This window comes from Tasmannia lanceolata, unplaced genomic scaffold, assembly GCF_043159265.1.
Source record: "Tasmannia lanceolata isolate RefF3 unplaced genomic scaffold, GAP_Taslan_0.1 ptg000008l, whole genome shotgun sequence".
Classification (NCBI taxonomy): Eukaryota; Viridiplantae; Streptophyta; class Magnoliopsida; order Canellales; family Winteraceae; genus Tasmannia; species Tasmannia lanceolata.
Window position 1 is genome coordinate 57,905,766 of NW_027518685.1, and position 144,179 is coordinate 58,049,944.

The 144,179-nt window shown below is 38.9% G+C and overlaps 8 protein-coding genes and 3 long non-coding RNA genes across 13 annotated transcripts; 5 read left to right on the plus strand and 6 right to left on the minus strand.

The window, feature by feature from the left end:
- The first annotated feature begins 6,536 nt into the window (after nt 1-6,536).
- Nucleotides 6,537-9,643, plus strand: LOC143883090 (uncharacterized). The gene is made up of 5 exons (XM_077386453.1): nt 6,537-6,959; nt 7,105-7,674; nt 7,849-7,967; nt 8,103-8,650; nt 9,039-9,643. The coding sequence occupies exons 1-5, from the start codon at nt 6,537-6,539 to the stop codon at nt 9,641-9,643; spliced, it is 2,265 nt and encodes a 754-aa protein (XP_077242568.1).
- Nucleotides 9,644-16,108: 6,465 nt separating this feature from the next.
- Nucleotides 16,109-16,774, plus strand: LOC143883669 (uncharacterized). Its single transcript, XR_013252472.1, has 2 exons — nt 16,109-16,250; nt 16,342-16,774. It is a non-coding gene; the product is annotated as an uncharacterized LOC143883669 (long non-coding RNA).
- A 421-nt stretch (nt 16,775-17,195) lies between these two features.
- LOC143883670 (uncharacterized) lies at nt 17,196-19,179 on the minus strand. The gene is made up of 4 exons (XR_013252473.1): nt 18,465-19,179; nt 18,293-18,369; nt 17,938-18,009; nt 17,196-17,562 (listed from the first exon to the last, which is right to left on the minus strand). It is a non-coding gene; the product is annotated as an uncharacterized LOC143883670 (long non-coding RNA).
- A 1,306-nt stretch (nt 19,180-20,485) lies between these two features.
- LOC143883671 (uncharacterized) lies at nt 20,486-23,110 on the minus strand. Of its 2 annotated transcripts, XM_077387000.1 has the most exons (4): nt 22,667-23,110; nt 22,320-22,411; nt 21,951-22,037; nt 20,486-20,773 (listed from the first exon to the last, which is right to left on the minus strand). In XM_077387000.1, the coding sequence occupies exons 1-3, from the start codon at nt 22,905-22,907 to the stop codon at nt 21,993-21,995; spliced, it is 378 nt and encodes a 125-aa protein (XP_077243115.1). In that variant the 5' UTR covers nt 22,908-23,110; the 3' UTR covers nt 20,486-20,773; nt 21,951-21,992. The 2 variants fall into 2 exon arrangements, with proteins under 2 accessions (XP_077243115.1, XP_077243114.1); XM_077386999.1 differs by lacking the exon at nt 21,951-22,037 and having other exon boundaries at nt 22,667-23,108.
- Nucleotides 23,111-25,830: 2,720 nt separating this feature from the next.
- LOC143883672 (uncharacterized) lies at nt 25,831-38,443 on the minus strand. Its single transcript, XR_013252475.1, has 2 exons — nt 38,332-38,443; nt 25,831-26,250 (listed from the first exon to the last, which is right to left on the minus strand). It is a non-coding gene; the product is annotated as an uncharacterized LOC143883672 (long non-coding RNA).
- On the plus strand, nt 31,865-36,675 carry LOC143885584 (dual specificity protein kinase YAK1 homolog). Its single transcript, XM_077389796.1, has 6 exons — nt 31,865-31,979; nt 32,077-32,185; nt 32,313-32,591; nt 32,685-32,924; nt 33,094-33,763; nt 36,620-36,675. Exons 4-6 carry the CDS (start codon nt 32,865-32,867, stop codon nt 36,673-36,675), a joined length of 786 nt encoding a protein of 261 aa, XP_077245911.1. The 5' UTR covers nt 31,865-31,979; nt 32,077-32,185; nt 32,313-32,591; nt 32,685-32,864.
- A 17,237-nt stretch (nt 38,444-55,680) lies between the features above and the next one.
- Nucleotides 55,681-58,344, minus strand: LOC143883092 (uncharacterized). The gene is made up of 5 exons (XM_077386455.1): nt 58,258-58,344; nt 57,663-58,200; nt 57,305-57,581; nt 56,548-57,163; nt 55,681-56,478 (listed from the first exon to the last, which is right to left on the minus strand). Exons 1-5 carry the CDS (start codon nt 58,342-58,344, stop codon nt 55,681-55,683), a joined length of 2,316 nt encoding a protein of 771 aa, XP_077242570.1.
- A 17,334-nt stretch (nt 58,345-75,678) lies between these two features.
- Nucleotides 75,679-77,471, plus strand: LOC143883673 (transmembrane protein 161AB protein). Its single transcript, XM_077387001.1, has one exon. The coding sequence runs from the start codon at nt 75,925-75,927 to the stop codon at nt 77,335-77,337; it is 1,413 nt and encodes a 470-aa protein (XP_077243116.1). The 5' UTR covers nt 75,679-75,924; the 3' UTR covers nt 77,338-77,471.
- A 20,210-nt stretch (nt 77,472-97,681) lies between these two features.
- On the minus strand, nt 97,682-101,901 carry LOC143883674 (uncharacterized). 2 transcript variants are annotated; one of them, XM_077387002.1, is made up of 4 exons: nt 100,063-101,901; nt 99,545-99,686; nt 98,517-98,582; nt 97,682-98,387 (listed from the first exon to the last, which is right to left on the minus strand). In XM_077387002.1, the coding sequence occupies exons 1-4, from the start codon at nt 100,069-100,071 to the stop codon at nt 98,281-98,283; spliced, it is 324 nt and encodes a 107-aa protein (XP_077243117.1). In that variant the 5' UTR covers nt 100,072-101,901; the 3' UTR covers nt 97,682-98,280. The 2 variants fall into 2 exon arrangements, with proteins under 2 accessions (XP_077243117.1, XP_077243118.1); XM_077387003.1 differs by having other exon boundaries at nt 97,682-98,178; nt 100,063-101,897.
- A 3,106-nt stretch (nt 101,902-105,007) lies between these two features.
- LOC143885390 (heat stress transcription factor B-2b-like) lies at nt 105,008-106,638 on the plus strand. Its single transcript, XM_077389545.1, has 3 exons — nt 105,008-105,144; nt 105,236-105,512; nt 105,828-106,638. The coding sequence occupies exons 2-3, from the start codon at nt 105,267-105,269 to the stop codon at nt 106,476-106,478; spliced, it is 897 nt and encodes a 298-aa protein (XP_077245660.1). The 5' UTR covers nt 105,008-105,144; nt 105,236-105,266; the 3' UTR covers nt 106,479-106,638.
- Nucleotides 106,639-115,633: 8,995 nt separating this feature from the next.
- On the minus strand, nt 115,634-117,102 carry LOC143883093 (uncharacterized). Its single transcript, XM_077386456.1, has 3 exons — nt 116,753-117,102; nt 115,888-116,608; nt 115,634-115,831 (listed from the first exon to the last, which is right to left on the minus strand). Exons 1-3 carry the CDS (start codon nt 117,100-117,102, stop codon nt 115,634-115,636), a joined length of 1,269 nt encoding a protein of 422 aa, XP_077242571.1.
- Nucleotides 117,103-144,179: the final 27,077 nt, after the last annotated feature.

A 144,179-nucleotide genomic window follows, 5' to 3' on the forward strand; every position in this document is an offset into this window, starting at 1 on the left:
AGATTTAGCACAATTCGAAGATCAGACGATTTTTCAGCAAGATATCTGATATTTTTCTTTCTCAAGGTATGATTAGCAATCTCTCAGTTTTTTTTTAGTTAGTTTAGATGAGAATTAATAAACTTAGTCTATGATTCTTTTGATTACAAGATTTTCTTCATGTCTTTGATTTTCAATTTTCTATGAATGTTGATTTTCTTTGTGACTGATGAGGATCTGATCTAATTCTGTTTAGATAAGTTTCTTTGATTCTTTAATTTTCAGATTATATGGAGTCAACTACAGTTTTGTGTTTTTGTTATGCTTTATTGTTTTGAAATTCCTTTGTACGTTCTCACTGAAATTTTGTTTTATTACTGCTGTTCTAATGTCATATGATTTTTTTTTAGAATAGTCATCCACTCGGATTTTGATTCTTCTTTCTGTTGCTCATTCTTTGTTGTTTATATGTTTGCATACATGGTTGAATATGTAGTGTAATGAGTAATCTTTAGCAAACAGGTACAAGTTTAGGCTATTTCAAATATTTATAAAGAATTAGAGATTTTCTTTATTTGTATGCATAATTTTGGAACTATTACCTTATGGTTTATAAGTTTAGGTTATTCTAACGTGTGTGTAAAGCAAAGAGGAATTTGTCTTTTATATGGAATTGTAGAATTAACTAATGCAAGGGCACCAATATTTTTAGTTTATTTGATAAAGAATAATAATAACAAAGCTGAAAATTGTCTGAGCTTTATTATTTTACATCATTTTGTTTTGGTTTTGATGTGTTTGGTTTTTGTAATCTATTCATGTAATTGCACAACACTGGGTTGAGAATTTAGTTGGTTTAAATGCTTTTTGAGTCAAAATCTGAGAAGTATAGGTAAAAAAAAGAAAGAAGAAACATCTACTGGATGAATGATGTACGATTTGAAAAGGGTTTGTTTCTGTTTGCATCCAATATTTTTGACTCAGGGGCAATCATTGTAGCAAATGTTAGTGCATTGTCGTATTTTATTTTTATATGTTTGGTTCATATGTTACTTTTCAGAGTAAGAATGGTATTAGAACATTGCTTAGAGGGCCCTCTGTTCCAAATAGCTTTGTTTTTATTTGGCCTTTTTGTGTATGATCAATTAGTTTTTGGTTGTTAGGTATGTTTTCTTATAACTTTGGAAAATGGAATGGTTCTAGAGATTACCACTTTCAGGGCATATATTATGGTTATTAAGTTTGTGTTCTTTCAATGTTGATGAATCAAATGGAATGATTCCTTGGATATTTATATTGTTATGAAGATAGGTGTGTGTTAATTTGGTACGATTATTTGAAAGCATGCATAAATTATTATCTAAAGTATGGATGATGTCTGTGTAAAATTTTGGTTATATGCTTATGATAGCTTGATTACTGTGGGTAAAATGATGATAAAAATGAATTAAAAAGTATAAACTGAAATTGTATGAAGCAATTCTTCTGTGATAAGGGTTATTGTGTGACATCTGTGATCTACTAAATGGTGAAAATGTTTATGGTTTGGTAATTTTCAAAATGCAAATACCATTTCGGATGATTCCTTTAGTTTGGCCAGTCAGTTTTGTTTTGTAATGTTATTTTTGATCCTTGACCAAGACTATCAATGTAAAATTTCATCTATTCAAATGAAATTAGAACTGCTTGAATAAGAAATTTCTCGTTGGCCAAACTTACAGTTAAAAGTTTAAACATGTACAACAAATTAAATTCATTTCATATTTTGTTTTAATTTTTTTTTTATCATAACAGTACAATCATATTGTAAGCTTACAAATAAATTTATACATGACTCTTTTTTAGAACTTTATGAGAATTTATATCATTATATCAAAACAAAGAAGTAGATTTGTCTCTCTTTGGTTACTTTAATAGTCGTTAATGAATATGCTCAGTTCATGTCTGCCTCGATTGGTTGATTTAGTTCTAGTTTGTAATTCCTTTCTTAGGAATTATATACTATTTGACAAAAATGAAAATGTATAAATAGTGGGGTATGTGTGTACAGGTATATGTTTCGACCCCATTTTTTTTTAGCATAAATCTGTTGACATTTCAGCCCTCAGTCCCCTGAAGTACAAACAACCCCGCACCATTTTTAACATGTACAACCTTCTTATCATTTTGGGGGTTTACATCCCTTTCACAATCTTGATGTTGACAGCCCATATACATTGATAACTTCAACCCCCTGTTTGAGTCTAGCTTTCAGCCCAAAAATCTGTCTTTGTTCAGCGCAATTCATGCATAAATCTGCCCTGTTTTTGGCACAGGTTTCGTCAATTTTCTGTACGGATTTCACCTATAAATTTGTCATCGGTTTGAGCACAGTTTTCTGCACTATAGCCTCTTGTTGAGCACAATTTTCACTTACTATAGTCTCTTTTTGAACACAGATTTTATTCACAATCTGGCCCCTGTGTTTAGCATAGATTCAACCCCATTTGCTGCCCAGTTTTCTGCACCATGATTCAGCCCATGGTTAGCTCCCTGTTGTGGCACAATGTGAGCCCATAGTTCAGTCATTGGCAGCACAATTCTGTCTATGATTTAACCCCAGTTTGGTGTACATTTATGTGCCCATGGTTCATGTCATTGCTAACGCAAATCTGCCCTCTGTTTCGAACAGTTTCAATCCGCAAATCAGCCCCTGTTAGGTACACTTCAGCCCTTATTATACACATGTTCATGCACTGAGTCAACTCATGATTCAACCTTTGATTGCACAAATTCAACCCTTGTTGTAACCCCCTCTAAGTCAGTCATGTTATCCCCTAATTCATCACTTTAATATATGGCTATTCTCTCATGTAACAGGGCAGCAGCATGATGCACAAGTGTCTATGTTTGTTTAAATGTGCTTGATGTTGTTTAAATTTGATTGTTAGATTGAGCATGCTGAAATTGCACATAGGGATGTTTTCATATCTCTCGTCAATCTCATGTGAATGTATGTAAATCTATTAGCATAAGCTATATAATCCATGAGAAGTTGCTTCAATTGAAAAATTATCTTGAGAATTTAATTTTAAATCAAGGTGTAATTCATTGCTCTATGATCTAGAAGTTTCCATAAATGTAAAAATTTATAATGGCTATGATGTTCATATGTCTTCTTTCATTTTATGGGCTAGCCGAGCAAGCAAGAATTCTTTATTTCAGGCAAATACAATGTGAAAAGTCACTTTAAGCTTTGACTTTCTTGATTCTTGCTTTTATAGAAGTAAGGATGGTGCTGCCATTCTCAACTAGTTAAGCATTGTATTTCATTTTGAGATTTTTAGATTGATTCAAGCATATGGCTGTTTGGTATTGCTTAAAAACTATCCCAACAGTTTAAATGTTCTATGGTTATGATTTTGGGCTGAGATAGAAGTATATGTTTGTTTTTTCTGGCATCGTATAGTTGCTGTCCTACAGCTGGTAGGACTTGAAGCTGTGATTTTGGATGAGTTAAGGATCATATAACTAATGCTCATCGCTGCATAGTTTTGTCCCGCAGGTGCATGCACTCGCGATTATGAATTTAGCTTGGTTTAAAAGCATTAACTGTTGTGCAGGAAGCTAATTCTCTTTTGTAACTAGTCTAGACATGGCATGATAAAATATATATATATAACTGATTGAACCGTGTCTTGATAATGAGACAGAATTGTGATAAACTACTGTTTAAAATAAACAAATAAATATATAAGTTTTGAGTTAGGTTCTAAAGATGAATGGACTGTTCAGGTGAGACTATCTTGAAAGCTTATCATAATTAATTTTATTTAAATAAGTTGTTTAATGGAAGAAGGAAATCAGATGACTACTCTATTCGATGTTATTGATATGAGTACTGTTTGATTTCAAGGCGGGATATTCAAATATTATCATGTGTATATGATATCAGATGATTACTTTGGCATCATCTGATTTCATTGGAGTCCCCTTATTGGGGTTTGTGGTTGGCATTGAAGTGTTTGATATTGTTTTTTTTACTTTATTAGGCTATCCAGCGGCTGGTCTGGACTAATTAATGTTGTTAATCATTTTATGATTGCTATTCTTACAGATTGTGCACTCTTTAGTTGTAAATCATACTTTGCTAATACTTGATTTGTTTTTATAATAATTGAATGGAAATTTGAGATTACTGATAGCCTTTTTCTTCTCTATTTTGATTAGACTAGCACAGTCTTTTGAATTTCTGATTAGATTTCTTTAGACACTACAACCTGTACTAGGAGACATACTCTGCCTCATTTAGAGAGCCTTTGAATCATTCGTTTGTGTGATGATGTTATCAGGGGAGTCTTTGACTCATTTGATCTTTTTTTTTATGTTATTAGGGAGTCATCTATCTTGGCTTTTTAAATAATTAGCCTTTAGAAGGCCTGCTTGGCCTTATTTGTAGAATCCTCTCAATTAGTTGTCTTAGCCTTGCTTCCCCCTTTGCAAGAGCAATGATAAGATTGCTTGGAGCCCATCTTTGTGTGTGTTTGGAAGACCCGCCCGGTCTCATTCTCTTGTTAGTCCTCCTCTCTGTGCATCGTCTGGTTTTGGGAGAACACTTTACTCGGCTTGGCAACATACCCCTATCCTTATGGGTATTGGGTTGCACATTTGTTGCAACCTATGGCTAGGTAGCTGTCCGGCCTGGTTGGGTGTTTTACCTCTGCCAAATGTGCAAATTCGTGTTTCCTTTTCTTTTAGAGAGTCTTTGACTCATATATCCTTTAGTTGGTTAGTGGAGTCTTTGACTCGTGTTTCCTTTCCTCTTTTAGAGAGTCCTTGACTCGTGTATCCTTTAGTTGTTGTCAGTGGAGTCTTTGACTCGTGTGTTCTTCTCTCTTAGAGAGTCTTCGAATCATGTTTCCATTTCTTTTAGAGAGTCTTTGACTCATTTATCCTCTAGTTGCTTTTATTAGAGAGTCTTTGACTCGGTTGCTCCCTTTGTGCTCTTATTAGAGAGTCTTTGACTCATTTGCTCTTATAACGGTGTTATTAGAGCATAGTTTCCCTTATTCACCCTAGGGTTTGTCCCTAAGGTGTTATTTTGTATATTCCCTCCGGTCTTTGGCCAAAAGGGTGAAAGCATCAGAAATTTTAAAATCCATAAACATTGAAATCATTAAAAATCTCAAAAGCATTAGAAACTTAAAACATAAAAATGTTTGATTTGCTGCAAGTGTTTGATAGGTAAAGAGTTCGTTTCGAACTACATTGGCTTGATCCTCTTCCACGAGGTACGTAGTGCAGCTTGGGATCCATATCCCAAGTCCAGCCAAACTTTGTAAATAAATGTTTTACCCCATTTTTCTTCAAAACCTTGTTTTCAACAAGATCTTCCTCTAGAGTTAGGACTTTGTCTTAGATGAAGGGTTTTAGAGTTAGGGTTTGTCTTTGATTTGTTGTTGCTTGTTGTGTGTTTGTATTAGAGTTAGGAGTTTGTCCTAGCTAGGAGCGCCTCCGTCCGGTCAGTTGGCGATTCACATCGCCGACTGATGACTAGGTCTAGGATGCGTTAATGATCCCATTGTTTTCCTTAGGATGCACAACTTAGTTACGCATAGGTTGTAGGAACCACCTGCATTAGCTTAGGGCTAATCTGCATTTAGTTAGGGCATATAGGGTGTCCTAAAATTCACAATTCACTGGAATTTAAATAATCGTACAATAAACTTTAATAATTGGTCCGGTCTTTTAGATCGAGTTTGGGATAGAGGGCTAGGTGTCTTAGGCATCATAGTTTAGAATAGACGTGAAGAACTACGTTGCCTTGATTCTCGTGGAGGCGGGGATACGTAGGCTTCTTTGGATGAATACCAGACCATCCGAGGACTCGGGCTAATAATTTAGAGTCTTAGGATTTATTATGTTGTTATTATATGTTTTGATGTGTTTTCTTACTTTCTCGTACTGATCCTATACCTTTTGCTGTAGCTTGCATGTGTTTGCACATCAGAACTTAGATACCCATTAGGTTTGTCACTCATAACCTAGCTATGCTTAGGTGGCACATCTTTCATTTATTTTTTTTGTGTGCTTATTATTTTTATCCTCAGGAAATGCATGCTTAGGTAGACGATTCTTGAGGGTTGTTCCCATTTCAGATGATTTTTACCCAAACTTCTTTGGAGTTAATAATAAATGGCATAAGAGACCAAGTGCTTGCACTCGGACGAATCGGGGGTGCTCTCAGACCTTCCCCATTCGTAACTAGGCACGGACCTTTCGTATCTCTGGTTATCCATTGCAAACAGAGCATTTGTTTTGGTTCCATGGCGTGTCCATGGATGGCGACTCTGAGTTATTTTTCAGATATATCTTGGTTTCGAGCCCTGGCTCCGGATCAGGATGTATCTCATTCGTTTTGTATCGCCACTCATGCTATGCTGTGAGGGTGGCACTTGTTTCGAGAGTTCCTTGGCAGAGCTCTCTCTTCCATTGTGGAGATCTTAGAGGATTGCAGGAGGGATCTCGCATCCCTCGGCACCCGTCCTCGGATCGGGGTCCACACATATCACCAGAAAATGAAGTTTATAACACCAAATGGCGTGGGAGAAGGCAGAGGAGGTCAACCACAGTCTAGGGAGTGCTATGCCATGGCACTCAGAGGCAAAAATGCATTAGAATCATTATTGATTGAGCTACTTGATCTGAGGGATGAAGCCCAGGTGAATGAACCAGCCGAAGACCTCATCTCCATTCCTCTGTGCGAAAGCGATAGTGAGAAGGTCATTCAAATCGGCTTTTCCTTAGACAGTAGCACCCGACAGAACCTCACCCAATTCCTTCAGGACAACACAGACGTCTTCGCATGGGCTCCCGCAGACATGCCTGGCATAGATCCGGAGATCAGCACACACAGACTCGGTGTTGACCCCACCTGCAGACCTGTGAAGCAAAAGAGGAGACACTTCGCCCTGGAGAGGCGCCAAGCGATCAAGGAAGAAGTGGAGAGGCTATTGATGGCTGACTTCATTCGAGAAATTCAATATCTGGACTGGCTGGCGAACATGGTCTTGGTAAAAAAGCCAACGGGAAGTGGAGGACCTGCGTTGACTTCACCGACTTAAACAAAGCCTGTCCCAAGGACAGCTATCCACTCCCAAAGATCGATCAGTTGATAGACGCCACCGCTGGTCACAAAGTTCTGAGCTTCATGGACGCCTTTTTGGGTACAATCAGATCAGAATGTATGAATCAGATATACCAAAAACATCCTTTGTAACGGACCAGGGAACCTACTGTTACCGTGTTATGCCCTTCGGTCTGAAAAATGCCGGAGCAACATATCAGAGACTTGTAAACAAGCTCTTCAAAGAACAGATTGGGCGCAACATGGAAGTATACGTGGATGATATGCTGGTCAAGAGCCGGAGCGCGAAAGATCATGTTTCCGACCTGAAAGAGACGTTCCAGGTCCTAAAAGAGCATAACATGAAACTTAACCCGACAAAATGTACTTTCGGTGATGGCGCTGGAAAATTCTTGGGGTTCATGGTGAGCCAAAGAGGAATAGAAGCAAACCCAGAGAAGATCAAGGCCTTAGTGGAGCTCACTCCACCGAAGACTATTAGAGAGGTGCAGCGACTAACAGAAATGATTGCCGCACTGGGACGCTTCGTCTCAAAATCTGCAGAAAGATGCTTGCCTTTTTTCAATGCAGTAAAGGGAATCAAAACAGCACCCTAGACACCAGAGTGTCAAGTTGCGTTCGAGGAGCTGAAGCAGTACTTATCTTTCCCACCGTTGCTGACTAAACCGGAACTGGGAGAAGAGCTACTACTGTACTTATCGGTAAGTCCTTTGACACTGGCGGCCATACTAATTCGAGAATAGCAAAACCAGCAGAAACCAATCTACTATGTTAGCAAGGTCCTACATGATGCTGAGATTAGATACCAGCGAGTAGAAAAGTTGGCCTATGCTCTCATCATGGCAGCCGGAAAACTGAGGCCGTATTTCCAAGCCCACACAATAAAGGTCTTAATCGATCAACCACTCAGACAGGTTCTCCACAGGCCGGACACCTCGGGGCGACTTGTGAAGTGAATTGTGGAGCTGAGCGAATTCGATATCCAATATTTGCCCAGGTTGGAGATAAAAGCCCAAGTGCTGGCAGACTTTGTAGCCGAATGTACCATCCCCCGGCAAACCACCGCGTCCGAAATTGTCCAAGCTCCGGTAGCAGAAAAGATTACACCTGGGGGACAAGTAGGAGTTGGGGAGAATGAACCTGTAAGAGCAGAAGTTGGGGAGGCAGACCAGAATACGTCGTCCGATGGGCCGCACTGGGAAGTATATGTGGATGGATCTTCGAGTAAGACTGGTTGCGGGGCCGACTTGATCCTCACCGGGCCCGAAGACTTTGTTCTGGACTATGCCCTAAGGTTCAGATTCCGCGCGTCCAACAATGAGGCAGAATATGAGGCTCTCATCGCCGGAATGAACTTGGCCGCCCAAACCCGTGCTGAAAGGCTAAAGGTATATTGCGACTCCCTATTGGTCGCAAATCAAATCCAAGGAGCCTACCCTTCCGTACTTGAAATGCCTCCGGCCAAGCGATGCCATATACACTCTACAGGAAACCCACGAAGGAATTTGCGGAGAACACTTGGGGGGCAAGGCCCTCGCCATCAAGGTACTGTTGAGAGGCCTGTACTGGCCAACTTTGAGGCTAGACGCCCTGGACCTTGTCAGGAAGTGCGAGAGATGCCAAAAATTCTCTCCCACCATTCACCAACCGGCTGTACCAGTGGCCCCAATCGCTAGTCCACTCCCTTTCACAGTATGGGGGATGGACATCCTGGGCCCTTTTCCGCCAGCATCGGGGAGACGCGAGTTCATCGTAGTCGCTATAGACTACTTTACCAAGTGGGTGGAGGCTGAACCTCTAACCCAGATCACGGAACAAAATGTGCAGACCTTCTTCTGGAAGTCCATTGTTTGCAGATTTGGGATACCCCGCGTCTTGATAACGGACAACGGCAACCAGTTTGATTGCTGGAACTTTTAAAAATTCTGCTCAGACTTGAAGATTGAACAAAGGTTCACCTCCGTGGCACACCCTCAGACTAATGGGCAGACCGAATTTACAAATAGAATCCTGCTCCAAGGGATTAAGAAAAGGCTGGACGAGAAAGCAGGCCGATGGGCTGAAGAGCTCTATCACGTCCTATGGGTGTATCGTACCACCCCACTCACCATAACGGGGGAGTCGCCATTCAACTTGTCCTTTGGAACTGAGGCAGTAATCCCCGTTGATATTGGCGTCCCGTCTCCCAGAGTCACCAACTTCAATGAACCGTTCAACGAGGACGGACTCCGCGCAAACCTCGACTTGCTGGAAGAAGTCCGGGAAGAATCCCGGATCAGAGTTGCGGCCTACAAGCAGAAAGTTTTCCACTATCACGACATGAGGGTACGCTCAAGAGAATTCCGAGCGGGCGATTTAGTTTTAAGGAAGGCCGCCATCTCCCAATCAAAGAAGGTAGGCAAACTCTCCCCAACCTGGGAGGGGCCGTGCCGAGTGAAAGGAGTCATTCGCCAAGGGAGTTACAAACTGGAGACACTTGGCGAGCACCTACTACCCCATGCCTGGAACTCGAAGAACCTCAAAAAATACTACCAATAGCCTACCACTTGGTGCAAAAGCAGATGGCGTTGTAATTACGCCTGAATGTGGATAATAAAAAGGATATTGTTTCTTTGTAAGCTCCGAGTTCTTCATCTCAGATCATACCCGAGTTCAATAAAACTTGGGTATCCGATGCTTGGTTCACCCCGGTTCGTCTCCTAAAAAATCGGAAGCGCACTTCTGGTCGGGAACGTACCCGGGCAGAAAACCAAACCTTCGCCAAAAACCCAAGTTCAATAAAACTTGGGTATCCGATGCTTGGTTCACCCCGGTTCGTCTCCTAAAAGACCGGAAGCGCACTTCTGGTCGGGAACGTACCCGAGCAGAAAACCAAACCCTCGCGAAAAACCCAAGTTTAATAAAACTTGGGTATCCGATGCTTGGTTCACCCCGGTTCATCTCCTAAAAGACCGGAAGCGCACTTCTGGTCGGGAACGTACCTGGGCAAAAAAACAAACCCTTGCCAAAAACCCAAGTTCAATAAAGCTTGGGTATCCGATGCTTGGTACAACCCGGTTCGTCTCCTAAAAGACCGAAAGCGCACTTCTGGTCGGGAACGTACCCGGGCAGAAAACCAAACCCTCGCCAAAAACCCAAGTTCAATAAAACTTGGGTATCCGATGCTTGGTTCACCCTGGCTCGTCTCCTAAAAGACCGGAAGCGCACTTCTGGTCAGGAACGAACCCAGGCAAAAAACCAAACCTTCGCAAGAATCCAAGTTCAATAAGACTTGGGTATCTGCTGCTCGGTTCACATCGGTTCACCTTCACAAAGACCGGAAGCGCACTTCTGGTCGAAAATGATCCATGTTCCCAAGTGTTTTTAGCCCACAATGTTAGATTAACCAGTGTTAGTCAAAAGGCGAACATGAGCAGAAGCAATAGGTGACAATGAAACTTGTATTCATAGAAAGTTGGGCCTCCAAGGGCCATTATAAAAGTTGGGCCTTTAGGGGCCATTACAAAAAGAATTCATTAATCCTGCCAAAACTGGGAAAGGGTGGAGAGGTCAAGACTCCTCGTGACCGCCGTCCCGTAAAGGATCTGCCTCAGGAGCATCAGCTGGCGGGGGAGGGTCCTGCTCGTCCGCATCTCCGGCAGTCGGCTCGGGTATGACAAGACCCTTCAGAGAGACGTTTGGGTTGGACCCCCTGACATGCTCCAAGCAATCCATGAATCCCAACTTGTAGGACTCGGCGGATAAACTAACGAGTTCATCATCCTTTTTCTGCACGGCCTCTTTCTGCCTCTCTCGGGCTCTCTCTCTTTGCTGACTGAGGGCGTCACCGGCCTTCTCCTTGAAGGCGGCCATTTCACCCTTGAGCCTGTTAATCTCGTGGTCCCTCTCCTGAATGGACCTATGAAGCTCGACGGCATCCTTCTTCAACTTGCCGTTTTCTTCCTCCGACTTGGTAATCACAAGGGAAAATTTCTGACTCTTCTCGCGAAGGTCATTGTAGTAACATCTGATTTGCGGACCAATTCGAAGGCCTGAGTAAGACAAAAAAAAAAGAAAAAAAGAAAATACCTGATAGATTGAGGAGAACATAGCCTCATTGGCCGTGTCTGGAGGCTCGTTAAGAACCTTGAGCTTGTCCTGCTTCAACAAGCCCTTGGTGACTATCTCCCTGGCTACCCGGCTGTCACTTAGGCCGGCTTCGTTCTTTTGAACGGCCCAGTTGGGCCGAAAGACGTTGTTCGTAAGCCCTGTAGAAGGAGATTGAACGCCGAGGACCACATCCGAGGGCCGGGAGGATCCGGCTCCCCGGCCAAAGGCACCGACGATCTTTACTGATGGCCTGCTACCCCTGGGTGGCGCGTCCTGTACTGGTGCAGGACTAGAAGTCTCGGGGGCCTTCCTTTTCTGGCCTTGGCCCCTCCCATAGGCACTCTGCCTTACCTTCTCCAGTGCGGACTGCTTCTGCATCTCTGAAAGTCAACAGGGCAAACCGGTCAGTAATAGCAAAAGAAAGACTAAAGATCAAAACTAGCCTAAAATCACATACGTGCCCGGGTCGCAGTACTAATGCCAAGTCCGACCAGAATCTCTTCCTTAGAGAACTCTCCGCAGTGAATCAGGCCCTCACGCTGCAGCTCCTCGCAGACCTGAGCAAACATAAGCTTATCCTGGCCTTCAAGGATCGGCTTGCGGCTCAGCGCCAGCGTGTCCGGGGTGTCCCATTTTAAAGGAATCGGCCAAGGCTCAGTTGCTTCGCTGTCCTCGACATAGAAGAACCTGTTCTTCCATACGTGTATGGAGGATGGGATGGCGGTAATCATCTTCACCTCCGGACGCTGGCTTATATAAATCCAACCTCCGTCCTTGTGTCTCTTCAAATGCGCGCACATACGGAACAGCGGGATGGCAAGTTCCTCTGGAGCCGGCCCCGAACCAGGTACATAAATCCAATCAGCGTTCTCCACGAGTTCGGCGCTTCCTGAGCTGGAGCCAGGCGGTAGTACCAGAGAACCTCTTCGAAGAAGGGGTACAGGGGAAACCGAAGTCCGGCCCTTAAGGATTCCTTGTAGATGCATACGTCGAGGCTATCGTTACAAGCCCTATCTCCCTCTATGGCCGCCCTTAACTTGATCTGCTCGGGAATACAATACCTATCCCGAACTTCTCCTAATTTGGACTCCTCAAGATAATTCTCCTCGTACAGAGCCTGAACGTTGTACTGAGGGTTGGCGTCCATCCGGGCCTCAGCTATGACCTCTGCGGCCTGGCTCGGAACGAATGTGGTGGACGCCTCGGCAGCATTGCTACCTCCACTCGCCTCTGTCCGATAGAAGCTACCTGTTCGAACCGGGGTGGTGTTTAAGTCTAAAATCACCTCGTCCCTGCTACCTACGGGCTCATCGAGATCAACTACGTTTATCCTAGGGCTTACCATATACAGACCGGGAACCCTGGTCAGATTAGTTTGGGTTCTCTCCGATGAACTAGACCATGAGCAACTAGAAGATGCGTACTCCCCTGACGACGACCTAGAACCGGACTCAGAACTAGAGGAACTACCGGACATCAAGAACACAAAAGAGAAATCAAATAGAGACGCGCTGAAAAGAAGATTACTGGTCTAAAGAAAAAGGCTCCTATTTCGCGGACGACCACAACCACAAGTTACCAGAGCTGAGCAGGAAGAGCAAAAAGGCAGAAGTAAAAAGTTAAAAAGTGAAGATTGAAGGGTGAAAACCTCCTCTTATAGCCTAGCCCCTTGAGGTGGTTCGTGTTCGCGAACCAGGTGGTGCCACGTGTCCCACATTAATGAAGGGCACACACTGCGAGGCAATCGTGCCCATACATATAAGAATACGTACGTGTACAGACTACATACGCTTCCCTTCTATGTATACGCGTACAGGGCTGAATGCGAAAAATCTCCTAAGTGTGTGGGTGCGGAGGATCCTCAAAGTGTTTGGGCGCAAAAAATCTTCCAAGTATTTGTGACCGTCTCAAGCCGGCCAGGATATGGCGCATTCAGGAAACGGCAAAAATCTGGTGGTCCCAAGCCGCCCAGGATATGGCGCGTTCAGAAAATGACAAAAATATGGTCGTCCCAAGTCGGCAATGATATGGCACGTTCAGAAAATGACAAAAATCTGGTCGTCCAAAGCCGGCCAGAATATAACGCGTTTTGCAAAACGACAAAAATCTGGTCTTCCCAAGCCGGCCAGAATATAACGCGTTTCGCAAAATGACAAAAATCTGGTCGTCCCAAACCGACCAGGATATAGCGCGTTCAGAAAACGACAAAAATTTGGTCGTCCCAAGCCGGTCAGGATATAACGCGTTTCAGAAAATGACAAAACTCTGGTCGTCCCAAGCTAGCCAGAATATAACGCGTTTCGCAAAACGACAAAAATTTGGTCGTCCTAAGTCGGCCAGGATATAGCGCGTTTCAGAAAACGACAAAACTCAGGTCGTCCCAAGCGTTGCAAAACGACAAAAATCTGGTCGTCCTAGGCCGGACAGACAGCTTGGCTGGATATATTTTCCACCTCTCATTTCTGCTCGTCCCAGACCGGACAGACGGCTTGGCCGGATAGGTTTTCCACCTCTCATTCCTGCTCATCCCAGGCCGGACAGACGACTTGGCCGGACAGATTTTCCACCTTTCATCTCTGGCCGTCCCAGGCCGTGCACAAGGCTTCTCTGAACAGACTTCACTTCGAGTTTCTGGCCGTCCCAAGCCGTGCACAAGGCTTCTCCGGACAGACTTCACTTCGAGTTTCTGGCCTTCCCAGGCCGTGCAGAATGCTTGGCTGGACAGATCTTTTTACTTTGTATTTCTGGCCACCCGGGCTGGGCAAAAACTGGCCAGTGCACTCCGTTCCGAACACCAGCTCATTCAACCTCTCATACTTCCCCAAGTCACTACAATGACTTGGAGAACTGGGGGGCAACTGATGGGGTATGAAAAGCAGCAACCAATTAGCTGTCGACACGTGGTCCTCAAAGGGCCCAACACAAATTCAGCACCTACCCAAGGGTAGTTTGGTAATCTGCCAAGAGCAGGTAAACCTAAACCCACAAATGGGCAGACACCGGTCTTGGGGTAGGTAATTCAATCACCCCAGGGCTCTCTCTATAAAAGGTCCCCTGAGGCTCAAAGAGAGGGGATATAATAACTTTTGAACTACCACTCTTAAAAGTTTTGGCTCTGCACTTCTGCTCACACTAACTTGAGTGTCGAAGGGCCCGTCCGGAGAAACAACTCCGAGTTGGTCTTCTGACCTCGTACGCTCTTGTGCAGGGCTTGGTTCATTCAGCTCAGCCCCTTGGGCCCGCCAGATCAGCTCTTTCATCACTGCTGTATCTGTTACCAATTTTAGGGATAACACCATGGACGGCTTGCACTGAATTAGGTTTTTATTTTGTTTGCCTACTTTGTTACTTTGTTCTCTATCGTATATTACTTCTGCCTGTTGCTTTCTATCATGGAATTATTATATCTTTGGTTTCCATTTCCTTTTTTTCTCATTCAGAGGCTATATATATATATATATATATATATATATATATATATATATATATATATATATATATGAGAAAACTGTTCATGCGCTTAAGCGTATAAAAAATTGGTGCGCTGAAGGTTTTGAAGGAGCTCCCTATTGGCTGGTTTCAAGTGGGACCCAGCATCTAACGCAAGAAAGAAAAACCCAAGTTTCATTTTCACAAAAACCCAAAACGCAGACTCTCTCTCTCTCTCTCTCTCTAACAGTATCTCCTCTCTCTTTTCCACCTCTCTGGTTTCTAGGGTTTCAAAACGAAACTTGAGTTTGAAGAGAAACCGAGGTAGCCTCTCTTTCCCCCTACGGATACGCCTCTCTTCTCCCCCACGGCTACGGACCATCTCCGACGCAGATTTTCCACAGAAATCTCTCCTTCGAGGTGAGTTTTTTTATTCTTTTTTATTCTCTAGGGTTCTGACGTAGTAAATATGGTTAGGGTTTCTACTATTTTCGGTTTTTTAAATTCAATCATCTGATTTCTGAGGAAAAATAGGTTAGTTTAATTTTTGTTTTTTTTCCTCTGAAACATCTCCAACCGAGGGTTTCTCTTTACGGTTTCTCTACCCTTCTTGGTTAATTTTTATTTTTACATTTTCATTTTTTCTGAAGGTTAAAAAAGTAGGGCTTTGCTTATTTCTTTGTAGGGGAAAAAATAGGGGTTTTCTGTGTTTGAAAAATAGGAGGTTTCTGTTTTGTGTGGGAAAATCAGAGGTTTACTGATTTGGGGTTCGTTACCCACAGAAAACCCCTAGATAAGGGCTTCTAAATATAGTTTCTGGTTTATTATGTGGGAAAAAATGGACGGTTTCAGTTTAATTGATTATGGTGTTTTCCTGTGTGAAAAAATTGGGGTTTTCTGATTTGTGAAAGAAATGGGATTTTCTATGTGTGAAAAAAATAGGGGCTTACTGATTTGTGAAATGCCCACAATCTGTTTGATGAAATGCCTAGAAGAAGAGGGAAAATAGGGGTTTTCTGTGTTTGATCATTTTCTTCCTTGACTGTGATTGTTGATGGTGTTTTTCTGTGTGAAAAAAATAATATTTTTCTGTGTGGAATGCCCACAATCTGTTTGATGAAATGCCTAGAAAAAGAGGGAAAAAATCACTCCCCTTGTGTCTTGTTTCAGGTTAGTTTATTTTGTGTTTTTTTCTTGTTTCAGGAAATTTATTTGTGGAATGCCCACAATCTGTTTGATGAAATGCCTAGAAGAAGAGGGAAAATATAGGGGTTTACTGATTTCTATGTAGGGAAAAGTATGGGTTTTCTGTGTAAAAAATAATAGGAGGTTACTGTTTTTTTGTGGAAAAATCAGAGGTTTACTGATTCTGTGTATGAGAGAAAATAGTTTTACTTAGTTTTATGTTGTTTTATGTTGTTTGGGACTATGTGAATTTTTTTAATGCCAATTATCTTGCAGTATGTATTGAAACATAATGGCATCTTCAACCAATAATAGTGGTACGTTATGCGATGGATTGGACTCGAACTTATGTTATTGTAAAAAGCCACTAGTTCGAAGAATCACTCGGACTAACAAAAACAATAACCAAGGCCGTCCGTTTTTGGCATGTGCTGATTATCCTGTGAGTAAACTTGCAATACTTGTTATCTATTTTGTTTTTTGAAAAAGTTGTTGGAAAACTTCTGCAAATGTAATGTTTAAATAACATGCAGGGCCACAATTGCAAATATTTTCGATGGGATGATGAGGCTGGGTCAGGTAGGGAGGAAAGGTTCAACACCGGATGCGCAGATGATGGCGAGAAGGGGATAAACGAGGAACATATCAAAGCAGTTGAGAAGGAGATTGCCTTCCTCAAGAATGAGATCGCCTTCGTAACGCATGAGACCGCCTTCCTCAGGAATGAGATTGTCTTCCTGAAGAATGAAAATAGCTTGCTTAAAGTCTTAGCAGCTATAGGTATTTTGTTCTTCTTGTACCTTGTTCATGTTAAAGCATGAAATTTCGATGCTTTAAGTATTAGTCTTGGTAGGTTTTTTTTTCATCTTTTTCTGGAAATGACAGTTGTAAATTGGGTTGAAACATGATGGGGTTGTTTACAATGTAGTTATTTTCATGCTTGGAGTTGAAACATTGTTCAAGACATTCTTGTTATTTCGGTACAAAATGCTAGTTATTTTCAGATTGGGGCTTCAGCCCAACTCAGTGAGCCCAAACTCCATCAGATTAGACTTCAAACAACGTAGGTCTAAATCATTTTTTTTTAAAGGGCTGTTTGAAATCTGATACAAATCAAGGCAGGGCCAATAGTCCAATCAAATAAAGGTTAAAGAATATGCCCAAATACATTGGTTTGCAAGCTGCCACCAGAGTGCTTAACGAGCCGAGCCAAGCTGGGCCAAGCTAGGCTCAGCTCGGCTCATTTACACCCCTAATTAAGCATTTCTGAAAAGTGATTTAAGGCCTTCTTAATCAGTGCTTCTTTATAGAGACTGTCGATGATTGAGCTATATACAAATTTGTTAGGCTTACATCCAAGTCTACTCTATTCAAACAGCAATAAGAATTAACTAAAATGGTCAGTGTATAGATATTGTGACCCATTCCTATCGAATTCATCTTTCTACACAGAGAAACCTTGTCGAATAATGTTTCATTCTAACAAGAGCCCCCAACAGGTGACTAAAAGTTGAAATTGATGGGTAGGGTTTCATGGCAACAAAAATGTAAGATGGAAAAAGCCCAACAAAAATGTCGGCAAGTAACTTCTACATACAATAAGCTTTTTATCTACCCACACAACCACTCTCATAGCAATTGAAGAAACGAGCCCAATGGACCCTTTGGGCTGTTGAAAATTTGTAATGGGTCCCCTATCAATCATCTCCTCCTCCACTAAAATCTGATAAAGATTTTTAAGATCATAAATTAACCTGCAAAGAAACAATGGTTGATCACCATATCTACATATAGCCAAAACTCCAATTAAATTTATATTTTCGGCGGTCAAAATTTACATATACGCAACAATCCACACAGAATGACCCAAAATGTATATTAATTAAAAGCTACAAATTTCATGCAAGCTACAAATCTGATGTAAGCACAACATGTTACATGAAACATTTCCTCAATCAGGTTCCTCTAACATATACGCAACAATCATATCCTCCTCTTCATTAGGTATTTGAAGTACTTGGATCATCACAAGCATAGAGTTTCATAATTATAACTACAAAAATGCTACACAAAATAATTTAAGTTGACAATATGATAGAAATATATATTCATAAATAGAAAATGCTTACACTAGCATGATATCCTCAACTGTGGCTGCAATGGGTGCAATGACCTCAACAGTTCGACAGTCACATAATGACCTGCAACAGAAGAGTTTGAACAGTTACAAACTTGCCATCTACGTACAAATCCCTTAAAGTAAAAATGCATATATTACTGCCTCAATAAAAACTTCTGGAACATGCAAATCCTCCTAAAGAAAAAAAGACATGGAATAGTAACAGACCACAAAACTAGTGCAGAAGTTCATGATACTAATTACACTAACATATTCTCCTTCCTCTGTATGAAAGTTTATGAACAGAGTAATTACTTATGCTCAGAAAGTAACAAACTAAAAGTGGTTCAAATATATAAACGTACTCCTCCTATGCCTCTTCCTCTTCCTCTTCCTCTACCTCTACGTCACCTTCCTCTTGCCGCTTTCTTTTAGGCAACTTCTATTAGCATTAACCATAACAGAATCAATATATAAACATTAACAAATATCATTCCATATACACATACAAATGAATAAATAGGGAAGAAAACAAACCTCGCCTTTCTTTTTACATGTGGACTTATAATGTCCTTTTTCGCCACATAATTTGCACGTCCGTTTCTTTGGTTGGGATACAGATGTCTCTATGCCAGATTTCAAGCGTGTTGGATTCTTTGGATGGCCCTTGGTCTTCACAACGGGTGGGTCTCGAATTGTGATTTCAGGTATTTGACTCACGGCAATGTTTGAATATACTTCGCTACCAACGATTGGTAACTCACTACCCTCCAATGTAACTTGCTTTTCTTTCTGCTTTTGTTCTTCTTCAGGGAAAAGAAGATCACAAAATTCAGTCATCATATTGAAAACTTTCTCATCTCTTCCGGGTCCATCAACCAATCGTTGCGATCTTGAGATTAGGCACCACCTCTGAAACGGATTCACGCTGCTACGTACTTGTGGCCTTGTAGATATTGTACCCCCTACTTGATACATTGCCTGAATAGACCATCTCCTCAACATGTAATGGTCGGGGACCTCTGTGGGTAACGAACCCCAAATCAGATCCAAAAAATCAGATCCATAGGATCATCCTAACCATTCGAACTGTGGAGGCAAAAAATGGACTAATTTGTAAAGGTTTAAAGACATCCATTTTACCTCCACAAATTGTAGGGTTGGGATGATCCTATGGATCTGATTTTTTGTAGACACCCTATCTATGTGAGGGCCTTTAAAATGGATGGCTTGGATCACCCAAACAATGTGGGCCCCCACTGTATTTTAAGCTAGTGTGTAGAGAACTCTCTACACATATGTGTAGGAACCGTTTTCTCATATATATATATATATATATATATATATATATATATATATATATATATATATATATATATATGAGGAAAGTGTTTCTACTCGGTCCCCTAGATAAGCTTATCTACTCCTCCCTTTAAAAAAATACAGTGGGCCCATGCTGTTTGGATAATCCAAAGCATTCATTTGATAGGTCTTAACATAGATAGGGTGTGCCCAAAAAATCAGCACCAAAGGGTCATCCTAGCCCTTCGTTTTGTAGTGCCTTGTGGTGCCCAGAATGGACACATATAAACGTCCACGTTTATATGCGTCCATTTTGGACACGGTGTGCCCAACAAAACGAAGGGCTAGGATGACCCTTTGGTGCTGATTTTTTGGGCACACCCTATCTATGTTAAGACCTATCAAATGAATGCTTTGGATCATCCAAACAGCGTGGGCCCACTGTATTTTTTTAAAGGGAGGAGTAGATAAGCTTATCTAGGGGACCGAGTAGAAACACTTTCCTCTATATATATATATATATATATATATATATATATATATATATATATAAACTTATAAAATCTAATGACAAAATTGTAAATAAGTGAAATATTTAAAAAAATAATATTTTATGTTAAAATGCTAACAAATCATGAAGAGAGTTTTTATATGGTGCCCGACCGTCAAGTACCGTCAAAGCAGTACAACCCTTGATATTTAATCCAACAACATAGCACTTTTTAAGAGTGTTGTTGGATCAAATATCAAGGATGGTACTTCCATCGTACCACCTTCACGGGACTCGACGGTCAGCCATCATATAATTTCTCTCATGGAGGACCACCTTTGGATTACCCTTGATCAAGGGCTTCAAATCCTGAAATTAGGATGAAATCAAGGGCAATGAGTTAGAATTGTGATGGAAAATAAGATCCATAAGCGAATCACCATACCTGTGGTGGTGGGTCCAATCGAAAAGGTCCTATAAAAGACTTCTCTCTCTCTCTCTCTCTCTCTCTCTCTCTCTCTCTCTCTCATCTACGATGAAAAATGCTAAAAAGTTGAGGCTCCTTCCCATCAACACCAACAACCTTAATTTGGTTATTCCGCTGAGAAAAGCCATTCATTTTTTTAGTCCTTTATCTTAGGGGTGGGATGTCCCATTGTCCATTCGTCATATGTCTCCCAACCAAACTTGATCGTCGGGATTTTAATGTTGTCGGTGACAGTCAACATTGTCAGATTCATATCTACAAAATTATCACAATGCAATATCAAAGAAATCCAAATCAATATGACTACCCAAACGTCAATATTTCCACTCCTTATAGTCCTCTAATAATACTTTTGTTACAAGGTGTAATTAGCATTATTTTTTCTCACATTACATAAATCGATTGAGGAAGAGTAAAACCCAACATCAAAGAGAATAGAGCCTCAATGGAAAAGTAGGTGCCCACAAACTCCTCTCCTCTCTCTATTCAGCCGCGGTAGGTGCCTCTGAGAGTGACTTCATCTTCCTCTCTCTTATCACCTTTTCCAATTCCAAACTCTGGGACCACCTATACCAAAACGAAGCACCTTTCAGAACTAGATATTTGTTGTTTGATGTATACATCATAATAGGATACGAAAACACATAGGGGGTGGAAATATCATTTCTAAAAGTCTATACAGTTTCGCTTTTGTCAAGAGACATTAATTGTATTTCATATAGAAGCCTATACCACCACGTTAGCGTGATACATACCCATCATTTAGTTGAGTTTTTACATGGTGCAAGTCAGAATAGTCAAGTATTTTTCAAAAAGTACTGTGTAGCTTACCCCGTAGGATTATCCAAACCGTCCATTTGTTGCCATGATGTAAATAGGTTGTGCCCGAAAAATTATTTCCATACAATGATCCTAGCCCTTTGATCTACAGAGGAAGTAGACATTATGGAAACCTCTGTAGATCAGAGGGTCGGGATCATAGTTAGCAAAATGCGATTCGGGAAAAAACCGGGAAGGGAAAAATTCATGTTTAATGCAGTATTGGTTAAAAAAAACGCAGTAAAAAAATCAGAAACACAAACAAAATATGTTTAAAATTTTGTAATTTGTAAAATATAATAGGGGTAAAGTTGGGAAGTTGACAAAAAATTGTGTTCAATACTTCTAAAATTAACATTTTCCTCAGAAAGATAGCTTTCTTTTTTAAAGGAAGGTCTGAAGGAGTGTCTTTTTACCGACAGAGTATTAAACGGGAATAAAACTTGCCTGTCTCAAGGAACTTTCCTCGAGACCCTTGATTATAGCGTAATAATGGGGGGTGTGGAAATATCAATTCCTTCGAGAAAAAAAAAGTAGGTGTGGATTTGATATTTCCACCACCTGCTATTAGAGGGGTTGGAGGAACTTCCTCTAGACCGGTCTGGAGTCAAGTTTTGTTCATTAAATGGCACATGTTTTTTTTTAAAATAAAATACATGTTGCTGTTTAAAATAGCGTTCTGCTAACTATGGTTGGGAACTCGGATCTTCATGAGAAAATGATTTTTGGGGCACAACCTATTTACTTTGTCGCCCATCAAATGGATGGTTTTGATCATCCTATGATGCACGCTGTAAACTACTTTTTGAAAAATACTCGACTATACAAGTATGTGCTTACACCATATAAAATCTCCATTTATATGCTATTGTGGAGATGAAATGACTGAAAGATCCACTTTCAGATGATCCCCTACATATCTTACCTACTATCTACAAGTAGGAGACCCTCGGATGGAGGGCCAGGATCAAGTTGGGCCCGGTTCAACCTTTTCATGCTTTCCTTGTAGGAGCTGTTGAAATATAAATTGATTAAATAACACCAATTCCTTTGAGTAATGGGTTATTTCAGATGGTATCAGAGCGCGGTTGACTCGGGCAATTCAAGCCATGGATTTAAAATCCAACAACTCTTTAATATTAAGAATTCACGTGTAAATTCAAGTATAAATGACTAAATAATACCAACTCTAACAGCTACAAGGTAGGAAACTATTTTTTTTTATAACGGCACTCTACCGTGATATAGACACACCCCCTTAAAATATTTTTTTGATCCTATAGTGGTTACCAACCTGATCTTGGGTAGCATTGTCCGGTCGATGTGAGTTTCTCCTCGTCTTCTTATCAGATTGCACATAGCTCGTGACGTTCTTTTCCCCAATTTCTAAAAAAAAAACATAGCAAAAGACGATCAGAACCCTATAAAAATATCTGAATTTACAGATGCGGTTTGAATATTGTAAGGGCATTTTCGTCATTTCACATAAATATTTAACTAATACTTTTCTATCGTGCGCCAAGACAACTCCACCCATAAGCACCGGCGCATGTTAGCAGATATGAGAATAAGAAGGAAAATTAACAAGGCAGATAGAATACAAGCATGACAAATCAATGGAATATGTTATAATTTATTTACCTGATTTTACGTGGATTTCCGCTCTATTACGTCTCATATTTTTGAAATCAAGGGTAGACTCAGCACTATCAGGGAGATAACGATCTAGAGGAGGAGGATTACGCCCAGAGGCGCACGTTAGCGAGGATCCATCATTTTGAAACATTCTCCTTACGAACGAAGCCTCCATCTGGTTAAGAAAAGACATGTGCTTCTCGTTCGTCCATAACCCATTAGAATCTCCAGTCGCGCGAAAATCCATTAAAAACACGAAATCCAGCCTTAGAAGAGAGAAATCAAAGCGATCTTTGATGATTTTGGATTTCTTTTTTCTTTCCTTTGGGTTTTATAGAGTTGCTGAGATTTATTGCATGATTATTTGGGTGTAAAATATCTCAAGGGTTTTCAGATATTTTTGGGCTCCGAAGAATCTGATTTTTCCGATAAGATATCATCCATGAGTTTTAGAGGTGGAGATGATGCCGTTGTAGAGATCTTTCGGAGGTATTGGGGAATACCCTTGGGTTTGTACGGAATTACGGAAATGGCATGCATAGGTGGCATCGCTTTTTGACGTTTGCCTAAAGCCTAAAGCCTAAAGCGTCGTGGCTTTACACGTGCACCACGAAAAAGAGCAACAAGAATCTTGAGAAAAAGTGAAGTGATTACTCCACCCCCTTCTTTTAGTTAGGAAAACCGCCTTTTAGTGTAAAAGAGTAGTCATAAATATACTAGAGGGGGCTGTCTCATGTACAAAATTGGAGCGAATATATCATTTAACAAAAAAAAATGTGAATAGCACCCTACGAGAAATTATACACGGTAAGCCCTTATATTGCCAGTACTGTACGGCTGACACCATTTGATGATCCAAACCGTCCATTTGATGGGCAATGATCAAAATAGTTTGTGCCCCAAAAATCATTTCCATAGGATGATCACAACCCTCCGATCTATAGAGGAACGTCATATCATGGAAACCTCTCTAGATCGGAGGGTTATGATCATCCTATGGGAATGATTTTTGGGCCACAGATGGCCCATCAAATGGACAGTTTGGATCATCCAAAGGTAAATACGGGACCATAAGGGCTTACAGGGTATAAAATCTCTGCACCATAGATAGTTCCTGCTTTTTGTGTGTGTTCTTTATTTTTAGGGAAATGATATTTACGCCCCTTTTATCACCAAGACACCCATTTGCCAGTGTACTTTGCAATCGAAGCCTCAGGATTTTTCTGACATAAAGTACATGAGCCCCTTTTTGCCATTGATACACTGACGCTGGGTGTCCCTAGTGATGAAAAGGGGCGTAAATATCACTTTCCTTTTTTTTTTGGTTAAAAAAGATGTTCTTAAGGAGGAATGCTAAAATGAAGAGAGCCCGTGCAAAAAGCAGCTACAAAAAGGGGCGCCCCGGCTTTTAGCAATTCTCTATATCAATATGTAAGGAAAATGCTTACAAGAAACTGTTTTACTGCCCTCCTTAAAAGAGATTTATTGGGCCCCACTTCTATCTTGTTTATGTGATCAAATCCGTTGATTCGAACCGAAACTGCAAGGACAGTAAAACTCACTTTAGATCATCTTGATCAGATGATCTAGACCCTTGATCCAAGAAGCATCAATAGCCTCATTTAGGATTCCATTGATCATTTGTAGTTATTTATCTTACTTTTGTTATGTTCGTCCAGGATGGGACCAAGACCAAGCGGGTAGCCTCGTAATGTTCAACAAGATCAACGGTCTTGATCTCACACACATGCCCAACATGACACGTCGTTGAGGGTAAACCTGACTTTTCGGTATAGTCATTCCAAGTTCGAAATAAAAAGGGAAGTGATATATCCGCCCCTTTTATCATCAGGAACACCCCCTGTCAGTGTTTTTGGCAATCAAGGGCATTGAATCCTTCTGACATAAGTACAGCAGCCCCTCTTTTGCAATTGATACACTGGCAGGGGTGTTCCTGGTGGTCAAAAGGGGTGGTCAGAAGAGCTACCAAAAGTCTTTTAACACCCACCATTAGACCTGGCAAACGCGTGGGTCGGGCCGGGTCAACCCGCTGGTGATGCGGGTGCGGGTCACACGGGTCGGGTCAGGAAATGACCAGCATTTTTTAGGGTCAGAATTTAGGTGACCCGCGCGGCCCACGGGTGGGCCGGGTTAACCCGCGGTAACTTGCAAATTCAAATAGTTGTTTATTTTGGGAAATGTTATCATTGGATTTTGATGAGGGCGGTATGGCCGACACCATGGGATGATCCAAACCGTCCATTAGATGGCCCACAGGCTAAATAGGTGTTGCCCCAAAAATCATTTCAATAGGTTGATCCTAACCCTCCGATCTATAGAGGGTTAGGATCAAGTGATCAACCCTCTAACATTCAAATCGGAGGGTTGGGATCAACCTATGGTGCTAGCCATAACCTCTTCAGGGATCAAACCCTTAAAAAATAGATTAGCATGACAAAATCACCATCCTTTGCTTTAGAAAAAAAAAGCCATCTAACTAGATTAGCATAACAAAATCACCACCCTTAAAAAAGCCAAGTGACCCGCTGGTGCCCGCGGGTTGACCCGACCCGGTCCGTTTTTTGCGGGTTGGGTCACCCGCGGGTTAGTTTTGACGGGTCACTAAAACTAAGACCCGTGCCTGCAAATTTGTGGGTGGGTCGGGTCGACCCGTGGGCACGGGTCGCGTTTGCCAGGTCTACCCACCATTGTATTCCTGTTAGAAAATATTCATCCTACGGCTTGCTTATTGCCATGTGTACGGTAATTCGTTCATAAGTAATAACTAGTCCTTGGACATCATAAATCATTGAGTATTATATCATCACCAGCTCCCATGCTATAGCGTTAAAATTTTCATGTCTTAATCTTGCAAGGCCTATAAAATGGAGGTTTATATCAATTAAAGGTAGGGCTAGTAGCCATCTATATTCAAATACATGTCTAAGAGGACATTAATAACATTTTTTTCTTATAATAAGAGCACAGCTATCTTATATCTATCTATACTTATATATAAAGTTGAATGTTGCATGCTGAGGTTGTGCCACGTGGCACCTCCACTGCATTCCGAAATTCAAAAACGATTTAAGGGGATGTTGCACACCGTTTTAAAAGGTTGTGGGTCCAGTAGTGGCTACACGAGATACAAATAGATACGTACTAAAACGTCAAAAACGCTATTGAAAGCTCGTCTTTCCTTTTTATTTAGGTAAAGAGATAAGAAGGAATTTAACTCTATAATTACACACATTTTCTGTGTATAGCCTCTGTATTGGCAGCTTCGAAAGAAAAAAATTACACGCATCATCTGTGTATGTACGCCGTTTCTTTTGCTAACATGATTTAAAAACGCTTGATATTATAAAGGGAATGTTGCACACCGTGGGTTCGCCACGTGGCAGCCCCTCCTATACACCGAATTTCTTTTTTCCAAACAAACCCAATACGCAATGTGGAAGAAACCCAATACGCAATGTGGAAGAATTCCAATACGTTTTTTTGGCAAGCTTTCTCTTAGACTTTTCGTATTCCACCGTCATTGCAAGTTCTCTCTGTAAGCCGGGCGAATTTTCACACCTTTCCAGTTCCTATTAAAGAAGCAAACTGAAACGGCATAAATCATAAAGATTTGCTAGGTTAGAGGAAGATTAATGGCTTAAATCCCTCACTATTAAATGCCGAGAAAATGACCAAAAAAAAGGGCTTTGATATGAAAATGACCTGTCAAGGGAGAGAGTTGTAAATGACTAATGTAGAGTTATTTTGACGAGAATACCCTTACCGTACGTTTTTCTCTCTCTCTCTCTCTCTCTCCCTCTCTCTCTCTCCCCCTATCAAATCAAATTACAGGCTATGATTACCTTCAGCTGTTCTATTTTGAAATTTGAGAACCTCAAACCACTTTACAGTATACACCCACCTCTCTCTCTCTCTCTCTCTCTCTCTCTCTCTCTCTCTCTCCGGCGGTCTTCTCCAGCACTCTCTCTACCTCTCTCGCCGGTCCTCTTTCTCCCCGTCACCGACACAAAAGAGGTTGGTACCCCTCTCACTGTGACTTTCTCCTTCAGTTTTTTCAATTATTGTTCCCATAAAGTCTAGAAAACCCCTGAAGTTTGAGAAATAAATGGTTTGAAGCAATAATATTTGAGAATTCATTGGGTTCAAAACGTAATATATAACAAATCAGTTAACAAAACTCCTAATCTTTTTAAAGATCAATGGTTTATATAAATAATTTTTCTAAGATCAATGGTTTAAATCAATAATTTCTGAAACATTAATGGTTTAAACTAGTAAGTTTTGAAAAAAAATGGTTTAAATCAATATTTGTGAGAAATCGTTTTTTAAAACCCTTAATATATCGAAAATCAGTTGTAATTTTTCAAAGATCAATTGTTTAAACCAATAGTTTCTCAGAAATTTTTTTAAACCCATAATCTGCATGGTTTAAACCACAAATTTTTAGAAAATCAATTGGAAAATTCCTAATTTCTGCAAAATCAATTGTTTAAACCTACAGTTTGTGAGAAGTTATTGATTTAAACCACTAAGTTTTGAACTATTAATGGTTTAAACCAATAGTTTGGGTGAAATATCTGCTTTAAAACCTAAAATCTGTTGAGAAAACCCCTAATTATTAAACAATTAATGGTTTAAACCAACAATTGATAACAAATTATTGGTTTGAACCCCGCGTATTTTGTAAATCTGTTGATAAAGACCTACATTTTCACAAATCAATGGTTTAAACTTATAAGTTCACAGACATTATTGGTTGAAAACCCTAAATTGGGAGAAATCATTGGTTTAAACCCCTAATATTTCTGAAACCAATTAACAAAACCTCTGATTTTTAAAAAATCAATTGTTTAAAACCTATAGTTTCTAACCCATTATTAGTTTAAACCCCTACAGTTTGAGAAATAAATGGTTTGAAGCAATAATTTGTCAAAGATCAATGATTTAAACCACTAAAGTTTGAAAAATCAATGGTTTAAACCAATAATGTGTTAGATGTCATTGGTTTAAACCCATAATATTTTAGAACTCAGTTGAGAAAACTCCTAATTTTTCAAATATTAATGGTTTAAATCAATAATTTCTCACAGATTATTGGTTTACACTCCTAAAGTTTCAACAATCAATTGTTTAAACCAATAATGCGTGAGATATCATTGGTTTAAACCCCTAATATTTTAGAACTCAGTTGAGAAAACCCCTAATTTTTCAAATATTAATGGTTTAAACCAATAATTTCTCACAGATTATTTGTTTAGACCCCTAAAGTTCAAAAAATCAATTGTTTAAACCAATAATATGTGAGATGTCATTGGTTTAAACCCCTAATATTTTAGAACTCAGTTGAGAAAACCCATAAATTTTCAAATATCAAAGGTTTAAATCATTAATTTCTCACAGATTATTGGTTTACACACCTAAAGTTTGAACAATCAATTGTTTAAACCAATAATGTGTGAGATATCATTGGTTTAAACCCTTAATATTTTAGAACTCAGTTGAGAAAACCCATAATTTTTCAAATATCAATGGTTTAAATCAATAATTTCTCACAGATTATTTGTTTAGACCCCTAAAGTTTGAAAAATCAATTGTTTAAACCAATAATGTGTGAGATGTCATTGGTTTAAACCCCTAATATTTTAAAACTCAGTTGAGAAAATCCCTAATTTTTCAAATATCAATGGTTTAAATCAATAATTTCTCACAGATTATTGGTTTACACCCCTAAAGTTTGAACAATCAATTGTTTAAACCAATATGTGTGAGATGTCATTGGTTTAAACTCCTAATATTTTAGAACTCCGTTGAGAAAACCCATAATGTTTCAAATATCAATGGTTTAAATCAATAATTTCTCACAGATTATTTATTTAGACCCCTAAAGTTTGAAAAATCAATTGTTTAAACCAATATGTGTGAGATGTCATTGGTTTAAACCCCTAATATTTTAGAACTCCGTTGAGAAAACCCATAATGTTTCAAATATCAATGGTTTAAATCAATAATTTCTCACAGATTATTGGTTTACACCCCTAAAGTTTGAACAATCAATTGTTTAAACCAATAATGTGTGAGATATCATTGGTTTAAACCCCTAATATTTTAGTACTCAGTTGAGAAAACCCATAATTTTTCAAATATCAATGGTTTAAATCAATAATTTCTCACAGATTATTTGTTTAGACCCCTAAAGTTTGAAAAATCAATTGTTTAAACCAATAATGTGTGAGATGTCATTGGTTTAAACCCCTAATATTTTAGAACTCAGTTGAGAAAACCCATAATTTTTCAAATATCAATGGTTTAAATCAATAATTTCTCACAGATTATTGGTTTACACCCCTAAAGTTTGAACAATCAATTATTTAAACCAATAATGTGTGAGATATCATTGGTTTAAACCCCTAATATTTTAGAACTCAGTTGAGAAAACCCATAATTTTTCAAATATCAATGGTTTAAATAAATAATTACTCACAAATTATTTGTTTAGACCCCTAAAGTTTGAACAATCAATTGTTTAAACCAATAATGTGTGAGATGTCATTGGTTTAAACCTCTAATATTTTAGAACTCAGTTGAGAAAACTCCTAATGTTTCAAATATCAATGGTTTAAATCAATAATTGCTCACACATTAATGGTTTAAACCAATATTTGTGAGAAACCATTGTTTAAAACTCTTAATATATATAAAATCAGTTGTAATGTTTCAAAGATCAGTGGTTTAAACCAATAGTTTCTCAGAAATTAATGGTTTAAACCCATAAACTATTGAAAATCAATGGTTTAAACCAATAATTGTTAAGAAATCATTCGTTCAAACCCTTAGAATTTGGGAAATCAATTGAGAGAACCCTTAAACTTTGAAAGGTCAATGGTTTAAACCAATAATTTATCAGAAATTATATGTTTAAAAATATAATATTTCTGAAATCAGTTGAGATAACCTCTAATTTTTGAGAAATCAATGGTTTAAACATATAATTTGTGAGACATTATTGGTTTAAATCCCAAAAGTTTGGAAAAAACAAAAAAATAATGGTTTAAACCAATTTTTTTTGAGAAATTAGTTGTTTTAAACACAGAACTTTGAGAAATCAGTTGAGAAAGCCCATAATTGTTAAAAAATCACTGGTTTAAACCACCATTCGATTGCTTCCTTTGTAGGGGCATAAACCACCATTCGATTGGTTTACTCCAAAGTACTATTCCATTGCATTGCACCAATACTAACCTCCCTTCCATGGAAAGGTATGTAGTTCTCTTTCCATTCTCCTGTCTTTCCATTTTTAGCACATTTAAATTGCTTTAAACAACTTCTAATCAGTGTTTAATTTTGTCTTTATAGGAGAGAGGAACGAAGGGCTTCTTTTGTCTTACACATCGACGGCATTCTAAAGGATGTGGTATCATTTGAATACGTCGGCGGGAAGATGTTGCCTCTTATTGTGGGTCGGAGAACAAAATATAGAGACTTTGAGAATCTAATTTATAGCAAAATTGGGACCAATCGAAGTGAGGTTTCTCTATCTATAAAGTGTCGATATGTTTTCGACTCATCTCAGATCATCTTATATGATATTCGAAATGACGACGACCTTGATCTAGTAATGATGCTCTTTGATAGTACGGTCATTAACACTTTGAGCCTATATGTAACTAAAGAGTTCAGATTCGGAGGAAACAATTCTACGGAGCCTACGATTCCTTCCTCATTTGCAGAGGCTTCGAGGCCGAATATTAGTAGTCCCCATGGTTCCTGCATCACCGATTCTAACGGCCGTTGCTCGAAAAGAGAAAAGAACGCTTGGCTGTATTCATACCATACATCGGTAAATTATAGTATTGAACAATTGTTGGGTGCGATTAATCTTCATTCCTTTCATTTGTAAATCAATTGCTTTAACTTTAATTGGCTACCGATCTGCAGGTATGAAGTGGACTTGAATCAGGATTTTGAAGATCCCACTTTAAATGAGACCGACGCGACTGAGACTTAGTTTGAGAAAACCCAACCAGGCAGAAACGATTGGGACTTGTGTTGGAATTTTGGAGGTGATATTCATGCTATTGATTTGGTTCGACCAAACGATGGCAGTAATAACGACGATGAAGAGAACTTCGGTTATGATGAAGAGGACTTCATGTATGATGAAGAGGACTTCGGTGACGATGATGAGATGGGTGATGAGGAGGAGGATGAACCTACTAATTATCTAGGCGATGCTTTGGGAAATACCAATATAAGGTAGCCGATGGAAGCGGATGAAATGGTTGTAGGGGGTGATGAAGTAAATGTGATCGTGGGACCTCAGGATTTCACAGTCGGGGCAATGTTCCCAAATCTTAAAGTCTTTCAGAAGAGAGTCACAGAGTACGCAATCCGGCATCGGTTTGTGTTTGTCCCACAAGAGACAAATCCCACAAAGTACGGCGTTAGATGCAAGGATCGTACATGCCCATGGCGTATCACAGGGACCACTTATACATATTATGTTAAGGTAAAAACATTTATCCCTCAGCACACATGCTCAAGCACAATGAAAAGGAACGATCATCCCATGGCCACTGCAAAGTGGGCTGCTGAGTGCTCTCTAGCCTTATTCGAAAGCCCAGAAGATGTTGGCGCTCCTATGATAAGACGGTACATCAAGGCCCACTGGAGTATAACAATGTCGTATCGAAAAGCCCATATGGCAAAGATGATCATACAGGTGTGGACCCCGATCCGAGATGGGCGGCGTGAGGGAACTGGTCCCTGACACCCTCTGGATCATCCACGTGTGAAGGAGAGCTCTGCCAAGGAACTCTCGAAACGGATGCCACCCTCATAGCATAGCACGAGTGGCGATGTAAAAAGAAAGAGATATGTCTTGATCCGGAATCGAGGTTCGAAACCGAGACATACCTAAAATAAACTCAGAGTCGCCATCCATGGATATGCCATGGAACCCTAAAATCAAATCCTCTGTGCAATGGATAACCAGAAATATATATGGGTTCGTGCCTGGTTACGAATGGGGAAGGTCTGAGAGCACCCCCGATTCGTCCGAGTGCAAGCACTTGGTCTCTTATGCCATTTATTATTAACTCCAAAGAAGTTTGGGTAAAAATCATGTGAAATGGGATCATTTCGATTCTTCTCTTCAATTTCTTCTGGCTCGTGGCTTCTGTTCAGAGGGAATCAAAAAAACCAGTGGTGGGAAAAAGGTATTTCGATTATGTGGGGCTCAAGGAGATTGTTGCAAATTATCCTCATCGGAGAAACTTGCCCGATGAAGAAATCTCCAAAGGTTAGCTGCTTTTTTCTTATTCAAGAATCTTGTAACAGTACCAGTCGGACGATCTTGGTATGAATGAATATTTAATTCTCATCTTGCCAAAATGTAGTTGATAGCTGTCCCATCATGTTACAGGAAATCTAACTCGCTTAGCGTTGATTGATTTCTTGAGGGGCCTCGTTGAATTTGATCCAGTTAAGCGGTGGTCACCTCTGCAGGTTGTTGAACTTTACTTGCCCTCTTGCCCCAGTGATTGTCATTGTCATCACCTTTCAGATTTTGCTTCTATTTTCATTTGTCAGTTTAGTTGTTCTTGATTGATAGTTTAAATTTCTATCCTTGCAGGCGATGCAACATCCTTTTGTGACTGGGGAACCGTTCACATGCCCGTATAAACCTCCCCCAGAAACACCTTGCAAGGTGAGTGCACTTATTTATCTATTTGGAATCTCGGTTCTTTTATGAGTTCTCGTTCTTGTTCTACTATTTTTTACTGTCTGCCTTGAGCCACTTAGCAAGTCAAGGATTTATTCACCTGTGTGTCTAGATTGACATTGTTTTATCTTCGACCAAGCAATGCTTCCTTTATTTAGTCCAAAAAACCCCTTTGGGAACTGGGAAAAGGTACACACTTTGTCTTTCTGGTACACTGTACCCTTCATGTTTTAAAAGTGACAATCACAACTAGATTTCTTGGTACTGTGTGCATTGGTGTAGCGGATTTGTGTATCTTCCAGAAGAATCGTAGGTGCTGAGTGCTGTACCCATGATGTTGAGGCAATTAAACAATTCAAAACCTGGCCGTCTGCTGGCTTGTACTGTTTCAAGGGCACCATTTTGGATGGATCAATAATGTGTGACTGTTCCTATGTTTTTTAGGCTGTTAGCCAGAATATTATGGTGGAAGACCATAACCTAGGTGGAGGTCATTGGTTCGTGGCTGGTCTCTCTCCTCAGGTCAGCATACTGCTCCTTAATAAACCCCTACTGCTAACTTTTTAGATCCCATGTATATTCTTGTTGGCAGGGGTTAATCTTCTTACACTCCAGTAGTTTGAGCTGGCAATATTTTAACTGTTTAGATCTTCGTAATATAAGAATGTTAAAATCTGTTCTACCAATATAGGTTGCAAAAGTGAGCAAGGGTTCTTTGCAGAACAGCCCTCGTTTTCAGATGGCTCCTTTTTCTCATACCAGTAGCTATGGAAGTTTGGGAAGTCATGGCAGTTATAATGATAGTGTTGGTCTTGGAGGCAGCTATGGAAGTTATGGGGACAGTAATATGTATATGTATTATCCGTCTGTTTGTTCATCTGGACTCAACAGCCACTCACCGGGTCGAGCATCAATACTTGGACCTAGTCCAGATGCAATGAGGAATTCTCAGCTCCCTCATGGAAATGGATTTGGTGTGAGTCCATCCACTGGAACTTTTGGGCCAATGTCCCTAAGGGCTAGTCCCTCACAATTTACTCCTCCAAGTTCCCAAATTCAGGTTTCAGCCAGTTCTCCTGGAAAGTATGGTCCATCATCCCCAGCAAGAGGTAGTGTTCATGGATCCCCTTTTGGCAAGGGGGCTGCAGTAGGCCAATATAACAGAAGAAGAATTTTAGGATATCCTGGAACTTATGAGAGAGCATTATCTCAACACTGGCAGGGGGGCATCACACTGACAGTATCAACAGTAGTCACACTGATGGGAATTCTCGAGGGCACGTCGTCGGCTCACCTCGAAATATGCAGTCGGCTTCTAATCTTCCAAGCTGGCGGCAGCAAAGGAATGGATATTCCTCAGGGTTGTCATCAAACATTCATCAGAACACTCCGTTATTCTTTCCACTCAGTTCACAGGTGGCTGTCTGTCTACCTAAGCATGCATTTCCTGAGGATAAAAATAATAAACACATAAAATAAAATGAAAAAGGTGTCACCTAAGCACAGCTAGGTTATGGGTGACATGCCTAATGGGTGTCTAAGTTCTGATGTGCAAACACATGCAAGATATAGCTAAAGGTATAGGATCAGTACAAGAAAGTAAGAAAACATATCAAATCATACAATAACTACACAACAAATCCTAAGACTCTAAATTATTAGCCCGAGTCTTCAGATGGTCTGGTATTCATCCAAAGAAGCCTACGTATCCCCGCCTCCACGAGAATCAAGGCAACGTAGTTCTTCGCGCCTATTCTAAGCTATGATGCCTAAGACACATAGACCTCTATCCTAGACTCGATCTAAAAGACCGGACCAGTTATTAAAATTTCTTGTACGATTATTTAAATTCCAGTGAATTGTGGATTTAAGGACACCCTATATGCCCTAACTAAATGCAGGTTAGCCCTAAGCTAATGCAGGTGGTTCCTAGAACCTATGTATAACTAGGCTGTCTTTCCTAAGGAAAACAAAGGGGACTAACGCATCATATTCTAGTCATCAGTCGGCGATGTGAATCACCAACTGACCGGACGGAGGCGCTCCTATAACTCTAGGACAAACCCCTAACTCTAAAACGAATACAAACAAGCATACAACAAATCAAAGACAAACTCCTAACTCTAAAACTCTCTATCTAGGACAAACTCCTAACTCTAGGGGAAGATCTTGTTGAAAATAAGGTTTTGAAGAAAAATGGTTAAAACATTTATTTACAAAGTTTGGCTGGACCTGAGATAAGAATCTCAAGCTGCACTATGTACCTCGTGGAAGAGGATCAAGCCAACGTAGTTCGAGAATCGAACTCTCCTAATTAAAACCTAACACTCCAAATGATTTAAGAGTTTTTAATGTTTTTCAAATGTTTTTGATATTTTTGAAGTTTTCAAATGCTTTTGAAGTTTAAAGAGTTTCCACCCTTTTGGTCAAAGACCTAAGGGAAAATACAAAGCAAAACCCTAGGGCCAAACCCCTGGGGCTAACAGGGGAAACCCCTAAACCAGGTAAACTAACGCCAAAGACGAGGGGATGATCTAAGATCACAAATAAGAAAAAACTCTAATGAGATTGTGCTAGCCTCTAACAAAGAAGAGCGACGACAACACTAAGGAGAAACTCCTAACTAAAAATACTACCAAAAGCAAAGGTAAATGAGTCAAAGACTCTCGAATAACACTCCTAAAAGGACAAATGAGTCAAGGACTCTCTAATAACACCACTAAAAAGTATAAATGAGCCAAAGACTCTCTAATAACACCACTAAAAAGGATAAATGAGCCAAAGACTCTCTAATAAAAACAAATGAGTCAAAGACTCTCCACTAACACTGCTAAGCAGGACAACTGAGTCAAAGACTCCCTAACAAGGACAAATGAGTCAAAGACTCTCTAATAATATCAACTAAGAGACGAGTGAGTCAAAGACTCTCTAATAATACCAACTAAGAAAACGAGTGAGTCAAAGACTCTCTAATAAAGCCACCAAAAGGACAAACGAGTCAAAGACTCTCTAATGAAACTACTAAAGGATGAATGAGTCAAAGACTCGCTCCAAAAGAAGGGGGACCTTTAACATGAGGCTGAATAAGCCTTCTAAAAGAGAAACTCACTATCAAGACAAAGCCTGTCCCCCTAAGAAAGTATGACTTTCCAGCGAGACAGAGCTTGTCTCCCCAAAGATGCAACTAAATTCTAATGAGACAGTGTGTGTCTCCTATGGGTTAAATTTCTATAAAACTATAAAAGAGCCCCCTAAGGGATAGATTCTAAAATGACAAGGCATGTCTCCGAAGGAGAATCGCCTTAATGAGACCGAGGGTGTCTCCTAATGGGGGGCAGATAACTCTCTCATTGTCCTTGCAATGAGGAAGAGATGAACTACTATCTAATGGTGTCTAAAAAGACTAAGTAAGTTTACTAAACTAAGAGGGGAAACCTATTTGGACTAAGCAAGTCCCCTGAGGATGGGCTTGCTCTATAGAGACACAAATTGTCTCTCTAAAGGGGAGGCTCTAGACAATGAGGCTTGCTACCAGAGGGGAGCTGCCTAGCAAGACAACCATGTCTCTAAAAAGGAAACCACTAATGAGACCACTAGGGTCTTCTAAATGAAAGGAAAAAAAAAATCTATCTAAAGATGTCTAAAAGACTTGGAAAGTCTACTAAATGGAGAGGGGAACACTACTCGGACTAAGCAAGTCCCCTAAAATAAAGGGCTTGGGCTAGCGCCTTCATCACCATTGCCTTGCAATGATAAGGAAATCTAATACCCAAAAGGGATGTCTAAAAGACTTAGATAGTCTCCTAAAAAAGAAGGGGAAATGCTATTAGGACTTTGGCAAGTCACCTAAATGATAGGCTAGACATTTAAAATATTTGATCAAAAAGATCACAAGATAAGCAAAACAAAGTGATGTTTTGGCAGAGGATTCAAAGCTCGCCTGCTATACCTACAAATTCAAAACTTAAACTTGAATTTCCGACCATATAATGCATTCAGTGCAAAATTTTCTCCAATGAATTACTCAGTAAAATAATGAGAACCGAAAAGGTAGTATCATCACCAAAATATGCAACATAAAAATTTTAGTACCATTATCTTGGAATCGAATCAACTATTATTAACCACAATGCCTGATCAAGGAAAGAATGTGAAACCTGCTATTATTAAGAATATGAAACCTGCTATTATGCTTTGACCATGACATATATGGACAGGACCACCATCTCACTTTGCCGAAGAAATGTTCAAAAAGGATCAACACAAATCATGACCAACTTGTTACAAGTTTCCAATCAAAGGAAAAATTTGCCACAGATCAATGAGAGAAATATCACTAATCTCAAACTATGCATAACCTTAGTTTATCAGATGAATTATTTTTTAGAGATGAATTTCCAGCTTCAAAACAAAGTATTGTCTACGCTATCTATAGGAAAAATCACCATAGGGGCAGCAAAAATCTCAGTCACGCATATCTACTGCATTCAACACTTTGATTTTCTAATCATTCAAACTCTATAGATCAAGCTACAAGTGAATAAGCAGACTGGGTAAAATAGAAAAACAGGGCTGGACCATAGATGAAAAGGTTGAATTATAGGCTAATTCACGGTATGAACCTGTACAAAATAGGGACAGCATTATGGGCTTATTCTGTGCCCCAAAACAGGGACTGCATTATAATTTGAAATTTATTTTTCAAAGTCCAACTCTTATCCGAACCCAGCTAAGACTAAGATCTCTAAATTCCTGATTTAGGAAGCATAGTATGCCATTATGACAAACTATTCTAATCCATCATTTCATGCAACATTAGCCTAATAAATTTTATGAACCAATAATATTTCATACGCATGCAGCTGCACATTTGAGCTAGCACCCTGGTATTTAAAGCATGCTAGAACATTAGTGATTAAAAAGAAGCAATTTTCACACAGGAATCACATCAAACTTTATCAAGTAAACACTCAAAGCGAATTTTTACAAATCACAAAGAATTATTGCTGAATCTCAACAATATATTGATCAAATACAAATAAACAGACTTCCAAGAAAGACTGCATTTCATCATATCAATGTTATCGAGTAATGAACAAACCCTATATAAATTGATATCATGGATTTGAATAAACTTATACTATTCAATACACCGTCATTATCTCTCTTTTGAAGACCAGAGCAAGGGAAAATCATATTTGAAAGGGTAAGAAACTTTGGAGCATATCCCTCTATATTGCTTACCTCTTTGCCTTATCCAAAGACACATCCATAAAAAAAAAAAAATCGTGCATTTCAGGGCAGCCACATGAATCAGTGAAAACCAAACTTGTGTATGAACTTGATTTTTCAGTTACAAACAAAATGGCAACCGAGCAACATGACAACATAGGGTAACAAATCCACTTGAAATTGATATTGTCTAAATTGTGCTAATTCCACTAACCTTTTATAACTTGCAAACATTTGGGATTCTCTGGTAATCACGAGAAAATCCTCATAAAATGATTTACCCAGAAAAGGAAAAGAATAAACTAGGTGCATGCAACTAGGAAAACCTAGTGATGCCAGCATAAATGACCGAGATCTTTCTATTAACATTTTTGTGTCCATCTCCAAATTTTCTTCAAATATGTACAGACCTATTAATTCATAAACAGAATACTCATTTTGGAAATGGGCATGAGAAGAACTTTTTATCATCCAAAAATGCTCCAGAAATTTATCACAATTTCTAAACCAAAGCAAAAACGAATTCAACAAAGCAGATATGCATTTTTTTTTCTTTAAAAAAAAAAAAAACGTCAATGCACACTAGAAATCCTACACTATGACAAGCTCAAAATCATAATAACGTGTTCATTATATACAACAACAACTATTCAAAAATAAAAATAAAAAATAAAAAATAAAATAAAAGAAAACTCACCTGATGAAACGAGAATCCCGATCCCTTTGATTTTTCCACTTGCCTTTTCCTTCGACAGATCTTAGATTTAGGATTTACAAGAAATAATCCAGATATACAAAAATTGGATCAATGGTTTCTACCAAAGAAAATAAATGGATCTGAAATCCTAGCCTAGATCTTAGAGTTCTAATTTGTGAAAAAGAAGGATCTAAGGCAATAAAGGAGAGTAACGATGAAGAAAATCAAAAAAATAAGATTGCAGAGATGTTGATCGGAAAAATTGACCAGAGATCTACTCAGAGAAGAGATCGAAAATGAGGAAATAATGGAGATGACCAAAAATTTCACCAGAGAACAATATTAAATCTTAGATCTGTGAGGATTTGAATCGAATATTAACAGATCTAACACTTAAAAAGCTAATTTCAAGTTATTGAGGAATCATCGGATTCTAATGAGATTACCGGAGAAAATAGAGAAGAGGACAAGATAAAATTGCCAGATTCCAGCAAACCTTGCCGGAATTAATGGAATTAGGTGCGAATCTAAAGAACAAGAGAAAAATCTAAACTAACTATTGCAAAACAAAAAAAAAATGAAAGAAAAGAAGATCTAAGGAAATAAGAAGGGAACACAAACATACTCATAGTCAAGCGACCATAGCTCCGGCAATTTGACCGAAGGGGATGATCGGAGGAATAGATCTGTAAATTTCCTTCAGATCTCTCCTCTCTCTCTCTCTCTCTCTCTGCTTTCTTAAGAGAAAGAAGATCTCTCTCCCCTTTTTCGCTTCTCACAACCTCGGATCGGAGGTAAGGTTTCCGACGAACGATTGGAGGAAGCGATCGACGGAGGAAGAAGATGAAGAGAAAAACCCCAAATCTCTCACTCTCTCGCTCTCTCTGTTTTCTCGAGAGAAAAGAAAAGAAAAATGAACAGTACCTCCTTTTTTCTTTGATTTTTCTTTTATATATTAAAAATAACAGTACTGATAATGGCACTTCCACTTGATGAGGCGCGCGATTGCTGATGAGGCGCGCCCGCCAATCTTGTCCAATTCGACTTGGGCACGCCCATCACAGGATAACTCACCCCCCTTCTCAACTGGATATCCCACTCTGCAGATAATTCACCCCCTCATACATTCATACTACACCCCTTTCCCGGCTCGTCTTATTTGACCACTCAGCTTGGATTTTGATGAAATTTGGCGGGAGCCTCGGTGAGACCCTAACCTAACTTAGGGTAGAAATTGGGGTCCTAACTCATTGATTGAGTAAGGCTTCGCACAAATACCGCGGACACGGGTCCGGTCAAAATGGGGTGTCTACAGATGCCCCTCTTTGGCAGAGCGTGTGTAACACGCGAATGGCAAAGCTGAACAGACGACACATTTTGACTGACCCGAAAGCAAAACAAAGCAAATTTTTAGGGTTTTCAGTTTTAAAATGATATTCACAAAGGTAAAACACTACCAATAATAGGGAGATAGTCTCTCATCGACTCTTAACTCGGCAACTAAGACATCTCAAAGAGATAGTCTCTCCCTAATACTCATGACTCAACTATCTAAACTAGTTAACAAAAAAACGAACGAACGATTACAAAAAAAAAAAAAAACAAATACTCTCTTTTTCTTTTTTTTTTCTTTTTTTCTTTTTTTTTAGGCTAAGCCAAAGTAAATATAACAATTGCTCCAAGAGCACCAACCAAACAAACAAATTAATCACTTCAATGACTCAAAGAGCCTTCATTTTTTTATCATGCCGATCAGTCTAAGACTTGACCAATTATTAGGATACTCGAATATTTGAGCTAAACTCAAACTTCTAATACCGAGGCGAGACTAAGTCTCAAGGCTAGCGATAGTTATACAGATCATTGCTGAAAATAAATCTGTTTAACTATCCGAGTAATTCTGACTCCTCTCTTTGAAGGTAGCGAATCACTCCGGATCACGCGGTTCTGCTAAACAGTTCCACATAAACCCAAATTCGTATGTCCTGGTAAACAGTCCCATACAACCCTCTTCGCAGATACGCATGACTCCTAACTCGTTAGGAAGCTGCACATTGCGGAACGACGATTAGGTAAGTCACTACTTGACCTTACACTACTAATCATCGGGGTACTCGAACATTTGAGCTAAACTCAAACTTCTAATACCGAGGCGAGACTAAGTCTCAAGCCAGGCGATAGATATACAGATCATTACTAAAAATGAATCTGTTTAACTATCAGAGTAATTCTGACTCCTCTCTTTCAAGGTAGCGAATCACTCCAGGTCACGCGGTTCTGCTAAACAGTTCCACATAAACCCAAATTCGTATGTCCTGCTAAACAGTCTCATACAAACCTCTTCGCAGATACGCATGACTCCTAACACGTTAGGAAGCTGCACATTGCGGAACGATGATTAGGTAAGTCACTACTTGACATTACATTACTAATCATCTGGGTACTAAATACCCGGGAGAAGGAAGAAAAGACCAATCCGTGTAACACAGGATCGGAAATATTTTCCTTATTAAAACCTTCAAAATGATCGAAGAAAATTCCAAACCGTGTAACACAGGTTTGGCGACTTCCTCCATTTTCAAGAATACCGAACTGTGTAACACAGGTCGGTAATTTTCAAATCTGTTAAAATCTTTCAAAAAGACCAAACCGCGTAACGGAGGTTTGATAATTTCAAACTTTGTTAAAATTTTTCAAAAAGACCAAACCGTGTAACGTAGGTTTGATAATTTCAAACTTTGTTAAAAACTTTCAAAAAGACCAAACCGCGTAACGCAGGTTTGATAATTTCAAACTTTGTTAAAATCTTTCAAAAAGACCAAACCGCGTAACGCAGGTTTGATAATTTCAAACTTTGTTAAAATCTTTCAAAAAGATCAAACCGCGTAACGCAGGTTTGATAATTTCAAACATTGTTAAAATCTTTCAAAAAGACCAAACCGCGTAACGCAGGTTTGATAATTTTTCTCTCCTCTTTTTTTTTTAAAACCCCTCAAAAGGACTGAACCGTGTAACACAGGTTTAGTAATTTCTCCTTATAAAACATTTTCAAAAACATGTCAAAGGAACCACCAGATAGTGCAACACTAAATCCGATAATTTCTTATTCTATTAAAACACTCTTCAAAACACTTTGAAGAAAAGACCAGACCGTGTAACGCATATTCTGATAATCTCTATCTTTATTAAGAAGCTCCTCAGAACAAAAGAAGAAAGACCAGATCGTGGAACACGGAATCTGTTAATTTCTATCTTTATTAAAAATCCTTTAAAACTCGGGTAACTTGAAAGAATTTTTGAAGGTCAAACCCCTTTTTTTTTTTTTTTTAAATGCAAAGTATTCTACTGAAATTTGAAAATCTCTGGAGTGAATTCTAGACTCCACTGGGATAAATTTTTTTCAAAGAAATTCAACTCCAAAGGAAAATAACCTGACTAATAAGCTCAATATAAAGAACATTCGAACTTCTCTAGTCTCTATTTTATGAAAATATCTATCTCAAGTATCAATGATTACTTGACATCTTTTATGACGTAAGTTATAAAAGATGCCCCTAGTATGATTACTTCCATGACAAAATTCATTAGAGCAACAAAAAGGGAATGGGCTAAAGGCTTTTATTACTGAACATCTGAAATTACAACAAACTTTTCTGATAAACACCTGGGTTTACAAGGTTTTTCAATAGGTACAAGAAACTTGTTCTATTCAAAATTTTCTTATCTTTGTCATCTGCTGATACCGGAACTAAGCTAAAAGCTTGCCGACATCTGAACACTGCTCCGCTTTACATTGTCCACAGGAACCACAAATTCTCTACTTCTCTGAATCTCTGAGCTTTTATCACCCCGGCTTTGGGAGGAATACTGACTAAACAGGACTCTGGAAATTAACTTTGACTTGACAACAGACTGACTTTGATAGACAATGACCAAAGACTTAGACGAGTTTTAAACGAGACTCCAAAAGAGACTAAATCTACTTCTTAAACTGATAAACATTTTAAAATGGTTAAAGGTCTACCACTCTTAGAGTCTTTTAAATACCATGTTTTAAGATGTTTCAACCTCTTTTCAAGATCTCCGTCATGGTTATTATCCCTTCAGATTGTTTAGTTTCAATTTTCTGACTCAAAGAGTAGCAAAAGAAGCTCTGATGGCACTTACTCAGACATTAAAGAAGAGCCAAAGAGAAAAATAGAAGTTCAACCGGCTTTCAGAAAGCTCTGTCCTTCACGAAGTCCTGCCACGACTATATCACCTTTTGGGGTTTTTGATTTAGCGGACCGCATGCCTTAATTTTTGCCTGGACTGTCTGCCCTTGCAGATTTTCCATCCAGCAGGCTCAATGCCCTGATTTTTGCCTAAGCTGCCCTTTCGGGTTTTCAGCTCAGCGGGTCTAAGACTTCATCATCATTTTTTTTTTTACAAACCTGGGCCTAGATACACCAGAAGGACTTTCAGGTAGGCTTAGGTTCAAAAAGGGTAAACCTTAGTGTTTTTGAGTGTATTTAAACCGAATCTGGACCCTCCAGACTGCCTACGTATCCCTGAAGAAAATGGGAATCAGGTCTGCGTAGTTCGCCCCATTTGGACTTGCAAAAGATGCAAGAGATGTGACCGAACCTGAATTGAACAGGCTACCTACGTACCCTTAAAAAGGGATCAGGTCATAACGTAGTTCAAAACATTTCTCTCTTTTTTTTATATATATCTATAAAAAAAAATGCCCCTAGTTTGGGTTTATCAAAGAAACAAATTGTTTATAGGCCTAAAGGGTTTGCAAAATGGTTTAAAACATTTAGGTTGTTGGCTCAAAGCTCAAGTTGATCAAAGACGGCCTTTTGGTGTATTTAAGCATAATACTTTTTTAACTGATCCAGGTTTGTAGGTTCATTTAATTTTTCTCCATTTTCATTGAGGATTCTTACGGCTTTTCCAGGCAGGACTTCATCAACGATGTAAGGACCAGACCAGTTTGGCCTGAATTTACCTCTCGGATCAAATACCGGTGCCCTGTAGGACTTCAAAACAAGATCTCCAGGCTTCAGATCTCGGACGCGAACTTTCTTGTTGAAAGCTCTCTCGATTCACCTCTGATATCCCTGGATATGGTACAAGGCTCTCAACCTCTTCTCGTCTATCATATGCAGCTCATCATGTCTGGCTCTAGCCCAATCAGACTCTGGCAAGTCAGCTTCCATCATCACTCTCAAAGAGGGAATCCTTACCTCAACGGGGAGAACTGCCTCCATTCCGTACACCAAAGAATATGGAGTTACACCTGTTGAAGATCTGATCGATGTCCGATAAGCCCATAAGGCATATGGAAGCTTATTCGACCAGTCCTTATAAGTCTCAGTCATCTTGCTAATAATGACTTTAAAATTCTTATTTGCCGCCTCTACAGCCCCGTTTGTTTGAGGTCTGTAAGGAGATGACTTGTGATGTCTTATTTTAAATTCTTCACACAGGTGTAACACCTCTTTCTTGAAATGAGACCCATTATCTGAAATCAGCTCATGAGGCACTCCATATCTGCAAATAATATTGGCACGAATGAACTTCGCAACTGTATTCGAAGTAATGGAAGCATACGAAGCGGCTTCAATCCATTTCGTAAAGTAATCAATTGCGACCAGAATGTATTTGTAAGCCCAAGGGTCTACTCTCCAATCTTGTTTTGATGATTCTAAACATAATTGATTGTGTTTTTTAATACTAATCAATTTGCTTTGAAGTGTTGTGTTTAAGATAGGATTGATCGTTGAAGAAACCAACACTCAACTTGGTCATGCTTAAAGGTGTACCAAACAAGAGCCAAATGAGCTAAGTGTAGCTCACATCATCACTCAAGCAAGCATCCAAAGATGGAAGATCATTTGAAGACCAAAGCTAAAGAGGGATCGAAGATTGCATAGGTATCATTGTACATCCTTTCTCTTTAGAGTTTCAAGTCAAGGCAAAGTATTTTCAAAGTGTTTTCAAAATTATTTTTCAAATAACACTTAAAGATCTTCAACGGTTTAGTAAATGCTTATGTGGTGGACCAACATGTTGGGACCCTCATAAACACTCCAAAATTATCATAGTAGTCAAGTTCCAAAAGCCAAAAATCACACATCAAAATATCAGATTTTTTAGGCTTCTCGGAACTCCGAGATTTTTCTCGGAGCTCCGAGACTGGAGCTCGGAACTCCGAGAGTTTCCTCGGAACTCTGAGAAAAGGTCCAGTAGCGTCTGGACATTTTCTCGGAACTCCGAGAAATGGTCCAGTAGAAATTTTATTTCTTCTGGCCGTTGTCTCGGAACTCCGAGAATATTTCTCGGAACTCCGAGAATGATTCTCGGAACTCCGAGAACCTTGCGACAGCTCAAAAAAGAGCCGTTGGGTTTTGATTTAAAAGTTGATTTTTGTTATCTACACCCCCAAACGGTCATATTTTGAGGAGAGACTATTTATACAACATCTAGAGGATTATTTCTTCTCTCTTGATCATTTGAAAAACCCTCTTAAGTACTCAAGCTAACTTGCAACCCTTTCAAGCTTAAGATTTTTGGTTTTCCCAAACTTGCCTTTCACTTGTGAACCTATTGAGTTTGGATATTTTAGAGCTATCACTTGCAAATCTTTGTTGAAGAGCAATCAAGGAACTACAAAGGGCATCAAGCTTTCAAGAAGAAGCCAAGCTATCAATCTTTCATATCTTGTATAGGTGGCTAGGGCATTCCGTTTTTAATTCCCTAGAGAGCAACCGCTTAGAACTCGGCGGAGAAGGAGAGTCCTTGTAAAGGTGTAAGGGCATCCTTGTTTAATATCCCTTGGAATTGTAACCGCCTCGGAGCCGGGCATCGTGGAGGTCTCCAATAGTGGAATCCCTCAAGTGCTACCTTGAGTAGAGTGGAGTAGGCCGTTGGCCGAACCACTATATATCGGTGTGTCATTTCTCACTCTTGCATTTCCATTATTGCTTGGTTTGGCATTTCATTTTGTTCTTCAATTATATTTGCACTAACCAAATATTTAATTAAGTGAAGAAAAATTCCAATTAGGGTTCATAGGTAATTTTCAAAAGGCCTAATATTGAGTTAAATTCAATTCACCCCCCCTCTTGTTTATTTCAATTGGTATCAGAGCCTCGTCTCTAATTTTTAGAAAACCCTAACCGGTCTAGAGTAAAGTAAAGATTCTAAAATGGCAAACTACCCTCAACACCATGAAGGTTATTCAAACACTAGGCCACCCTATTTTGATGGAACAAACTATGGTTTTTGGAAAACCAAAATGAAAATCTTTTTAACCCAAGACTATCAAATGTGGAGAGCAATTAATAATGAATACATCTTACCCATAAGAAATTTAAATGATTGGACCGAAGCCGAACAACAAGCTTCGAATTATAATGCCAAAGCCATGAATTCTCTTATTTGTGCTCTATCTCCCGGAGAATTCAATAGAGTATCAAATTTGAATTCGGCTAAGGAAATTTGGGAACTTTAGAAGTCACCCATGAGGGAACCAATCAAGTAAAAGAATCTAAAATGAACCATCTTTTTCGGCAATACGAACTCTTTCAAATGACACCTGATGAAACAATTGCCGACATGTACACTAGATTCACCAATCTTGTAAATGGATTAAGGGGTCTTGGAAAACAATTTTCCAATAGAGATTTAGTGACTAAAATCCTTAGGTCCTTACCTTTGTCTTGGGAATCCAAAACCTCCGCAATCACCGAAGCCAAGGACATGAACACATTGAACCTAGATGAACTAATAGGGTCCTTGATCACCCATGAAATGATTTTCAAAACAAAAGCACCCGAAATCGAAACTAAAATCGAAAAAGGAAAAGGAATTGCTTTTGCTTGTAATGTAGGTGAAAATGAAGATGCAAAGGAAGACATGGAAGATGAAGTTGCCCTCCTAACAAGAAGGATCAAATTCTTGCAAAGGAACATGGGAGGCATGAGAAATAGAAGGACAAATCCCCCATTCAAGAAGAAAGAAGAATTTGGTGATGGGTCTTCTCAACCCCGATGCTACGGTTGCAAAAAGCTTGGACACATTCGCCCGGATTGTCCACTCAATAATGAATCCACTTCAAACAACCGCTTCAAGAGAAGAGAAGGCAAGAAAGGAATGACCGCCACGTGGGATGAAAAAATTGAAAGTGAAAGCGAACAAAATGATGGCGAAGATTGCTTGATAGCAAGGAACGTATGCTTCATGGCCTCAACAAACGACAACAATGAGGTAAACACTTTAAATGATGTTATTGTCTTAAAAGAAGTTCTAGATTCCTTACAAAATGCAAATGATGAACTTGAAATTCAATTTGATAAAATTGCATCACTTGAAAATTCTCTTGCTAACATGACAAAAGAATTTGGTTGGTTAAAAAAGGATCATGAATTTTTAGATGATGAAAATGAAAAATGCAAAGTAAAAATTCATGAGCTAAATGCTACCATTAAGACTTTGAATGAAAATCGACAAAATCTTTCTGTAGAAAATAACAAACTAAAGCATGAAAACGGTAAACTATCTTTTGAATATGATGAACTCAAGAAACTCTTTGAAAAATTTGAAAATAGTTCATTAAAATTGGATAGGCTTGTTAATATTCAAAGAATGTCAAGTGGTAAAAGTGGACTTGGACACAAATGGAATACTACCATATCTAACTATAAAAACAAACTTGAAAAGGCTTCTTCTAGTGGTACCAAAATTTGTTTTTATTGTGGTCTAGAAGGTCATTACAAGGTTGCTTGCTTACATGCTAAACAAGATAAAATCAAATTGAACTCTAAAGTAAAAACAAATGAACATAGCAAGATTAGGAAGATTTGGGTACCCAAAGGATCTCACTTGCCTATTCATATGTAGGTATGCCTTAAAAGCCATAACAAGAAGAACACATGGTACCTTGATAGTGGATGCTCTAGACATATGACCGGAGACCTTACTCAATTCGCATCCCTATCACTCAAGGATGGTGGAGACGTTACCTTTGGAGATGACAAGAAAGGAAAAGTCAAAGGTGAAGGCACCATAGGTAACTCTACCTCTCCCATACATGATGTACTCTTTGTTGATGGTTTGTCCCATAATCTTATTAGCATTAGTCAATTATGTGATAATGGTTTTGAAGTTGTCTTCAATCCCGATAAATGCATTGTTAAAAATAAGATAGATGGAGTAGTCAAATTCATAGGTTCTAGAGACAATAACATTTACACAATTGGACTAGATGATCTTAGACTCCAAAATGTAACTTGTCTTAATGCCATTAGTGAGGATTCTTGGCTATGGCATAGGAGGTTGGGTCACGCCGGAATGGATCTCATTTCGACCCTCTCCTCAAAAGAAAGTGTTAGAAGATTGCCTAAGTTCAAATACATCAAAGATCACATTTGTAGAACTTGTCAATTAGGAAAACAATTGAAAAGCTCATTTGCACCTAAAAATATGATTTCAACTTCCTACCCCTTGGAGCTACTTCATATGGATCTTTTTGGACCAATGAAGACAAGTAGCCTAGGTGGAAAGAGGTACGTGTTCGTAGTTGTGGATAACTACTCACGGTTTACTTGTGTCATATTTCTAGCACACAAAGATGAAACTTATGAAAACTTCCTTATATTGTGCAATCAAATACAAAATGAAAAAGGTGTGGCCATCTCTTACATTAGAAGTGATCATGGAACGGAATTTGAAAATGTACATTTTGACACTTACTGTAATGAACATGGCATAAAACATAATTTTTCGGCACCTAGAACACCACAACAAAATGGAGTAGTAGAAAGAAAGAATCGAACTCTCCAAGAAATGGCTAGAACTATGTTGCATGAAAATGATCTCCCTAGATATTTTTGGGCGGAAGCGGTTAGCACCGCTTGCTATATCATAAACAGGGTATATCTAAGGCCAATTTCTAAGAAAACACCTTATGAGCTTTGGAAAAACTTGAAACCAAATATAAGCTATTTTAAAGTGTTTGGATGTAAATGCTTCATTTTAAACATTAAAGAAAATTTACACAAATTTGATAAGAAGTCGGATGATGGAGTATTCTTAGGGTATTCGTCACATAGCAAGGCATATAGAGTATTTAATCGAAGAACCCTAGTTGTAGAAGAATCCATGCATCTGACATTTGATGAAAGAGAACCAACATCTCAAGAAATGCCACATGATGAGGATGAACCCATTGAACATCTTTTTCCTAAAGTGAGTGCTCCTCCTCATGCATCTACAAGTCATACACTACCTAGTGAGGAAGTAGAAAATGAAAATGATGACTCATTGCCTAGGGATAGGAGAACATTGGTAGATCATCCTGAATCCCAAATTTTAGGTGATGCCACATTGCCAGTAAGAACTAGATCATACTATCGTAGTGTGAGTAACAATTTGGCGTTCCTATCCGAATTAGAACCAAAATCCATCAAGGAAGCTGAAAAGGATGAATATTGGTTGATGGCCATGCAAGAAGAGCTAAGTCAATTCGAAAGGAACAAAGTGTGGAGGCTAGTGCCTAGACCTAGTGATCATCCAGTCATTGGCACGAGATGGGTGTATAGAAATAAATTGGATGAAAATGGAATTATCACTAGGAATAAAGCGAGGCTTGTAGCCCAAGGGTACAATCAGGAGGAAGTGATAGATTATGATGAGACATTTGCTCCTGTTGCCCGTATGGAGGCTATTAGGATACTTTTGGCATATGCATCTCATAAAGGATTTAAACTATATCAAATGGATGTCAAAAGTGCCTTCCTAAATGGCTATATCCAAGAGGAAGTGTATGTTGAGCAACCTCCAGGTTTTGAAGACTTCAAACATCCAAATCATGTCTTCAGGCTTGATAAAGCTTTATATGGATTAAAGCAAGCTCCTAGAGCTTGGTATGAGAGGCTTTGCACTTTCTTAGTTGAAAAGGGATTCGAGATGGGAAAGGTGGATAAAACCTTATTTATCAAAAGAGAAAATCATGATATCCTCCTTGTCCAAATCTATGTGGATGATACCATCTGTGGCTCAACTAATCAAAAATTGTGTGATGAATTTGCAACCTTAATGAAAAATGAATTTGAAATGAGCATGATGGGAGAGTTAACCTACTTCTTAGGACTCCAAATTAAACAATACAAAAATTGAATATTTTTAAATCAAGAAAAATATACAAAGGAGTTATTAAAGAAGTATGGCATGGATAGCAGTAAGACATCAAGAATTCCCATGAGTACTACCGCTAAGCTAGAAAAAGATGAATTTGGCAAATCTGTGGATCAGAAATTGTATAGGGGTATGATAGGTAGTTTGCTCTATTTGACAGCCAGCAGACCAGACATTATGTTTACTGTCTGTCTCTGTGCTCGATTTCAATCGGATCCTAAAGAATCTCACCTATCAGCAGTTAAGAAGATCTTCAAGTACTTAAGAGGAACCCAAAGTCTAGGACTGTGGTATGAAAGATCATCTTCCTTCACTCTCATCGGATATTCAGATGCAGACTTTGCTGGATGTAGAGTAGATAGGAAAAGCACTAGTGGGACTTGCCAATTCTTGGGTAAATCACTTGTTTCATGGTTTAGCAAGAAGCAAAATTCAGTAGCTCTGTCCACAACAGAAGCAGAATATGTGGCAGCTGGAGCTTGCTGTGCTCAAGTCCTATGGATGAAAAGCACATTGATGGACTATGCAATCAAAATGGAAAATATTCTCATCCAATGTGACAATACTAGTGCTATAAGCTTAACAAAGAACCCCATACAACACTCAAGAACAAAACACATTGAGATTAGGCACCACTTCATCAGAGATCACTCACAAAAAGGGGATATTTGCTTAAAATATATCAACACTGAAGATCAATTAGCGGATATCTTTACAAAACCCCTTAGTGATGATAGAATTTGTTATATCCGAAGTGCCTTAAACATTTGGAGTGCGGATCAAATTAAAGAAATTGCCAAATAAATACTTTGTGCCTTTAACTAGCTTATCTATATAGTATTTATATATATAATCTTTGTTTGGTAGTATCTGCATGAATGAGATGTCAAATTTTTAATCTTAAAAATCACTCAATTGATATTCTTAGCCTTCTTAGTTTTCTAAGTTGGAGAGGTATCTTCACTTTAATTAAAATACCTAACATTTTGACATATGTCAACATCTCGATCATGAACAGGTATATGTGCATTACTTGGTTATATATTTTTATACCATAAGCATTGATTTAGGGGGAGTTATCTACTCCTAAATTTGTTTTTTACACCCTTTCTGTCGATGACAAAAGGGGGAGAAGGTTTGAAATTGATTATCTATTCAAATTTACTATATGCACCACATGCTTATAACTTGTATCATTTATATGTGTGCATATATTGAGGGGGAGTTCTAGTATTCACTTGCCTACTATGTCACTCCACATACACCTCATAATCAATTTTGTTTGTCATCATCAAAAAGGGGGAGATTGTAAGCCCAAGGGTCTACTCTCCAATCTTGTTTTGATGATTCTAAACATAATTGATTGTGTTTTTGGATACTAATCAATTTGCTTTGAAGTGTTGTGTTTAAGATATGATTGATCGTTGAAGAAACCAACACTCAACTTGGTCATGCTTAAAGGTGTACCAAACAAGAGCCAAATGAGCTAAGTGTAGCTCACATCATCACTCAAGCAAGCATCCAAAGATGGAAGATCATTTGAAGACCAAAGCTAAAGAGGGATCGAAGATTGCATACGTATCATTGTACATCCTTTCTCTTTAGAGTTTCAAGTCAAGGCAAAGTATTTTCAAAGTGTTTTCAAAATTATTTTTCAAATAACACTTAAAGATCTTCAACGGTTTAGTGAATGCTTATGTGGTGGACCAACATGTTGGGACCCTCATAAACACTCCAAAATTATCATAGGAGTCAAGTTCCAAAAGCCAAAAATCACACATCAAAATATCAGATTTTTTAGGCTTCTCGGAACTCCGAGATTTTTCTCGGAGCTCCGAGACTGGAGCTCGGAACTCCGAGAAAAGGTCCAGTAGCGTCTGGACATTTTCTCGGAACTCCGAGAAATGGTCTAGTAGAAATTTTATTTCTTCTGGCCGTTGTCTCGGAACTCCGAGAATATTTCTCGGAACTCCGAGAACCTTGCGACAGCTCAAAAAAGAGCCGTTGGGTTTTTATTTAAAAGTTGATTTTTGTTATCTACACCCCCAAACGGTCATATTTTGAGGAGAGACTATTTATACAACATCTAGAGGATTATTTCTTCTCTCTTGATCATTTGAAAAACCCTCTTAAGTACTCAAGCTAACTTGCAACCCTTTCAAGCTTAAGATTTTTGGTTTTCCCAAACTTGCCTTTCACTTGTGAACCTATTGAGTTTGGATATTTTAGAGCTATCACTTGCAAATCTTTGTTGAAGAGCAATCAAGGAACTACAAAGGGCATCAAGCTTTCAAGAAGAAGCCAAGCTATCAATCTTTCATATCTTGTATAGGTGGCTAGGGCATTCCGTTTTTAATTCCCTAGAGAGCAACCGCTTAGAACTCGGCGGAGAAGGAGAGTCCTTGTAAAGGTGTAAGGGCATCCTTGTTTAATATCCCTTGGAATTGTAACCGCCTCGGAGCCGGGCATCGTGGAGGTCTCCAATAGTGGAATCCCTCAAGTGCTACCTTGAGTAGAGTGGAGTAGGCCGTTGGCCGAACCACTATATATCGGTGTGTCATTTCTCACTCTTGCATTTCCATTATTGCTTGGTTTGGCATTTCATTTTGTTCTTCAATTATCTTTGCACTAACCAAATATTTAATTAAGTGAAGAAAAATTCCAATTAGGGTTCATAGGTAATTTTCAAAAGGCCTAATATTGAGTTAAATTCAATTCACCCCCCCTCTTGTTTATTTCAGTATTCATGTCTGCTCGAAGACTTCGATGAACCTTCCCAATTATGTCAATTCCCCATACTGAAAACGGCCATGGAGAAGTCATAGAGTGTAACTCCGAAGGAGGTACATGAATAAGATTTGCATAGACTTGACACTTATGGTATTTCTTCACAAATGCGAAGCAGTCTGCTTTCATTGTGGGCCAATAGAATCCAAGTCTCAAAATATTTCTTGACAACATTTTCCCATTCATATGAGGTCCACAAACTCCCTCATGTGTCTGTTCAATAAGCTCTGCGGCTTTGTCTTCATCAACACAGAGAAGCTGTATGCCATCAAATGACCTTCTGTACAGCTCTTCACCACAAATAATGAAGTTGGCAGCCAACTTCTGAAGCGTCTTCCTCTCTTTGCTTGAAGCTTCTGGAGGATGCCCTTTACCAGCAATAAAATTCTTGATATCTATATACCATGGCTTCCCATCTGGACACCTGGCTGAAATTTCCACAGCTTTCACATGTGAAGGAGCCCACTGAAGTCTGACAACTAGCGGCTGAACCTCCATTGATATAGAAATGTCTAACATCGAAGCCAAAGTAGCCAAAGCGTCAGCAAAATGATTTCTGGTCCTTGACAAGTGAGTGAACGTAATGTTCTTGAACTTTCTGACCAAAGATTCCAAATAAGTGTTATAAGGGATCAATTTATCTTCTCGAGTTTTCCATTGCCCATTAATCTGGCAAATGATCAAGATAGAATCCCCAAACACATCAATATTCTGAATCTCCAAAGCTAGGGCTGCCTCTAACCCGGCGATGCAAGCTTCATACTCGGCCATATTATTCGTACATTCAAACAGTAGCTTGATAGAAACAGGAATATACTCTTTCCGAGGGGATATAAGCACAGCTCCTACTCCTTGTCCTCGATTGTTGACAGCTCCATCAAAGTACATAAGCCACTTAGTACTTGACGCTTCTTCTTCAATATCCATGATCTCTTCGTCAGGAAATTCTGCCTTCAGAAAAACATTCTCTTCAACAGGTGCATCAGCCAACTGTTCAGCGACGACACGCCCTTTAATTGATTTCTGAGTGACATAAGTGATGTCAAACTCAGACAATAACAACAACCACCTAGCGGTTCTTCCTGTAAGGACAGGTTTCTCAAACAAGTACTTTAACGGATCCATCCGCGAAAGTAAAAAGATCTTGCTTGAAAGCAAATAATGTCTAAGTCGCTGGGTAGCCCAAACTAATGCTAGACATGTCTTTTCCAAAACTGTGTACTTTAACTCGTATTCTAGCATCTTCTTACTGATGTAGTAAATGGGCTTCTCCCTTTTAGATCACGGATCTTGCTGAGCAAGCATGCAACCCATCGCTGTATCTGTGATAGACAAGTACAACAATAACGGCTGACCTGGAATGACAGGTGATAGAACAGGAGGTAAAGATAAACACTGCTTAACCTTTTCAAAGGCCTCCTGACATTCTTCATTCCACTTATTCGAGGAATTCTTCTTCAGAAGCTTGAAAATGGGTTCACACGTCATCGTCAGATGTGCTATGAACCGTCTCAGATACTGAACTTTGCCAAGGAAACCTCGGATCTGCCTTTCTGTCTTCGGCGGCTGCATTTCTTGAATCGCCTTAATCTTTTGCGGGTCTACTTCGATCCCTCTTTCACTGACCATAAACCCTAAAAGCTTTCCTGAAGTAACACCAAAGACGCACTTATTCGGATTTAGGCGAAGCTGATACTTCCTGATCCGCTCAAAGAACTTTCTCAGGGCAACAGTGTGCTCATGTCGAGTCTTGCCTTTTACAATCATGTCATCAACATATACCTCGACCTCTTTATGGATCATATCATGTAAAAGAGTTGTAGCAGCCCTCTGATATGTAGCACCAGCATTTTTCAGACCAAACGGCATCACCCTGTAGCAATAGGTACCCCACTGAGTAATGAACGCTGTCTTCATCATGTCCTCTGGCGCCATCTTAATCTGATTGTAACCTGAAAACCCATCCATAAAGGATAGAAGAGCATGACCAGCTGTATTATCAACCAGGAGATCAATATTGGGAAGAGGAAAGTCATCCTTAGGACTTGCCTTGTTCAGGTCTCGAAAATCGACACACATTCAAACTTTTCCGTCTTTTTTGGGCACCGGTACAATGTTTGCAAGCCACTCTGGGTATTCAACCACTTGAATAAATTTTACTTCTAACAGCTTCTTTACTTCTTCATAAACTTTCAACTCCCATTCAGTTTTGAGTTTTCAGAGCTTTTGCTTCTTTGGCTTAATACCAGGGATTAAGGGTAAATGATGCTGAACAATTTCCTCACTTAATCCCGGCATGTCATCATATGACCAAGCAAAAACTTCCTTGAACTCTTTGAGTAAGGTGATTAATTCTTCGCGTTCCTCAGGAGATAAAATTTTGCCAATTTGAATCTCCCGAATAAAGGTTTCATCACATATATTCACAGTTTCAATTTCCTCTTCGAGTGGTTTTGCTCGGCTACTCTCCTCCTGTTGAATAATGTATTTGATTTCAGGGGGAGTGTCGTCGACATCTTTATCAGAGGGGGGGGAGTCTTGATTATTATTATTAAGATTATCAGATTCTGAAGCAGAAACATTAGAAATAAAAGTAGAGACATGAATGTACACAGAAGAATCTTTAATTTCATTGAATGTTGAATCAAGTACATCAAATGATGAATTACCTACATCGGGCTTTACAATAGACTCTTGAAACAAATTTACAGACTCAACAGATATATTGATATCTGTGTCAATTGACTCTGAACTATGTACGGAAATAATATCTGAATCAACGATAGAAACAACATCTGACTCGATCTCGCTGGAAGAAGAGGAATCACCATCGACCTCAGGAGACTTGACCTTTATAGTAGCTGCATCAAAAGAATCGTTAGAATAAACAGACTCTGAATCAGACTCAAAGACTGACATGGACTTACGGACAACAGACTCTTTTGAAGGGACACGACTGTTTAGGTAAGTAACCTGAGGTATGACCTGAAAGGTCCAGTTGGTCAATGGTTCCTCTGCCGGGGTGATTAAGTGAGTAGGGTTCAGAATTGAGGTCCTCTGATCAATCACAGCAATAGTCTGTGAATCCTCAAGAAACAATGAACTCAGAAGGCTCGGCTCTACATGTTCTGCCCAATCAGCTTCTGACTCAACTTCTGAAATCTGCATACCAGTCTGATTGTCTTCTAGCTGCAAATCGAAGAAAATTTCAAAGCCTGGCAACCTTTGCCCTGAACTCTTATCCAACCAAGTTTCGGCAAAACCACAGAAAGGGACATCTGCACCTTCTTTTCGGAAACGGCCATTCATAGTCAAATTAATTGGCGCCATTGGTAATTCTAACCCTCTTCGGCGACATTCAGCCCATTTCCGCATCAACTATTTCATCTCTTTAACCTCTTTCTTTGAGGGCTTGTTCCCCAGCCCAAATAGACCATTGAATGCTTTGAACTCAGGGAAGTCGGTCAAACCCTGATGATATTTACCCAGCCCTGCGCCTGGCACGTACCCCTGTCGGCGAATTATCCTGACGACATTCGAATTTGTACTGGTTAGAAAACAAATTTCCTCCTTTATAGCTTCCTTGAAGGTAATGGCAGTCACCTCTAGCGAGAATCCAGTCAAACTAAGATCCTCAGTCTTCTCCACAGTCAGATCTTGAGTAATCAGTCCTACTTCAAGGTCTGGGTCCCCTTTTACAGTCATCACTCCGTTTTTGTGAAGAAACTTTAGCTTTTGATGGAGAGAGGATGGGACAACCCCGAACTTGTGCAACCAAGGGCGGCCAAGCAATAGTAGAAATGAGGCTTTGATGTCCAAAACCTGGAACTCAATTTCGAAGTCTTCTCCTCCGATTTGTATCTCAGTTACCAGGGTTCCGATCACATCTCGGCGAGTGCCATCGTACGCCAGAATACCCTGTTCAGATGGGATGAAGTCTGCGGGACCAAATCCAAGAGTTGTTGCAGTACTCAACGGGCATACATTCAGAGCAGAGCCATTATCAACCAACACCTCTGGTACTGTCTTCTTGTTACAAACTACTGTGATTTTCAAAGATTTGGTGTGGTCTCGGCCCTCAGAAGGCAGATCATCATCACTAAAAGACAAGGTCTTAGACACCCTTGTCATGGCAACCAAGCTCACAAATTCATCAGGAGTAGTGTCAACTGAAATCTGTGCTGAATTAAGCTCTTGAAGGACTAATTTTCTGTGCTTAGATGAGGCCATGAGTAAACCCCATACGGAAATATTGGCCTGAGTCTTTTTCAACTGCTTTAACAAGCTCTCTTCTTCTTCATCGGCGCTGACCTTACTGATCTTATTCTGTCTCTGGTTCTCAGCGTTTCGCGCAACATCTGCCGGATTTTCTACACTCAACTCTGGAGGTTTGAATACACGCCCACCTCGGGTCATATGACGCATTTCGTCACAAAAGTCATCTAGCAACAACAGTTCATCTTCTTCAAAATCCTCAGCCCTTAGGACGTATGGAGCTGTCTTTGTATTTCCAGCACCGCCAATCTGAAATGTACCAAACTGAGATGAAGACGATTCAGCCAATTCATCATCGTCAAATGAGATTATATAAGGCTTCCTCCTTTCTAATGCTTCGAGCTCCCCATCATCAAACTTCATGACATAGGTTTTTTCTGGGGTAATGGTACAAATGAGAGTTGAAGGATCAAGCGAAGGCTCATCAGTAAAGATGGCATTGGTAGTAGGAGGAGGCATGGCATGATGGTTGGGAAGTGGGTTTTGAGTGACGTTTGGTCTCTCCACTGCCAACTCATTTTTGTCAATCATGTTCTGGATGGCATGCTTCAAGGCCAAACAATTCTCAGTCAGGTGCCCTGGACCTCTGTGATATTCACAGTACTGGTCCATCTTCCAGAATGTGGGTAAGGGATTGGGTGGAGGTTTGATATCCGGGAGCCGGATCTTCCTATCTTTCATGAGCCTCTTGAATATCATTATTATAGGATATGGAAGATGATCAAACTTTCTGTCATACGCAACTCTCCTTGGCGCTTTTGCAGCCTCTGCAGCAACTCTGGCCACTGGCCTGGTGTAACTGACAGCATGAATTTCTTTGGGCTGGACCATAGGTCTTTTCCCTTCTCGGATCTCTGTAGAAACTTTTGCTCTCAGACCCTTTGCTATGGCATCTTCAGTCTGAGTATCAGTCTTGATTAGATGATCAAAACTCGGATAATGCTGAGGTGCCAGAAAATGGAAATACTGAGGAGACAAACTCTTCAGAACTAGCTTTATCTGCTCTGATTCAGTCATTCTTTGGCTTAGCTGGGCAGATTTGCGTCTCCAGCGCCTGATAAAGAAAGTAAAGGTCTCCTGAGGACCTTGCTTCAGCTGTTTTAGGTCCCTCTTTGTGACCTCAATTCCTTCCTCCATTGAGAATTGCTCTATCAGCTTCTCAGAAATGTCTTCTAGGGTTCTCACCTCTTCCGGCTTCAGCCTTAGGAACCATTTCTTCGCAATTCCCGTCAGAGAGATCGGGAATAACTGGGCCATCTGCTCACGGCTCAAACCGTACTGCTGGGATAGAATGATAAACCATCTCATATGATTGCGAGGACACCCGGTTCCGTCATATTTATCATAATCAGGAGCTTTGAAGTTGGGCGGCAGAGATACTGTTGAAGACAGTATTAATTCGGAGACATCAAATTTCTTTGGCCCCTGTACCTTCATCTGCTCCATCTCATGAGCCATTTTACTGAATTTCTCAGACATTTCCTTCTCAATTTTTTCAAACTTTTCTTTTTCTCTATCAACCCCTGGAGCGCAATACTCCGCAGCATATTGATCATCTTCTAAATCGACCTCAAAAGGCTGGATAACGGGTCTACGCGCTTCCGGAGATGTAGCACGAGGAGGCTGAAGTACGGGTCTCGATGTGGAAGTCTTATCACTTATCTGTGTTTTCATGTTTGCCATTTCTTCTTTCATCCCCGCCATGTCTCGGGTGAGGTTTTTCATCATCTCTTGCATACTGAGCAGAAGGTCAGTTGGATCGGCCATTTGGTTTACTTCAAAGGAATTTGAAGATTCCGGTGAAGAAGGTAAATGTACTATGGATAACACAGGCGAATCAAAGTGACGAACAAGTCTAGACACTGAAGTAGGTCTAGACCAGGTAGGTTTAGCTTGGGAGTCCTTTTTGGGAGCGATGGTTGCTATCTTTCAGAATCCTGGTTGGAAGTTAACAAACTAGATTAAATGATTGACAAATGAAATAAGATAGTTTGCACCAATAGAGAGAAAAGAAGAACAAATATCCTTTGTATTGATTATATTGACAGGTTACAACGCCAGCAATTGGTTACATAAAAAATAATAAAACTCTGAATTACTGACTGTCTATAACATGCATCAAGTAAAATTTCTTTCTTTGAATTTTCATCTATAACGAAATCAGATTTACAATTTTTGACTCCGATTATATTCAAGTAAAACAAATGAAAACAATAAAAGAAATGATAAACTAGATCCAAAGATCCTCATGGTTCACCAATTCGAGCTCTTCGGCTTGCAGGCTCTCCAAATACTCCTCCCTTTCGAAGCCTAGACATGAAAGCGGATCTCCTTTCCGTGATTTTGTTTCTCCAAGCAGCAAATATGGATGTAATGAGATCAGAAGTAAGGTTTTCACAACAAGGTGGTGTGATGACCTTAGGAGGACACAAGCTTCCAATAATCTGAGAAAGGAAACACAAAGGTGCATAGAAAGATGATTTTTCTAAACCCATAAGATGGACAAATGAGTATGGGCAAGTACTGGTAACAATTTGTGGACATGATTGACCCACCCAACGGATTTGGTTTTCTCCTATGGTCTGCAACCAATGGTGCCGTTTATTAAACTGAGATTGTTTAATCTTTGTCTTCCAGGAATGAAAACTTTTAAGGGTGTACTCAATGCGGTTCTGTGGCTGAAGGATAGTGAGTTTCTCACATAGCCACACATATAACAGCTTGGCACAGCCGAAAAAGTTATCCTGCACCTTTTTACTAGCAATAAAGTCTAAGCCATAAAAGGTTTCAGCTAGCATTGTAGGGACAGGATTTCTCCCCTCATTTATCTGATCTATTATTGTCAACAAGGTGAAAGGAGCGGCACTAGAGTCTCTGCGAAGGACATGACGTCAAAGACAGCAAATATGGTTGCTCATTTTCTTTGGAAAACCGTACAAATACGGTGTCTCATTCTGGTGTCTCGTTTCCTCTGGGTTTGTATAACTACAGTGTCTTGTTCTCTTTGGACCTATACAACTATGATATCTCATTTCCTTTAGGCCCGTACAACTACGGTGTCTCATTCTTATCGAGTCCGTACAAATACGGTCTCTTAGCCCTTCGAACCCGTACAAATACGAGGTCTCATTCTTTTGAATCCATTCAAAATGATATCTCATGTCCTTTGAACCCATACAAATATGGTATCACATTTTATCTGAGCCTGTTAAAAAATGATGCTTCGTTTTCTTTAAAAATCTTTTGAAAGTCATCTGTTATTCTCTCTAAGACCATTTGAAAATGGTGTCTCATTTCCTTTGAAACCGTTCAAAAATAGTATTCCTTTACCTCTGAAAATCCGTTTGAAAATGGTATCCCATTCCTTCATTGCCCGTTCGAAAACGGTGCCGCATCATAATCATCTTTTGTTCTGGATTGCAAGATTTTTGCACCCAGAGTGAATCCGATTCTCCATTATTCTAAACTGCCATCTCATGGTGTTTAGAATAGATGATTTTTTATTACATTCTAGGACTTCGTCTAGGATCTTGCATTAGGTTAGGTTGCATGTGTTTGCATTTAGGGTGCATTTTGTGTAGAGAGTCCTCTACTGATTAAAGTTGCGCAAAATAGTGTTGTCACTTTTGCTTTGGTATTCGACAACTATGTCATCTCTACCAAAAAGGGGCATCTGTAGACACCGCCATTTTGCTCCACTTTAATCAACAAAAAAGTTAGTGTTTTTCTATCGGTTTTCCAGTGTTTTCCATTTTCATATCCGTCTCTTATATTTTCTCAATCTTCTCGGTCATTTTAGCCATGTTTCGCGTTTTCCCGCTAAGTGTTGAGAAGGGTTATTCACAAGAATCTAAACAAGAGAGAATATGGACTCATTTAGTGGGCCCATATTGAGCATTTTGATTAGATTTGAGTCAATAAAGAGGGCCTACGAATTGTTTCGGTAAAGATAAGTTCTGAGATTATTCGGATCCAGTGTGACGTAGGGGATCCCATCAATTTACTTTGTGATCCACAGGATCAAGGGTTCGGATCATATATAAGATCATTTTTGGGGCATAGTCTATGCTTACACCATGGCCCACCGAATAAAAAGTTTGGATTACATATGAAGTTAATTTGGGGGCGCAATATTGATTTAAAAAGTTTGGATTACATATGAAGTTAATTTGGGGGCGCAATTTGATTTATCCTGGGGTCCCATTAATTGGGCAATCAGGATCACCTTATGTAAATGATTTGGAGAACAAATCAATTCACGTTGTGGTTCGGATCATTCCACTAAAGCAATGAGGGGCGCAACCGGTTTACGTTTTAGCCCATCAAATGGACGATTTGGATCAACGTATGTAATGAATTTAAGGGGGCGTAACCCAAATTACATAGTCGCCCATCGAATGGATGGTTTGGATCAGCCCATGAGTAGCTTTTGGGAAGACAATCAATTTCTGTTGTGACCGTCAAGTTGAAGAATTCGGATAATCCTTGGAAATGATTTTTAAGGCATAACTTATCATTTGGAAATGGTTCAGCAGGGCACGCCCAACTTATGTCATGATCCGTCATCCGTCAAATGAATAGTTAGGATCATCATTAGGAGGTAATCACGACTTTACAAGGAGCATCTAATTGGACGGTTTGGATCATACTTTGGAAATGGTGCAGAAGGGGGCAGGCCCAACTTGTGCCGCGGCCCACTAAATAAACAATTTAGATCAACTCACGGAATTGAACTAAGGGGCACGGCCCATTTATTTTGCAGCTCATCAAGTGGACGGATTGGATCATTTCATGCTCTATATTGTAAAAACAATACCCATGCATGATGACACCATCTGTTGAGATATATGCATGCATACATGCATGCAAAAGATATTACAAGGACACCCCCCATGCAACCTATAAGACCACGTATAATAATGTTTCCCATTCAAAAAGATGATAAAAAGGCATATGTACATGCATTGAAAGGTGGCAACAAGAGTTTTTCTAGAAACTTGACTTTTATGGAAAATAGGTGGAGCCCACGGATTATACCAAGAGAAGAATTTGACATTACAATGAATGCTAAATAGCCTTTCCATGGAGAGGTGTGGTGCATGTTTATCCGAATTCTAAAGAAAGGAAAGAGACACTACATCACCCATGTTTATCCGGGATCGGGCGCATTCGGCATTGCTAGTGGGCCCCATGTTTAAAACAAAAGTCAAAAGTCCATTCTTAAATGTGATTCGGTCGTTGTTGGGGGCAACATATGAAAGCCATTAACACGTGCATATGTGGGGTCACATATATAAGATGCGCCCCACTTAGGAAATACGCCCACCTTTTTCTTTTTCTTTTTTTTTCTTTCCAGGCATACCAATTTTCCATCCTTCAAAAAGAGGCAAGAGAGAAGCTTGGAACAAAAGCAAGTTATGGCATTCTATTTTCGGGTCTCGGATCTTAAATCAATTTTGTTTCTTTTTCCCAACATAGAAGCTTCTAAATCTCGGCAATTTTCTCTTTTGGAAACGCCAGTTAATAAGCTAATCTCTTTTTAAATAATAGCAATTTCTCTCATTCTTCAAGAAAAAAGACCGTATTCTCTCTTGCTATTATTATGGTAGGGGATTCTTGTTTTAAGCCAGCACTCTCTTTGGAAAGAAAAAGAAGAAGATGGCAAGCATGTCAGATGGGGGGAGACTTTCTTTTTTCTCTTTTTGTCTCATTTGTGATTATAAAGCCAAGAAGAGGAGTTCTTTTGGATGTCTCTCTCTCTTCCCCTAGAGGACCGGTCCAATTATCTATCTCATCTCTCCATTCCATGCTTTCTAAGGCCAGTGATTGTTTTTAGGAGTGACTCTCTCTCACATCCGACCTTAGGTTGGTGAAACGGAGCCTCTTCATGCTCGAATAACCCCATGGCTCTCTCACCTCTCTAATAATCTCACATCTCTCTTACAGCCCCCTCATAACTCTCTCTCTAAATACCTTTCACATCTCTTTAAACTCTACCCTCTCTCATCTCTATCTCTCACAAATCTCTCTCTCATATATCTCTTCGATTCCTTCATCCATCTTTCTGCAGGTCTTCGCACATAGCTTCGGTTCACAACTTCATCAAAGGGGTTTTCTAAAGCTTATTAAAGGGTGCGACAAAGCGTATACCTCGGATTTACGCACCCTAGAGACAAGGAGCGCGATCAACGGTAGGTTCCTTCATCTTTGTAAGATCAAAAGTAGAAAAGCATGCTTAGGGCCATTTCTTCTTTGTTTTCTTCATGATTTCTGTAAAAGCTACCATGCATGATTTTGATGGGTCAGTTTATTCAATTATCAATTTTGGTAAAAAAAGAAATCGTTATATGAGAAAATTGGGTATTTAACCGATTGGGATATCTAGTGGCTTTTGAATCATTTTACAAAGTGAGTGTTTTAAAACCAAGGGTTTTTTGCAAAGCTATATTTTCTGAGTTTTAACGTGGTTAAAATAGCACCAAAAATCTAAAAATTCCGGTAGATTTCATTTGTTTTGATGGCTCAAAATTTCGTTTAAATAATACTCGGAAATAGGATTTTGATGGTCCTAAAACTCGTTCATATAACAAAACAATTCAAAACTGATTGAAATTTGTTCCTCAGGATATTTTTAATGTTTAAATATCATACAAAACTTTTCAAAGTTTTGGAGTTTATTTATTATTTTTACTGGAATTGTTTTGATAAAATCACTGATTTTCATGTATATGAAGGACATATCATTAAACGAACTTCTTAAAAGCTGAAATTTGGTAGCAAGATGAACTGACCAGAAAGAATCATATTGTAAATTTCTCAGGAATTTTGGGCATATTTTAATATTTGTTATTGATTTTTAATTTCTATTACCAGAATATGAATATATCTGTTAAAAATAGACAATTATCGAAATAATGTCTGAATGTTTTCTCATAATTTTCTTTTTGTTCGATAATGTTCTAGTAAAAGTTTGGTTTGATTTGGAATTAATTGGCTATATTTGTTAGTGTAATGTCATCAATCTGACCCGAAAGTGAAAAATCAATTAAAAATCTAATTTCAATCTTTAAAATCATGAAAAATTCAAGCAGAATATATTTTTCAAGAAAACATCATATCCTAAAGGTTCTGGAACAGATAAATTAATTATCTATAGGCTTATTTGTAAAATCATTAATCTGATCCAATTGTAATAAATTCATTTAAAAATCCAAATTAATTCAAAGCACCTTGAAAATTTTCAGAGAACTCCAACTTTTCATCATGTATTCAATCACTAAGCCATCTGAAATAGAGATCTTAGGAATAATAGATTTTCATTGTAAAATAACATGCTAGGATAATTTAGATGCGGAGATCGTAACCATAATCGTATACTAATTGCGCTCGATCCAGCATAATTGGAGTGCGTAAATTATAGTATGTTATTGACTCCGAGGTCCACTGTCCACGAAAATCCTGAGAAATATGCCAGGCAATAATATACTATAACTTACGTGCTAAATTATACGAGGGTTGAGAGCAAGATTACCTTCCATGGTTGCGATCCAAGGCTGAAGCTTGCGAACCATAGAGCCTTTGGTATTCTTTATATGTTTAGGAATCGAAAATTTTTGAAATAAAAAATCATCAAGTTCAACAAATTGAACTAGCTCACTCCATGTCTTTGGAACCGTTGGATTACGGCTTCCCATCGTAGGAACCATTAGAGTCCCATTTAGGAACACTTGTGTCATGTTGTATTCTAGGTTTTAGGGTGTCCTAGAGTTAGGGAGTTCAGCCTCATCACGACCGATTGCTATTATTATCAATTGAGTCATAGATCTAGTTACACTACTTATCCCTTTTTCCCATAGGACAAGTCTAGTTACCTAGGATGTAAGTTAACCTGCATTAGTCTAAGGGACAACTTGCACTTAGATATGATCATATAGCATCTTAGATGAAGTCCTAGGATAATAAAATCTTCAACTTGAACTAAATAATTTCTCTTAAACTGTTAAAACAGTCAATTCAGTCTAGATTGGTGTCCTAGATGAGTTAGGCATAAGTAGCTTAGTTTAGGTGCACCGAACTACGTCAACTCTGATCCCAGTGAGGCTTGGGTGCGTAGGCAGCTTGGATGCTTGATGGCATACTAATCACGAGTCGGCTCCACACATAAAAATAATTAAATCACTTAGGACTTTCCATGAAATTAGAATTTTAGGAGAACTTTCACTTAGATTGAATTCAAACAAATTAAGAAAATCAAGATACACGTATAGGAATTACACTGAAATTAGATCTTAGGATGCATGTCATGTAGTTCGCACATTAATATAGAGTTAAATGAGCTATTTAAAAGAAATTCAAAAGAGTTAACTTTTGGAATTGAAGACTGATTATTGGGCAGGAATGGTGCATGTGGTGGTAACTCCCCATACCTTCCATTCTCGTAACTAGGTAACGAGTCTAGATTTCTGGTCAATTATGGGTTCTAGATCCCTAATCTAGGTGGCGACTCTATCACTCTCTTTTGCGTGGAATTTGGATTACCTTAGTGATCCCAAGTTCACGGAAAAGATGAATTAAATCACACCTTGCTAGGCTCGGCGACTTACCCCTGCCCTTATGGGTACTGGGTTGCACGTTTGTTTTGCACACCCTATGGCTTGGTTGCTGCCTGCTTGGTTGGGTAATTAAAATCAATAATAAAAAGCACACGCCAACCACATGGGTACGAGAGACCAAGAGAGAGCGTGGCGGCTCGCGCCCCACCCCTCTCGCGGGATCGGGTCCCACAGTCGTTTGTTCCAAATGATGGGAATGCCGTGCTCCCATGCGATAGCAGCCATGAGACTGGACCAACGAGACCCATACAGTTACTGTGAGGAATGGTATCATGCCGATACGTATTGGAGGACTTACGATGGAGCAATTTATCCCACGTTAGACCAATCGCAATGGCCGGAGCCTACCCATCCTTTGCCATTGGTATTGCCGCCAAAATCAAGACGACAGCCAGGCCAACCGAAAAAAGTGAGAACGGAGAGAGGGATGCAAACAGGAGTGCACCATAAGTGCGGTACTTGCGGTCAACTTGGACATAATAAGAGATCGTGCAAGAATCCGCCCATTGTAAGTCCTCAGCCAAACGCGGTCCCAATCGGGCCTCCGCATCATTGGGAAACCAGTATGTAATTTTTTAACTTGTGTTTTCTCTTATATTATGATCCTCGATACAATCCGTGCCCCAGCTTTAAACTATTCTTGTAAATTTTATTGCAGGCCCGTCCTATCCCGGCTGCCTCTGTTCTTTTAAGTACGATTCTTTTTTTGTATTTTTGGGATCATTTGAATTGAAGGGACTTGGATTTCGTTGATAGAAACTGTTTGAGGGTCGTCATCTAAACGCAGCTCCAAAACTTCTGGTCTAAGGACCAATGAACCACTGCGCAATTCAACCAGTGAGGATTCATCTGAAGATTATGAAGTTATATGGGAATGGCCTAGCATTATGTGTAGATATGTTTTTTGAGAAATTTTGCTGTTTTATACCCTATAATGACATCCTTCAATTTGTACCTAGAAAATGGTTGATTATATAACAGCTCCGGCGTTGGATTTGCGAGTAAGAAAATTGTTTACTCTATATATTTCTCTCCATGAATGAAGTTTGCAACACAGGTTTCATTTTAGATGCTACTTTCATGCCATTTTCAAATGGGGTATCCTTGATCTTAATTGCACTGGGGGCAATTATGAAGCCAAATTTTGTTCTGCCTAAACTGGGTATCCTTGATCAAGCACACTCACTGTCAATAAGTATAAAGCTATAGAAATATAAAGCTCAAAAAGTATCCAACCATCATATAGCAGCTATAGAAATATAAAGCTAATACAGCCCAAAACATCCACAAAGAGACTCCGAATATAGCAAAGGAGTCGGACCCAAAAAGAGAGCCATCAACAAATAACTGCATCAATCTACTGCTCTGGAGGAGGTTGTGGCGGATAAGAAGAAGAACTGCCCGGGTGCTGACTCGACGGACCACCGGAGAGGTACTGATAAAGGGTAGAGAACTGGGCGTCAACGTGAGTGGGAGCGACTGGAAACGAGTAGACATCTCTGTGTCAACATGGGTAGTGAGCCGCTCAAACTGCGTGGTCATAGATCGCTCAAGGGCCTCCTGCATGGCTGCGAAACCCTGAGAGAAATCCGAAGAGGCATAGGGCGCCGCAGGGGCCTCAGTGTCCGGAGCCTCCTCGTCTTCTTCTTCATCAGGATCTACGGATCCTAATCTAGCAGAGTGGAGAGAGTATCTCGACTCATGACTTTGTTTGTGTACCTAAGGACCGATCGTAGGCATTGAAAGATGGACTATGGCCTAATCTAGACACAGATGGGTATGTTATCCTAATCTAGGCTCACACACGTGGTGCACGCGTGTTCGAACTATATACATGTGTGGGGTAATCTAGGGGTAAGGCCAAGAGTTCCCTTAGAGCGAATTCGTGCTCAATATATTGTACCAGTGTCCGGCGTATCAGCACGTGAACAAGAGATCCGTTTATGCACAATAAAGGAACTAGGCGAAGAGTGGAATGCTTCTCTAGCACAGAGGCACCAGGTGATGAAATCCCAGTCAACCATGGTAGATAACACTCCGCGTTCCTAAAATAGGAAGTGTGTGAATGTGAGATGCAAGAGTTTAGATGCAAGTGATATAAGTGTATGAAATAAGTTTGCGCAATCTATGATGCCTTCAGGTTTTGTTAGATTAAGTTTGTGTATGATGTGATGAGAAAATAAAACATATAAACTAATCTATCAAGCATATAAGATATAAGATAGAGTTTTCATGAGCCAATTAAAATCAATTCAAATGAGTTATCCTTTGGAATTTTAATGAAGTTAGGTAATCCACAGCAGAGTCGCCAAACTGTGGGAGAAAGAGTGGTGCGGATGTTGAAATGGAAAGTACTAATTTCCAGCCCTTTCTCTCTCTCTTTATTCATCGTTTGCACCGTAAGCTTCCCTAAAAAAATTCATTGTATCTCTATAGCCATCTCCTTGGTGCGTGGGTCCACTGACTTCTTGTGGAAGGATTGTAGACATGGATCAGACAACCACGTGTGGTGCAGACTATGAAGGTAGCACCGGAAGATTTACAGCGAGTAGTTGTTATGATGGCAACAACAAAGATCTAGTGGCTGGCAAGGGATGTGAGGTGCTATGGCGGAGAGGGCACCGATGGTTCAAGGCTGTAGGAAGAACATAAGCACAAAATATACTTTACCTCTTAGAACCGTGGTAATCTAACATGGTAGCCACAAATTATTTCTTGAATTTGAGCTCGGATTTAATATTTGACAATGTATCTACAAGTAGGGCTAGGCTAGATGAAGAAGTCCGAGAAGAGTGCAACTTTAATGTAACTAAGGTAAATGGAGATAAAAACAAAGGATTTGTAATGAATGGAGGAAAATGATGTGGTGAAATTGAAGATGGTAAAAAAGACGACGGATTGTGTTTTCAGCGGATTGATTGGGGCCCGACGAACGGCTAGATCAGCCGTCCGCAGGAGAACGGAGTCACAAGGGTTGTGTTCAGCGAGAGGTCGGATCGACCCGCTCTGATACCATGTAGAAAATAAAGATTTCTATTATTCTTGGATTTCTTAGATGTACAAAGAACCCTAATGTGTGTTTATATAAAACACCCATAGGGTTAACATAGAAAGAGATCATGATAAGAAGAGAGAGTCGGAGAGAGATAAACCTAATCTAATTCACTTTCCTAATCTAACTCAACTACTCAATATAGCCCAATCAAATCAAATATGAGGAGATTAGATCTTGATCTGATTTTATTCTCTAATACTCATAGAACTAGTTGCAGACTTGTGCGATGCACAAGGCGAGAAAGAGATAGTGGACAAAAATCAAATTAATTCAGAAAATTCAATAAAATAAAACTTGAAATACATAAAATCTAATGGATTCTAATGTGTAGCTTGAATCTTGTGAATTGATACGCTTCTCTTTCGTGTACAACTTAAAGCTCAGTGGCATATTCTTACCTGGATGGATGGCAAACAGAAAATCCCATATAGGCAACAGTAATAACATGATGTCTAGAATTAACTCCCAGAAAGCCATGTAAGCACACCAAAAATATGTAGAAATCAAACCTTATCTCGAGTCTCGACAAACCACAAAAAAATAAGAAAAAAAAGCCAACTTACTTGCAGAATATGTGCTTTAAAATATCTTTTTTGGGAGGTCTCTATGAAAATGGCTCTAAGGAAAAGCATGCATTGTTGTTAAATCTCAGGCCGTAAATAATCTAGGTTGGCATTAAAATGGCTCTAAATGAACAACAACTAAGAAAACATTAGCTTGATTTCATGATTTTCTATATCAAAGGTTCTACCTTTGGAATGGCTGATCCCGTAGTGGAGCTAACCCAATCTTCAGTTCTCCTGTAGGGAACCAAACGAAGCAACAAAAGAAAAAAATCATGTAATAGAAAGAAAAAAAACCAAAACGGGAAAAGGGAGTACAATAGAGGGAGAAACCCAAAATAGAAGAACGAAAATAACAATTCATATAGTCTATAAAAGAATTGAAAGAGAGAAATATAGAAGAAATCATAGGACTTGTTGCCAGAAGGGAGTTGGCAACGTGTTGCCAGAAGGGAGTTGGCAACGTGTTGCCAGAAATAAGAGAAGAGGGCAAGGGCTTGAGGGAGCTCTAAGTTGCTTAAAGAGGGCAAGGAAAATGAAAAGACTAGGTTTTCAGCGAAGATCTTGGAATCAATGAAGATCATGTGTATTGGTCATATTTTCATCAAATTTTCAGGACTCTCCTTTTCGGGCATATTTTTATCGCAGTTTTTTTGGAGGATGGACGTATTACAGATTTTCAGGACTCTCCTTTTCCCAAAAATATTGAGGGAGAGAGAGATGGAGATGTGAATCGTCCTTCGTAAGAATTAAAAAAAAGACGAAATGATGCAATAGGAAGGTGAAGCGATCTTTTTTGTAGATATCTCTTTCCTAAAATGAAGCACCTTAATATGGTGGTTTTATTTGGGGAAATGGGAAATGTTATATGATATATTTACCCCCCTTTTATTCTCCGGGCCACCCCCTGTGTAAAAATAGTAGTCATAAACACACTATAGGGGTGTCCCAGTGAAGAAAATGGAGTCAATAAGAGGAGATTATCTAGGAATTGAAAGGTTATCTACATTTGGAAACGTACATGTGCGAAACATGTATGCAAATGAATTTCAATAAAATTCATTAACAGGGTTCTATTAATATGGAATTAGAGGATGCGAATTTGGTTTATGTAGACATTTGAAATTCTCAACGACACGTAGGACAAAAATGCCAATATAGCAGGAGGAGAGGCTATCCATATTTCTCTACAAAATCAGAAAACCCCAAGTTTTTAGGGTACATATCAAACTAAAAAACTTTTGAAATTCCATATATAACGTTTGCAAAGAAAAGAAGAAATTCCATATTTTTAGGCATTTCTTATCATAATTTATGGCTATTTATATTTTCAAAACGAAATGTTTCTCTTGTGCAGCCAAAAAATATAGATGATAGTAATCCGCCATGAGATGATCCTATTGTTTCTTCATCAGATGATCCTAATATTCTATTCCATGGAGGTTTCTATCATACATAGGGTTAGGATCATCTTATGGAGAAGATTTTAGAGACGACCAAAGGGGGACAAATTTACATTGGAAAAGTCGTGGAGATTTTATATAGACAGGCTTTCTATGATAGGTAGGATGAAAAATCAGCATGGATAGAGGAGAAATTTTTGGAACTGAGAATCAAGAAGATTTTAGAGAGTTTTGTAATCTGACATATATCTCAAGCTAGAGTAAGTAGGAAAATTTTTAGTTTTATGCATTTTTTATTGAAGATGGCACGTAGATTTCAAGCTAAATAAGAAACGAAATCTATTGAAATAGAGAAACTAAATTAAACATGGAAGACGAAACGATCTGATTGGATTTAGGGCCATTACAAAATCCATGTATCCCAAAATTTTAGCCGCAATAGGAGCCTCTCTATTAAAATCGAATTAATATAAAAACGGTATACATAGGGTGATATAGACGCGGGATATAGAATGGCTGACACGTGGCAGCCGTGCGTTGCACGAGAACAAAAAACAAAGAAAAACAACAATCCAAAAAGGAAAAACTAACAATAATCATCGTCATAAACATAACATCTATCTTTATTAAAACAATAGAGAAGGAAACTAAAAAAATCAAGAGGCAGAATCTATTCACCTCTACCCCAAGGAAATTCGTTATGTCTGCAAATAATAACTAAAATAAACCAATCAAAACTAAAACAACATTATGAATGGGACTTGAAACAAATATATCAGTATTGACCTTATACAAACAAAGTGAATAACATAGTAAGAAATAATCAATACCTTTCAGTTTATACATGGTAACTGTCAATTAGACACATCAATTTAGCATTTACAATATTTTTTAGAAGCAGTTCCTCCATCTATGGTTTTTTTAATGGTTCATCTATAGTGATGTGATTAACAATGGTAACTACTGCTGAAATGAAAGTCTGCATTTGCCCCCTTTTAATTTCCCAAACTAAAGAGAAATGAATTACACCCTTGAAGCCTTAGTGTGAATTTTCCAGTTGGATGACATGAAAACTAAAACATACAGAAAACTGTTGAATTAAAAGCTCTCTTATTTTTACTTGTTATTAGTGGATGGCAGAACTTTTGGATGGATGAAAATCTTCATTTGTTCCCATCTTGCTAAGCCACCTCAACACCTCTTAGCTCCCTAACAAAAAATACACACACACACACACACACACACATATATATATATATATATATATATATATAGGAAGCTTGAATCCAGAGGTGTATGGACGTGAAGGACTGCAAAATTTGAACCTCAGAAAGGAAAATCTACTTGAGGAGTTGTTGCTCTTCTTCTTCAAACGCTCTTCTTCAAATTTGACCCAGGTTCTTTGTTCTTCTTCATCAAACGATCTTACTTCTTATTATACAAATATCCACTGGAGAGCCTCACTTCGGGAAAGTTTTTAGTTTTTGTCAAATCTACAATGAGGATAAGCACCAATAGAAGCAAAAAATCATTCAATGTATGCCAAGAAGCATAAATTACTGAAGATAACGTTTCAATAGAAAACTGTAGTTGCATTGATTGAATTTTCAAAAGAGATTGCACTAGTAGAAATGAGATCCCACAACTAACCATTGTTCAAAATCTGGCTTTCAGACTATCAATATCCCCTAAATTAGACAAAGACAATAAGAAACAACATTACTTTGAATGACACTCAAACTAAATACCCATTACAATGCACCAATTTGGAAAAAGAACAACCCATAAGTCTCAATTTTTCGGCAACATAAACAACCCAGAAAATCTATGAATCTTTTTCTGTGAAGAAAACAACAACAAAAAATCTTCAATTTGTCAAGATAAACAACAACAAGATTCAAGGTAAAATCAACTCACAAATCACATATATATTTTTTTAAATAAACAACTCAAAATCATAGATTAAAAAAAACAAATCCAGATAAACAACAAAAAATTCTTTATCAGGATAAACAACCAAAAAAATCTGAAGAAAAATGGTTGGAGCAATTAAATCTATTAATGTAGAAACCCAATTAGCTAATGAAACTCCAAAAATGAATTTCAGCAAAGCAATTCCTAATTCCACTGAAAAAGTTGCATAAAAAAGGATGGAAAAAAAATCAAATTCTATCATCAATAGTAAGCAATTCAAATTTCCCTAATTCCTTTGAAAAACAGATTAGTTGCATAGAAAGAGTTATGAAAAAAATCAAATTCTACCAAAAGTGTGAAATTAAGACATAAGATCTATCTGGAAGAAGAACATGAGAAATACCTGATATCAGAGTTCTTGAAGTAGAAAATGATGGAAAGCTTGGTTGCTTGTAGAAACCATAGTTGCAAGAAGAAGAAGGCCAGCTTCACCTGTTCAGTCAAAAACTCACTTTAAACAACCATAGTAAGAAAAAATTGCAAAGATGATAATATTATTATGTAATTAAGGAGGCTAATCAGGGTTATTATTTGCAAACACCCTATATGTTTTTTATTTTGAGAACCGATCGTGAATCCAAAACGTCTCTATAGTACTGTTTACTTTTATGTGGATTTACTAGATATGGTTGGATTTGGTGGTGGAAGGAGAAAATGAGGGGGGAGAGAGAAAAAAAGGGACGTGAGAGAGAGAGAGAGAGAGAGAGAGAGAGAGAGAGAGAGAGAGAGAGAGAGAGAGTTTCTGGTTTTGGGTAGAAGATTGGGATACAAATCATTATTTGTTTGCAAATTTATTGTTGGATATATATGAAAGGTAGGTTTAGTGGAATATGGAAAGTTGGTTTAGTGGAAGATGCTAAGATATAGAAATTCATTACGCTTTAGTGGAATGGTTTCGAGAAATATTTGCAAAGATATGGGTTGCATAAGGTAATATACGTGAGAGAAAGCAACATTCTTGCTAAAACAATGGGATATATAGTGGAGATTTTTTCTCCAAAAAATAGAAACAATTTTGCTAATATACGTGGGATATTGAGAGAGAGAGAGAGAGAGAGAATTTTGCTAAGAAGGAGGGATATGGTGGAGATTTTTTTCTCAAATAATAGAAACAATTTTGCTAAAAATGTGAGATAGTAGCTTTTTTCTCCAAAGAGTGCAAAAAGGTGGGATATAGTGGAGATTTTCTGTTTTCTTTCTTCGTTTTGTAATATACGGAATGCATACGCACTACCACGTGGCACTTCTTTTTAGACTAAAAAATAGGATTTTAGGGAGCCACAAAGTATCGCTTCCCAAGATTCTCATCAATCCGCTTCTCGCCGTATTAAGTAGGCGAGAATGAGAAGCGTTGCCGAACACGCCCCTAATTGCACGTTAATTGCGATTTTAGAAATCTTTGTAATATACGGGATGGAAAGGGGATGACATGTGGCAGCACCACGGCTTAGAGGATTCCGCTTTACACACACACACACACACACACATATATATATATATATATATAGAGAGAGAGAGAGAGAGAGAGAGAGAGAGAGAGAGAGAGAGATGTGTTCGACCTCTAGTGGCAAGTTTGGGTGAAAATTTGTGTAAATTGTAATATAAAATATTCAAATTGTAGTTTACACAATGCATAAGAAAGACAAGACACCGAACTGAAAATAAAAGTAAAATACCATAAAACAAAGGAAATTGCTCTTTATATCTGAAATGACCGCAGAAAGGCTTAACAATTCAAGTTGACGTTCAAGTGGCACCATACTAGAAAAAGACCAAAACACACTCTTCTTCTCTTAATTTTTCTGTTTTTCATCTCCACCACGGCCAACGACCATCCTTGCAACTTGAAAGAGGAGGATAGAGGCAGAGGAAGAGGAAGAAAAAGGAGAGAAAGAAGAAGAAAAAAGAAGAATCAACACCAGAAAAATGGAAAAAAGAGGAAGAAGAAGGAAAATAGAAGAATCGGCAAAATGGAAGACACTAGAAATAAAAAAAGAGGAAGAAGGGAAAGTCGATCGGGGTCGAGTTGTGTCGGGATATTGTGGGGTCGTGTCAGGAAAAAATATTGGTCATGTTAGAAAAAGGAGGGTCGTGTTGGAAAAAAGTGGGATGTGTCGACTTGACGTTTTGCCGACATGACTCTAAATTTTACTAACACGACCCCACTTTTCATGACACGACCTGACTTTTCACTGGCACAACCCCAACTTACACCGACACAACTTTCATCAAGTTGACCCAACTTTCACTGACTTGACCCCAAATTTCACCATTTTACACTGAATTGAATAGTTAGATATGATTTTTTACATTAAATCTCGTTTTCACTGTTGATTCAATTCATTTGTGGAAGGATTAAAATAAAAATAATGGTGTGACTTACAGGTAAGATGGCTGGAGGTTGCCGATTTCCCTATCTCGACAGATGTTGCTTGCAAGAACAGCACAACAACACAAAATGCTAAGAAGGTAGATCGCCTTGCCATGAAGGCAATGTTTAGAAAGGAGTAAACACAGCGATGTCACAACAGGAAGGTGACAACCTAAAAAAAACCTAGTTGTAGTTCGTCCGAAAGATGAGAAATAAGGAAAAATGATGTAAAACCACCACGAAGGGCAATTTTCTCGTTTTCTCGTACAAAGCAATTCCGACCTCAACTCATAATATCCCGCCATTCGGCTGTCATTTTAGAAATAAAATGCATTTTATGGATTTTATTCCAACACTATTTTTTTGCCCAATTTTCCCTGTTTGGATCGCAGGAACAAACCTTTATGGCAAAAAAACTTTCCGTGGAAATTTTTTCTTTTTACGATGTAAAGGGAAAGGGAATTGCTAGACTCCATTGCATAAGGCTTTTCGCGGCTGGTCTGTCGCAATTCAGACCAGCCACCTCGTGAATGGACGTTCCATTCACGAGGTGGCTGGTTTGAATTGCAACAGACCTGCCGTGAAAAGCCTTTTAGGATGGAGCTTAGCAAATCCCAAAGGGAAATAATATGATTATGATCACTTAAATGGGATATCATCATAACTTGCAGGTGTCTCTAAATAAAAATTGGATAGGGTTAGTTCCAATTTTCTTTTTCAAGTGTAAAATAGTAAGGATTTCCTAACTTTTCAACAAAATTCTTGGAATCCAAACATGGCCATTGGCCAGGTTTAAAATTTGTTTTACTCCCATCCTAGGTAGGGTGGCAATCCAACCGAAACTGAACCGAAAATTCGGTTTCGGTTTGGTAAATCCAAACCGATTCAAATTTCGGTTTGGTAGAACCAAACTGATTCAAATTTCAAACCGAACCGAAACCAAACCGTTGCCCCTGATTTCCAACGATTATGAGTAAGGGGTGGCGAAATTGGCCGAACCGAACCGAAAATTCAAATTTCGGATTTCGGTTGGGTAGAACCAAACCGATTCAAATTTCGGTTTGGGGGTCAAACCGAACCGTTGCCACCCCTAATCCTACGTCGAAACAAAAGGACTGGATGGAGCCTTACAAAATGACAAAAACATATGCAAGTCTTCCTTTTCCCACTGTTCAGGTTTGCAATTCAGCTCCTCCTCCTCACAGAATCTGTAAGTCCGAAACCCCTTTCTTATTCTTCTTTTTCTTCACTCCACTTTCAGAAAAAAAAGAGTCAATGTATGAGAAAGAAGTCTCACTTAATTTGTTCATTCTCCTTTCAAACAAACAGAACCCATGATTCTCCTTTTGTTGCATAGTTACTAAAAACCATGATGATATCCATACTCATTTCATACAAAAACTTAATAATCCATGCCATCTTATCCCTCTTCATTACCCTCATCCTCACCACATTTAGCATTCCAATTAGGTTTCTAGAGGGCCTTCACACATACATCCACCCTGAAAATCTAGGTCAACAGAATCGCCCTCAAGGCAATCCCAAGGCAGTAATTCGAAGGCCTGAAAACCCTAACAATGGAAATTCCACTGAAAATTTGCAGAATCCCTCCTCCAAAAGAGGGAATAGATCCAAAGACAAGGTTGAATTTGATGAGAGCAATGCTCAGATCTTCCGAATGCGCTTAGTCAATAGCCATCTCAGATCTCGCCTCTATTTTACCGCGTATCAAAATACCTTTGTTTATTCGATTATTGCCCTTTTGAATTTTCTGCTCAATTATTTTCTCCCTGTATCAGAATCTGATTCAACCATTTTTGCCAATGGGGCTGTTTTTCCTATAGTTTTAGGGTTTGTAGCTTTTTCCAGACTATCATTCTTTCTTGGGAAGTTGGCCTTCGAACGCTCTTCGTCGAAGAGATCAGAGAAGCAGCTGAGTATTTTATTTGGTGTTTTAGGGTTTCTGTTGGTTCTCTCAATCTTTTTTGTCCTCAGTTCCAACATATTCGACTTCGAATTTGATTCCTCATATGGGGTTTTGAATATTTTGATGGCATTTTTCGCGGGTTGCATTGCGGGTTTCATGTTCATCCCCGCGGCAAAGAATGCCAGGGCATTTTGGCTTGGGACCGACCAGCTCCGTTGGAATTTGTCTGTGATTTCTTGCGGAAAGGTTTCTCAGATACTTCTTTATGTTAATATTCTGATGACAGTATTTACATCGTTGCTTTGGATTAATCCAGTGGCGGAAATTTTTGTCAAAAAGACTGATTTTGCTACTTGTGGAGTGAATTTGAATCAGAGAAAGGGATTGGAATATAATGGGAAGTTAGCTGGCAACGTGGGGATGGTTCGATCGGATTATATGAAGTTTAGGCTTTGTTCTTTATTAGTTTCGGCACTCTTAGAGCTGTTGACATTGCGCCCAAAATTGCAGATGTATTTGAATGAGTCTGTTCTATCTTGGTACCAGAGATTACATGCTAGCAAGGTTCCTGATTTGGATTTCAGTAGGGCGAAAATCTTTTTGCATAATTACTATCTATGCTTAGTAGTTTTGCAGTTTCTTGCACCTCCGACCTTGGTGTTGCTCTTTCTTGGTTTTTCGCAGATTCAAGGTAACTTATTTGGTGATTTTCCATTTATTCATAGCTTTGAACATTGCTCATCTTATGTGAAGGAAGCAGCTTTATTTATGGCCTGGTGGGTTGTCTTTGTTTGGGCCATTTTCACTTCATCAAGCCTAGCACTTTATCGCTGTGGATTTGCATTTATCTCGTAATGGCTTTTGTGTTTGTGTCTTGCCTTTTTTCTTGGGATAATGAGTTCAATTTTGCTTTGTTTCAAGTGTACTATGGATAGAACAATCTCTTTCATTTTATACACACATTTTGTGAGTTTACATTGACTTCTTAAGGGATTTTAGCCATTCCCTTGAATTTTTAGCTATTCAGTGACGGTGTCTTTCCTTTTTGCTACCAACGTAGGTATTGCAAGAATTATAACGGTGCTTCTCTTTCTCATTTGTATGCCTATAAAATTTGAGTGATAAACCAGATGCAGCTATGACTCCTAATGATTTGTGTGGATGCATGCATATGCAGCTCAAACAGCAAATCGTAAACTAATATTGAATGAGAGTTTTTTTTTTTCCATAAAATGGAATGTTGTCCTTCCTTGTAAAAACTTATGCACTTATGCTCCTTAGAAAAGAAATTCCAGAACAAATATATCTGTATAAAAAATGATAGATGCTGTCCTCAAGAGTCGAAATGGACGTAATTGTATTGATAAAGAGTCATGAGCATAAACGAAAAACAAAGTGAGGACATGTGTCCTAATACCAAGCGAAAAAGTGCAAATGGAGAAAATTCTTTATGCTTCTGCAATTGGTATAGCAAATGCCATATATTATGTAGTCAACCTTGTTTGTGTTATGTTGTGGGCATTGCAAGCGTCTTCCAGGTTAAACTTGGGATGGGCCAGAGGAAAGTGGTTAGCTTGCATTGGAGTATTTGAAGCCCGGAGGAACTATTTTTCAGCACAACAAGAAGCAATTGTCCATTGCATTCTTCTTGATGATGGCAGAATTTCTGTCAAAATCTATGAGACAAGCTATTTGGCTTAGGAGGTTCGTAGGACCTCCAATCTTTCATATTTCTATGGAATTAGCTGCTGAGTTGTGCCACACACAAGCAGTGAAAAATCCTCATCCCACTAAGACCTCCAACATTTTCTGTTCTACAGTGGCTACTCCCAGAATTGGGATGCGTGGCAGCCTAGTGGTAACCGGTAAATTCTCAGGAAATTCTATTGTGTACTTGTATGGCTATGATCATTGCATGTGGGATGAGACCACCTTTGTTCACAAAATTTGATCACCTTTCTGCCAGTAGTAATTGGTTCTGCCGAATTTACCATGTTTTGTGATTTTGTTATGGATGAAAACTGTCTCTAGGAAATAATGTTTTGGGTGATACCTTTGCACTCTTCACCTTTAATATTTTCTTATTCTACATGATAAATGTTAAAATTATGGATGTTGCTGCCTCCTTTGCTTGAATAGAGGCTCTTCTGTTGTCACAATCTGCTTCTAGGTCATTTAGAATGACTCTCATCCTTTTTTACCTGTATTACTTCTGTCATGTTTATATCAATAATATTGGTCTCCAAACTCCTTAACATGCTAAAAATTATAGTAATCTGATGTATACAAGAGAGGGCACTGCCGGTCACGGGGCGTGAATTTTATTCAATTATAGGCTACAACCCTAATCAATAACTTATTGACATAAAGTAGTTACAAGACTACGCTTTACCAATAATAAAGAAATACCTCATATTACAAGTATGTATTCACTGAAACTGTCTCTCTTTTCTCACGACTCATTCCTTTTTAAATCTAATTATCAGTTTCCTATGGAATAGAATTGTTACTCCTATTGGTAAAAAATGACAACTTGTCACCTTGTGAGGCCTTTAGTAAGGTTGTCTGCTACTTGTTTTTTTCTCGGGACAAATAGGAGCTATCTCACCGCCTTTCACTATGTATCCGAAAAAGCGAAAATCAATCTCTCATTGTTTTTTTGGTTTGATTGCACTTATCACAGTATAACTTTGAATGCCCCTTTGAAAGCATTCGTATCTTTTGCATCCTCTTTTTGAACAGCTTGTCAAACCAAGCTCTAGGTGCTTGCTTTAGCCCATAGATGGCTTTCTTGAGCTTGCCCCCATGTGCACCTTTTTGTGCTTCCTCAAATGCATCTGGCTACTCCATGTACACTTCTTCCTTGAGATATCCATAGGAATGATTTTTTTCATATCTGCCTAATTAAGCTTCTACTCAAAGATGTTAGCTAATGCTAGAACTAGTCTCACTATAGTGGCCTTGACTACAAGACTTGAAGTTTCCTCATAGTCAAGACCCAAGCTGTTGTATAACCCCTTTCAACTAGCCTAGCTTTGTATCTATCTATTGTTCCATTATAGTTTTTCTTTATCTTGCATACTTGTTGACGCTCAAATCTGTGCGAGAGAGTGAACGGCCTAGCTGTGTTGGTACCGCCTTCCATCTAGTTATGCTGGCAGGAAGGTTGGCTTGACCTGCGACTTGCGCTCACAGACAAGAGGTTAGGGACCCCAGAAGGCGGACCTCCAAGGGAACTCTTCGACACTCAAGTTAGATAGGAGGCCAACAGAATGAGAACTTAGTACCAGAAAGTAGTGTGTTACCTTGGTTCGGTCCTGTGGGGGGCCGATCCATCATTCCTCTTGCGTGGAGGGGAGGGGTCCCCTTTGTAGGAGGAGTTTCCATGCTCCAGTGGCGATGTGATGGTGTCTTGGTGCCGTGATTATCGCTGGTGAAGATATCAAGATCCAACAACGTGCGGCTGGTCAAATGATGATGTGATAGAGTATGGTGTTGGTGCAGCTCTCGATGGTGACAGCTTAGGGACTGGTAACTGACAAGATTTGTAGCAGGTGGTGGCAAAAGATATGGTATGGTGTTGTGTCCCACTCGTCCGTCATCCAGGGTTCTCCCAAGGGTGAATGGTCATTTCGGGGGTTTACAAGCCACGTGTTGCTATCTGGCGAAGTGTTTCAATTGACCCCCATCATATAATCCCTGTACTTCGAGTCGATAAGGGTTGGAGAAGTAGTGTTCAACCTTTCGATCGTCTGCTCGTCGAAGTCATGGTGGAGATGTGTGAGGGATTGGTGGGACCAAGTGGGGTAGCATAGGATAGGTAGTGTCCGTTGGATATTCTGGTTTTTCCTTACATTGAAGGGTCAAACCTAGAATCGAAGCGGTGCATTAACTGCGCACTTCTTCGAGGCAAGGTGAAATGGTCATGTTCCTTATCCCGTGGAAAACCACTCTTTGAGTTTTGTGATGGCGGTCGAATAGTTAAAGGCGTCTACATGTCACGATCCTGAAGGGACACGCCCCTGGTTATGAATGCGGGGCTGTTATTTCCAAAGCGGTAGGGAGATCTATAAAGGAACACTCTTCGTTTTGTGGCTGAGCGCTCTTCTCCCACCTTTGCTTTTGCTTCCTTCTTGCCCTTGTGATAGATGAGATGGACGTGCACAGTGAAGAGGGCATGTCCGTGGAATGTCCGTGGAGGATGACGATCCGATCCCATTCGAGGTCGGTGCTTTTGAACGAAGGTGCTTTGCTTTGGATTGGTGAAGGAAGTTTGTCTCGTGTTTCAACCATGGTAAGGAGAGTCGTCTTGTGTCTCTCAATGAAAGCACCAATCTGATGCTGCACAAATCTGCGCGAGTGCGAACGGTCCCGGATGAGGGGGTCCTGCCTCATGTTGGGTCCAGAATGGTAGGTTGGTTCGACCTGTGACGTGCGACTTGCGTCCACAGACAAAAGGTTAAGGACCACCCAGAGTCGGAACTTCGGGGGAACCCTTCGACACTCAAGTCAGACCGAGGCAATATGAAAAGGAGAGCTGAGCGGACGAGAGGCGAGGAGATCACCATTAGCTACAGGCAGATACACGCACCAGAGAGTATGTTTATTGGAGGGGATGAGCCTGGTTCGACTGGATGCCTGGTGTATGTGGTGGTGATCGCCAAGAAGAGCTAGGGAGGGCTGTGTCTGGGAAAAATCCTCTCTTTGAGTTGTGGGTTGGGGGGGTCCCTTTGTGGGTGGGAGTTTCGATTTCCTAGGCGCGATGTTGTGGTGACGTGGACCGCATATATCGCTGGAGTTGCTGCCGTGGTAGGTCATGCGTGCATGATCCTGTAGAGCGATGTGATAGGGTTGGAGGTCTGCCCTTCCAGGTGGTGACAGATTGGCGGTTGACAGGTGTAGAATCTTGTACAACGAAAGCGGGATTTGATATGGATAATGACGATGACAACGCGTGATAGTGACAAGACGCCAAGCGATCCTCTCGGGGGTGTGCTTCTACTCGGAGTGAGAGATTTGGTTCAGATCACTCGGAGTCGGAGACGTCCTGGGGTAGGCCGCTTATTGAAGGGGCCGTGTACTGCTGCTCTGGCCGGGTGGCCTCATTGTGGCGGTGGCTCCACGTGTACGCATCACACTAGAATCCGATTTTTACCCCCTACAATACTCATTTGCATCCTACATCATTCTTATCATTAGATGATCTACCACTTCTGAAGTTGCAGTTAAATTGATAGTTACTTCTTCCGTAGAATTGATCAACTTTTTATCTGTCACGACTTCTACAAAGGATTATAGCTCTACTGATGTCATGCTAACTTGCACATTTAGAGCATGCTTAAGCTGATGAGTATAATGCTTCTCATAAGGTTGCATATGACTTGTTCTCTGTTAGATACTACACGTGAAGCGGAAGGAGACATAATAGTGGCCATATTCAAACTTTATGAGAAGATAATGTATAGCACCAATATCCCTTGTGCACTTATCTCTATAACTGACGAAGATGCATATGATGGCCTTTGGAGATCCTTTTGCTCGTCAGATACATGTACATAGCACAATCTTTTTTATTTTTGTAAATGGTGAATTATATTAAAAAGACAAGGCCATGACCGAGAGTGTCATGGGAACAAAGAGAACAAGAAAAAGAGAACACTACAAGGACATAGGTGCTCAAGGAACTAAGCAATAGTAGATCTCTAACGCCGATCTAGTCACTCCAGTGCAAGCTAGACATTCCTCCTCTTCATTCGCCGACCTCCTGACGTGATGGAAGCGAACTAAGTGGCCCTCCACAGGGTTGAAGATCTCATCAATGAGCTCTGAAAATCTCCAGGGGTGGGGAGATTTCTCATCCATCCATCTGATAACGTTGGGGAAATCTCCCTCCATTATATGATAGTCCGTATATGCACCCACCATCAATCTAATGTCCTGAAGGATCTCCCTCACTTCTGGCTCATTAGAATCCTCGATTCCGATTGGCCCCGAAAAGGACCACTTGGTAGAGCCATTTTCATTTCTAAGAACACCTCCAATACACACCAGCCCTGGGTTACCCAAGCTAGAACTATCAAAGTTTAACTTCAACCACCCAGAAGGGATGAGGATTTCCTCATGGTCCTTATTGAGACAGATCTCCATCCAGCAACTTCGAATGTCTATGGCCAAATACAAGCTAAAGCTAGGAAGGACTTTAGCCCAAGAAATGACTAGAAATATGATACTTTAATAAGAAGAGAAGGCACTTTTAACTGCATTCTTAGAAGTCCGAGCATTTCTCTCTTTCCAAAGGACCCAGATAGAGGCCAACAATACGGACTTTCATAAAATCCTTACCTTCCTGGGCCACAATGCAAAAAATCAGCTGTCTAGGAGCTCAGAAATGTGAGTAGGGAAAACCTCGAGATTCCAAATAAGTCCAGAAATTTGGCCCAAACCTCTCTAGTGTACTTGCAATGGATGAGCATAAGATCCACCGTCTTGCCCGCACCCACACAAAGTGCACAGTGGTTAACAATACGTATGTGACAATGGTGCAGGTGATCTATAGCCCGGATCTTGTACTGGCATGTTGTCCATTTGAACACGCATACTATAGATGGGGCTGAAATGCTCCAAACTTTGGAAAGCTGCGAGGGAGGAGAAGAAGCAAGGTGGAGATAGAATGACTTCACTCTGAAGGATCCAGAGGCATTCAAGATCAAAACCCTTTTTATCACTTCGAGCTTTCCCGATGTAGTAATACTCTAAAAGGTGAATTAGAGAGGCAACCTGTCCACTTCCTTGTCACAGAAGTTCTGCCTAAATTTAATTTTCCAAGAGATCTTGTTTCCTACTCTTGTGAAACAGTCTCGCATGAAAGCTTCAATGTTCGATGACGCTCTAAAAAGGTCTGAGAACTGGACCATAAAAGGCTCATGAGAGCTCCATTTCTCATGCTAGGAATTAACTCTATCTTCACTATAAACTTTGTATCTGATGCCTTCTCGCAACTTGGAATTCCGACTCAAGATATCCCTCTAAAATGTTAATGGATTAGACCTAAATTTATCATCCGAGATCCAGTTCCCAGGGCTAGAGCCATAATTCATTTCAATTACCTTCCTCCAGTGATGGGATCTTTCCTCACCAAACCTCCACAACCACTTTCCAAGTAGGGCTTTATTGACATCTCTCAACCAGTGTATCCCGATCTTGCCAGCTTTGATAGGTTTACAGGCTTCCTTCCAACTAGCTAAATGCATCTTTTTCTTATCATTAGCGCCTCCCCATAAGTTCCTTTGAATCAAGTTCCTTTGAATTTGCTGAATTCTTTTGATCATGGTTTTAAATTTCCACCGAAACCAACATGAAATGACCGAAATGTTTCTGTTTCCATCCCCATTGAAACCAAAACCGAAATGATCGAAATGCATAAACCAAAATCGTAAGTGCAATAGTCATATCCTACATTAGTATGTATTATATAATTATATTTATACGAAGTGATTGAAAAATGTGGTGCATGCATTGTTTCTAAATATTTATATGAATTACATATGAAATTTAGCAGGTACTAAATTATTTGACATGCGCAAGACTGCATGTCATTAGGTGTTTTATGTTTTTAAACCATTATGGATGGTTGTTTTGCTTATATGATGATTTCTACTTGTGTCCTTGTGCTTCTTCTAGCCTTTCCTGAAGTCTCATCTTTAAATTCTATCATTCGCATATGTTCTCATACGTTTCCTTGATTATACAGGATTTCCAATGAAATTTCCAACCGAAACCGAAACGTTTCCATTTCCATGGGGTCTGAAATCAAAATCGAAACCGAAATTTAAAACCTTGCTTTTGATTACAATGAATGGGCATCTGAAAAGGAGGAGATGGTAAATGAGAATGTTGGCTAGCACTGCTTTAATTAAAGAAATTCTTCCCCAAAGCAATACCAAGTTTCACTTCCAAGTAGATTCTTCTTTCCGCCCTTTCCACCATTGGTTCCCAAGCCCTCTTGTGTCGTCCAATTCCATGAGGGAGATCCAAATATGTGATAGGGAACTCTTCTGTCGAGCAACCCAAGAGGCCTCGACAATCTGATTATCAATGCTTCGTCCAGATGAATACCGAGCAACTTTGATTTGCTAAAGTTGGATCTTTGACAGGTCACCAATTCATAGCACCACAAAATAGATTTGAGCTTTAAGATTTTGTCGTCGTCTGGCTCTGCCTTGCTGAACATTAAAGCGTCATTAGTGAATTGAAGATCAGCCAACTGCTTCTTCCTTCATCTAGCATTCTTGCTTCTTCCTTCATCTAGCATTCTGCTTAAAGATTCTGCAACAACCATGAACAAAAAAGGGGAAAGAGGGTCTCCTTGTCTCAAGACACAAGAGGACTTAAAAAAGCCTTTGGAAGAGCCATTAACCAAAATGGAAAACCATGCTGACGAAACATATCTCATCATCCTAGATCGCCATCTCGTACCGAATCCCATCCTTCCTAGCAAGTAATCCAAGCAGCTCCATTCCACTTTGTCATATGCCTTTTCCATATTCAACTTCTAAACCACACTTTCCTACCTAGCTTGGCATAGAGGTCCACCACCTTATTCGCTGTAAGGAAACTGTCTAAAGATTTGACGACTGAGAACAAAAGCCGACTGATTGAGGGACACCCAACCAAACTTTCTTCATCCTATCCGTTAACACTTTGGTAGCACTGTAGAGACACCCAACCAAAGTGACCGGCCTAAAGCTCGCAATTTTGTTAGCACCTTTTATTTTAGGAATTAGAGCTATGAAGGTGGAACATGTGCTCATGTCCAATACAAACCCTCAAAGAACTCCTTAAAGAAGGCACAAATGTCAATCTTTACTGAGAACACTAAGCAGAATCCTATATGGAGATGATTTTGGGATTAGAATCAACATTCCCTGTAGATCTTACGATTAATTCTACTCCCGGCTCAATTGGAAATTATGGATTCTGATGTCTTGTACCAGTTTTCTTCTTCTTTTTTTTCTCTGGTTTATTTCCTGTTCAGTACACAGCTGTTTGGCTAGACATGGTTCAATGTTTCATCAAATAAAGAGACTTCTCAGACATGCACAATGGATTTTTACCTATGTGGACATGATCTGGAGTGTTTCTCGCCTTTCAAGACCTATTCTGTATTGTTCTTATTTTTTAGTTTTGCAGTCTGAAATTCCATGCATGTGTCTCACATGTTGTAAAGAAGCAAAATTGGGGTCCTTAAAGCCCCGTTTCACTCTTTTTTTGTGCATTTTAGCACTTGGGGAAGAGAGTATAAGGTTTCTTGAGTGCTTCTGTATATCTTCGGCGTGAAACAGCATTTGATGTTTCATTTGACTAATTGAAGTAGCTGATCAATGGTTTTGGTTGGTTTTTAGTTTTGAAATAAATTCCTATTCTTTTCCAAATTTTTTTTATCAAACAGAGGTGATCTAATCTTACAATCATCAATGGAGTTACAAGTTAAAAAATCTGTTCAAGTTACATGGCCTTTTATTTCTCTGTGTTTTGAGTTCCTTTCAGACCCAGTTCTTGTAGGCAATCACAGAGACCATTAGACTGTTTTCTTCTCTAGCATCTCTATGTAAGGTTGACAGTCGATCAGTGAATAAAGGAAAAATTCTCCTGTCTACAAAAAATTACCCAGTAATGATAGGTATATCATTGTGTTGATTGTGAGATAGCAAGAGAGCTTTTCCAAAGCCACTCATTCTACCATAGCATCCACCACGGGTATTTGGGGCATCTGCTCCGGGTTTAAAGGATTTTCTTCTTCCCTTACCTTTGCCATTTAGTATTTTAATTCTAAGTTTTCTACCCTTCGTCATGTGAAATTTCATTAGAAACTTGTTGATTGAATCTTGAAAAGTCCCTTCCGTGACTGTCATTTCGACGTCTTCCATGCTGATTGGACCCTTTCAAATAGCCTCCTTCTGTTCCCAGCGCTATTTCTTGAAGAGCTTTCTCGTGCGCTCTGGAGACGGAAACTGGGGGCGCCTTGATCCTGAGCTTTCCAGAGCCTGGTTCGCCATGAAGCTCCCGCTTCCTGTCAGCAACATTCACTCGCCTTGGCTTCTGAATAAAGTTGAATTTCACCATTTCATTCAGCTCGCTACACTCTGAAAAACCCTAGCTCAACGTATTCTTTTCAACTTGTTTGCTTTTTAATGCTTAAATAAAACCATCAACATAGAGTTTTTTTGTAATTTCTTTTTGTTTTTTGTTTTTTGTATTGCTATAAACTGAAATTAGAGTTGTTCTATTAATAATTAAAATTTTGCTACAAATAAAAGTTAAAACTTTTATATTAATAATTAGTATTTTGATTCATTAGAAAATATTAGCTAGCACAACCTGTGCCAGACGAGTAATTATTGCAAGCAAGTCTACTCACTTGCTGGACAAGATGTAATAAATAGGTCATTCCACTGTGGTTGACTCAAGCATACTATATCAGCTGGATTGTTATGCATGTGTGTACCTGAAATAAAATTCCATCTCTTTTGTTGTTTGCATTGCATCACTATGGAGTATGGATAATATATCTTCAAGGTCCCATGTACATGCCCTCTGCTTGGAGGGAGGTCAATTAGCTCATGCCTGATAATGAATTCAGAGGAGGCTTCCAAGTCAGGAGTACTCCTACTACTTCTAGAGCTCTCTTCTACGAATCTAGTGATATTAAAATCTCCTCCATTGCACCACGGGTAAGGCCACCTGCTTCTTATATCCTCTAACTCTTCCCATATCCGACGACGGTTTGCCGCCAGGTTTGGCCCATACGCTTCTGTGAAGGTCCAGGAAGATCCATTATCGCATTTCCTAAATACCACAATCATTGAAAAAGAGCCCCGGAGCTCAAGAACTAAGTCGAAAGCTGAGCTATCCCAATTCACTAGAATTCCTCCCGCCGAACCCACAACATTAAGAACAACATAATCCTAACTGACTCTACAACTCACTTCTCTTATGACTTCCCTGTTCATAGCATCCATCTTGGTTTCCTGAATACATACAATTTGAGGTTTTAGAGAAGAAACCCAAATACTGACTTCGACTTTTTTTATATTGGGCGCCGAACCCCTGAATGTTCAAGCAGAGGATCTTCCTCTACCTCTGGATCTACTATGTGAAGGACCTTCATAATTAACTGAAGAGTGCATGCGAACCATTTCTCGAAATTATCTTCTAGAGGTCGCTAGTCGGCTTTCCTCCTGAAGATCCCTCATTTCCTTTTCTCTAAGTTCTGCACTAAGGAAACATCTCTTTACTCTTTAGGTCTACTTCGTTGCCTGAAAAGAGAAGCCCATAGTTCGGATGATATGATGCACATGTAATAAAAAATATTTCCTTTCATCTTTGGAAAAAAAGAGGTTTTCTATAATACTGATGAGGGAAGCATGTTAATAACAAAGGTAGCAATGTGAGAAGCTTCTGTCCAGAGGTGCTTAGGAGTACTTCAGTGAAACATCAAGGAGAGGCCAACTTAGTAATGTGTCAGTGTTTTCTTTTTGCAACTTCTTTCAAGTGCCATGTGAATGGAAGAACTCTTGAAATGATATGAAGGTATATTATCCACCATCATCACTTTGTAGATGATTGATACAATTGCTATAATGCTCGTTGATAAAGTTATAGAAACTGGTGAAAACATAGAAATCCTTGTAAAATAAATAAATTAAGAAATCCTTGTAAGACAAGTGAAGTCATCAATAACAATAACATACAAGTGAGAGTTAGGATAGAAGTGATAGGGACTGGGTCACATACATGAGAATGAATAAATTCAAAAGAAAAAGTAATCTTTATTTGGTTAAATGAGAAAAACGACAATTCATGATGCTTCACAAGTTGACAACTATGACAAAGTGTCTTTTCAAGAGCTTTATTATGTAGAGAAATAAAAGATTAAGACACAAAAAACTAGACTTGATCATTGGTGTGTGCAAGTCATTGATGCCAGACTGCTAGAGATTGATATGAAGTTGAACTTGAGAAAACTTCAATTCTAGACTTTGAAGGAGACTGATGCTCTTGGTACATTTGTGATGGGTAATGTTAAGAAGCCCCTTCACCCATTACATCTTGGGAAGTTCTAGAATAGAGAACTAAGAATGACATAATACCTGACTCATGTGAGACATTATGTGTACAATCCTTATCTAGTCCCCAAGAAACTTTTTTTTTTGAATGGCCACCCTAGAGACTTTTGAGGGCGTAGAAAAAGAGAGATCCCCCATCTGATGTGAGTGCCAAAGGTGGTACTGTGTATTGATGTGATGGTAGTGTTCCATAGCATTATGAGTTTTGTACCCACATATTTGACATCTTACAGTATATTGAGGTGGAGGACGAATTTGATCTTGGAGGTTGAGAATATGGAGAATCTTGCTGTTGATATGTGTCCGTGGTGGGGACATGTAACTTTCCACGAGAAGAATTCCCTTAGGCTCTATCTGGTTGATTAAAAGTTGAGCTTTTATAGGGGTTGTACTTGGGTTTTGGGTGCCACATCATCAAAAACCTCTTTTTGGTTGCCATTAGAGAAATGAAATCCCTGAAGACTACTAGGGATGTCTCCTCCTTTGTTGGTGATGTGTCATGCCAGCAAACTTCGAACAAAATCCAAGCATGGTTTTTTGCTTGGATTTTCTTGGGATTGGTGCTCTCACTCACTCTCTCTCTCAATATGTCTCTCTCTCTCTCTCTCTCTCTCTCTCTATATATATATATATATATATATATATATATATATATATATATATATAGTAGTAAAAAACCCCGTGCGATGCACAGGCCGACAAAGAACTGTACGGACCACATCATAGGTTGATCCAAACCGTCCATGTGATGGAACATAACATCAATAGGTTGTGCCCGTAAAATCATTTCCATAGGCTGATCCTAGCCCTCCAATCTATAGAGGTTTCCATAATTAAAAAAGCATAAAGGAGGGGGGTAGGATTGAAATTATGTGGCTTTAATGGGTGCCTTTGTTAAAAAGCATAAAGGTAGGATAGAAAATATGTGGGTTGAATGGGTGCCTTTGTTTAAAAAAGTCAAAAAAAGTGATGTGTAATTCTCATAGAATTTTGGGAGAAATTCAAATAACTCTCTTCTGCTATATAGTATATAGATATATTGCTAATGATACCCCCTACCACTACTCTACCACTATTCTACGAGGTTGACAACCAAACACTACTTACCACTATTCTACGTGTTTAACAACCAAACACTATTTACCACTATTCTATGATGTTGACTACCAAACATTACTTACCAATATTCTACGAGGTAACTACGAGGAGACTCCAAGGCTTATCTTCTCTCTGTTGACTACTTCGACTACTCTACGAGGTAACTACCTGCAACCAAACAGAGCCTTAAGGAGGACGACCTTCTCCCCGGTTAGGTCATTGGTCAGTGTTGTAGGACACATGGTTTGGTAGCTGATTTTGGTAGTTACCCCCGTTGTTGTGGATTGAGGCCATACTGTTGTTCCTAATTGGATTAGTTTCCTTGGCCATGACAATGTCTATGTCTATGGCCACTACCAGAGGAATCAACAACAGTCTCACAAGAGTCATGAGTGGTGGTGTGGTAGGCTCCATAGATCCCTTGGTAGCAAATAGAAGATCCTCATGTTGAAATAGAAGCACGCACAACTCAGCAAACATAGGTGGAGTTTGGTGTGTGAGGATTTGTTGTGCAAATGTCTTGTATTCTGGCATTATCCAGCACTTGACGGACTAATGTGAGTGATGCACACGCGGGTTGAGCTTCGCGTTCAGGGGTATTTTGGTAATTTTCTTGATGTAGTGGCATTGATAAAGTCACTTATTAGGGTTACAGATTGTGAGGTTTTTCTAAGAGTCTTCTTGGCCGAGGAGGAGAGTTTTCTAACCCTAAAACCGAAATAGTGAAACTCTTCACCCATGGACATAGGCACATTGCCGAACCACATAAATCTTGTCTTCTTGCTTGTTTGATTCTGTTTCTCACATCTTCTTCTTATTGCTTGCTGCAAATCGTGTTTGATCCTTATTTGATATGGTATTTATCGGGTTTCTACATGATTGAAGTGTTGAACATCCCATAGTCATCTCCCAAAGCTGATAGTGTATAACGAACCTTGTTATGTTCGTTGAGACTTATGAATCATAGGCCAAAAGGCTCTTGATTTTGTTGAGGAACACATCGATAGAGAGATTCCCTTCGCATCAATTATGAAGCTACATGTGAAGTTGTATGATTCAGGACTCAAATTGTTACGAATACGACTCATGTAGTGGTGTCCAATGTTAGCATGAAGATGATATATCAAGAACTTGAGCAAGAATTTCCGACATGAGCGTAGAATTCATCCACGTAATGATGAGCTGATCTCATGATAACCATTCTTCATATGCTGGATTCTTTACCTGTAAGATGGATTTTTCTTATAGATTAATGGAATTACGTACCATCTCATAAAGCATAATAAACTTAATAGGAGGTATCAAGAGGCCATCCGAGTGATCTGAGATGCCTTGGGCACGAGCAATTAGAGTAATGTGCCCCTTGGAAGAAAGTTATCATGAAATAACCTAATAGTAACCAGTTGGGAAAGGGGCAAGAAAGAGAATGTTTTGATGGAAGAAGTCATATGGGTGGAGTGATACGGATTTTGAATAGAGGGAAAAGAGAAGTTAGGGTTTGAAGTTTGGGATGAGGAACTCAGATTAATCAAAGGGAGATGGTTGCAGAAGAGAGATTTTGAAAATGAGAGAGGGCAGTTAGGTTTTTAAAATCATGGAAGTGAATTAGGATTTTCAATTTTTGAGGGAGGGAAATTAGGGTTTTGAAAGAGATGAAAAGGAATTAGGGCTTCAAAATTATGCTGTGGAAGATTTAGGATTTTGAATGAAAGAAAAGGTAGATTGAGGGTTTCAAATGGACTATGAGTATTGATTGGGATTTTGAAGTTTCGTAAGGTATATTGGGCTTTTAGATGAAATGCAGATGGGAACTGTGGTTTTGAATGAATTTCGCGGTTTTGAATGAATTGGAGATGGGGCTAGGGTTTCAAAAGCTGGGAAGAAGGATTAGAAGTATGTCGTGTGATCAAAATGATTGATCTCCTCTTGAACCTTTGTTCCCCTTGGCTCTGATACCATGTAAAAGCTAACGTAATCTGATGTATACAAGTTGCAAAGACTGAAAGATGAAGAGACGAAAAGAGAACCTACCTGATCTTTGGGATTTGAATTGTATCCTATAGTAGATTACATCCCCAATCACTGACGGGGTTTGAATTGTATCCTATAGTAGATTACATCCCCAAGCACTGACTTTTTTACTTGCATAGAAGTCAAGTAATTATAGAGCTGCCACTTACAAAGAAATACACATTTTAATGTCAGTATATATGCACCATATTGAAACAGTGTAACTTATTTATTATTCCAACAGTATGCTACTGCCAACTTTTCTACCCTGGTTTAGTATCCCCGCTACTTTGTCAAACATACATGGTTTTTCTGGGTCAATCTTGAAGTGGGAATACAATTGGTTGTTGATACTTTTAACCCAAGTGGTTGCTCCTTTTTCAATTTTGACTCGTACGTGTGTTGAAAGCTCAGTGGAAGGTATACTTAATTAGGCATTTTTCATGATGAAACTTCGTCAAGGTTAGCGTCGGTTGAAACATGAAACGAAAGATATTTCCTAAGTAATAATCAAATCACCTTCACCTTTATTTGTGTACTTAACCCTGAAAGAGTATTGTTTTGATCTTTTATTTTCATCCTTAAGACCCTCAACTCATCAAGAATGGTTTTCCATGAAACATTTATTGACGGGCATATGACGACCTTACCTCTTCCATTAGGAGAATAGTCCTTCATATGCCCTTTGTTCAAGACCTTGTTTATGCAGACATCTTGCTCTACCATGTTTTCTCCGACTGTGTGTTTCATTTCTACAACACCTTTGGCGAAGTTCTAACATGCCTAAAGCACCTCTTAATTTTGGTTCAGTAATTGAAATCTAAAATTCATGGAACAGTCTCATGGATTCTGGGTTCATCGGCAGAAAATGTAGTCGCGGTGTCATCTAATGCAATCTGAAAGTAGACCTTGGCTTGGTCTGACAGCTCATGTAAAGTTGTAGTTGAACTTGGGTGTGAGGAACTTCTGGCTAACCAGTCATTGCGAAGGAAGAATTCTCTGAATGGTGGTTGTCCTTTTGTTTGTTGATCAAAGAAAGGAAAGTTGTTCCGAGAGTAAATTTCAAACGAAAGACCATGTAACTTGGAGGCACATCCGAGGTTCAAATGTGGGTTGAACTCTTACATGGTGAAAAACACACTGTTTTTAAAGGTTGATATATGGTTTTAAATTTCCACATAAACCGACATGAAATGATTGAAATGTTTTGTTTCCATCCTCACCAAAACTAAACCTGAAAAGATTTCATCCTCACCAAAACTGAAACCGAAGAGATTGAAATACAGAAATCATGTCTTAATATTTATATGAATTGCATGCGAAATGCGGTGCATGTATTATGAATAAATATTTACATGATTTACATGCGAAATTTGGTATGTACTAAATTATCAGGCACGCATAATGCTGTATGTCACTAGGTGTTCGATGGGTCTAGCTTGTGTGATGGTTTCTAAGTTTGTTTTTGTGCTTATTCTAGCATTTCTTGAACTGTCATCCTTAAATTCTGTTATTTGTGTATGTTTCCATTCATTTTCTTGATTTTACAGAATTTCCACCGAAATTTCCAACTGAAACTTCCACGATGACCGAAACTGAAATTTTAAACCTTGGGTTGAAAAACTCTAGATATGTGTACACCAATGGAACTGAAAAAAAGCTTTAGGTGGGTGATGAAGAACCATCTAGTTTGAAGAAGCTTGGTAGTAGAGTTGCAATTCCTGCCTAACCTTTTCACTAGTCTAATTTGCAGGCTAATCCATGATGGGCTCTGTTGAATGAACGGTGTAGATCATGCTGATTTGGTTCCAATAAGGATTTTTAGTGATGTTCTTGTAACCTGAGAAGTAGCCAACTAAAGTATGAGCATTTAGGAATACTACAAAATTGTATAGTGGACATTGATTTCTTTTCTTTGGTTTATATTTATTTTTTTGGGATAAATACAGTTAAATCCCCTCAACTTTCTGACACATTCAACGATAACCCTATAGTTTCAAACTCATCAACAACACCCCCTGCTTTTCAATGTCTATAAGGTAGGCCCCCTTAGTTGATGGTCCATCCAGAAATTGAAGGGTTAGGATGATCCTATGGAGCTGATATTTTGGGCACACCCAATCTATGTCAGGGGCCCCATCAAATGAATGCTTTGGATCATCCAAACAATGTAAGCCTACTGTATGTTTGGTCGGCGGACTAGAGAAGGTTCTCTAGTCGACCGACTAGAGACGAGATCTTAATTAGCATTGATAGTGTTTCAAAAGAGGTGGTTTACCTTGTACACATTGAAAAGTCAGGGGTGTAGTTGATGAGTTTGAAACTATAGGCTTATCGTTGAATATGTGTCAGAAAGTTGAGGGGGGGAACTGTAATTTTCCCTTATTATTTTTTATGATCAATGGTAAAAGGTAATTATGGGTCAGAGAATGTGAAATCAAAACAGTAGATCTTCCTTCCATCAGAGCTGGACATCCCATGTGTGAAAGGGCTACGTGTAAAAGGGCTAAAACAATCAACAGTTTAGCTTTTCTTGCGGAAAAGGATGCTTGATGGATCATGGGCCTTGGGATCTTTCGATCAAGGTGTTCTTGATCTCTGTGTACATGAGGCAGAAGTGGGGCCTGACAAGCGTCTTATAGGAAAGAGCATAACCCCTTTCTTTTAGAACATTCTACTTTCTTGCCTTGTGCAAGAAGGAAAATGGTAAAAAGAAAGTCCCTTTTATGCTCCTTACTAAAGGAAACTTATTGGGATGTACGTTTTGGATACCTCATGATCTACAAGATCAACGGTTTTGATTTCACATACATGAACCCTGTGCCCAGGACCCAAAATTTGCCTTCTACCATTGATTTCACATACATGAACCGAATACAAAAACTGCCTAAAGAAACATCTAAAATTTAGGCGGCTAGGACAGGCTGAATTTTCTACATGTGAAGTTTGAACACATGTTTATATAAGGTGAGGCCCATCATTTTACACCCTCATAGAATGGATCCGCCCCATCATTTGATGCTTCATGTTCTAATATGGTAGGGCCCACTATCTCCACCAAAATCCATGCATAGTCAGGGGCCCACCATTTTCACCATCCATATTGGGTGGGTTGCACTTGCACCAACTCCAATCAAACCCATGCATTGGTGGGGCCCATCATTTTACTTCATGTTTTGATGGGTGGTCCCACCATCTCCCCTCAATACCATGCATAGGGTGTGTCCATCATTTTACACCTTATGTTTTCATGGATTTGGGGCCCATTATTTTAATGGGATTTGCTACCATCCACCGCAGAAGGCATTTTTCGTAGATGGTCTGTTGCATGTGAGAGCTGCCACCTCATGAATGAAGACAAAATCTGAGGAAAAGTGAGCTTCTGGCTCTCACATGCAACAGACCACGAAATGTCTTATTTTATACCATCAGCGAAATGCCTTCTGCGATGGATGCTAGCAAATGCCTTATATTATGCCCTTGCATAGCATCGGCAAGGAATGTGAGTATTATTATGGGTATGTTCTACGGTTTCTTATTCTCGCCTGAGTAATTGCGTGGAGACAGGATAATGAGAATCTTTCCAACTTGATCAAACTCGCTTGGGCTCTGTTCCTTTCGACGTAAAAGTGGATGTAAAATTTGTTCTATGTTTACGTCAAAAGGAACGGAGCCTTAAGAAAATCTCCTCAGTCTGTATCCTTTACTGGCAAATAAAAAAAGAAAGAAAGAAAAGAAAAGATAGACACGGGTGGAATGGCCTCGGTTGCCAAACTTCATCTTCGAAGATTTTCCAGATTTCTCATTCACCACATGAAAAATGAGGGCGGGAAATAGTTGCGGAGCACGATCTATATGTATATAGGAAAAACAACCAAGGCTCGACTTGGGAGCGGAGTTCATGGTCTCTCCACAGGCATCTTGTCATAAAAATTCAGTATGACAAGATGAAAGAATTTCAATTTCTCCCATGCTAAAAAGAATAAATTGGGAAAGAATTTCAATTTTAAGATAAAATGCATGGACCAGGTCAAAAACTTAGGTAGATTTCCACTTCAAATTTAGAAAAGAAGAAGCCTATAGTACTAGTATCAATGTTAAGCTGATTCCGTGTCAATTTCAGTTTCCAACTTCAATTCAAACTCTGCCTTCTGAAACCAATCCAAATAAGCCCCACTTCTAACATTGCATTCAATCGCTATTGAAAACTAAAATCATGACTACTATCGCCTTCAGATGGTCCCCACACAACCCTTAGTCTGTGTGGGACTAATGGTAGAAGAAGAAGAAGGACACATGAGACCAACTCTTAGAAAAGTGGGAAAAAGGGGTCGACTTGAGTGTTGGAAACTTTTTCAATTTAGAAGGCCCACATTGACAAACTAGCTTAATTACGTTTAGGGATTTTCATACATGGGCTTATTAGGGTTTAAAAGACAATTACGGTTAATCCCATTAAGGACCATTATTAGAAAGAGAGGGAAGACCTAGCCCTAACCCCATTCCTATAAATAAGAGTTGTTGCAACACATCAAGAAAACAAGAGTGATTTGGTGTTTCTTTGTGGTCTCTCATCTACCAGGCCAAGCCCAAGATTCCATTGATCTCAGCAGCCAGCTCAGATGAATTAAATGAATAAGTCAAATCTGTTGAAAATTGAGCCTACGTGGCTGCTTTCTCATGCAACAGCAAGCTGCGAAATGCTTGTATGTGAAAGTCCGCGTGCCCGCTGGAAAAGAGGAAATACATCCGGCTAAGACATAAGAGGGGAGAGCTGCAAATAGGAGCAACTCGGGCTAGGTTGGTTTAGGTAGAGGCCAACCCTAGCCCAAACTGAGGTAGCATTCCGCTAAACCTAACCTGATGTAATCCGTGTTATAAACCCCAGGCAAAATCGCTACGCACAATGGAATAAAATTGCGTAGACCAAATTTTTTCAACGGCTTTGCCCTAAACCCATCTAGATTTTATGATGTGATCAAATAAAATATATGTAATAAATGAAATACCTTTCTTTTGAGAAGAGAAGAAAAACCGTCCGCTTGATCTACTCCTTGAATGTTCGCGAAAGTTCCAAACGCCGCGAACTTGTAAGTTGATCCGATGGAATCCTTTGTTTCGTAGAGGCTCTGTTCACTTGTTTTCCCCGGAAAGGAAAGGAAAATGTTTCCAGGGAATCTGACGTGGCAAAAAGGAAAAGGAATCCAGGGAAACTGTGAAGGAAAAGGTTTCCTGCGCGTGTTCACGTGGCCAGGAAATCCTCGGAAAGGTGCAGGAAAAGGTTTCCTTCGCTCGTTCACTTGCCAATTACACGGTGGTGGGAAACATAAACATAAAAACCCATTTTAATCCTACCTAGTGGTTAGAGATTCGATCCCAGCTTACCTACCAAAAAAAATGTAGTATAAATGATTAAATGAACCCAAGGCTAATAGCTTAAGCTTTTGGAGCAATTGTTCGTTATTTTTTTATCTAAATGTGGAGTAACTGTTTGTTACACAACATTTATGTATTCAATCATCGAAAGAGTGGGGAGAAAGCTACTCACCCTCGAAGAAGAAGAGTTACCTACTCTTATCAAGGCAATCCTAAGTAATCTCCCTAAATACTACACCATTCCTATCTTGATGAATTTTTAAAATTGAGCAGCTTAAAGTAATCACCTAAAGGAGGCATTAGCAACCGACAGTTAAAGGAGGCATTAGCAGCTTAAAGTAATCTTGTTGACTTGATCATGACAGTCTGGCCAATTGTCATATACGCCTACCTGTCTTCCCTTGAATACCACATAAAATTTTATTTTTGCCATTACCCTACAAGCAAAGAAAATAACATCCAAGTACTAATAAAACTTGTTAGATAACCAATAACAAACCAAACATAAAATAAATTTCTCATTATAACCACAAATAGTAGGTACCAACATAGCGAAAATAAAACCCCACATACCCACCAACATAAGTGTAATAGTCAACCCACCATAAACATAACCATAACATTAAAAGTCTGATAGTCAACCCACCATAAACATAACCATAGCATCAAAAGTCTAAGTCAACCAACCCACCATAAACATAACCATAACATCAAAAGTCTTATAGCCAACCAACCATAAACAAAGCCAAAAAGAGACCCACCACAACTAGAACCAAATGATCCCAACCACAAATAAGTCTGATAATAGTCTTCGAGCAGGGCCATGTTTATGAAAATGGCCACAAAACTGCGGAAGCAGCGAACATCCATACGAAGCAGAGAGACACAGTGGTTCTCTGCCTGTGTGATACGTGTAACATAATCCCTGTGGGTTAGGTACCCTGATTCGTAAGGGGCTCTTGTCCTATTCTGCACTTGGTTTTGTCTAATCCTAAGTAATATTGCAGTCGCCGCAGCCATAACTACCGCTGCAGCTCGAATAATAACCATCCTCCTATTTGTTGCTTCTTGCGGCATGATGGTAGCCCTACAACAGAAATTTTTCATTTCATTAACTCCCACAATCTCCTTTCAGACAAAACACCCAAGCTCCCAACCACAAAACACCCAATCTCCCAACCACCCATAATCACCCATTCAAACATGGACCACATCGAAAGCAATCCCAACCAAGAAACATAAGAAGCCCCAAACAGATGAAATATGTGAGAGATGTTATATTCAAAAAAAGACAGTCTGCCAAAAAAAAAAGATGAAATATGTGAGAGATGTTATATTCAATAACGGAGAAGCAAGGGAGAAATTAATCTCCCATTACGTCGAAGCCCAACAAAAACATATAGCATGTGAAGTAAGGGAGCTTACATCTTTTACTCTGTAGCAAATGTGACTGAAGCGTGCACGGGTGAGATCGACGAAAAACCTCTGCTTCTGACCAAAAAAACAAAGCCAAAAGTATCAGAGATCGGTCATAACCCAAATACATTTTCACATTTACATCTCCTTCGAACTCCATAACAAGTGAAAATCCAACAGTTTAAATGTATTGAGTTTCATCAGATTCCAGTTGTGATGAAACCCAGTTCATCATTCGAACCCACATTTAGAACAAAATGCTCAAAATCTGTAGAAAAACACATCATATATGAACATAAAAAAACAAAAACAGGGGTTTTTGTCCCAACACAAAATAATGAGATAGATGAACAAAATCAGAAAGAGGGGTTTTGTTTATTGTGAAAAATGAACCCACATTAACAACAGAATAATGAGAACATGAACCCACATTTAGAACAGAATACTCAAAATCTGTACAAAAACAGTAATGAGAAAGATGAAGAAAGCAGTCCTTGCCCAAGGCAAAAATCACACAAATCCTTCACCCCTTTCGACCAAAAAATGGGAAAAAATAAGAGAAAGCTATGTCTGAAACTTGCATTAGCCATGAAAACTAACAAAAAAAAAAGGTTCTTTCGTTTGCACCTCAAATCCCTCAAACCCATCTCAACCCAAAAGACCATCCCTCGGACCACGGCAAATAAAATTTTCGCCGGAGGGGGGTTTCGCTGGTAGCACGACAGAGGAGAAGGAGAGAGAGGAGAGGTTTAGAGAGGGGGGTTTGCAAACACAAAAAAAGAAAAAACAGAGGAGAAGGAGAAGGAGAACAAGAGAGAGGAGAGGTTGAGAAAGGGGGTTTGCAAAAAGAAAAAAAAAAAAGGAGAAGGAGAAGGAGAAGGAGAGAGAGGAGAGGTTGAGAGGGGGGTTTGTAAAAATTAAAAAAAACAGAGGAGAAGGAGAGGGAGAACGAGAGAGAGGAGAGGTTGAGAGAGGGGGTTTGCAAAAAGAAAAAGAAAAACAGAAGAGAAGGAGAAAAAGCCGAGAGGAGGGAGTACCTTTTATGGGATGGGGTGTTCGTCGGAGGGGGTTTTTCGCCGGGAGCACGACGGAGACGGCGAAGGAGAGAAACGGCGAAGAAGACGAGCTTTTTGGCAGACAAAAACGTAGAAGCTCTCGTCTCTCCTTTTTCTGCTTTCCCTGGAAAACAAATCCGATATATTATGTCGGAAAAAGAATCCCGATGGAGAGGGAAAAACCCCATTTCCACCTAATATTTTGATTTATTTAATCAATTCCACATCTGATATTATCTTTTCCCTGGAAAGCAAGTGAACACCAGAATTCTGTCTTGTCAAGGAAAAAAGAGGCAGTTTTCCAGGGATTTGCTTTCCAGGGAACGCAAGTGAACAGAGCCAGAAAGGGTTGAAGAACAACTTTTGTTCTCAAATATTATATGATCTAAATCAGATCTTTGGATGGGAATAACCATTGTATTTTGATGCAGCTTTTTCTATTTTTCTCAAGAACTAGAAAACTAGAAATGGGAACTAGAAGAGAGAGAAAAGAGCACGACTTTGGACATTTCCAAGAGTTGATTGGGCGTAAATTTCAGCAAAGGTTATTTTCTTTAGAAAACATCCATGTATTTATTTATAAAGTATTGGTTCGTATTTTTAAAAGTTTCAAAGAATTTCTCTCATACTAGGATTCAATTTAGAAAACTAGTCAACTAGCTTTTTGAAAAGGGATCTGCTAGCGTCCATCGCAAAAGGCATTTTACGGATGGTCTATTGCATTTGACAGTAGCCACAAAGTTTCACTTTTCAGCAGATTTTGTCTTCATTCACGAGGTGGCTGCTGTAAGATGCAACAGACCATCCGCGAAATGCCTTTTGCGATGGACGCTAGCAAATCCTTTTTGAAAATAGAAACCAAAACAATGGGATTTCTTTTTAAAGAAAACTTGGACCTGATAGCTTGCCCAAGCTTAGAAATTGTGGGTTGCGTTTTGTTGATTGCAAAAAGATGACCTGAAAGATCTCAACTTTATTCTCTTTTATTCTCTTTCTCTCTTTCTAGGAAACTTCTTTCTATTTATTCTCTAAAAAAATATGGACCAACATAAATCAATCCACATCACATTGGGAATGCCACCCTGGACCTTTTTTTGCATGGGACCCACAAAAAATTTGTCCTATATGAAATAGATGAAATCTCATTGTTAAAGGGCACTAATTCAATAATCTCCCACTTGCCTGCAAGATATAATTTTGTCCAACTAGGTTAAATTCAAATACTTATTTAATTCTTCTAATTAAATAAATAATTCCCATCCAATGAGAATAAAGCCTCCATCAAAATAATATTTAATTCTCAAAATACCCTTTAGTTAACAATTAACTAAATTGGTATTCCAAATGTCTCATAGTGCATATACACTATTAGACCTTTCCCTTTGCATCAAATACGACTAAACTAGTCCGCCTATGCAATCCAATAAATGAGGGACCCATATCTAATAGATTACAAACGGGTCAATTTAGTTGTGAGTGGGATCGTTGCAGGGATTCAACGGTTGATTCTGCAGGACCCTAAGATGGGCCCCACTACGATCTTGCTCCGTAGTAAAAAACTACAATCGCATTGGATTAGTGGCCTTCATCGAGACGTAATCTTGAAGATAATAGTCGAATCATCATACCCCTAATCACATCAAATATTTGAAAGTCCCTTCTCTAATTTCATATCTACTGAGTTGGGTCCGATGGAGGGTAGACATAGACTTCCTCTTGGGCCCACTTGTGGTATACCTTTTAGTCAACCAGTTTGGGCCCGCAAATGCATTTGCTTAAAACCATTTCAAAATATATTTTGTAAATCTTTTGATAAACCTTTTATCAAATCCACCTGGCCAGGTAATTTTATAGGCCTACTCTTCTGACCAAAACTGTAGATGTTGTTACAATAATTGGGCGGAGAATTCCATGTCGGGTATCCCTATTACTCTTGTGGGTTTGTCTAACACTCCAGTACTACCCGGTAATTCTAACAAGAACCACTGTTAGATAGACCAAGAGTTAAAGAGGGGCCAACAGACTAATAAGATCCCTCAGGTTGAAGGACATGTAAAGGGTCCTGTTAGGTAGAATAGCCTAATTATCTCATGTCTACAAGCTACTCTAATGTGATCATGTTTAGTGCACAATCTCATTGTCTCACCCACTCTTCTTGCTTAGGATTCACTGCCCAAGTGACTGAGATAAGTCACCCCACGACACGTGCATGTAGGCAAGACTGGTGCTAGTTGTATACAGGAAGAGATGTCCAATCTCGACCCCAACTAGGAACCTTTAAGGTTTGCAAAGAACCAGAATTCCATATCTCCTTGCTCCCTTGGATCTGCTAGTCCTCGAGCATTGTACTTCTACTTCGCTGCATAAGGACAAGTATGTGTAAAACAAATAAGCACATCTCACATCCTTTGGGTTATGTAAAAATCCCTTCCAACCCAGTAACCGCCAGATCAACCATCCACGGTGTGGATCGCACCCTTTGGGCTCTTAACTATTGGGGCGACGGGACACAACCCAACATTCCAGATCATATTCTATCCAATCCAACGTCCAAGATCGCACCCTCTCAAGTACTAGCCGTTGGAACATCCGAGCACGAGGTCTCACCCGCTCAGGACCCCCATCAGATCACTCCGATCTCGACCAATGGCTAGGATCGATTCTAAAAAAAATCTAAGCACTCCAATTGCTTCTTGCGAAGATGCATACGCGCGAAGTGAGCCTAAAAAAGCACCATTAGCTCCCTATAGCCCATTGCCGGTGCGCGTGCGCATACACGGATGGTGCGATGCATAGTCCCGTGATTCAACCCATGGTTAACCCATTGTGCATCAAATCAAATTAGAGAAGTGGGTAAAGCTTTATATACTCATCACTTTCTCTTGAAACTTTTCATGTGGGACTATGTTTTTTCCCACTCTCTTTTCACCTTTTCAAAAACACCGTGTTTGAAAACCAAAATGCTTTTATTAAAACTATTTTCTAAAACCACTTTATTTTGAAAATATCTTACATTATGTGGTGATTGCGCAGGCGTGCCAGTTCTAACGAACAAATCAAAATTTAATTCGAGGGGTCGATGCCTAAATTTACCATCCCTTGATTTTAGGTGATTGAGAAGAAGAGGGTAGCGTCACTTCTTCCTCGGGCTAGAATGTCTTTACACAAATGGAAATGGATATTTTTTCTAGAATGACGCAGTGCTAAACTGGACACATGTAGAATGTGAACGACACGTAAACATGCAGAATGTAAAGGACTCTCAATAAGCGCTGATGCGCATAGAATGCAAATAATGCCGTCGATGCACGCATAATGCAAATGACCCTCAGGATTGACACTTATCTGGTTAAGAATTTAATGAAACAACACAAACAAACACCGGTGCGATTGTGCAAAGGATGGGGAATTAAAGAGAAATGCTTACCTAAGAAGATGAATCCATACCGTTAGATTCTTTAATTCGAAAGGAAAAGTTGCAACTAATGAAAAGTAAATGATAGAGTTGGAAAAGTAAATTATAAAAAGATAAATGCTAAGACATGTTTTGTGTTGGTTCTAGGACCCTTTTTCTGAGGCAATCGTTTCTTTATATAGTTATATAGCTTTTTCCCGTAACTGCTCACCACTAGGGCTGCAACTCGAGCCGGGTTTTACCCAACCCGCATCGACCCGACCCGAAAATAGCTTGGGTTGGGTTCAGGTTTCATGGGTTTCGGGTCGAGCCGGGTTGAGCATTCAAAAGCCCGCATGAATCTCAGGTCGAGCCGGGTTTGAAGGGGCCCGACCCGACCCGACCCGACCCGACCCGAGTTACATAAGTTATAGTATGTACATTTTTTTCCATTGTTAGTTAAAAGTTAAAAGTAAAAACCCACGCACCCACTGTTATTGTATGTGAGTGTAATTTCTGCTTCTATGAGTTGAATTGATTCAAGTGTTTGATTCAGCATTGTTTGATTGTAATTACAACATTGTTTGATTACAACATTGTTTGATTCAAGTGTAATGTGAGTGTAATTACATCATTGTTTGATTCAAGTGTAATGTGAGTGTAATTTCTGCTTCTATGAGTTGAGTTGCCTTGCCAAACAAGAATTTTCCTTAAAAAATTGCGTCAACGTGAAAAAACCCGACCTGACCCGACCCGAGATTTATCATGGGTAGGGCCGGGTTTGGGAATCGTGGGTTTTCTGCAAAAAAACCAGACCCGACCCGAGATATTTATCGGGTAGGGTTGGGTTCTCCAAAACCCGACCCGCCCGACCCGAGTTGCAGCCCTACTCACCACTATCCCAAGTTATCAGAGAGGGAAATTGCAATAACCATTCACTTCAGACTCCAACTCTCACTTCAGACTCCAACTCTCACACGTTTCCTTGTTTCATGAAAACCGCTGCCTCCATATTATGAAAGACCGCAGGTGGAATACAACTCTTTGACTTTGTCGGCGAGCTCACACAAAAGTAGGTCACACAATCAATAGTTCAGTTTCCCATGACCGGTTTTAAATTCAAAAATAGCTGTAAACACTATGGGAGGCCACACACTAAGCAGTAAGCAAACAAAAGAAGAGTCATTTGTCCCGTATTATTCAAAACAGGAAATTCTATGTGTAAGAACTTATAGTCCCGTATTTTTTAAAAAGTACTGTACGAGTAGAAATTATGTTGTTACATCAAAAGGACGGCTTGGATCATCCTATGTAGTCCGTACAATACTTTCTGACAAATAGCGGACTACAAGGGCTTACAGCATATTGTGGCCGACCGTCCAACGACCGTCCAACAATAAGGGCAGAGAGAGAGAAAAGACTATCTCCTTTATTTTTTATCCACGTCAAACACCCTTTTTACTTTTATCAAGGTGATTGATTTTTTATCACTCCACCCTTTACATGGTTAGCATTATGGAATATGAAATATATGTGTTTAGTCGGATTTGCTAGCGACCATCGCATAAGGCATTTAGCGGAGCTGCTGTTGTATGAGAGAGCAGCCACATAGGATGAATAATACAAAAAAGTGAGCCTATGTGGCTGCTCTCATGCAACAGCCGGTCCGCAAAATCCCTTTTGCGATGGTCTTTAGCAAATTCTCTAATGTTGTGTGTATTTTGTTCAAAGATTACAGATTGCATATGCTAAGGCGCGAAAAATTTTCAGCCAATGAGCTTGGCATTCTTGAACGGATAAAAGAGAAAGACACGCAATCATCCTTTCCAGTTACGAAAAGAAAGTTCTTTTACTACACGCGTGAACGTCTTAATTTCGTTCGCGGTTTTTATGAAGAAACAAAACGAATGAAACTTCTTTCTTATGCCGGTTTCAGAATACCGACACGTGGGATAAGAACCGAATAACACCGAAGCTTCTGGAATATATCGGACCTTCTCCTCCTGTCCATTTCTTTCTCGAACATTTCGTATCGATAATAAGTAGTGGGGTTCCTTATCCTTCTCCTTTTCACTTCTCTCATCATTTAACCCATAACGAAGTTTCTAGAAACCTACGAAACCAAAGAAAATCTGAAGGATTTTTTTATTCCTTTTCCGATCAATTTTCAATTGATCTTCGATTCTAGGTGTATTATTGATGGATTGTAGATCTCTCTCTCAGATCTAGGGTTTACAGGTCCTTTTGATTGAAGGATAATCCTCTTTTTTTTTCTATAGATCAAGGTAGGATCGAGATTGATCCACGGTTATGGCTCCTCCTGTAGAACAAACTGGCGAATCGACCGATAATGATGCTCACAGATCTCTACCAACGCCTTTTCTAACAAAAACCTATCAACTCGTTGAAGATCCTTCTGTAGATGATGTGATCTCATGGAACGAGGATGGTTCTACTTTCATAGTCTGGCGTCCGGCCGAGTTCGCCAGAGATCTACTCCCAAAATATTTCAAACACAACAATTTCTCCAGTTTCGTTCGCCAACTCAACACATATGTAAGATTTTTTTGATGTGTGAGTTCTCCTATATGTTAAAATTCCTAAATCTATTAACTTTTTTTTTTGATGTGTGAGTTCTCCTATGGGTTAAAATACCTAAATCTATGAATTTTTTTTTTGATGTGTGAGTTCTCCTATAGGTTAAAATACCTAAATCTATGAATTTTTTTTGATGTGTGAGTTCTCCTATAGGTTAAAATACCTTAGGTTATGAACTTTTTTTGATGTGTGAGTTCTCCTATATGTTAAAATGCGTAGAGATATGAAATCTCCACTTTTTCTGAACTGTATATGGATTCTCTTCATTTTTAGGGATTCAGAAAGATAGTACCGGATCGGTGGGAATTCGCCAACGACTGTTTCCGCCGCGGCGAGAAGCGCCTCCTCTGCGACATAAACCGCCGGAAATTCTTGCCGGCGGTAGCAATAAAGACCTCCGTTACGTCGACACGCGCCGGAACTCCTACGAATTCTGGCGACGAGCAGGTACTTTCTTCAAACTCTCCTCCGGCGAGTTTTCCGGTCTGCCGTGCTTCAAGTAGCACGGCGGAGCTTCTTGAAGAAAACGAGAGGCTGAGGAAGGAGAACACGGTTCTAAATAAGGAGCTTACACAGATGAAGAGTCTTTGTGATAATATTCTTGTTTTGATGACGAAATACGCCGGAAGTCGGCCGGAGAGTGGGATTTCGGCCGATAAGTTGCTTGATCTGTTGCCGTTGAAGAGATTTTCCGACGAATCAGTGGCTGGAGTTAAAGCTGAGGAGGAGGAGACGAGGCCGATGTTGTTTGGAGTTCCGATTGGCGTGAAGCGTGTGAGAGAAGAGGAGGTGGAGGAACAAGAAGAAGAAGAAGAAGATGTAGCAACGGAGATCAAATCTGAACCGTTAGATCATAGCTCGGATGATCAGGATCCTCCGTGGCCCAAATACCCCCGTCGATGTAACCAAAGGTTATGGAACTGATGGGGGCTAAATTGTAAATTCCTGACGAGGAGTTTGTTTTTCTCACGAGGAGCTCACGTGCTGCTTTCTGTCATCACGTGACTAGAGGCAATTGTAATTGGCTGTAGGGTTTGTATTGAAAAATGGTAAAAGCGATGGAAAAGCTGTCGTTTTTTTTTTCTTTGATTGATTATTGTTGGGCGATGATAAATTCGCATCACGTATAGGATGATTCGCACCACTCTTTCATGTGAACTGCGGCCGACTTTTTACGCTTTTTGATGAGTAAGGGGTGTGAATCATCCTACAGGGGGTGCGATTTTATCATTTCTCTTATTCTTTTGTAGATATTCAGCTCTTTTTTCTCGATCATGTTATACTTTGTTGTAAAAGGGTAAAAAGGGATTTGCTAGGGTCCATCGCAGAAGACATTTCGCGGATGGTCTCTTGCATCTGACAGCAACCATCTCGTGAATGAAGACAAAATATGCTGAAAAGTGAGCCTGTGTGGCTGCTGTCAGATGCAACAGACCATCCGCGAAAGGCCTTTTGAAATGTAAACTAGCAAATCCAAACCGTGTTGCAGAAAGACAGCTGGGAAATGCAAAACGGCCTGAGCGTGTCTTTTTAACAATGTCTAGATTATTATGCAAGCTGGAAAAGGGGTTCCACGGAGGGATATTCCTTTTTCTATTGTTGTCTCTTTTACAAAGTAAAATGGACCAGAAACGAGGGATGATTTGATTATCTAATTTTGGGCTGTTCATTAGTGGGGTCCGCATAGATTGAGTGTGGTTGCAGAATCGAATGGTCAGGGTGTTCCAATTTGAATGATTGCCATTGAATGGCTTCACTAACTTAATGAGAACTACTCATAAAACTAGCACTATCCAAACCCACAGGAAAAAGTTTTGCCGTATGAAATATAAAATAGGAATGGAGGTTAGGGCCGGAGCCACGAATTTGGTGTAGGGGGCAGAGAATGATTGTTGTAGTATGTTGGGGGTCACACTTATACACTTCATTTTGATACCTGGGGCCCACAAAACTCATTTCCAATCGATGATCTTAACCTATAGAGTTGATGGGAGGGTTAGGACTTAGGATCATCCTATGAAAATGATTTTTGTCCCTTGAAATGGTCTCTGTAGTTTTCAAAGAATACTTACTGCTTCAAACCGTATAAAATCCCGTCCGTTTTTTCAACTCTTAGGCACCAAAACAAAATCAAATATTTTTTTGTCGTTAATCATGTAGAAATAATGGAAACTTAAGGCGTAGGCAAGAGATCATGAGAGAGATAATTGCATTAATTTCGTTGGTTGTTGAGGAAATTACGAAGTAAATGCTATAAGAGCGGGATTTACGAAAAAATTGCATTAATTTCGGTTGCTTTTCGAGGGAATTACGGAAAAACTGCTATAATAAAGGGGCATTAAGAAAATCTGAGAAAATATTCCGATTTTCAAGGGGCTTTTTAGGGAAAAAAAAACTAAATAAACCTATGCCTCAGCGAAAACAGCACATAGACTCAGTAGATGTGTGCGCAGTTACTAGTCCACGTTGAAAACTTGAAACTTTGATCAGATGAACGAATCTTGGGAGAACGAAGGGTGTACTTACAAAGAGAATGTGCTTAAAAAAAACCTGAAAACAGAGGGAATAGAGAGTCCGAGTAGAAAAGGGGAGAATTGAATTGTCTTTGGCATTGGAATTCTTGTCTTTTTATAGAGAAGAAAATGCATCTAGGAAGAGACATTGCATCTTTTCTAAGACTAGTATTTAAAATGTCTTTTGTAAGGCATTGGAATTCTTGTCTTTTTATAGAGAAGAAAATGCATCTACGAAGAAACACTACGAATTCTTGTCTTTTTATAGAGAAGAAAATGCATCTATGAAGAAACACTACGTCTTTTCTAAGATAAGTATTTAAAATGTCTATTGTAAGAAGGCAAAGAGTAATGTTTTCAAAACAATGATAATGAAGATTTTAAAATAAACATCATTAAATTCGTCTTTTAAAAGGAAACGCTTAAAAGTAGTATTAAGTTTGAAATAATTAGTATTTAATTAAATAAAAAAATTCCTAGCTTTAAAAAAAGTCGCCCGACGTGTCATGTCACGCCGCACAGCATGCCCATGCCGACACCCCGACCCGATCTGTGCTTTTGCGTGTTTTTTGGTATATCTTAAAACGGGTTGACCATCTAAACAAATCCAATGCCCCCTGAAAGGCCGAAGTCTTTCCTCAATTGTTCCTCTTATGCCAAGTAGTAGTTTCTTCAGCATTTCCAATATGGGACTAAGCTCTTTTGTTTTGAGTTGCATCCCACTCACTTGGCGCGTGCACGTGCACACACAGACACAAGTATACCGCTGTCTTTGAGCGCATCAGAATGATAAAATGCAATTATACCGTTGTCGTTTGGACTTCAATTGATATTTGAGATCAACAAATTACGTTATTGAGTACGAGAGGAGTCAACCTTTCCTCGTAGGTGTAAGCTGACAACTTGTCACCAACACTCTAGCTTCGATTCTTTAGTGATTCTTTTAACGTTTTGAGATATTTTGACATTATCCTTATCTTGTCTTCATGAATATTCTAGATAAGTGCCCTTAAATTCTCATAAGAGGCAGCCACACTTCCACATCTACTTCGGTCACTCAAGTATGCACTGCAATTCACATATCACCTATTTTATGTTCTTAAATGATTAAAAGTTTAAACACATCCATACCTTTTGTAGTGAAAACTATCTTTTATTTGCATCCAGGATTATGAGAATAAATCATCTTGTGGCTCATTTTTATGCATTGAACCTAATTGTAGGGTACTCCTTTCACTTATGTTGGGTATCCATGTTATTCTAAACATTAACTTAATGATCCCTTTGGATCTTAGGCATTAAAATCAAAGAAAAACTCAAGTATTAACAAGATGGGTTAGAAGTAGCTTTCACCATGACCGCTGCCTTGAAGCTTGAGATCGGACGAAGCCTTTGTACTTTTCCGAGCACAATGACGACTTGGAAACGCCCCTTTATCTTCTCCTCCTCATCCCCATCACTGGGCTTATGGGAAAACTCTCCTTTGATGTGTTTTCTCAAGAAAGAGAAGGAACACTTAATGATGAGAGGAAGAGGGACCAAGAGTCTAGATTTATACGCTATGAAGCTCCCATAATACTTCTAAAAAACAAATTCGTTTGGCTTCTTTGGGCCAATATTAGCAAGACTTTTAGTGCATATTTTTAGCCCAAAAACATTTCCAAACTTAGGTGATTAGTTTCCAAAGCTATGAGTTGCCTTAATGCAAGGCCATATACAAGGTTTAACAAGTTTCCAATATAGAAACTTCTAACAGTCCATAACTAATGATTCATGACACGGCTTTAACCCGATTCCTCATAATGCCTTATAAATCATGTTTTTTTATTTCTAGTTTCGTTAAAGGATCTACCATGTTCCTTTTCGACCTTCCAAAGTTGAGTATTATAATTCCCTCACTTAAACATCACTTTATTTTGTCTTATGCAATCTATGCCTCTTTTCCCATTATAGGTTTTTCTTGGCTAAAGCAGCTTGGCGGTCACACTGTAAAGATATTGAGGGAGCAGGCCTTGGACATAAATGCAAATCTACCATAAAATTTTTGAGTCATTTGACTTTAGCTTTTGCTAAGCCTATAAATTATGCTTCAATAATAGATTTTTTACATGTTTATTTAACTGATTTTTCCGAAAATTGCACCACCACTAAAAGTAAAGAAATTTTCACTTGTTGAAACATAATCCTTTGATTGCATATTCAGTTTGCATCACTGTAACATTTTACTACAACTGGAAAACCTTTTAAATGTAATCTAAAGTGTATTGTACCCTTTAATTGTCTTAGAACTCTAATTAAAGGTGCTAGTGTTCATGCCTTGGTCTATGCGTATGTTGACTTAGTTTACCAACAATAAAGGTAATACCCCACCTAGCACAGTTCATTGAATATGTAACTCAGCCTATAATTCTTGAGTATAATCTCGCCCATATTTTCTGTAAGTGAATATGACAGTCTTAAGGGGTCTTTACGGGTAAACATTATTATTGTCCCAATTTCCTCAGAATAGTCTCGACATAATGAGACCGTGACAATATGATTCCTTTAGGTTTCTTGTTAATTTTTATTCCTAAAATTACATTAGCTTAACCCATATATTTGGTTCTGAAGTTTGATATAAAGAATATTTTAGTAGATCTTACAATGTCTAGACTTGTTCACATAATGTCACGCCCCCAAGCCATACACATACACACATAATCAATACACAAAGCTTAGGGGTGCGACAGTGCCGTACACCTGCAAAGCAAGCTTCACAAGCATACAAGGCTAGCAAAGCAAATATCAAAACCATCTGCAATAATCCAAATAATCTAAATAACCAAATTTAAATGTCTTACATTCGTCCAATAATCAAATATTAATTCTTTTCCAAATCTCTCATTTAACCCAAAACCCCACAAAATTAAAGGACGAAATCAAATAACATAATCTCAATAGTCCTAAACAATACTTACTCTCTAAATAATATAAAATACTAGAAGATAATGATAGCCAAATATCAGGGTCACTTCTGTGCCTCCTCGCCCGTTCCACGAGGATTGAACTCTGAAAAATATTGAAATAACCACAGTCAGCTGAAAAGCTCAGTACATAAAAAACGCACTACAAAAGTTGGATCATTGCATGCTACAAAAGGAAGGTTCACAGCTACATAGAGAGGGTATAAGCCACAAGTAAAGCGATTATCAAATTCAATAAGGAGGGAGCAAATGCTCATAAGGGCACAAGTCTAGTATCACATCGAAGGTCACAATATTCAAAGGGTCACTGAAGGTAATTAATATGGTTACGATACAACCCTGAGATCATCGTCTTAGTCCAAAAAGCAAGTTATTTTCTCCTCGACTGCCCACGGGTCCACAAAGTGAGTTATTGCTTACACTGACCGCCCACGGTGTGGGAACTAGTCCCTAGGTTCACATACCTGTCGACAGGGCCAACGTTTATCCCCCACTGGCGGGATCACAGTTCACATATAGGCTAATGCCTATGCCCCACTGGCGGGGGTCTTTTCTGAGTTCACATAACCTAAGCCTCTCAATAGGTGTTCAAAGTTCACACAGTTCGAAAGAAGGCGTTCAAAGGTCAAGGCAAGTGTTTCAACTTAATTCCAAAATAGTTTCACAATAAAGATAAATCAATATTCCAAAGGTTCATATTTTTGAGAAAACAAAAGGGGTTGAGCATACAAGATCCAAATAAAGATCTAGAGTTTATCAATAGCTTCACAATTCAGAAAGTTGGGGTTCACAATCAACAATGTCATAGTATTCAAAAGGTAAATCGCAGCACTAAGGTAGTAAGAAATTACGTACCTCCTATATATTCCTTTTTAGAATCACCTTAATCACCTACAGTCAATAGTATAAACATTTTTCATGAGTTTCATCACTAGTTTCAGTCCTATTAGGCACTTATGTCCTTCCACTAACACAAGACACCTTTTGGTGTCCAATTGGAAAAGGTACGGTAACCTATCTTATGCTTCTTTTTAGTATTTAAAATTTTTTGCCATCATGGAGTCTTCAATCATTTCTGAATTTATCTTTATCATAAAGTACGTCTTCTGCCGAGTCCATAGAGTACAAAAGCATCGAAAACAGATAAGAGATGAAGAAGTTATGATTTTTCAATGTTTTTACAAATTTTCAGGGTTCGAAAGTCCGAAGGCCTTGGACCGATTCCACTGGCTTCCCTTCGGAAGTCCGAAGGTCCCAAACTGCGTTTTTTTATGGAAATTCCAAATTCGTCCCAAAAACTTCAAGAGGCCATAACTTTCTCGTTTTAGCTCCGATTTGTGCGTGGTTGGATCCGTTGGACTCGTATCGACGAGAGGAATCCATTAAACCCAATTTCACGCTCCGAATCAATACACATAATTAACGAAAAATTATCTAAACTTCTACTTTAAACCCTCGAGAGCCAAAACTTCCAAAAGTCATGACAATCCGATCCTAGATTCGTTAGGGATTCTCGAACAAAGCGAACCCTAAGGAATCGAAGGTCAATCCTTGAACATATCTTAAAAAAAAAAATCAAAACCTTCACTTTTATCTTTTCAAGATCACCTAATCCTTGTTTTAGGGTTTCAAAAAAAAAACATAACCCAAAGAAGAACATAGTTCTTACCTTGTTCTTCGCTTTCTTCTTCCAAAACTTGTTATACTCTTTCTTTCTCACAGATCTTCTCTTAGGGCTGCAAAGATGGCTGAGGGTTTCCTAATATCTCATAAGATGTATTTATAGGATTCTCTAAAGAAGCCCTAATCTAATTCAAATTCTTAAGGACAAAAACGCTCCTCAGTAATAGAGGGGAACAAATTTTGGAGGGAGGGTATTTCGGGTATTTACATTCTACCATCCTTACAAAAATTTCGTCCTCAAAATTTACTTAACATGTACTTGAGTAAAATAGGAACATATATTTATCTCTCATCTTTTCTTCCAATTCCCAGGTGGCTTCACGTTCTGAGTGATTCTGCCACTGGACTTTGACATATGGTATAGTCCGACACCTGAGAACTTGGTCTTTACAATCCACAATACAAATTGGCTGCTCTTCGAATGACAGGTCTTCTCTCAATTCCAATGGTGCTAAATCAATGACATGACTAGGATCTGGAATGTACTTCCGCAGCATCGATACATAAAATACGTTATGAACTCCAGACAATGAAGGTGGCAAGGCAAGTCTGTAAGCCACTTTCCCATTCTTTTCGAGTATCTCGTAAGGTCCTACAAATCTTGGACTCAACTTTCCTCTGACTCCAAATCGCATCACCCCTTTCGTAGGTGACACTTTCAAGAGCACATTGTCACCAACTTCAAATTTCAACTCTCTTCGTCTATTGTTTGCATAACTTTTCTGACGACTTTGCACTATATGAAGGCGCTCACGAACTATCTGTACGATGTCCACAGCTTGCTGAACTAACTCGGTATTCAAAATTTTTTTCTCACCCACATCGTCCCAACATAGGGGCGATCTACACTTTCTCCCATATAAAGCCTCGAAAGGTGCCATCTTGATGCTCGCTTGATAACTATTGTTATAAGAGAATTCCACTAAAGGAAGATGATTATCCCAAGAGCCTTTAAAATCCATCACACATGCCTGGAGCATATCTTCCAATATCTGAATTGTCCTTTCAGACTGTCCATCCGTCTGAGGGTGAAATGCAGTACTAAACTTAAGCGAAGTTCCCATTGCTAAATGCACACTGTTCCAGAATCATGATACGAATCGGGTGTCCCTGTCAGACACAATGGTCTTGGGCACTCCATGATACTTCACTATTTGATCGACACACAACTTAGCTAGTCCGTCAAGAGCTAAGCCTGCTCTAATAGGTATGAAGTGAGCTGACTTAGTCAATCGATCAACTATCACCCACACGGTATCCTTGCCTGGGGGAGTATGGGGTAATGCTGTCACAAAATCCATTGTAATCTCCTCCCACTTCCATTCAGGAATAAAAAGTGGTTGCAACATTCCTGCGGGTCTCTGATGCTCGACCTTTATCACTTGGCAAGTTAAACATTACGATATATATTGGGCTATTTCTCTCTTCATATTATTCCACCAAAAATTTTCCTTCAAATCTTTATGCATCTTTGTGCTTCCAGGGTGCACCGAATAACTCGTACTGTAAGCCTCTTTCATAATTTCTCTTTTTAATTCTGTATTATCTGGAACACAAAGACGATTGCCAAATCTCAAAGTACCATCCTGATGAACACGAAACTCTGATTCCTTTCCCTCATCCAACTTCTATCTGATCTTGCAGAACTCATCGTCAGATTCCTGAGCGATTCTTATTCTTTCTTGTAATGTAGGCTGAAGCTGTAGTGCTGCAATCTGAGCTCCAACACTTGGTACATAAATCTCAATTTCTGCTCTTCGCAGATCTTCCATAATATTCCTTTGTGTTGTAATCAAAGATGCCAAATTAACTAATGACTTCCGACTGAGTGAATCGGCTACCACATTGGCTTTACCAGGGTGATAGCTTATAGTCAGGTCGTAGTCTTTTAAAAGTTCCAACCAAAGCCTTTGCCTCATATTCAGTTCTTTTTGCGTGAAAATATATTTCAGACTTTTATGATCAGTGAATATCTCGTATGACTCCCCATACAAGTAATGTCTCCAGATTTTTAATGCAAATATCACAACTGCTAATTCCAAATCATGTGTTGGGTAATTCTCTTCATATGGTCTCAACTGAGGGAAGGCATAAGCTATGGCCTTCACGTTCTGCATCAATACACATCCGAGTCCCTTCTTTGAAGCATCACTGTAAATGATAAATCTTACTCCATTAACAGGCAGAGTTAGGATAGGAGCTGAAACAAGTCGACGCTTCAAATCGAGGAAACTCTTCTCACATTCTTCTAACCAAACAAATATGATCCCTTTCCGGGTCAAGCGGGTTAGAGGTGCCGCTATGCGTGAAAAATCCTCCACAAATCTACAGTAGTAGCCTGCTAAGCCTAAGAAACTCTGAACTTCAGCCACACTGTTTGGTCTATTCCAATCTACCACTGCTTCTATCTTCTTTGAGTCAACGGAAACTCCTTCTTTGGATATCACATGTCCAAGGAAATATATCGAATTCAACCAAAACTCGCACTTCTTAAACTTTGCAAAAAATTTCTCCTTCCTCAAGGTTTCTAACACAATTCTTAAATGATTCTCATGATCCTCACGATTACTGGAATATACTAATATGTCGTCGATGAAGACTACTTCAAACTGGTCTAAGAATGGTCGAAACACTCGGTTCATAAAGTCCATGAAGGCTGCTGGGGCATTAGTTAAGCCGAATGGCATAACCAAAAACTCATAGTGCCCATAGCGAGTACGGAAAGCCGTCTTGGGCACATATTTAGGTTTGATTCGCAACTGATGGTATCCTGATCGAATATCGATCTTTGAGAATACACATGCCCCTTGCAACTGATCGAACATATCATCTATCTAGGGTAGAGGGTATTTATTCTTTATCGTCACTTTGTTCAATTCCCGGTAGTCTATGCAAAGACGCATACTACCATCCTTCTTTTTCACAAACAATACTGGTGCTCCCATGGTGAAACATTGGGTCGCACAAAACCTTTCTCTAAAAGTTCTTCTAACTGCTCCTTCAACTCCCTCATTTTCACAGGAGCCATCCGGTATGGGGCCTTAGAAATAGGTGCCGTACTTGGTGCCAAATCCACAGTAAATTCCACCTCTCTGTCTTGGGGGTGGACCCGGAAGGTCTTTAAGAAAAAACATCTACAAATTCATTGACCACAGGGATGTTTTCAACTTTTACATCATTACTTTCAACTTCCACTACAGATGCTAGAAAGGCTTCATAGCCTTGTCTAAGCAACTGACACGCTTGCATGGCAGATAGAATTACAGGGGTAGAGCAAGCTCCACTCCCTTCGAAACAGAATCTTTCCTCTCCAAGGATTTCAAAGTTCACTATTTTCTTATTGCAGTCCACAAGGGCATGATGGGCTGATAGCCAATCCATATCCAGAATCACATCAAAATCATAGAGGTCTAAGAGTATCAAGTCTGCCACTAACTCCCTATCCCAAATCCGGATAGGACACATCTTGCTAACACTATTGGCTACAAGATCACTTCCTACTGGTGTACTGATACACAAATCATGGTTCATAAGCATAACAGATAACGAATGCAACATAGCATACGATGAAGAAACAAACGAATGAGTAGCTCCAGAGTCAAATAACACGTAAGCATACGAAGAGGCATCAGGTAGGGTACCTGAAACCACGCTACCGACAGTCTGAGCATCCTGGTGAGTAAGAGCATGTAAGCGACCAGGAAGGCGGGGTCGATCACTCCTCGACTGTGCTGCAGGAAATGCTAGAGCTGTACGATTCTGGATGGTCCGAGACTGAATCGATTTGGTTTGAACTGGAGTTCTCTGAAATGATTGAGAGTCACCCACCATCATAGGGTACTCCTCAATCCTGTGGCCTATCTCGCCACACTTAAAGGATGCACCTAATGTCCACCTACATGTTTCAGTAGCGTGGTTCTTCCCACATCGTTCGCATCTGATTGCTAAGGTTTTACTGGGTTCCGACTTTGTCTGACGGTTATCTTGATTTTTTTGATTTACAAAATCTCTCGACCTGCCACGGGACTCCTAAAATGACTGCTGCTTCCCTGATGGCTGGTATGGGGCTGATCCCTTGGAGGTTTGTCCTCCTCTAAAATCACTGTCTCTACCTCTCTTCTTTTGATCTGCTTGGGTGAGCTCTCGAACTTCAGCATCAACTGCCTCGAGCTTCTTAGCTCGATCCACTAACTCGGTATAGGTCTCTAGGGCATTAGACATAGCAATGCCCTTTTGAATATACATGGCCAACCCATGTTCAAACTTGTCCCTCTTAGCATTTTCATCGGGTACCATCGTCGGGACATGCCGAGCAAGTCTATCGAATTCTGTTTCATATTCATCAACGATCATATTTCCTTGCACCAACTTAGAGAAATCCCTTTGCATTCTGTATAAGGCACTTCTCGGAAAATACTTGGTAAGGAATTCGGTACGGAACATAGCCTAAGTAAAAGGGGCCTGATGGTCCACATACTTACGCCTGATCCCCTTCCACCAATGGAGGGCTCCCCCTTCTAGCATGTATGTTGCGAAAGCGACCTTGTTCTCATCTTGGTTCCATCTCATTGCCATAAAGGCCTTTTCTGCATTTTCCAACCACGATTCAACGTCATCCGCCGAAGTGGATTCCTTGAAGGATTTCGGTGCCAATCTCCTAAATTCTGATATGCCATTGTAAGCCCAATGGTTCCCACCTTGGCATTACCTTCTTGTTTTGATGATTCCAAACACAAGTTGATTTGTGCTGTTTATCTAATGTGTTTGATGTTTTAAATTGCATGATTGAAAATCAAGGAATCAAACACCAAAGTCAAGGAAGCATGGATCGTGGCATGAACTAATTGAAGACATCTCATTGGAAGCCAAAGGAATTCGAAGGCTTGGAGAAATCAAGGAGACATCTTGAAGAACCAAAGAATCAAGAGAAGATCCATGGAAGTGACCAAGGCATGAAGAGCTTCAAAGTTGAAGATTTGTTTGTAATTATCTTGTGTTAGAATGTAAGTCTAATCCCACTTAGACATCCCTTTTAGATGCATAAGTAATTGAGTTGCAAAGGCCTTAAAAAGTATTTGAAATTAACTTGAAAATGTATTTAAAATGATAATGAAAATGTATTTGAAAATATTTTTGAAAGCATAGGGAAAAGCCCAAAGACCCTGGCCCAAAAGCCCCTGAAGTTTTCAAGTTAAAATGAAATTTTCACTAGGGCCGGTCGACCGGGGTTTGCCGGGTGACCGCGGAAGCAAGTCTGGAAATCCAGACTTGGCATTCAATAGCGGGCCCGCCGACCAGGGTGTTTCGGTCGACCGCGTATGTGTTTATGGAAACCCAGAAACAATCCAGTAAGGTAGGGCCGGTCGACCGCCATAGGGCCGGACAACCGCGGATAGAAATCTGGACGAAAATAAATATGTCCAGGTTGCTCTCCCCGGACGACTGCCATGGCCCGGTCATTCGCTGCGGTTTGAAATTTGAAATTAAAAAGATGATGAAATTCCAAGGGTGGTCCCGAAATGGCAACAATGAGGAGTGAAAATTATTAGGTTGCTTAGCAAGTTTTAACCTTTTGAAAACTCAAACCTAATTTTGGAAATTAAGAGATTAACAATGAAATTCAAGCACACAAGCTAAATCTAAAGGTGCAATGCAAATAAAGAGCAAGAGTTTAAGAGAGAGTACACCCGAGATTTAAAGTGGTTCGGTTCTCAAAACACGAGGCTTACTCCACTCCACCAACCAAACACGTTGATGGCTTCACTATGTGATCTTCTTAACTTTGGCAAAGATCAATGCCGTTTACAATTCCGACCGCCTTTAACCTTGGTGGCAATCTTCACTACGGAGAGTGGGCTACACTTCTCCGAACACTCTCCCAATACACGTTTCTTGAATAAGAAAGAAAGAAATAAAAATCCCTCACAAGGGTTTACAACTTTGTAGAAGATTCACAAATTGAGCCTAATGATCAAAATCCTAATATTGGATCATGAGAGGCATAAAAGTATTGATCACTCTTAGGATGTTCAAGTAGAGTTTAAGAGTGTTAGGATTGATTTTTGGGAAGTTTAGAATGCCCATATATATAGAAAAACTAAATATGACCGTTTGAGGGGCATAGTGGTAATTCTGGCAAAAAACCAAACAACGATTTTTCTTCCCGTTATAGTGGTCTCGGAGTTCCGAGAAAAAATCTCGGAGTTCCCGGAATACAAACAGAAAATAGAAAAATGCTACTGGACCATTTCTCGGAGCTCCGAGGAATGTCTCGGAGTTCCGAGCTCGGAGAAGCCTATGTCAAGCAGATTTTCATTTCTTGTTTCTTGGGCTTCCAACTCTACACTAAGTTGGGATTGCTATGAGGGTTCCAAGGTGTTGGAACTCCACAAAGACAATCTCTTATACATTTAGGGTGTGTGAGATTAACTTAATTATGCCTCTTAAAATCTAAATTAAGATTGGATCTTATACAATCTAAATTGACTTCGATCTTCAATGCGATTCTTCAAGTCTTCATTCGTCTTGGATCTCCGATGTCTTTGGCCTTCATAATGTGGTCCAATGAGATATTCTTTGGCCTTAATCTAAGCAATGTTGTCTTAGCACCAATGTGATCTACAACTTAGACAATCAAACACATTAGTGATCATAAATCACTTGTGTATTGGAATCATCAAAATAAGATGGGAATGCCAAGGTGGAAACCATTGGGCTTACAATCTCCCCCTTTTTGATGATGACAAGCACGAGAGATTTTCCAATAAAAGCATACATATTTTCTTTACACTAGAATTCTCTCCCCCTTTGGCATCAATAAAAAAGATTGGGGTAAAAGAGAAACAAAGGGATGAAATATTCAATTTAAAGCTCCCCCTTTTTCAAGGAAAAAGACAAACATAGAACTCCCCCTATTTGAAAAATAAATTCAATACAAGAGGGTCTATTTAACCATAAAAAGATATTCAATATTAAGCATAAGCCCCTAATCTAAGCACATATGAAGAGGATTATATGGGGGCTTTGGGAACCCAAGATTTCTTGCTTCCCCCACAATCCGTAATCTTAGATGCACATTGGAATTGGTAATGACCATTTATTCCACAATAATGGCATCTAACATGAGGGTTAGATAAGCTAGTCCTATCATAAAATGCATGATTAGGTCTATGACTAGCTTTCTTTAAGATTATGTCAATTATTTTGTCACCATTTAAGAATCCATGGAGATATAATCTTAACCTTTCATTTTCATTATGAAGATGGGTTATTTGATTTAAAAAATCATTAAATTCATCTTCATAAGATTTGGAAGAGCTTGCCACATCTTGAAATTGTGCTAATTGGCAAGTTTTCTCATCCAAACAACCCTTAAGGGTTTTAATCTCAAGTTTAAAATTTTCAATTTGTGATTGAGATTTAGATATGGAAGAAGATGATTCATTTTTCAAAAACATCAAGTTCATTTTCTAATTTTGAAATAGATTTTTTAAGAACTTTGTTTTTTGAAATTTGAGAATGCAAGGTGTTACACAATTCATCATAAGATATTTTTTCACTATCGCTACTTGATGAATTACAAGATGGGTTAGAGTGTACCTCATCTTCATGGGTGAATGCCATGAAGCAAAGATCATCTTTTTTATTTTCTTCCCCTTCACTTGAGCTTTTGCCCGACGTGCTTAACGCAAACCGGCGACAAGAGCCTTATGCTTCGTCCAATCCTTCTTTCCCTTGTATTTTGAGGAAGATGACTTGAGAAGCGGACACTCCGGTCTTTTGTGCCCCGTCTTCTTGCAATTTTAGCATCTTATAACTCCCTCAACATCGCTTTCTTCTTTCTTCTTCTTTTTATCCTTTTTATGTTTCTTTCTCCATAAGCTTTTAAATTTTCTTAAAGCTTCTTCTTCATCACTATCCGCCTCACTTGAGGATGATGAGTCCGCTTTTACCTTGGAGACCTTTAGAGCTAGAGATCGGCTTTCTTTTTCCTTCTCTTTTGGCTTCTTCTCCTCTTGTCGGCTAGTGAGGAGCATCTCATGGGTGATGAGAGATCCTACAAGCTCTTCCACGGTTAGCGCCTTGAGATCCTTTGATTCTTATATCGCGGTGACCTTTGATCCCAATGTGGAGGAAGTGACCTAAGCAACTTACTCACAAGCTCATCAGTAGGATAAGATTTACCAAGATTAGCTAGTTCATTAGAAATTTTAGAAAATTGGATATACATTTCGGAAATGCTTTCATTTTGACCCATTCTAAACATTTCATATTTGCTCTTTAGCAAGTTTATTTTGGAATCCTTAACTTGAGATGTTCCCTCGTGGATAACGGCAAGTGTATCCCAAATAACCTTGGCGGAATAAAAAAGAGCTATTCTATTAAACTCCTCCGTAGATAGGGCGCAAAACAAAGAGTTTATGGCTTTGTAATTTAAATTTGCATGCCTTTTCTCTACGACATTCCATTCTTCAAATGGTTTGGAAGGCAACATGTATCCATTTTCAACAATGTGCCAAAGTTCCACATCTATCGAAAGAAGATAGATGCGCATCCTTGTCTTTCAATGTCCATAGTTGGACCCATTAAAGAAGGGAGGTCTAGTTGTGGAATGGCCCTCCGGAAGTTCGATTCCATTTGTATTTGCCATTTCACAATTAGAAAAGTTGCCAAAGATCTTATGATCTTTCCCTTGTTGAAATTTAAGAAAAAATTTACCAAAGATTTTAAGATAAGAAAATCTTTTAAGAGCCAAGGCTCTGATACCAAGTGAAATTCCAAGGGTGGTCCCGAAATGACAACAATGAGGAGTGAAAATTATTAGGTTGCTGAGCAAGTTTTAACCTTTTAAAAACTCAAACCTAATTTTGGAAATTAAGAGATCAACAATGAAATTCAAGCACACAAGCTAAATCTAAAGGTGCAATGCAAATAAAGAGCAAGAGTTTAAGAGAGAGTGCACCCGAGATTTAAAGTGGTTCGGTTCTCAAAATGCGAGGCCTACTCTACCCCACCAACCAAACACGTTGATGGCTTCACTATGTGATATTCTTAACTTTGGCAAAGATCAATGCCGTTTACAATTCCGACCGCCTTTAACCTTGGTGGGAATCTTCACCACGGAGAGTGGGCTACTCTTCTCCGAACACTAGCCCAATACACGTTTCTTGAATAAGAAAGAAAGAAACAAAAATCCCTCACAAGGGTTTACAACTTTGTAGAAGATGTACAAATTGAGCCTAATGATCCAAATCCTAATATTGGATGATGAGAGGCATAAACAAGTATTGATCACTCTTAGGATGTTCAAGTAGAGTTTAAGAGTGTTAGGATTGATTGTTGGGAAGTTTAGAATGCCCATATATATAGAAAAACCAAATATGACCGTTTGAGGGGCATAGTGGTAATTCTGGCAAAAAACCAAACGGCTATTTTTCTTCCCGTTATAGTGGTCTCGGAGTTCCGAGAAAAAATCTCGGAGTTCCGGGAATACAAACAGAAAATGGAAAAATGCTACTGGACCATTTCTCGGAGCTCCGAGAATTCTCTCGGAGTTCCGAGAAGCCTATGTCAAGCAGATTTTCATTTCTTGTTTCTTGGGCTTCCAACTCTACACTAAGTTGGGATTGCTATGAGGGTTCCAAGGTGTTGGAACTCCACAAAGACAATCTCTTATACATTTAGGGTATGTGAGATTAACTTAATGATGCCTCTTAAAATCTAAATTAAGATTGGATCTTATACAATCTAAATTGACTTCGATCTTCAATGCGATTCTTCAAGTCTTCATTCGTCTTGGATCTCTGATGTTTTTGGCCTTCATAATGTGGTCCAATGAGATCTTCTTTGGCCTTAATCCAAGCAATGTTGTCTTAGCACCAATGTGATCTACAACTTAGACAATCAAACACATTAGTGATCATAAATCACTTGTGTATTGGAATCATCAAAATAAGATTGGGATGCCAAGGTGGAAACCATTGGGCTTACAGATGAACCCGATAAGGGCGGGCGACCGCCATGGCTCGGTCGGCTGCGACCGCCTGCCAATATAGCCGTTGGAGCCTGTGGGGCTTGACTTTTTCAACCCAGGTTTTTACCCTTTTGCCCTCAAATGGTCATATTTTCAAATGAGTTATATATACAACATTTAAGACCTCTTAAGAGACAACTCTTACATTTCCAAACATGTTTTAATCTTGTGAAGAGTGATTAAACACCCTTGTGCCTCATTTGGGATATATCTAAAGGGATTAGATCTAGAGCTTCAATTTGTATATCTTGTGAGCAAGTTTTATTTGTATAAGTTTGAGAGCTTCATCCACCCTTGAAGAGGGTTTTGTATTTTCACTTTCTTTTTACATTCATTTGTATATTTGGCGAGTGCAAAGGCATGCGTAGCCATCCCAAGAGCGAGTGTTGGAGACGCGGAGCTTTCTCCGGTTCTTGGCGAGTCTTGCGAGGCGTAGCCGAACCAAGTTGCAGTTGGGTTTATTCCTCGCCATTAAAAAAATCCGTAGTGAAGCCATCATCAGTTTTGTTGGTGGAGTGGAGTAGGTCCGAGGTTGGGATTGAACCACTTAAAAATCTCGGTGCACTCTCTCTTTACTCTTGCTCTTTAATTTGTTTTATGCATTGGATTTTCACTTTGTGGGCTTGATTGTTTATTTGCCATTTGATTTCGCTTCCGCATTTGTTTTTGGCAAGAATTTTTAAATACCTAATTCACCCCCTCTTGGTTTGCCATCACCCCTGGGATTTAAATTGGTATCAGAGCTCAAGGCTCTTATTTAGGGATTTTTGAATTTTCAAAAATTTAAAAGAGGGAAGATTTTTTTGTGGCAAAAACCCATGGATTTTCTTCTTAGCCAATCAATTTTAGATCCACTATTTTTGATGAAAATAATTTTGATAAATGAAAAATTCGTATGAGTTTCTTTTTAGAATCATTTGATTACGAGATTTTGGATTTGCTTGAAAATGACTCATCTCTTTCAAAAAAGAAAAAAGGGAAAATTGACTTCAAATGACTTGATTTGAATGCTAAAGCTTTAATTGCCATTTGTTGCTCGTTGTCTCCTCATGTATTTGAGAAAATTTTAAAATGTAAAAATGCTCATGAAATTTAGGTTACACTTGAAAGTATCTATAAATCTCGTAATTGTCATTTTGCATTGGTAGATTCTATTGCATCTCATATACATGATTGTGTTGTAAATCCTAATGTGCATGTAAAATGTTTTGATATTGAAAAGAATTTCAACATTTCAATTTCCAACATGCAAAAAGAAATTGCCTCTTTAAAAATGGAAATTGAAAATTTCTCGCTAAAAATGAAGCTTTGAATCAAATAAATGAAAACTTGATTAGTGCTAATAATGTTTTGATTCAAAGATGTAATTCATTTGAGAAAGAAATGAAAAATTGGTTTTTGAAAACCAAGATATGCAAGAAGAGAAGAAATCATTTGAAAATCATAAATCTTCTTGTGATTTTACATGTCCTTCTGCATGTTGTACAAAATGTCATTTTTGTGGTAGAATTGGACATTTTAAAAATGAATGTATATTTAGACTATTACTTAAAAATAAAATGGTATGGATTGAAAAGAACATTTTAGGTAAATCTAAACCTATTGGAACCAAGTTGGTTTGGGTTTTGCAATAGAATAGGGGCTTGTGCTTTGTCTTGAATATCTTTATGATTTTGGTAGTTTGTGCCAAAGGTTTTTGTTTAAATTGTTACATCTTTACCTTGGCAATATGTTTTGATGACCCCCACAAATATTCTATTTGTATTTCAAATAGGGAGAGATTTGATTTTGGGGAAGCTTGAAATTGTGTTATCTTTCAAAACCCCATTTATGTGTCTAAACCCTCCATGTTTTGAATTTTATTTTAAATAGGGAGAGTTTTATTTGTATATCTTATACCCTTATGCTTAAACTCTCACCCCATCCTTTTTTGTTGATGACAAAGGGGGAGAAGTTTTAGGTTTATTGTGCTTAGATGTGGTAATCACCTTGTGTGTTGTCATCATAAAAAATGGGGAGAATGTAAGCCCAATGGTTCCCACGTTGGCATTACCTTCTTGTTTTGATGATATCTAATGTGTTTGATGTTTTAAAGTGCATGATTGAAAATCAAGGAATGAAACACCAAAGTCAAGAAAGCATGGATCGTGGCATGAACCAATTGAAGACATCTCATTGGAAGCAGAAGGAGTTCGAAGGCTTGGAGAAATCAAGGAGACATCTTGAAGAGCCAAAGAATCAAGAGAAGATCCATGGAAGTGAGCAAGACATGAAGAGCTTCAAAGTTGAAGATTGGTTTGTAACTGTCTTGTGTTAGAATGTACGTTTAATCCCACTTAGACATCCCTTTTAGAGGCACAAGTAAATGAGTTTCAAAGGCCTTAAAAAGTATTTGGAATTAACTTGAAATTATATTTGAAATGAACTTGAAATTGTATTTGAAATGATCTTGAAAATGTATTTGAAAATATTTTTGAAAGCATAGGGAAAAGCCCAAAGACCTTGGGCCAAAAGCCCCTGAAGTTTTAAAGTTAAAATGAAATTTTCACCAAGGCCAGTCGATCGAGGTTTGCCGGGCGACCGCAGAAGCAAGTATGGAAATCCAGACTTGGCTTTCAATAGCGGGCCGGTCGACTGCCATAGGGCCGGACGGTCGCGGATACAAATCTGGACGAAAATAAATATGTCCAGGTTGCTCTCCCCAGACGACCGCTGTAAGGCCAATGGTTCCCACCTTGGCATTCCCATCTTCTTTTGATGATTCGAATACACAAGTGATTTTAGTTCACTAATGTGTTTGAATGGTTAAGTTGTAGATCATGATTGTTTACTATCAAGGATTGCTTGGATTGAGGCCAAGAAGCTCTCATTGGACCACATTCGGAAGGCCAAAGGCATCGGAGATCCAAGACGCATGAAGACTTGAAGCATCGCAATTGAAGATCGAAGTCATTTTAGGATGTAAAGATCCAATCCTAATTTAGGTTTTAAGAGGCATAAATAAAGTAATCACACACACCCTAAATGTTTAAGTGGTTGTCCTTGTGGTGTTCCAACACTTTGGAACCCTCATAACAATCCCAACATGGTATAGATTTGGAAGCCCAAATAAATAAGAAACAGAAATGAAAAACCAGCTGCATATAGGCTTCTCAGAACTCCGAGAGAATTCTTGAGCTCCGAGCTCGGAACTCAGAGAAATTCCCCGGAGCTCCGAGAAATGGTCGAGTAACATTTTTTCCATCTTCTGTTTGTATTCCCGGAACTCTGCGAAAATCTCTCGGAACTCCGAGACCACACTAACGGGAAGAATTATATCCGTTGGGGTTTTGCCAGAATTACGACTATGACCCTAAACGGTCATATTTTGGGTTTTCTATATATATGGGTATTCTAAACTTCCCAATTATCAATCCTAACACTCAAAAACCCTATTGGAATATCCTAAGAGTGTCTTAAGCTTGTTTATGCCTCTCATCTTCTAGAATTACGATTTGGATCATAGACTTCAATCTGTACATCTTCTCCAAACATTGTAAACCCTTGTGAAGGATTTTTTGTTCTTTCTTTCTTTGCTAAACCATTGTATTCGGGTGTGTGTTCGGAGAAGCGAAGCCCACTCTCCGTGGTGAGGATTGCCACCAAGGTTAAAGGCAATTCAAATTGTAATTGGCACCGATCTTCACCGAAGTTAAGAAGATCAACATAGTGAAGCCATCAACGTGTTTGGTTGGTGGAGTGGAGTAGGCCTCGCGTTTTGAGGACCGAACCACTTTAAATCTCAGCTGCATTCTCACTTATCTCTTGCTTTATATTAGCATTGCCCTTAGGATATAACTTGTATGCTTAATTGCTTTTTTGATCTCTTAAATCTTTAAATTGGGTTAAAATTTTCAAAAGCTTAAAACTTGTTAGAAACCTAATTTTTCCTCCTCATTAGTCGCCAATAAAGTATTACTTGGGCGTATCCTTGGAATTTCAACCGCCATGGCCCGGTCGACTGCTGCAGTTTGAAATTTGAAATTAAAAAGATGAACCAGAGAAGGGTTGGCGACTGCCATGGCTCGGTCGACTGCGACCGCCTGGCAATGTAGCCGTTGGAGCCTGTGGGCTTGACTTTTTCAACCTAAGTTTTTACCCTTTTGCCCTCAAGCGGTCATATTTTCAAATGAGCTATATATACCTCATTTACGACCTCTTAAGAGACAACTCTTACATTCCCAAACATGTTTTAATCTTGCAAAGAGTGATTAAACACCCTTGTGCCTCATTTGGGATATATCTAAAGGGATTAGATTTAGAGCTTCAATTTGTACATCTTGTGAGCAGGTTTTATTAGTATAAGCTTGAGAGCTTCATCCACCCTTGAAGAGGGTTTTGTATTTTCGCTTTCCTTTTACATTCATCTGTACATTTGACGAGTGCGAAAGGACGCATTGACATCCCAAGAGCGAGTGTTGGAGACGCAGAGCTTTCTCCGGTTCGTGGCGAGTCTTGCGAGGCGTAGCCAAACCAAGTTGTAATTCGGTTGGTTCCTCGCCATTAAAGGAATCCGTAGTGAAGCCATCAACCGTTTTGTTGGTGGAGTGGAGTAGGTCCGAGGTTGGGACCGAACCACTTAAAAATCTCGGTGCACTCTCTCTTTTCTCTTGCTCTTTAATTTGTTTTGTGCATTGGATTTTTACTTTGTGGGCTTGATTGTTTATTTGCCATTTGATTTCGCTTCCGTATTTGTTTTTGGCAAGAATTTTTAAATACCCAATTCATCCCCTCTTGGTTTGCCATCACTCCTGGGATTTTAGTTGGTATCAGAGCTCAAGGCTTTTATTTAGGGATTTTTGAATTTTTAAAAATTTAAAAGAGAGAAGATTTTTTGTGGCAAAAACCCATGGATTTTCATCTTAGCCAATCAATTTTAGATCCACCTATTTTTGATGAAATAATTTTGATAAATGGAAAATTCGTATGAGTTTATTTTTAGAATCATTTGATTATGAGATTTTGGATTTGCTTGAAAATGACTCATCTCTTTCTAAAAAGAAAAAAGGGAAAATTGACTTCAAAATGGCTTGATTTGAATGCTAAAGCTTTAATCGCCATTTGTTGCTCGTTGTCTCCTCATATATTTGAGAAAATTTTAAAATGTAAAAATGGTCATGAAATTTGGGTTAAACTTGAAAGTACCTATAAATCTCATGATTGTCATTTTGCATTGGTAGATTCTATTACATCTCATATACCTGATTGTGTTGTAAATCCTAATGTGCATGTACAATGTTTTGATATTGAAAAGAATTTCAACATTTCAATTTCCAACATGCAAAAAGAAATTGATTCTTTAAAAATGAAAATTGAAAATTTCTCGCTAAAAAATGAAGCTTTGAATCAAATAAATGAAAACTTGATTACTGCTAACAATGTTTTGATTCAAAGATGTAAATTCATTTGAGAAAGAAAATGAGAAATTAGTTTTTGAAAACCAAGGTTTGCAAGAAGAGAAGAAATCTTTTGAAAATCATAAATCTTCTTGTGATTTTACATGTCCTTCTACATGTTGTGCAAAATGTCATTTTTGTGGTAGAATTGGACATTCTAAAAATGAATGTATGTTTAGACTATTACCTAAAAATAAAATGGTATGGATTGAAAAGAACATTTTAGGTAAATCTAAACCTATTGGAACCAAGTTGGTTTGGGGTTTGCATTAGAATAGGGGCTTGTGCTTTATCTTGAATATCTTTATGATTTTGGTAGTTTGTGTCCAAGGTTTCTGTTTAAATTGTTACATCTTCACCTTGGCAATATGTTTTGATGACCCCCACATATATTCTATTTGTATTTCAAATAGGGGGAGATTTGACTTTGGGGAAGCTTGAAATTGTGTTATCTTATAAAACCCCATTTACTTGTCTAAACCCTCCATGTATTGAATTTTATTTTTAAATAGGGGGTGTTTTATTTGTATATCTTATACCCTTATGCTTAAACTCTCACCCCATCCTTTTTGGTTGATGACAAAGGAGGAGAAGTTTTAGGTTTATTGTGCTTAGATGTGGCAATCACCTTGTGTGTTGTCATCATAAAATATGGGGAGAATGTAAGCCCAATGGTTCCCCCCTTGGCATTACCTTATTATTTTGATGATTCCAAACACAAGTTGATTTGTGTTGTTTATCTACTGTGTTTGATGTTTTAAAGTGCATGAATGAAAATCAAGGAATCAAACACCAAAGTCAAGGAAGCATGGATCGTGGCATGAACCAATTGAAGACATCTCATTGGAAGCCAAAGGAATTCGAAGGCTTGGAGAAATGAAGGAGACATCTTGAAGAGCCAAAGAATCAAGAGAAGATCCCTGGAAGTGACCAAGACTTGAAGAGCTTCAAAGTTGAAGATTATTTGTAATTGTCTTGTGTTAGAATGTAAGTCTAATCCCACTTAGACATCCCTTTTAGAGGCACAAGTAATTAAGTTTCAAAGGCCTTAAAAAGTATTTGAAATTAACTTGAAAATATATTTGAAATGAACTCTAAAATGTATTTGAAATGATCTTGAAAATGTATTTGAAAATATTTTTGAAAGCATAGGAAAATGTCCAAAGACCTTGGCCCAAAAGCTCCTGAAGTTTTAAAGTTAAAATGAAATTTTTACCAAGGCCGGTCGACCGGGGTTTGCCGAGGGACCGTGGAAGTAAGTACGGAAATCCAAACTTGGCTTTCAATAGCGGGCTGGTCGACCGGGGGTGTTTCGGTCTACCGCGGATGTGTTTCTCGAAATCCAGAAACAATCCAGTAAGGTCGGGCCGGTCGACCGCCATAAGGTCAGACGGTCGCGGATAGAAATCTGGACGAAAATTAATATGTCCAGGCTGCTCTCCCCAGACGATTGCCATGGCCCGGTCGACTGTTGCGGTTTGAAATTTGAAATTAAAAAGATGAACCAGATAAGGGCGGGCGACCGCCATGGCTCGGTCGACCGCGACCGCCTGGCAATCTAGCCGTTGGAGCCTGCGAGGCTTGACTTTTTTAACCCAGTTTTTACCCTTTTGCCCTCAAACGGTCATATTTTCAAATGAGCTATATATACAACATTTAAGACCTCTTAAGAGACAACTCTTACATTTCCAAACATGTTTTAATCTTGTGAAGAGTGATTAAACACCCTTGTGCCTCATTTGGGATATATCTAAAGGGATTAGATCTAGAGCTTCAATTTGTACATCTTGTGAGCAAGTTTTATTTGTATAAGCTTGAGAGCTTCATCCACCCTTGAAGAGGGTTTTGTATTTTCACTTTCTTTTTACATTTATTTGTATATTTGGCGAGTGCGAAGGGATGCGTAGCCATCCCAAGAGCGAGTGTTGGAGACGCGGAGCTTTCTCTGGTTCGTAGTGAGTCTTGCGAGGCGTAGCCGAACTAAGTTGTAATTGGGTGGATTCCTCGCCATTATAGGAATCCGTAGTGAAGTCATCAACGGTTTTGTTGGTGGAGTGGAGTAAGTCCGAGGTTGGGACCGAACCACTTAAAAATCTCGGTGCACTCTCTCTTTACTCTTGCTCATTAATTTTTTTTGTGCATTGGATTTTTACTTTGTGGGCTTGATTGTTTATTTGCCATTTGATTTCGCTTCCGCATTTGTTTTTGGCCAGAATTTTTAAATATCCAATTCACCCCCCTTCTTGGTTTGCCATCACCCCTGGGATTTCAGCCATTAGTCTGCTGTTGTTCCCCTTCCCCCTGAGGCTTTGCTGATATTGGTTAGCCATCCCAACAAAGGCTCTCGTAAAGTTTCTCATTTCAGTCTGTTCTTGTTCAGTGTCATTTTGAGGGGCCACAGGTGGGTGAACTTGAGGATTCATATTCTGGTCCAAATTCACATCCCGAGCTTGATTCACATTCTATTGTTGATTCTCATTCTGAACATGATCACCTAACTTCTGAGGTTCTGGATTAATGGGCTCGTCATGAGCTTCATTCTGATTCCCTCCAACAATATCATTTATGGATCGAGTGAGATCCCTATGATCTGCTCGTCTTGCCATTCTACAATTTCATATAATACTCAATTAGACATTTATTACATGTTCCACAATTCATAAATATCTATACTATATATCAAAGTACCCCTTGGAGCTTTTATCTATCACTTGTGTTTCTTACGATTCTTACCCAGTTACAAACTTGAATGCTTCCCTAGCGTCCCAAGGTGCATTTGAATTTATAATTAGGCTCTGGTTGCACGACTGACTTATGTGTTCCCAGGCATCCCTGGAACACACAAATCTATCAAGCACTTCCTAATTTGCTCCTTGCCTAAATCCCCAAATCTCATAATCAAAATCCTTGGTTCAAATATTCTACCTAGGACATAAAGCCTAGGCTTTGATGCCACTTTTCTGTCACGCCCCCAAGCCATACACATACACACATAATCAATACACAAAGCTTAGGGGTGCGACAACGCCGTACACCTGTAAAGCAAGCTTCACAAGCATACAAGGCTAGTAACGCAAATATCAAAACCATCTGCAACAATCCAAATAATCTAAATAACCAAATTTAAATGTCTTACATCCGTCCAATAATCAAATATCAATTCTTTTCCAAATCTCTCATCTAACCCAAAATCCCACAAAATTATAGTACGAAATCAAATAACACAATCTCAATAGTCATAAACAATACTCACTGTCTAAATAATATAAAAAACTAGAAGATAACGATAGCCAAATATCAGGGTCACTCCTCAGCCTCCTCGCCGGTTCCACGAGGATCGAACTCTGAAAAATATTGAGATAACCACAGTCAGTTGAAAAGCTTAGTAAATAAAAACGCACTACAAAAGTGGGATCATTGCATGCTACAAAAGGAAGGTTCACAGTTACATAGAGAGGGTATAAGCCACAAGTAAAGCGATTATCATAAAATCAATAAGGAGGGAGTAAAGGTTCATAAGGGCACAGGTCTAGTATCACATCGAAGGTCACAATATTCAAAGGGTCACTGAAGATAATTAATAAGGTTACGATACCACCCTGAGATCATCGGCTTAGTCCAAAAAGCAAGTTATTTTCACATACTTGTCGATAGGGCCAACGTTTATCCCCCATTGGCGGGATCACAGTTCACATATAGGCTAATGCTTATGCCTCACTGCCGAGGTCTTTTCTGAGTTCACATAGCCTAAGCCTCTCAATAGGTGTTCAAAGTTCACACAGTTCGAAAGAAGGTGTTCAAAGTTCAAGGCAAGTATTTCAACTTGATTCCAAAATAGTTTCACAATAAAGATAAATCAATATTCCAAATATTCATATATTTGAGAAAGCAAAAGGGGTTGAGCATGCAAGATCCAAATAAATATCTAGAGTTTATCAATAGCTTCATAATTCAGAAAGTTGGAGTTCACAATCAACAATGTCATAGTATTCAAAAGGTAAATTGCAGCACTAAGGTAGTACGAAATTACGTACCTCCAATGACAGATATATTCATTTTTAGAATCACCTTAATCACCCACAATCAATAGTATGAACATTTTTCATGAGTTTGATCATTAGTTTCATCCTATTAGGCACTTATGTCCTTCCACCAACACAAGACATCTTTTGGTGTCCAATTGGAAAAGGTATGGTAACCTATCTTATGGTTCTTTTAGTGTTTTAAAATTTTTGTCATCATGGAGTCTTCAATCATTTCTGAATTTATTTTTATCATAAAGTATGTCTTCTGCTGAATCCATAGAGTACAAAAGCATCGAAAATGGATAAGAGATGATATGATTTTTCAAAGTTTTTACAATTTTTCAGGGTTCGGAAGTCCGAAGGTCCCAAACTGCGTTTTTTACGAAAATTCCAGATTCGTCCCAAAAACTTCAAGAGGCCACAACTTTCTCGTTTTAGCTCCGATTCGTGCGTGGTTGGATCCGTTGGACTCATATCGACGGGAGGAATGCATTAAACCAAATTTTATGCTCCGAATGAATACACATAATTATCAAAAAATTATCTAAACTTGTACTTTAAACCCTCGAGGCCCAACACTTCCAAAAGTCAAGACGATCCGATCTTAGATTCGTTAGGAATTCTCGAACTAAGCGAACCCTAAGGAATCAAAGGTCAATCCTTGAATATATCTCAAACAAAAATCTAAACCTTCACTTTTATCTTTTCAAGGTCACCTAATCCTTGTTTGAGGGTTAAAAAAAACATAACCCAAAGAAGAACATAGTTCTTACCCTGTTCTTCTGTTCCTTCTTCCAAAACTTGTTCTCCTCTTTCTTTCTCACAGATCTTCTCTTAGGGCTGCAAAAATGGTTTAGGGTTTCTTAATCTCTCATAAGATGTATTTATAGGATTCTCTAAAGAAGCCCTAATCTAATTCAAATTCTTAAGGACAAAAACGTCCCTCACTAATAGAGGTGAACGAATTTTGGAGGGAGGATATTTCGGGTATTTACACATAATTAGCATATCATCAACATATACACATATTATCACAACTTAAGCACCATTAGACTTACTATAAACACAGCTATTAGATTCATTTACCTTATATATATATATATATATATATATATATATAATTAAAAGACCATCCAATTTTTCATGCAATTGCTTAGGTGCTTGTTTTAACCCATGTAAGGATTTAATGAGCTTCGTACTTTATTTTTTTGTCCAGATACTACAAACCCTTCTAGTAATTTAATATAAATTTCTTCTTCTAGATATCAATTTAAGAAGGTTGTTTTTACACCCATTTGATGTATTACTAATTTATATATCGATGCTATAGCTAATTCTTATAGTAGATGATAGCCTAGAAACCGGGGAAATAGTGTCAAGTAATCTATATTCTTTTTTCTATTTAAAATCTTTTATTACAAGTGTAGCCTTAAATTTATCACTTGAACCATCAATTCTTAATTTTTTTAAATATCTACTTACAATTTAAGCCTTTAGTTCTTGGTGGAAGATCCACTATTTCCCGTGTATGTTTTTCAATTATGTAATATAATTCACTTTATACAGCTTCTTCCCAGAACACAGTATTTGGGACATGCTATTACTTTCGTATCGATTTTAAGAATTTTATCCGTTAGATAAGTGAACACTTCATCTCTTAAATTAGTTTCCTTTCTTTTTGTTTTACTTTTTTCTAAGTTCTTTAATTTCAGGTTATGAGTTATATTTTTTTTCTTTTCAACTTCTTGACTGATTTTATTTTCTGAATTATTATTTATTTTCTTTAGTAAATCAATCTTACGTATTTCGTTCTTTGTGAGAAAATAATATTCAAAGAAATCTACATCCTTTGATTCTATAATGCTATTGTATTCTAAAAATTAATTTCTACTAATTTCAAGACTAGGAATCGATGTGTAGTATTATTTTGTGCATACTATTTAATCAACAATCACATATTTTAACATCTAATTTCATTTTCTTAGGATTAAGAATACCTACATTAGCTGAACAATCCCAAACTCTTAAATAATTTAAATTAGGCATTTTTATACCATAATTCATAAGGTATCTACTCCTTCCTCTTTGGAGGTATTCTATTAAATAAATAGCACACTAATAAAAATCCGTCCACCCACAGGATCAAGGGTAACCAAGAACTTATAACATTGCATTAACATATCCTTTAATATTCAGTTCATCTGCTTTGTTAAACCAATAGATTTAGGTTAGTAAAGGGTTGTGGTCTCATGAATTATATCATTATTATCACATAACTTAGTTATAGAGTATTCAGTATCTATAATTTTCTTAAGTATTTTAATTCTTTTATCTAATTACTTTTTTACTTCATTTTTATATTTTATACATGCTTGTCTAGCCTAATCTTTAGCTCGAACTAAATGTAATTTAGTGTATCTAAATTAGTCATCTACAAAAGTAATATACTACCTTTTTCCTCTTCTAGGTTTAAATGATTTAAAATTTCCTAAATCATTATGTGCAGTTCTAATAGTTCACTCTTGCATTCAAAACCACAACATGGATTTTTTTTTTGTAAGTTTGGCTTCTACACAAATATGAAATTTTACTTTAAGTTTAAAATTTTATTTTATTAAACTCAATTTGCATAGCCTTTCTTGAGAGGATGAGCCTTGGCCTGATGGTAAGGTTGCTCTATTGTGACCTGGTGGTCACGGGTTCGAGTCACGGAAACAGCCTATCTGCAAAAGCAGGGGTAAGGCTGCTTACATCTAGCCCTCCCCAGACCCCCAATGGCGGGAGCCTCGTGCACTGGGCCACCCTTTTTTTTTCTTGCATAGCCTTTCTTGGAGGTAACTTCCTTTTTCTTGCAAGAAAGGGATTCCTTCTTGAAAAAGTTGTTGGAGAGGAAGAAGAATTCTGGCTTGATTTCAAGTTTTCTCCTCTTCTGGCATCTATCTCAGAGGGAGAGGGAAAGAGATAGAAAGAGATAACCGAATTCAAACCCTATCTTTGTCTACTTTCTTCTCCGGCCAAATCCACTAGATTCCGGCCCGATTCCGGTCAGTTTTAGCCGGATTTCTTCCTTTGTTTACACTGTCTTCTCATGTTCATCTTGTTCCATGCCTGAAACCCTAGATCGAAGACCTATTCCAGCCCAAACTCATTTCCCCCCAAATCTTAGATCAAACCCTAACTTTTATACTATCTTCTTTGTTCATTGTTGAGTGGATTTCGATTCAATCTTTTGAGTGTTTGATCTAGCTCTTTAGGGTTTGTTCATCAAGATCAGTTAGGATTTGCAGAGAGTGCTTCATAATTTAGAGATTAGAGAGGATTTTCTTTATCAATTTATTTACAGAGAAGCTAGAGGGAAGATCCAGATATCAGAGAGAGGATAAGAGAGAGTTATAAGGGGAGTGAAATTTGAAGAAGAGAGTAGAGAGGTCGAGAAGGAAATTCCAGATCTCATTAAAAAAGAAGAACAAGCTCTTGATTTTTTAAGAGAATAGGGTAAAAGATCCAAAGGAGAAAGAGAAAAGGAGAAGCAAGGTAGAATCAGCTCCATTGCTAGTCTTAAGTTTGTTAGATCTTTGCAATCAGTCAAGAACTCCAATTTTTTTTATAGCTCAAAGACTCAAGTAATCTCCATTTTTTCTTTCTTTCTTCAATACATGATTATGTATTTCATTATTAAGTGATCATTTCTTTTTTTTTCCCTCTGAAACCTGTTAGAAGGTATGTTGGTATGCTGTTGATGCATAGTCCTCTATTATATTGATGGATCCAGAAATAGAGTAGAATTGGTTTGCACTGAAAGCATGTTTAGGCGTGAACCAGTTGATTCATACAATAGTCATTCATTGAGCATCATCTTCTTCTTAATTCCATTGTTTTCAACATGATATTTCTTGGAGTCCATTAGAACACCTCAGATTTTACATGCTTTAAACTCTTGGAAATTTTAGGTTCAGGTGCATTTGAGTGTTGGTTTCCATTTTGAAATGCCTATTTGAGCATGAGTGATTCTTGGCTGTTTTGCATGAGAAGTGAATATTGCCTGGATAATCAATTAATATTAGTTGAGCCGTGTCCTCATTATCATGTGTATGATTAGATTACAGTTCAGTTGAGCCTATGTCATCGTGCATATGTTTGATATTAGTTCAACTGTGTCCTCATTACCATGAATATATACTCCACGGTTGTGATCTTTGCTTGGTTTAGAGCATATAGCTGCTGTCCTATATGTTTTTACACTCTATAGTTATGACTTGTGTCGATTAGAAGCACAGAGCTGCTGTCCTGTAAGTCTACATACTTTGCTGCTATGAGTAGTTTTTGATCAAAAGCACAAAGCTGCTGTCCTATTTTGTCTTTAATCTATAATGGTTTGTGAACCTGATAATATCCCTATTATTTCCAGGTTCATGCTCGCATGTTGTTTGTTGAATGGTTTCAAAAGAAAAAGGCAAGATGCCCTGCTGTTATGGAAGCATGGTTGTAGAGGTAATTGTTTATGGTTGTGTTGATATGAAAAAGGTAGGATACCTTGCTGTTATGGGAATATAGTTGTGTAGACACCCCATTTTGACCGGGCCCTAAATCTCTCTGTGAAAATGAATAACCTCATCAAACCAATGTTTTAAAGCCCCAAATTTCATCCTAAGCTAGGTTAGGGTCCCACCAAGGTCCCTGCAAAATTTCGTCGAAATCTGAGCTGATTTGCCCAGCGAGCGAACCTCGGAAAGCATCGTGGTGTAAAACAGAAGGGGGGTGAATTTATCCTGAAGGGGGGTGAATGTATCCTGGAAGGGTCACGGCTTGGGGCAGAAAAGACACGAATCTACCGCGCGCCCATCAATTTTTGCGTCAACAACGCGCCAATCAAAAAACATAGTGCCAATATCAACTCTGTGAGTTTCTTATAAAAGTAAAAAAGTCATTTTTAAAGGGGGTTCTCTCATTTTCTTGGTTGCAAGAGAGAGAGAGAGAAAGAAAGAGAGAGAGAGAGAGAGCCCAAATTGAAACCCTAGCTTCACCTTCTTCTCCGGTCAAGACTGGGCCGTACTCCGGCCAATCTCCATCATCTTTTCTCCTCACATATGCTTGGTGTTCACAACAAATTTCTCATTTTTTTAAACTTGTTTCATCATTTTTTTAGGAGACTGGTTCTTTCTCCTCTTCGAAAATCTTAGAAAAGTCTTCTTCTTCAAGTATTTTCTGATCAACCTTGTCATCTCCGGCAAATTCGGCCAGATTCTGGCCGATCAGCGGCTACTTGCTACAGATCTCATCTCTTTAACTTAATTTTTTTAATCTTTGCTTCTTTTGAGCTCTAGGAACCCTAACTTTTAGTTCATTTTCTTCTTCCAAACCCTAGATCCGCCCCTTTCTCTTCTTCAAACCCTAACCATAATCTTTTCATTTTTTTCTTCCTTCTCCAGCAAGATCCAGTCGGATTCAAGCCAATCTCTGGCAATATTTCTATTGTGGCTGCTATTTTTGCTTTGATCTCTGTTACGGATCCACATTGAAGCTCGTTTCCACCATTTTCTCTTCTAAACCTAACTCAAGTTCCAAAATTCTGGATCCGAAAACCTTAAGTTCTGATCTAGTTCATCATGTACGGATTCCATTATTTTTTTTTCTCATGATTTGAACTCAAATTCAAGATCGATTTATGGTTAGGAAAAGAAATAAGACTTTGATTTGAGAAATTGTGATGAGAGAAGAATTTTCAGGTAGTTTCTTTCCTTCTTACATATGAATTTGATTATAGTTACTGTAGGTTTTGATTTTTGTTATCTTAGGAATTATTTGATTGTCTTACATAGCTGGAATTATGAGTACTGGATCAGATTGTGTAGATCGAATAGCATGAGTAATTTAATTTGTTTTGATTAGTCTGCTCATAGTCCATCAATGCATTGTAATGCTCAGTATGAATCGAAAATGATCGTTGTGGTTTGGAGTTGTGCCGATGCTTTGATCGTTATTCTGTTTATTGAATGTGTTTTGATATGAAAAGATTTTGCACTTCATGTACACCTTGTCATTAGATGTTGCACTGACTTCACATGGCACTTTGAAACCTGTAATACATTGCATAAAGGTGGATACCTAAAGTATTAGCTATAGTTAAGAGAGATATTCATAGAAATAATGGCTTGTGTTCCTGAGTTCATATGTGTGGGAGTAGTAAGCTGGTGTTTATTTTCTACTTGTTGGAATAAGTCAAAATATGGAGTTAGTTTCCTTAAAAAATAAAATAATGTATGCTTGGTCTTATTATATGTTTGCATGTATGGTAAATAAAAATAGTTGTGACTTGCTTTGAAAATGTAATGTTCTTAAACGAGAATAGAAGCTTATAAAGCAAGACATGATGAATGAGAATACCCAAATGTATTGATTACATTGCTGACACTGATGGTGGACTGAACCATTGTTATCTTTCTTAGAAATTATGATTTATACTCTATTAGCTGAATTAGATGAAATCAACTTTTAGTTTTAAAAGGTTTTGTTTTCTTTGATCGTCTATGTAATTGTCATACAATTGTTTATAAAAAATGAATTTATACCGGCTGGCTTTAATGTCATGCGTTTGTAGGATTCAGTTTTGATGGTTTTGTGACAGTAGAGAGGTATTTGGGTTCCCATTTTCGTACATAGATAGAGTTCCCATAAATCCTCATGTTCTGTATTCGTTAGGATCAATTATGTCCAATTTTGGGTTGTGAAAAGCGGACATAGGTTAACTCTACATTCTTTTTATCATTATGTTTCACTTTGAAAAGAGGTGAATCCTGTGTAATGAAGGTAATGGTACTAATTTTGTTTTTGTATGTGGCCTTGAATTTTTTATTTTTTTTATGGTTTTTTTAGAGAGCAGATTATATTATCTGATTAGAATCTTTTCAGTTTAGATATATTTTGGGGTTTGAAGCATGTTTGACATTGAAGTAGAAATTTAGATTGAATTCTTTATCTATAACTTTGGTGGAGCATATGATCATGATTTTGCATTGAAAATGTATATTTTTGTGTGGAAACTAAATTATTTATCAGCACTCCTCTTACACCAAAAATCTGAGTATAACTTCAAAGGGAATATCTTAATTAGAAGCTTTACATCATTTTCAAGAGGACGAAAACCTGCAAATATTTTTTTATATATGGTTATTTAAAATATAATTTGCTCGTTCATGCTTCAAGAGTTAGTTGTTATATCCCCATTTTATGAAGTTGTTGTGTGGTAGAGTATAAAAGTTGAACGAATATATTTTTGATATCCTAGTTGAAGCATTTAGGTAAAACCTTCGTGTTATGAATTTTGTTAGGCAATTATTCATGAGAAATAGGGATAAAATTTTGGGTTGCTGATGGTGGTTACTCCCTTTTTGAGTGATTATATAGAATTTCGAGTAGAGTGGATTTGTTAGAACCTTGTTTATTTGAATTCAGAAGATGTAAATCTAAAGCCAAATTCAAGTTGTTGATTCTTGCTATCATTTCGAGGCTAACTATTTTTTTGGGTATTAAAAATTATGAGCAGCTAGAGATTTTAGACTTGGGTTTATTCAAGTTGAGGCCTAGGGAAAGGCGATGAAGGCGTTAGCCCAAGCCCATCATTAGGGGAGACTTAGTTAAGTCTTATATCCCCTTCTCTTTCTTCATCTTAGGAGACTTTCCAAGTCTTTTACATATTCCTTTTAGGCATTAGATTCCCTTGTCATTGTAAGATAAGGGCAATGAAAGAGTTATCTAGAGCCCAACCCTTTAGGGAGACAAGTTATGTCTCAACAGAAAAGTTAAACCCTTTGGAGACAAGCTTTGTCTCATTAATGAGTCACACATAGGAGACTATCCAAGTCTCAAATCGAATACCCCTCTAAGATAAAGACTAACTTAGTCTTTTAGTTCCCCTATTCCTAGTTATCATTGCCAGGGCAATGATAAGGTTACTTGGAGCCCTCCATATGAGACATTCAGTGTCTCACTAGAGTTAGTTGTTTCCCCCGTAAGAGACAAGCTTTGTCTCATTTGCCCCAGTTATCTCTTTGTTTTAGGGAGACTCACCCACTCTCATCTTATTCATTTGGGGAGACGGGCTCAGTCTCATCCTTTTCTTTTAGGAGACTCGCCCAGTCTCATTCTCTTATCAATTCTTCTCTTTTAGGAGACATGCTATGTCTCATTGATCCTAATGGTTATTTTCATTTGAGAGACATGCCTTGTCTCATCTGCACACTCTTTCAGAAAAGAGCAGTGCAAGACTTCATTTCTTATTTAGTTCTTCTTGCTTCTCTTAGGGTCTAACTCAGTCTTCTTAGGTTTTCACACATTCTCGGGATTCCATCTATTCTATCATCTATTCTATCATCTATTTGAGACACTGATTTACTTGTTTAGGACAACCCTTAGGCTAAAAGGGTTTCGACTTTTCATCTGACACTTCTCTAGGCTATGGATCACAAGAGTGTTCTTTTCTTTCTGGTTGTCTGCTTATTTCACTTTGGTTAAAAGGGTTAAAACTCTTGGAAATCCAAAAAAACATCAGAAACTCTTGAAAATCCAAAAAACATTAGAAATTCTTGAAAATCCAAAAAAGCATTAGAAACTTGAAACAATTCAAAACATATCAAAATTCCAAAAACATTTGAAAATTTCAAAAACAACTGAAAAGTTGAGTCATTAGAAGTGTAGTTAGGAGAGTCTGTTTTCGAACTACGTTGGCTTGATCCTCTTTCACGAGGTACGAACTGCAGCTCAGGATATTTATCCCAAGTCTAGCCAAATTTTGTAAATAAACCTTTTAATTCTTTTAAAAACACAAAAATTCTTTAAAACATTTTCAAAAAGATCTTCCCCGAGAGTTAGGAGTCTGTCTTAGAAGTTTGGGGTGTCTTAGAGTTAGGAGTCTGTCCTGGTTATGTGGATGCTTTGTGTGTCTTGTCGTGTGAGTGTCCCTAGAGTTAGGATACCTCGAGTCGTGGTCGGTTAGACACTTAGTCGAGCCGATGGCTAGACTAGGAAACACTTAGTTAGCCTATGGTTTTCCTTAGGATACACAGCCTAGTTACACATAGGATATAAGAATCACCTGCATTAGCTTAAGTCTAACCAACTTGTATTAGTTAGGGCATATAGAGAATCCAAAAAAGTTACAATTCACTTGAACTTAAGCAATCGTGCAAAAAAGCTTTAAAAAACTAGTCGGGTCTAGTTGATCGAGTCTATGATAGCGGTCTTTGATGGTTAGGCATCGTAGTTTAGAATCGGTCACCGAACTACGTCGACTCTGATTCTTCCCGATGCCGGGATACGAAGAGCAGCCGAGATGGATGGCCATCTTGGTCCGAGTCAAGTATTACATTAGAGTCTAGGATTTGTTGTGTCGAGTCGTGTGTGGAGTCAAGTTGTGATGTGTGTTTTTGTTGTGTTTTCTTACTTTCATGTACAGACCTTATACCTTTAACTGTAACATGCATGTGTCTGCCCATCAGAACTTAGACACCAATTAGGCATGACACTCACAACCTAGCTATTCTTAAGTGGCATTCCTTTCATTTTTTGTGTGTGTGCTTATTATTCATCTCCGAGACATGCATGATTAGATAGAGGTCTTCATGGAGATATATGTTCCCATTTGACATGATTTTCGCCCAAAACTCTTCAAAATCAATAAATAAATGGCATAAGAGACCAGGTGCTTGCACTTGGACGGATGAGGTGCTCTTCAGACCTTCCAAATTCGTAACCAGGCACGAACCTTTTGTATCTTTGGTTATCCATTGCAACAAAGCATAGTATGGGATCCAGGGCCGACTTCCTTGGATGACGACTCTTTCTTTGTTTAAGGTACGTCTCGAATCTGGGCTAGTCCTCGAATCGAGAGGTATCTTACTTTACATCGCCACTCATGCTGTGAGAGGCGCCTTTTTGAGAGTTCCTTGGTAGAGCTCTCCTTCACGTGGATGATCTAGAGACTTTTGAGGGCTCGTCCCCCGCCTCTCTCGGATCGGGGTCCACAAGTTGTAGCTGATTTGTGTCAAATTTGATGTACGTATTCGGTTGAAGTTCATGTTCATGCTGTTGCCTTCTTAGGTGTTCTAATTCCTAACATGAAAATAGCTTGTTATCTTCTACTTTAATCAGTTTTCCATGACATATTTTATGAAGCTGTAGTAGTTCAGATGGATGGTTTGGGATAATTATTAAGACATGATACCCATAGCAGCCCTCCTTTTGTTGTTGAGACATGATATTACCCATAACCATGGTTTTAAATTTCGACCGAAATCCAAAATTTCAGACCGAAACGAAATGGGTACGAAACTGAAATTTTTGAAATTACAAAATTTCGGCGAAATAAATGCTTTATTTTGATTATTTTATTACTTTACCAAATTTCGACCGAAATTTCGGCTGAAAAAATCGGTATTTTGTCGGCCAGTATCCAATTTCGACCGAAATTTTGGTTTCTGGAAACATCAAAATTTCGGCCAAAATCGAAATTTAAAACCTTGCCCATAACAACGATTCCTTTTGTTGATATGGGTATTGGCATGACTTGGTAGTTGTTTTTGTTCAATCTATTCCTTGTCTCAATTAGTTGGCTGGAAAGGACACTTAAAGAGCTGTGAAGTTTATCATTAGAAGTTGAAATATGATTTGAACTCTGTGCATGCATAAATATGATGTGTTTCTATGAGGGGTTATCTTGTATTTAAAAAAAGAAAAAAGAAAAAAGAAAAAAGAGAGATTAAGTTGGTTTAGGTGTTGAATTGCCTCTATTGTTTTTGATCTTTAGTTCTAAATTATTTTGTGGTATATTTATGATTTAAATGGTTGGTTCAAGGGTACATCCAAGGTAAGGAAGATATAAGAGATAGCGTTTTGGTGTGTGTGGGACCCGATCCCACGAGAGGGTCGCGAGCGCGCGAGGCACTACACTCTCTTGGTCTCTCGTACCCACGCGAATGACGTGTGCTTTTTATTATTGATTTTAATTACCCAACCAAGCAGGCAGCAACCAAGCCATAGGGTGCAAACAAACGTGCAACCCAGTACCCATAAGGGCAGGGGTAAGCCGCCGAGTCTAGTAAGGTGTGATTTAATTCATCTTTTCCGTGAACTTGGGATTACTAAGGCAATCCGAATTCCATGCAAAAGAGAGTGACAGAGTCGCCACCTAGATGAGGGATCTAGGACCCATAATTGACCAGAAATCTAGACTCGTTACTTGGTTACGAGAATGGAAGGTATGGGGAGTTACCACCACATGCACCATTCCTGCCCGATAATCGGTCTTCAATTCCAAAAGTTAAGTCTTTTGAATTTATTTTAAATGGCTCATTTAACTCTATATTAATGTGCAAACTACATGACATGCATCCTAAGATCTAATTTCAGTGTCATTCCTAAATGTGTATCTTGATTTTCTTAATTTGTTTGAATTCGATTTAAGTGAAAGTTCTCATAAAATTCTAATTTCATGAAAAGTCCTAAGTGATTTAATTACTTTTAATTTAAGGATTAATGTACAAAACCCCACCACTTATGTGTGGAGCCGACTCGGGCTTGGTATGCCACTCAAGTATCCAAGTTGCCTATGTATCCCAGCCTCACTGGAATCAGAGTCGATCGTAGTTCGGTGCACCTGAACTAAGCTACTTATGCCTAACTATCTAGGACACCGATCTAGACTGGATTTACTGTTTTAACAGTTTAAGAGAAATTATTTAGTTCAAGTTGAAGATTTTATTATCCTATGACTTCATCTAAGATGCTATATGGTCATATCTAAGTGCAAGACACCCCTTAGACTAATGTAGGTGAACTTACATCTTAGGTAACTAGGCTTGTCCTATGAGAAAAGCGAGGTGACTAGTGTAACTAGATCTATGGCACGATTGCTATCCGTAGCAAATGGCCGTGATGAGGCTGGACTTCTAACTCTAGGACACACTAAAACTTAGAACA

Bases quoted from the DNA above. Each gene is read 5' to 3' on its own strand.
- LOC143883671 (XM_077386999.1), bottom strand. From the start codon at position 22,907: ATGGATTTTCGCGCGACTGGAGATTCTAATGGGTTATGGACGAACGAG. The intron at 22,412-22,666 runs GTAAATAAATTA...TTTTTTTTTTAG, and splicing joins GGAAATCCACGTAAAATCAG to AAATTGGGGAAAAGAACGTC. The intron at 20,774-22,319 runs GTTGGTAACCAC...GTTTTGGTATAG, and splicing joins ACAATGCTACCCAAGATCAG to GTGGTCCCAGAGTTTGGAAT.
- LOC143883090 (XM_077386453.1), top strand. From the start codon at position 6,537: ATGAAGTTTATAACACCAAATGGCGTGGGAGAAGGCAGAGGAGGTCAA. The intron at 7,968-8,102 runs GTATTTCCAAGC...ATATTTGCCCAG, and splicing joins GCAGCCGGAAAACTGAGGCC to GTTGGAGATAAAAGCCCAAG. The intron at 8,651-9,038 runs GTACTGTTGAGA...AATTCTGCTCAG, and splicing joins GCAAGGCCCTCGCCATCAAG to ACTTGAAGATTGAACAAAGG.
- LOC143883673 (XM_077387001.1), top strand. From the start codon at position 75,925: ATGATGATATCCATACTCATTTCATACAAAAACTTAATAATCCATGCC.
- LOC143885390 (XM_077389545.1), top strand. From the start codon at position 105,267: ATGGCTCCTCCTGTAGAACAAACTGGCGAATCGACCGATAATGATGCT. The intron at 105,513-105,827 runs GTAAGATTTTTT...CTTCATTTTTAG, and splicing joins TTCGCCAACTCAACACATAT to GGATTCAGAAAGATAGTACC.
- LOC143883092 (XM_077386455.1), bottom strand. From the start codon at position 58,344: ATGGCCGATCCAACTGACCTTCTGCTCAGTATGCAAGAGATGATGAAA. The intron at 57,582-57,662 runs GTCCTCAGGAGA...TGACTGAATCAG, and splicing joins CCTAAAACAGCTGAAGCAAG to AGCAGATAAAGCTAGTTCTG. The intron at 56,479-56,547 runs GTATGGGGTTTA...AATTCAGCACAG, and splicing joins AGACTCAGGCCAATATTTCC to ATTTCAGTTGACACTACTCC.
- LOC143883674 (XM_077387002.1), bottom strand. The intron at 98,583-99,544 runs GTACTCCCTCCT...TTTTTTGGTCAG, and splicing joins AACACCCCATCCCATAAAAG to AAGCAGAGGTTTTTCGTCGA. The intron at 98,388-98,516 runs GTAAGCTCCCTT...TTTTTTTGGCAG, and splicing joins TTTGCTACAGAGTAAAAGAT to ACTGTCTTTTTTTGAATATA.
- LOC143885584 (XM_077389796.1), top strand. From the start codon at position 32,865: ATGGTGGAAGACCATAACCTAGGTGGAGGTCATTGGTTCGTGGCTGGT. The intron at 32,925-33,093 runs GTCAGCATACTG...CTACCAATATAG, and splicing joins TGGCTGGTCTCTCTCCTCAG to GTTGCAAAAGTGAGCAAGGG. The intron at 33,764-36,619 runs GTTGTCATCAAA...ATATATGGACAG, and splicing joins AGGAATGGATATTCCTCAGG to GACCACCATCTCACTTTGCC.
- LOC143883093 (XM_077386456.1), bottom strand. From the start codon at position 117,102: ATGCAAAGGGATTTCTCTAAGTTGGTGCAAGGAAATATGATCGTTGAT. The intron at 116,609-116,752 runs GTCATTTTAGGA...TGAAACATGTAG, and splicing joins CAGCCATCAGGGAAGCAGCA to GTGGACATTAGGTGCATCCT. The intron at 115,832-115,887 runs GTAAAAGTTGAA...TTTTTCTTAAAG, and splicing joins TGGAAGTTGAAAGTAATGAT to ACCTTCCGGGTCCACCCCCA.